The sequence below is a fragment of the Salvelinus namaycush genome, chromosome 5 (assembly GCF_016432855.1).
Source record: "Salvelinus namaycush isolate Seneca chromosome 5, SaNama_1.0, whole genome shotgun sequence".
NCBI classification, from domain to species: Eukaryota; Metazoa; Chordata; class Actinopteri; order Salmoniformes; family Salmonidae; genus Salvelinus; species Salvelinus namaycush.
The window spans coordinates 24,395,222-24,522,641 of NC_052311.1; the positions used below are offsets into that span (position 1 = coordinate 24,395,222).

At 44.2% G+C, this 127,420-nt stretch overlaps 6 protein-coding genes and 1 long non-coding RNA gene across 7 annotated transcripts; 5 read left to right on the forward strand and 2 right to left on the reverse strand.

Moving 5' to 3' along the window:
• Positions 1–11,335: 11,335 nt before the first annotated feature.
• Positions 11,336–13,107, forward strand: LOC120047444. Its single transcript, XR_005476887.1, has 5 exons — positions 11,336–11,417; positions 11,539–11,674; positions 11,933–12,075; positions 12,236–12,355; positions 12,566–13,107. It is a non-coding gene; the product is annotated as an uncharacterized LOC120047444 (long non-coding RNA).
• A 116-nt stretch (positions 13,108–13,223) lies between these two features.
• Positions 13,224–19,409, forward strand: LOC120047445 (polyribonucleotide 5'-hydroxyl-kinase Clp1-like). The gene is made up of 6 exons (XM_038992973.1): positions 13,224–13,288; positions 15,616–15,881; positions 16,017–16,124; positions 16,293–16,412; positions 16,642–16,779; positions 18,489–19,409. Exons 2-6 carry the CDS (start codon positions 15,618–15,620, stop codon positions 19,182–19,184), a joined length of 1,326 nt encoding a protein of 441 aa, XP_038848901.1. The 5' UTR covers positions 13,224–13,288; positions 15,616–15,617; the 3' UTR covers positions 19,185–19,409.
• A 2,540-nt stretch (positions 19,410–21,949) lies between these two features.
• On the forward strand, positions 21,950–37,385 carry LOC120048088 (palmitoyltransferase ZDHHC5-B-like). Its single transcript, XM_038993788.1, has 12 exons — positions 21,950–22,099; positions 28,577–30,068; positions 30,207–30,328; positions 30,404–30,561; positions 30,770–30,942; positions 31,041–31,143; positions 31,242–31,333; positions 31,548–31,680; positions 31,760–31,868; positions 31,960–32,066; positions 33,638–34,587; positions 35,074–37,385. Exons 2-12 carry the CDS (start codon positions 29,923–29,925, stop codon positions 35,177–35,179), a joined length of 2,199 nt encoding a protein of 732 aa, XP_038849716.1. The 5' UTR covers positions 21,950–22,099; positions 28,577–29,922; the 3' UTR covers positions 35,180–37,385.
• A 3,368-nt stretch (positions 37,386–40,753) lies between these two features.
• On the reverse strand, positions 40,754–44,238 carry LOC120047446 (thioredoxin-related transmembrane protein 2-B-like). Its single transcript, XM_038992974.1, has 8 exons — positions 44,050–44,238; positions 43,873–43,933; positions 43,382–43,495; positions 42,340–42,416; positions 41,928–42,034; positions 41,669–41,734; positions 41,315–41,444; positions 40,754–41,197 (listed from the first exon to the last, which is right to left on the reverse strand). Exons 1-8 carry the CDS (start codon positions 44,236–44,238, stop codon positions 41,027–41,029), a joined length of 915 nt encoding a protein of 304 aa, XP_038848902.1. The 3' UTR covers positions 40,754–41,026.
• A 146-nt stretch (positions 44,239–44,384) lies between these two features.
• On the forward strand, positions 44,385–45,858 carry si:dkey-6i22.5 (polyamine-modulated factor 1). Its single transcript, XM_038992975.1, has 5 exons — positions 44,385–44,714; positions 44,820–44,925; positions 45,004–45,104; positions 45,267–45,462; positions 45,610–45,858. The coding sequence occupies exons 1-5, from the start codon at positions 44,482–44,484 to the stop codon at positions 45,685–45,687; spliced, it is 714 nt and encodes a 237-aa protein (XP_038848903.1). The 5' UTR covers positions 44,385–44,481; the 3' UTR covers positions 45,688–45,858.
• Positions 45,859–46,006: 148 nt separating this feature from the next.
• med19a (mediator complex subunit 19a) lies at positions 46,007–49,107 on the forward strand. The gene is made up of 6 exons (XM_038992976.1): positions 46,007–46,371; positions 47,027–47,149; positions 47,538–47,671; positions 48,267–48,363; positions 48,440–48,534; positions 48,691–49,107. The coding sequence occupies exons 1-6, from the start codon at positions 46,152–46,154 to the stop codon at positions 48,754–48,756; spliced, it is 735 nt and encodes a 244-aa protein (XP_038848904.1). The 5' UTR covers positions 46,007–46,151; the 3' UTR covers positions 48,757–49,107.
• Positions 49,108–51,155: 2,048 nt separating this feature from the next.
• slc43a1a (solute carrier family 43 member 1a) lies at positions 51,156–89,333 on the reverse strand. Its single transcript, XM_038993789.1, has 15 exons — positions 89,114–89,333; positions 80,778–80,938; positions 76,354–76,552; positions 74,118–74,173; positions 72,145–72,221; positions 58,838–58,930; positions 58,527–58,660; positions 56,681–56,796; positions 56,436–56,582; positions 55,749–55,781; positions 53,763–53,898; positions 53,536–53,665; positions 53,354–53,427; positions 53,157–53,280; positions 51,156–53,056 (listed from the first exon to the last, which is right to left on the reverse strand). The coding sequence occupies exons 2-15, from the start codon at positions 80,929–80,931 to the stop codon at positions 52,865–52,867; spliced, it is 1,665 nt and encodes a 554-aa protein (XP_038849717.1). The 5' UTR covers positions 80,932–80,938; positions 89,114–89,333; the 3' UTR covers positions 51,156–52,864.
• Positions 89,334–127,420: the final 38,087 nt, after the last annotated feature.

Here is a 127,420-nt window from a genome sequence, read left to right on the forward strand (position 1 = left end):
AGGAAGGAACAAAGCATAGGGAAAGAGCAGAGGCTGAGCTGAAAATAGGAACGTGGGCAATTGAAGAAATCAGAAGGGCACTCCCATACAGAAAACCTGACATGATGGGGGTGGTCACTGGAGCCCCAACTGACACCAAAGAGGGCATGTACAACAATAATGACACCCCACCTACCACCACAGCCGCCCCATCGGCCCCAACCCATCTATACCCGGAACTGCCACAGGGAGAGAAAATAACACCACCTCCCTATTCTCAAAATCCATTTACCCACCTCCCTCAAAACCCTTTTCTGACCCCTGCTGTGGTACAGGCACCAGTGTTTGTGGTGCATGGAGGACACCTAAAAGGTAACATGACTTTGGGGATCCAAGAAGGGCAACTCATGTGTGAAGAGAGAACTGATCATCGAGAAAGGGAGGAAAGGGATAGATCTCACACACAAGGACGTGGTGAGGGTTCGAAACCAGCCTCACTACAGGGACATGGTGGCTCTCTACCAACCTACCCACAAGGACGGGGTGGTGGGTCTCAACCAGGCCCTTTGAAGAGAGAAGACAAAGATCTGATTCAGTTTTCTTCCACTCCAAACCCAGACTGGTTCAGAAGCAGAACACGGGGGGATAGTCAAACAGTCACTGAAGGGTCATGGCCGCCACCAGGACAATGTTCTCCTGGGGCCTCATTAAGAGGAAACCACAGCAAGGACGATGAAGGTGAGAACAGATCAGGACAAGATGAAGAGGAGGTGGAGCGAAACATCAGGGACTCAGTGGCACTGGCCAAATCTATGTTAGAAGATGCTGAACATGGAGGGGGCTCGTTCCATATAGAAGGGGTAATGATGGGGAAGGTGACGGATTTGATCGAACCTATCAGACGGTCCGTACGTCTCAGGGAACAGAGCAGCAGGGGTGTCTCGTCCAGGGCAGACTGGGATCCCCAACATGGAGGACGGGGAGGGTCGGAGATGCAGATGCCGTTGAGACCCACTCCGGACGGAGGGCATGAAGAATACCAACCCTGGAAAATGACAGACCTTACCACTTTGATGGAACAATTACCCAGCCTCCATGGGGGTGCCTCTGCATGGCTCCTCCAACTGCAAACACTGACTTCAGGTCTACGGCTCTGTCTAGGTGACATGAGGGCCCTTCTGGCTAGAGCAACAGACCATACCACCATGACTGCTCTGATAAGAGATGCAGATCTTGCCACAGCCCCGGCTGCACTGGCCCAGGAAGTCTTCCGAACACAATTGTGGGCAGTGTTGAGAAGGACATATCCTACAGAACGAAACCATGCAACCCTTTCATCATTCACCATCAATCCAGGGGAACAACCGGCAGCCTACCTCGACAGAGCAAAAGCCACATGGAGAACTGTCCACGAAGAACCATATGACCACACTGCCACCACGGTCAGCATGTGGAAGGAGATGGTGGTGAGCGGAGCTCCAAACGAGGTCCGTACCAAACTCAGGGGCACTGTGGGGTTAATGGCACTTCCCCAGGCTCAGTTCAACTCCCATGTGCATCACCACATCACCCAATACAACAAGGATAAGGGAGGGGCTGAAACACAAGTCCAGTCCCTACAGGTACAACTTTTGAAACTACAACTGAAAGAGGCCCAGAAAGGGGAAAAACCCAAGAAACAGATGGTGGCTGAAGATCAACCAGATATCTCACAAATCATTGAAGAAACTGTCTCACAAATGATACAGCAACAACAACCACCCATGGCACCACAGGGACCTCCCATGCCAGCACCTGGGATGGAACAACCTGTCCCGATGACAGCACAACCGTACTATCAACCGCCACAACAACCATATCAGCCACCATGGGGACAATCACCAAGATACTCTTCACCATGGGGGGGCTGTTTCAATTGTAAACAAATGGGACATATGGCCCGCCAGTGTCCACACCCAGTAACATCGACCCAACAACATTGGATGGCAAACAGGGCACGAGGATACGCCCCTAGACCGAGAGGGGGAGTAAGGCCAATGATGTACCAACCACGTGCAGCCCAGCAACCTACATACAATCACCCAAACCCAGACCCAAATCAGCAACCACCTCCTCCTTTCCAGGGCATGTCTGACGAATATGCCCCATGGTCCTGAAGTTGCCCACCACCACCAGACGGGCGAGGGGGGCAGCATTTTCCTCTCCACACAGAGCCAACAGTCCTGTGTGAGGTGGAAGGAGTGACCCACCAATTTCTAGTAGACACAGGGTGTACATACTCTGCTATCAGATCCCGTCAACAACTCTCTTCGGAATCCATACAGGTGGTGGGGGTATCAGGAATACCCGAAGCACAAAAGAAAACCATTCCGTTACTCTTCTCTTGGGGCCCATCTAATCTGAAGCATCAGTTCCTATACTGCCCCGACTGTCCTATCAATCTTCTTGGAAGGGATCTCCTGTGTAAACTGCAATGTTCGATATACCTTACAGAAAATGGCGTTGAGGTCTCCATTGATCCTATTCCCTCAACACCAGTTCATCCCGTCAAAATACTAATGCTACCCATCATTCCAACCCCTGTGTTGTCAGCAACGCAAGAAATCTATTGGCTGAAATGCATTGAAACAGGTCCAGGGACCCCGGAGGTCCAGTTTAAGTTCAATCAACTGAAATCACAGATCTATGCATTACACCCATACAAGACCCCGCAAGCTGAAATCCACTGTACACTGAATGTGACAGACAATGACGTGAACACATACACCGATGACTGGGATGAGAACATGATGCACCTAACGCCATCCATCAGGTGTTGCACCATTGTGTGTGGACAAGAGGGGGTGGCAGCACCAGTCATCCTACCACCTCATCTGAAATCCTGGTACCTACTAGGGGAGGAGTCAGCTCCCCATGTTACACTGGCAGTGGGAAACGGTTTCGAAGCAAGGAGCCTGGGCCCTATGATCAGACGAGCATCCAAACTTCAGTGGGAACCCACCCAAACACCGGGAATACACAAGGCCACCACTGAAAACATGTGGAGGTTCATGACTGTTGACACTGAAGAACACTGTCTTCCAGAACGACTGACCCTGCCAAGACACCATGGTAAGCCATACACCGACCACCCATCCACCAAAGCATTGATCTCCACCATAGATGAAAGGATATGGACTCACACCCCTTTTGATGTGGGCCAACTACAGGTGACACCGGTCACCATCACCCTACTGAACCCAGATCAAATACCTGTTTACCGAACTCAATACCGTTTGAAACCCGAACAGACCATGGGGATCAAACCGACCATTGATGGGTTACTGAGAGCACAGGTTATCTATCGAACTGTATCTCCATGGAACACGCCGATCCTACCAGTGCTGAAAGCTGGAGGAGAAACATACCGGATGGTTCAAGACTTCCGAGCAGTAAATGACGTTACTGCACCTATAGACCTACCTGTCCCTGACCCTCACATCACTCTGAGCAATCTGTCTCCAAAACACCAATACTTCACGGTGGTGGATCTGGCTAATGCTTTCTTCAGCATCCCACTTGATGAAGCCTCACAGCCACTCTTTGCTTTCACGTACGAACATCAACAGTACACTTATTCGGTTCTCCCACAGGGTTACAGGTGTTCTCCCGGAATATTCAACCACATCCTTAAAACACACCTGGCAGAGTTGAAAATCCCAGAAGGTGTGATACTGATCCAATATGTAGATGACCTTTTGTTGGGGGCTCCCACTTCTGATCTCTGCCTACAGATGACAAAAACATTACTGGACTTCCTGGCCGTCAAAGGATACAAAGTCAAAATGAGCAAAGTACAGTCCTGTCGCAGAACTGTCCTTTTCCTTGGCAGAGAAATCTCGGGAGAAGGAGCAGGACTCTCCAAAACCCACAGAGACTCTATACTTCATCATCCACGCCCCATCACTGTGTCGGGAATGTTGTCTTTCCTTGGCTTGACAGGGTACAGCCGAACACACATCCCAGACTACACTGCCAGAACTGAGCCACTGAGAGAAATAGTGCGAGAGGCGGGACCAAGGAACCTACACTCGTCATTGACATGGACCACTGAAGCATCAAAGGCTTTTGCACTCTTGAAAACAGATCTCTCAGTGGCAGCAGCCTTGACATCACCTGACTACAAAAACAAATTCCATCTGGATGTTTCTGAAAAAGAAGGATTCACATCATCCATCCTTTTTCAGAAACAAGAGGGGGAGAGAAGAGTGTTGATGTATCACTCCTCCAAATTGGACCACATCGAAGTAGGACAAACCACATGTTCCAGGTATGTAGCTGCAGTGGCAAAAGCTATTGAAAAAACAGCCCACCTGGTAATGTGCCATCCATTGGAAATCCACACCCACCATGGGGTTGCAGCATATCTGATGAGCAAAGAATTCACGTTCAGCGCTGAAAGAAAAACGAAAATCCAGAATAAATGCACACAATCACACATCACATTTGTCAACACTGACAAAAACATGGCAGACGCACTCAATGCTGAAGAAGGTCTACCCCACTCCTGTGCAGAAAGAGCTGCACAAGAACTGAAACTGAGACCTGACCTGGGGAACGAACCACTCACTAACCCGGACCTATGGTTATACACAGATGGATGCTGCTATAGAGGAGAGGAAGGGAACATAGCAGCATACGCAGTGGTACAACAGCTTCCAGACGGGTCACACGTGACCTTGGAATCTGCCATCATCCCACAACCTGCATCGGCCCAACTGGCAGAAATCATAGGTTTAACACAAGCTTTGGAAAAGGCTGAAGGAAAGACTGTAAACATCTACACCGACTCAGCGTATGCTCATGGAGCAGTCCATACTGATGGACCTCAATGGGTTAGACGCAACTTCACCACCACAGGGAACCTGCCAATCAAACACAAGACACAGATGGAAAAACTGATTAAATCAGTCTCACTACCTAAGAAGGTGGCCATCATGAAGTGTAAAGGACATCAACAACTGAAAAACAGAGTCAGCGAGGGAAATGATGCAGCTGACAAAGCAGCCAAGAAAGCTGGTGGATACACCCCGAGACAAATGATACTACAGACCCAACCAGCTCGGACTGAGCTCACAGAGCAACACATAAAAGAACTCCAGTTCTCAGCAGGACCCTATGAACACTCAGTATGGGGACAGAAAGGGGCCACCAAAGGACCTGATGAACTGTGGAGATGCCATGATGGCAGACTAGTGGCCCCTGCAAACCTCTGTCCAGAACTAATACGGGAAGCTCATGGGCCCACACACGAAGGCAAACTGAAGACTTTACAGAAGGTGTCCCACATCTGGTGGCACCCCCACATGAAAGACATGACAGATTTGTTTTGTGACGAGTGTAGCATTTGTGGTAGCCACAATCCAAAGAAACCATATCAAACGCCCATGGGTTCATACCCAGTCCCTAACGCTTGTTTTCAGGACATCAGCATAGATTACACAGATATGGGGCCAGACAATGTGACAAATGGAAAAAGGTACCTGTTAGTTATGGTAGACAGGTTCTCTAAATGGGTTGAGGCAATACCAACAGCAAGGGAGGATGCAAAATCGGTCATTAAGTGGCTGCAAACCGAACTCATACCAAGGTATGGAGTCCCCAGGCAAATCCGATCCGACAACGGATCCCATTTCAGTAACAAACACCTGAGACAGGTGGAGGAAAGATTTGGCATTGTACACAAATTTGGGTCAGTGTACAAGCCCCAATCTCAGGGCCTCGTGGAACGCTCAAATCAGACCCTTAAGGCTAAGATAGCTAAGGTATGTGCAGGTTCGAAGTTGACATGGGTCGAAGCCCTGCCCCTGGCGTTGATGGCCATGAGAGCCTCGCCAGGTGCAGGCACCCATCTCTCTCCTCATGAGATAATGACTGGTAGAGTCATGCCTGGTCCACCAAGGGAGGGAGGTCATATGCCCGCCCTTGATGTACAACAAATTGTAATGTCTGAATATGTGAGAAAACTGACGGAACTTTCTGCAGCTCTCTCCAAACAGATTCACAAGGTCCAAGAGGGGGAGCTGACGGGAGATCCGCCGCAGTTGAAGGTAAAAGTTGGGGACTGGGTGAGGGTTAAGGTCCACAAGAGAAAGTGGCAGGAACCCAGGTGGACTGGACCGTACGAAGTGAAGGAGGTTACTTCACACTCAGTCCAGGTCAAAGGTAAATCGGGCGCACCTTGGCATCACCTTACACATTGCACACCAGCCCCAACGCCTTCCAGAACTCTGACTGAAGTCAGGGCCGATTTGGCCAATCTCAATTCGACTCCAACCAAACAAACCTTAGTTGGTGAAAATGGGACGCCAGCCCCAGTTTCCACGAACTAAGGCTACTCGCCTAGGACCGGGATATCTCAATCCCTGGGAGAAACTGGGAATTTCAGGTCCCTTGTTTGTTATTTTCATAATCATTACTGGAGTGTCCCTAGGAACTTTCACATGGCTTATACAACAGCTCACACATCCACCCCTCTCACATCTTACAACTACTAATGTCACGTCTAACATTACCCTCGATCTCACCAGTCCCGCTATACACAAACGTAGCACTACAACCACAGACTAACCATGCACTCCAACAAAGGTCAGAAGCACCACCTTATGTGTACCCGCTAATGTGACCACCACCATTACACTGCCTTGGGGGGTATTGGGAAAAGCTAGGAATGGCCTGGGAGGGCATGCTCTGGAGTACACCAGATTTAACTGGTATATGACAAAAGGGGGGTTTCAGGAGTGGTCATGGAAGAGCCTGGTCGCTGAGACTGGTCCTGACTGGTCCAGTTATTCATCAGGGCAAGCAGTCCTTATCTGGCGACAAAGATTGTCACTGACTAGGACTGGATTGCGTAATTGGGGTTTATCACTAATTATCCGACCAGGTACTGGGACGGGTTGTCAGGATTTTATACTAGCACCACATGTAGATTCTAGCAAGGATCCACTCTACTGGCCATTAAAAATCTGCATTACACAACAGGCTCAGCCCTCTGCTATTTCTGACCGGTTTACTGTTTTATCATCTAAAGGGAAGGGTGATTGGGGTCCTATTAGTATGGTTACCACTCCTAACACCCCTGATGATACCATTCTTACTGCCACCGGAATCTCAGGTTTCTCTAACAATTGGCTCCTATTGACCGAACAAGCAGCTAACACGACCCTGCAAAGCTGCGTCGTTTGCATGGGAGCTAGGCCATTGCTCCGCATAGTCCCAGCCGCTATTAGCGGAGACTGTCTAATGCCCCTTATGGACAAAGACAACCCACCTGAGAAGTGTTCACAGTGGGACGCTGTTTATCCGGTAGTCACCACGGTGGTCAAGAAACCGATATTCTCCTCCAGTGTGGCTAGAGCTAACTTCACATGCATAACCATGACAGGTGGAGGGACATTGTTGGGTAAGCTCCCTGTTAGTTGGTGCTTGTACACTCACATGCTCACGGCAATCTTTAAACCAGTGTCTAGAGCTGATGTGTGGTGGTGGTGTGGGGGAACTAGTCTGTTGGACAGACTTCCCCACAATGCCACTGGTACCTGTGCACTTGTAACTCTTCTGTTGCCCATCTCTGTTTACCCCATAGGCGTCCAAGATCTGCTCACCCGTATACAAGCCCTGGGTCCTGAATATTGGCCTAACAGGACCAAGCGCACGGTGGGCCCTTCTGCTGGGGACCCAACTTACATAGATGCAATTGGCGTCCCCAGGGGGGTACCAGATGAGTATAAATTGGTTGACCAAGTAGCCGCGGGTTTTGAATCATCATTTTGCTGGTGGTGTACAGTTAATAAAAATGTGGACAGAATTAACTACATTAATTTTAATGTCCAGAAACTGGGCAATTGGACTCAACAAGGCTTCGAGGCGGTCCATGGACAATTGGCAGCTACATCCCTGATGGCATTTCAAAATAGAATCGCGGTTGATATGTTATTGGCTGAACGTGGGGGGGTCTGTGCCATGTTTGGTGAGCAGTGTTGTACTTTCATTCCCAACAACACAGCTACGGATGGGAGTCTGACTGTAGCATTGGAGGGACTTCGTACCCTTAATGGTAAGATGAAACAGCATTCTGGAGTGGACACTTCTATGTGGGACTCATGGATGGATGCTTTTGGTAAATATAAGACGCTGGTTTCCTCTATCCTAGTATCTATTTCCGTTTTTGCGGGCATTCTTGTACTTTGTGGATGCTGTTGCATTCCATGTGCGCGCACGCTTGCTAGCCGTGTTATCACTGCCGCCATAGACCCTAATCAGGAAAGGGCCCAAATGTTCCCATTGCTTGATGATGGGGAAGCTGGACCTGTCTATCTATGTGATGACTAAGAAACTTTTATGTCACGTCTCTGGTGAGACGTGAAGAGGGGGAATAAAAAATTTGTCTTCTGACAAATTTTACCCATTTGCTTTTTTACTTTTATGTCACGTCTCTTGTGAGACGTGAAGAGGGGGAATTAAAATTTTGTCTTCTGACAAATTTTATCCAGTTTATTCACGTCTATAAGACGTGAAGAGGGGGATTTGTAAGAAATAGTAATAGATACTGGAAACTTGTTATAACAACTTCTCAACATAAGCTATCTTTTCAAAATCCATGCACCCACCCCCTCTTTCTCTTTAGACACATGTTGGTCTCATTAGATACCAACCACAGACACACACACACCCACACTCAGAACAGGCCCCTGAAACAACATTAGGCATACACATTCTTTCCAAGGTTGTGACTCTAAGACAAAGAACCATGTTAAGAGCCAATGGAACGTCGACACCAGGCCCGAACAGGACTACCCACGACCCAGAGCGACCAATCAGAAGGCCAGACTACCAGATCAACCTACATCATTAACTGCATATATAATCTGCACAATATATTTAGCGCTCTCTTTTCCGACGATTCCATACGAGTCAGACAGAACGGGGCCGTGCAGCACGATTTGCCAGATATCTAAACCTTTGAATAAACTGCCTTATTATAACATATCCACCTCGTCCTATGTCTCAACTTGATCTCCTGTCTCCAGTAAATGTTTTATCAACACTAGCTATAAACATTTTTTTAAATACATTTAATGCTGTATTATCCCATACACCAGATAGGTGCATTGAAATGTGTTGTTTTACAGGGTCAGCCATAGTATTACGGCGCCCCTGTAGCAAATTAGGGGTACGTTGACAGATTTTTCACCTTATCAGCTCTGGTATTCGAACCAGCGTCCTTTCGGTTACTGGCCCATCGCTCTAACTGCTAGACTACCATCTAGCTAACCCCACTGCCTGTTGTTGGACAGGTTGGGGTTCAACGTGCAAGGCCAGCGCCAAGGTGGCGACAGAGGAGACGACCATGGCAGTGGAGGGGAAGAGGGGTATAAAAAAAGAGGAAGACGACCCGGAGACTGTCAGAGGGCCAGAGAGTGGTCATTCAACACTGGTGGGAACTGGAACTGAACCCACCAATACAAGACCCAATGTATTTGGGTGACAAGATGACAAAAGATTAATTCATTGGACTCAGTCAGTCAAATTGCATAATGTGGCATATGCATATAGTTTATTGTAATCTAACAACATTTACCCAGTTAACACAATTTAAAGTGCAAAGGGATAAGCTACATCTCTGCTGCAGAAAAGCATAAACTGTAAAACCTCACTTTTCTATTGTCTTTCTGCAGTAAAAGCTGACGAGTTTACGGGCGTAATGCCGAGGAGGTCAGAGTTGCCCTCCTGGCTGCCCGCCCAGACCTCATTGTGGTTCTGAACCCCCAGAAGCCCCGGAGTAAAAGTTTTGAAGTGATGCTGGAGAGAAAGGGGAGTACTGTCTTCCAGGGATACACCTCTATGGGAAGTGTCGTTCTCTCCGTTGGGTCTCATCTGTTGTCTAATTATTCCCTTTCCTACAGAGGTATGTCTGTGGTCGGGAATAAAGAAAGGCCCACCTCGCAAGCTGAAGTTCCCTGAGCCTGAAGTTGTAGTTCCTGCCCTGGAGTGGCACTGAAGACTGAATAAACATTTGATGGAAGTATGTATAGGCACAATCTTAATAGTTCCCACTGGACACAGACATCTATTCAACATTGCTTCAACAAAATGACATGGAAACAACGTTGATTCAACCAGTGTAAGCTCAGTGGGTTGTCCTATGTCCAATTCAAATTACTAAATTCAAATCAGATTAACCCAAACTGTAATAGAAAGGAATCCATTGAAATAAGCACTGGTTGAGAGGGTTTGGCTACTCGAGAGAGTAAACAGTGAGACCAAGAGAAAAACACTCTAAGGCAATCCACTTATTTGATTGGAACAAATATCCCATTAAAATGATTTGCTAAAATAGTGAATTCTCCCCCTTGTTCTTTGCAGCCAGTCATCCATGTCACGTCCTGACCATAGTTCTTATGTGTTTTGCTTGTTTAGTGTTGGTCAGGACGTGAGCTGGGTGGGAATTCTGTTTCTCATGGTCTGAGTCCTTCAGGCAAACTCCAAGCAGGCTGTCATGTGTCTTTTGTGTCTTTTACTGAGGAGTGGCTTCCATCTGGCCACCACCGTAAAGGCCTGACTGGTGGAGGGCTGCAGAGATGGTTGTCCTTCTGGAAGGTTCTCCAATCTCCACAGAGGAACTGGAGCTCTGGCAGAGTGATCAACAGGTTCTTGGTCACCTCCCTGACCAAGGCCCTTCTCCCCCGATTGCTCAGTTTGGCCGGGCGGCCAGCTCTAGGAAGAGTCTTGGTTGTTCCAAATTTCTTACATTTAAGAATGATGAGGCCACTGTGTTCTTGGACCTTCAATGCTGCAGACATTTTTGGTACACTTCCCCAGATCTGTGCCTCGACACAATCCTTTGCCCTCCTTTGCCCTCGTGGCTTGTTTTTTCTCTCTCTGACATGCACTGTCAACTGTGGGACCTTATATAGACAGGTGTGTGCCTTTCCAAATCATGTCCAATCAGTTCAATTTACCACAGGTGGACTCCAGTCAAGTCGTAGAAACAGCTCAAGGATGATCAATGGAAACAGGATGCACCTGAGCTCAATTTCAAGTCTCATAGCAAAGGGTCTGAATACTCATGTAAATAAGATATTTCTGCTTTGTCATTATGGGGTATTGTGTATAGATTAATGAGGGGGATTTTAGAATAAGGCTGTAACGTAGCACAATTTTGAAAAAGTCAAGGGGTCTGAATACTTTCGGTATGCACTGTAAATAGTTATTTATTGGCTGAAAATCTGAAGTTGATCGCCCCTTTCAATGAATGGGTTTTGTCGGCCAAAATGTTAAACCCCTTCGATTGAATTTTGGAATAGTCCATTACAAAAGAAGCGCAACATGCGCGCCGAAGTTTGACGTTATGCAAGCTGAATCAATATCAACAATGGCGGCTCGTTTTAAAACAGGTCGGGCGACAGCTTTTCCATTTGAGTATTTCCCTCATAACCAGTAGTTAGGAAGTAGCCTAATGATAGATGTGCCGTGATTCTTTTATTAAAGTACTAACCTTATATTTGTTCTGGACAGGTCGAGGATCGAAGCGCAAGGCAAACAACAAAGCAGAGACTGAGGAGGAGACTTTGGTCATCGAACGAAAGAGGGGTAAAAGAGAGGGGGAAACGGAGACTGCTACAGAGGGCCAGAGGGTGGTCATTGAACACTGGTGAGTACTGGAATATCCACAGCCACCCCCTAAAGAATATTACCACTTTTAGGACCACACACACATTAATTTAGGTAAAATAATTGAGGCGGAGTTCCATATTCACATAACCTTATTCCCATAACCAAACAATTGCCTTCTATCGGTACCATCTGGATAATCTCAATATACAGGAAAGGAACAGACCACTTAAGTCTTTGACAAATTGCCTCTGAAAATAAAAACTTGTAATAGTGAGTTGCGACTGTCATTTTGCAGTAAGAGCTGATACGTGTACAGACGGTGTGCTGAGGGGGTGCGAGATGCCCTCCTGGCTGCCCGCCCAGACCTCGTCGTGGTTCTGAACCCCCAGAAACCCCGCAAGAAAAGCCTGGAGGTCACACTTGTGGAGGGAGGGAAAGGTGTGTTCCTCCAGGGCATGTTATGAACAATTCTACTCTCATGGGGCCTGTTTCCTGGTGTCCGGGAATACAGAACATATTGTTTATCTTTGGCATGACACAGAGGCAACCAGAAGCTGTCCTTTATTTTGTATAAATCATTCTTCTTTCCTTCCTGTAGAGGTCTGCCTCTGGACAGGCATAAAGCTAGGCCCACCTGCCAGGCTGAAGTTCCCTGAGCCTGCCATTGTGGTTGCAGCCCTGGAGGAGGCACTGAAAAACGAATAGAGATCCAGTGAATGTCTGTATTTTGGACTACCCTGATTTTTATATTATTCAACTTTTATTTAACTAGGCAAGTCAGTTGAGAACATTCTTATTTACAATGATGGCCTACTGATAGTTAGATGGCTTTACATAACTCAACTATTGTGAGAATGACCACCTTTACCAAATATTTTTTGTGAACAATAATCTTAGTTTCTACTTTATTTATTCTTGTGGTTTCCAGCTGTTCCTCTAGGGTTTGGAAACTGGACGCAGAATGATGGGGACTGACCAACGGGGTTGCTCCCCAGTCTGTCCTCTGATGACCCAAGCGTCAAGCTCCTCTGGCCTGGATACACGGTGACATCTAGTGGTATCTCTCTGAAGTGCAACACATTTCCTCTATTAGGTTACTGTACAGTGGTGGTTCACAAAATATTTTCAGTATACTGTCAGTGTATTCCCTGAGTATCACCTTAAAAAATAATATCTGTCCATAATAATGACCACACTGTGACAAAAAGTGGCTTGATACACACGCATTGAGTTGGCCTGTTTACCCTGGGGGTCTACTCTTTAACCGTTTGGGAAACGCTGGATAAAAATATATTTGCTGCTGTTGCTGAGTATTCACTGGTTAAGTCTAATGTGTTTTAATATTTTTTTCTATGGAGAATAACACTGTTTCTATACTCTTCTTCTGTGTCATTCTTTGTTTAGAAAAGTATGGAATATGTGCATAAAGTTGTGCCTGTCAAAAATAAATGCGCTACATTTTAAACCAACCTGATTTCATACTTTGTTGAAATTCAACCAATATCTTCAATTTTATGAGTTAACTACCGAGTTGCAAACGCTAATTAGTTCTTTATAAAACATGACGTCATATTTGTGCGACTAGTGTCAATCGTCTGTCGTGGTGGAAAGTTTGAACACTTAGGACGAACTATAACGTCCCCATTTCTAAGTAAGTAACAAGTGTAGTAAGGCGGTCACATAAACAAATATCTAATTAGTTATTAGTATTCAGCAGGTTATCGCCGGTACCATTCTAACCAGGCATTGTCAGATAGCTAGCCTACACGCTAACATTAGCTAGCTAATTGAACTGCATATATCTAGCTCTGAGCACTCGAGTATTGTTTACTTTTCGCATGATATTGGAGTTTGTACCTAACGTTAGCCTTTTCAAGTTACTATAAAAAGGTAGAAAGAAACACTCCTCTTGATCAACGCATTTGTAGCTTCTCAACATGTATGGTAAGTGCTGAATAATGATTGGATTGGCACAGTGCCCTCCAGCCATGGCCTATAACAGAGCCTTCTACATTATATATACAAGTATGTGGACACCCCTTCAAATGAGTGGATTCGGCTATTTCAGCCACACCCTTTGCTGACAGGTGTATAAAATCGAGAACAGGCATGCAATCTCCAATGGACAACATAGGCAGTAGAATGTCCTTAAGGAAGAGCTCTGTGACATTCAACATGGCACCATCATAGGATGCCACCTTTCCAACAAGTCAGTCAAATTTCTGCCCTGTGAGAGCTACCCCGGTCAACTGTAAGCTCTGTTAATTTGAAGTGGAAATGTTTAAGAGCAATAACGGCTCAGCCGCGAAGTGGTAGGCCACACAAGCTCACAGAACGGGACCGCCAAGTGCAGTGTAGCACGTAAAAATCCTCAGTTGCAGCACTCACTACCAAGTAACAAACTGCCTTTGGAAGTGTAGCGCATTTATACAACGTCAGCACAATAATTGTTCATCGGGAGCATCATGAAATTGGTTTTTCATGGCCGAGCAGCCGCACACAAGCCTAAGATCACAATGCATAGCTTCGGCTGGAGTGGTGTAAAGCTCGCCGCCATTGGACTCTGGAGCAGTGGAAACGTGTTCTCTGGAGTGATGAATCACGCTTCACCATCTGGCAGTCAACGGACGATTCTGGGTTTGGTGATTGCCAGGTGAACGCTACCTGCCCGAATGCTTAGTGCCAACTGTAAAGTTTGGTGGAGGAGGAATAATGATCTGGGGCTGTTTTTCATGGTTCGGGCCCCTTAGTTTCAGTGAAGATAAATGTTAACGCTACAGCATACAATGCTGTACAAAGCATACATTCTATTTTTATTTTTATTTATTTTTTATACATTTTATCCCATTTTCTCCCCAATTTTCGTGGTATCCAATCGCTAGTAATTACTATCTTGTCTCATCGCTACAACTCCCGTACGGGCTCGGGAGAGACGAAGGTCGAAAGCCATGCGTCCTCCGAAGCACAACCCAACCAAGCCGCACTGCTTCTTAACACAGCGCGCCTCCAACCCGGAAGCCAGCCGCACCAATGTGTCGGAGGAAACACCGTGTACCTGGCCCCCTTGGTTAGCGCGCACTGCGCCCGGCCCGCCACAGGAGTCGCTGGAGCGCGATGAGACAAGGATATCCCTACCGGCCAAACCCTCCCTAACCCGGACGACGCTATGCCAATTGTGCGTCGCCCCACGGACCTCCCGGTCGCGGCCGGCTGCGACAGAGCCTGGGCGCGAACCCAGAGACTCTGGTGGCGCAGTTAGCACTGCGATGCAGTGCCCTAGACCACTGCGCCACCCGGGAGGCCCCCCAAAGCATACATTCTAGACGATTCTGTGCTTCCAACTTTGTGGAAACAGTTTGGGAAAGGCCCTTTCTTATTTCAGCATGACAATGTCCCCATGCACAAAGTGAGGTCCATACAGAAATGGTTTGTAGAGGTCGTTGTGGAAGAACTTGACTGGCCTGCACAGAGCCCTGACCTCAACCCCATCAAACACCTTTCGGATGAATTGGAACGCCGACTACGAGCCAGACCTAATCGCCCAACCTCAGTGCCTGACCTCACTAATGCTTTTGTGGGTGAATGGAAGCAAGTCCCCACAGCAATGTTCCAACATCTAGTGGAGAGCCTTCCCAGAAGAGTGGAGGCTGTTATAGCAACAAAGGGGGGACCAACTCCATATTAATGCCCATGATTTTGGAATGAGATGTTTGACAAGCAGGTGTCCACATACAACTGGTCGTGTAGTGTTTTTGTAAATAGAGCACTCTGCCCTATGCTTGTCCTATCAAAGGTCATTCCAGGGTTGTTCATATCCTGTGTCATGACTTATGAGAGACCACCTCTGACATTGCAGCATCTAATAATCAGTCACCTAAATCCTGTCCAGAGTGAGCTTAGTACATGGCAGAGATGAAACAGACATGTCGGTGAGATATTAAATGTTGTTCAGGCTAAATCTGACCTTTGTCTGTACAGCAATGGTGACTGAGGGCCCAGAGAAGACTGGTGAGGAGGGAGTGGTGGCTGGTGGCGGGGGGACGAGGTTTGACCTGGAGAAGGAGACTGAGCTGCGGTTCGAGGTGGAGGCCGGGGAGAAGGTGCAACTGGAGCTGCTCACAGGATTGGCAGAGGTCTTTGGCTCTGAGCTCAACCGCAACAAGAAGTACACGTTTGGACCAGGTTCCAAGATTGCTGTGTTCACCTGGCAGGGCTGTAGTGTTTCTCTCTCGGGGAAGACAGAGGTGAGAGGCTGTCGAGGAGTAACAGATGGATGAGAGGAATAGAGAGGGATATGTGTTTGTTTGAAGCATCTGTTATTGTTATCTGTAACTGCTAGGAGAGACATATGCAGAAATGTGTAAATCTCTCTCTCCCAGGTGGCGTACATATCAAAGGACACACCCATGCTGCTCTACCTGAACGCACACACTGCACTGGAACAGATGAGACGACAGGCGGAGAGAGACAACGAGAGGGGACCACGGGTCAGTGTTCATCTGTGTGTGTATGTCTATTTTTGTCTGAGTGAAGTGGACTTAGGTCAGTGTTTGTGTGTGTGAGAAGTGGACTTGGGTTAGTGTGTGAGAAGTGGACCTTGGTCAGAGACACTGTACGCTCTCTTGTGTAAAAGTTGCTTCAACGTTGTGCCCCAGGTAATGGTGGTGGGGCCTACAGATGTGGGGAAGTCAACGGTGTGCAGGCTGTTGCTGAACTACGCTGTCAGGCTGGGCAGGAGGCCCACACTGGTGGAGCTGGATGTGGGCCAGAGTGGGGTGAGATCAACAAAGCAACTACATCAGCACCAATGACTATGCACAGAGAATAGTATATAGGCAGATTAATCTTTTGTGTTTGTGGATGGTGGTGTAGATACAATATATTGCTACTGTTGCCTCTACTATCACTGCCATTATGCTAATAAGGATAATTACATATAGTGATTGTATTGACTGGCAGTGTCTAAGGTTAGTAATGTTGATGACCATGATGCATTCCTGTCAGGTGTCAGTCCCGGGCACAATGTCAGCACTGTGTATTGAGCGTCCGGCTGACGTGGAGGAGGGGTACTCCGTACAGGCTCCGCTGGTCTACCACTTTGGTTCCACCACTCCAGGAACCAACATCAAACTCTACAACAAGGTGAAAGATGAGACAGATAACCTAATACCCTAACCATAGAGGTTATAAACTCAGCAAAAAAAGAAACATCCCTTTTTCAGGACTCTGTCTTTCAAAGATAATTCGTAACAATCCAAATAACTTCACAGATCTTCATTGTAAAGGGTTTAAACACTGTTCCCCATTCTTGTTCAATAAACCATGAACAATTAATGAACATGCACCTGTGGAACAGTCGTTAAGACACTAACAGCTTACAGACGGTAGGCAATTAAGCTCAGTTATGAAAACTTAGGACACTAAAGAGGCCTTTCTACTGACTCTGAAAAACACCAAAAGAAAGATGCCCAGGGTCGCTGCTCATCTGCATTAATGTGCCTTAGGCATGCTGCAAGGAGGCATAAGGACTGTAGATGTGGCCAGTGCAATAAATTGCCATGTCCGTACTGTGAGACGCCTAAGACGGCGCTACAAGGAGACAGGACGGACAGCTGACCAACCTCGCAGTGTCAGACCACGTGTAACAACACCTGCACAGGATCGGTACATCCGAACATCACACCTGCGGAACAGGTTCAGGATGGCAACAACTGCCCGAGTTACACCAGGAACGCACAATCCCTCCATCAGTGCTCAGACTGTCTGCAATAGGCTGAGAGAGGCTGGTTTGAGGGCTTGTAGGCCTGTTGTAAGGCAGGTCCTCACCAGACATCACCGGCAACAACGTCGCCTATGGGCACAAACCCACCGTCGCTGGACCAGACGGGACTGGCAAAAAGTGCTCTTCACTGACGAGTCGTGGTTTTGTCTCACCAGGAGTTGTGTTTATGGTGTTTGTGGTGTTTATCATCGAAGGAATGCGCGTTACACCGAGGCCTGTACTCTGGAGCGGGATCGAGGTGGAGGGTCCGTCATGGTCTGGGGCGGTGTGTCACAGCATCATCGGACTGAGCGTGTTGTCATTGCAGGCAATCTCAACGCTGTGCATTACAGGGAAGACATCCTCCTCCCTCATGTGGTACCCTTCAGGGCGGCAGGTAGCCTAGTGGTTAGAGCGTGGACTTGTAGCCGAAAGGTTGCAAGATCGAATCCCCGAGCTGACAAGGTAAAAATCTGTCGTCTGTGTGTGATCGTTCTGTGTGTGATTTCCTGCAAGACAGGAATGTCAGTGTTCTGCCATGGCCAGCCAAGAGCCCAGATCTCAATCCCATTGAGCACGTCTGAGAGCTGTTAGATCGGAGGGTGAGGGCTAGGGCCATTCCCCCCAGAAATGTTTGGGAACTTGCAGGTGCCTTGGTGGAAAAGTGGGGTAACAGCTCACAGCTAGAACTAGAATCTGGTGCAGTCCATGAGGAGTAGATGCACTGCAGTACTTAATGCAGCTGGTGGCCACACCAGATACTGACTGTTACTTTTGATTTTGACCCCCCCTTTGTTCAGGGACACATGATTCAGTTTCTGTTAGTCAGATGTCTGTGGAACTTGTTCAGTTTATGTCTCAGTTGTTGAATCTTGTTATGTTCATACAAATATTTACACATCTTAAGTTTCCTGAAAATAAACGCAGTTGACAGTGAGAGGACGTTTCTTTTTTTGCTGAGTTTATTAATCCATAACTTTGTGGTTGACATTTTGCCTGGCGTATAATCTCTCTCGCCCCTCCCCATTTCTACCTTTCTCTCACTCCCCCTCCATTTCGCTCCATCTTTCTCTCCCACTCTCCCTCCTAGTTGACGTCGTGTCTGGCCGAAGTGTTCTCCCAGCGCTGTGAGGAAAACAGGAAGGCCAGTGTGGGCGGCTGCATCATCAACACCTGTGGCTGGGTGAAGGGTTCTGGCTACCAGGCCCTGGTCCACTGTGCCTCAGCCTTCCAGGTGGATGTGGTTCTGGTGCTGGACCAGGAGAGGCTTTACAACGAGTTGAAGCGGGACCTACCGCACTTCGTCCGAGTTGTGCTGCTACCCAAATCCGGAGGGGTCGTGGAGCGCTCCAAAGACTGCCGGCGTGAATCTCGGGACGAGAAGATCCGGGAGTACTTCTACGGTTTTCGCAGTGCCTTGTTCTTCCCTCACGCTTTCGACGTGCGCTTTTCTGATGTGCGGATCTACAAAATCGGAGCGCCTTCCATCCCGGACTCATGCCTGCCGCTTGGCATGTCGCAGGACGACACCCAGCTGAAGCTAGTCCCTGTGACGCCCGGTCGTGACCTCACACACCACGTGCTGAGCGTAAGCTGTGCCGATGAGGGGGAGGAGGGGGCTGGAGGGGTGCGCAGGGGTGTGCTGGAGAGCCCGGTGTGTGGGTTCATTGTGGTGACTAACGTAGACACACAGGCACAGGTGATGACCGTGCTCTCGCCCGCCCCCAGACCCCTCCCCAGACACACACTGCTCATCATGGACATTCGCTTCATCGACCTCAAATAGAGGAGGAGAGAGGGAGAAGACAGAGAAATGCTGAATGGCTGAAATCCCTGATGGCTTTGTCAAGAGGAGTTTAATTTAATTGGCACTGAGTTTGGGGCAGCAGAGCAGTATAACTGGTGAGTGTTTTTCTATATGGTCTCTCAAGAGTTGTTTTCCACACGAGACTGTTTGGTTATGAATGTTTTTTATTGTGATTTTAATAAAATGTGCCTCTGTTGCATCTTATTTTGCCTCTGTGGTGTGTAGCTACATACATTCACTCCAGCATTGTTTTAGATTGAACCTGGGTACCAGTCTTAGCTAACATTCCATTCCTTGTACTTTGTACCATATTCCAAAGACTGGTCTTCCTTCAACCCTCAAATATATTCTATCATTAATTTAATTATCCAGGTCCTCAATGAGGCCCTTCAAGGATGAAGATTGAGAAAGCATCAGAGTACATTGATACTTTTATCTCTAATCCCTTACATTTTTAGGCCCTTAATCATTAGATTTTGAAGCTAACAATTCAATGACCATAATAAATAGGTATGGTGTCAGAGGGCAACCTTGTTTTACGCCTCTTGACAATTCAACGTTCTCAGCGAAGTAACCGTTATTTATTGTTTTACATAAAGGATTGTTGTACATGACTTTTACCCATTTTATGAGAGATTCTCCAAAGTTGAAAAAAATCCAGCCACTTATTAACAGATTCTAGATGTATATCACTATATCAAATGCTTTCTCAAAATCTGCTATAAAGATTATACCTGGTTTTCCTACATTCTCATAGTTTTCCATTATTTCTAGTAGTTGTCTTGATTAATTTTAAGAATTCAGTTTTATAGTGATGAATAATGTCAGGGCAGATGTTTTTTATTCTATGAGCAATACATTTTGCCAATATTTTTGCATCACAACATTGAAGGGTGAGGGGCAATGTTCCCTCAAATTTCTTTTGGCACTGACCAAATTTCAGGTCTACTGACTACAAACTTGAACATTGGGGAAATGTTGTGCAACTTCAAGTGCACGTTTACTGTGAACACTGAGGCTGTACCCGCTTTAAAAGTTACAGTTTCAGACAGTGGTCAAGTAGGCTACTGTGACTATTTGATCATAATGTAGGCCTACCAGAGTGACCAACCATCAAACACAATAGAGAAAATGTGTTCATAACATTTTGACATGGAAATAGCTGTTCTATCATTCAGCCTACAGTAGAAGCCAATGTGTGGTATTCAATGTAGGCCTACATTTCACGACACAACATGCAGGGCTTGACATGAATCTGTTTATAAACAGGGGCCTCCATTTTTTTTTTTAAGAGACTGGGTCTTTGTATCACCCACCCTAGCTACTGCTTTAGTAGGAAAGAGATCAGTCTCTCTTTTTGTGTGTGTGACAGTATGCCATTTAAATACCAGTAATTAAAACATGGTAGTAATGGATCTTTCAGTAGTTCATAAAAAGTTTGATACAGTGTCTACAGAAAGTATTCACACCCTCTTGATTTTCCCCCACATTTTGTTGTGTACAACCTGAATTTAAAATTGATTAAATTGAGATTGTGTCACTGGCCTACACACAATGCCCCATTATGTCAAAGTGGAATTATGTTTTTAGAAATGTTTACAAATTAATTACAAATGAAAATATGAAATGTCTTGAGTCAATCAACCCCTTTGTTATGGCAAGCCTAAATAAGTTCAGGAGTAAAATGTGCTTAACAAGTAATACATTGTATGGACTCACTCCGTGTGCAATAATAGTGTTTAACATTTTAAAAATGTATGACTACTTCATATCTGTACCCCAAACATACAATTATCTGTAAGGTCCCTCAGTCGAGAAGTGCATTTCAAACACAGATGCAACCACAAAGACCATGGAGGTTTTCCAATGCCTCGCAAAGAAGTACCCCCGCACATTGACTCGGTACCGGTACCCTTTGTATATAGCTTTGTTATTGTTATGTACATTTATTTTGTTTTTTGATTGATTCCATTTTTTTCTCACTTAATTAAGTAAATATTTTATTGAACTGCATTGTTGGTTAAGGGCTTGTAAGTAAGCATTTCACGGTAAGGTATTCGGCGCATGTGACAAATAGAATTTGATTTGATATGCACATATTGGTAGATGGGTAAAAAAAAAAGCACACATTGAATATCCGTTTGAGCATGGTGAAATTATTCATTTCACTTTGGACAGTCCCTACAAAGATACACGTGTCCTTCCTAACTCAGGGATTTCACCATGAGGCCAATTGTGACTTTAAAACAGTTACTGAGCTTTAATGGCTGTGATAAGAGAAGACTGAGGATGGATCAAGAACATTGTAGTTACTCCACATACTGCAATTCCAATCACAAAATACAACAACTTGTGTGGTTAACAGCTTCAGTTTTCTGGGGGGGGGGCTTTATAATTCTAATTCTATTTTCTAGGCTCCACATGTTGCCAAAATATTAATGTTATTTCCAACAACCAATGAGCAAATCCGTCGGAAATCAGGATGCATAGCTAGATATTAAACGTTGAAAGGCCAGTCTCTTTCGCAAATGACAGGAGTGGAATGATAGCTATACAGCCTGGTACTCAGACATACTATTGTAGATGTGCCTCTGTTGCAAAACTGTAACCTGCTTCAGATAACGGGACCACTATTCCGAGCGACCTCTGGCATGTTGAAAGCTTTCAAAATATGTCTGTAATCCCCGCCCAAGGCCACACCGACTCCACAGATAGAACAAGGAGCGCAGACTCACCGGGAATGACGCTAATCTCAATCACTGATTGGACAAATGTCCCAAATTAATGGAGCGAGGGCAGTTCCGGGATTCCAACATTGGCCTAGCATACTAGCAATTAGCCTCGGGACCGAAACGCACCCTTAAGTACTTGAAAACATCAGCCCTGGACGTCAGGTATGGCTTGTTTGGTGAACTGCTTTGTCCAATAATATCTAAGTAGCTCATTTAACTGACAGTTTATAGTTGTACTGTCTCAAGCGGTGATCAAACAAACTTACCCTGCCTTGGCTAACGTTAGCTAGCTAACGTTAGTCCATTGGATTTTTTGCAGTTTCACAACGGCTCTCAATGCGTTGTATTAGCCTCTTGTCATTTTGTCACATTTGCAGGTTAGGACAAGTACAATATCTTGATAGCCTAGGTAGCTAGTTACCTAGCATACCCGGCCGAGTCCAACGTTAACTAACTGTGTTTAACATTGATGGAACATGTAATCGAACAGATTTGATAGAAGAGAGGTACTGTCTGTCAGACTCGACGTCACTCACAGTCCGTATGTTTGGAAATTTGATTATGGTCAGGTGTACGGCAATGCTGAAAAAGATGGCTTACTAGCTAACGTGACAATGGCATGACACTGGCTGGAGTAGAGGCAGGGTACTGTGAACGGGGAGATTTCAGGATTAACAGGCAATGAAGTAGGGGAGATTTACTGTGTGTGTGTTGCATAAAGATTATTAGTCGTCTGCTAATTGAGTGGGGCACATACACTCGTTCATCAACCTCCAGCAGCCTTTCACAGATACAGTCTGTAGAGAAGGCTAGGGCTGTTCTGGTGCTAATATGGGCGCTGTTCACTTAGAAATACAAAATCTGTATATAATATATTCAATGTCAGGTGTTGATTGTATCGGTATGTACCTTTGCACCTCTGTCATAGGGGGTGTAGAGTTTTTCGCTAACTAGCTGGGTTGTTTAAGATTGTGATGCTCAGGTTCCATTATATAGTCCAGCGAATAAGAACAAAATATACTCAATCGTGCATTTTATGATACAATTAGCGAACTTGTTACACAAATACTAAATACCTTAAGTAAAACTTTAAAGATTGGAGGCAGTCTGGGAAGCCTATCATTCAACCAGGGGGACCATTTTAATAAAATGTCTGCTGTCATTTGGATTTTCTGTTAGAATAAAATAGGGTGAAATCATTACAAGTAATATCAACATGACTTTAATGTTATCTACCTACTAAATAAACCACACAGATCATATAGACAATACTTATGATAAGGGCTCCTGATTGGCGCAGTGGTCTAAGACACTGCACCTCAGTGCAAGAGGGGTCACTGCAGTACCTGGTTCGAATCTAGGCTGCATCACATCTGGCTGTGATTGGGAGTCCAATCACAGACAGTGACTACGTGAAAAAAAATGGTTGACTTTGATTTCACACACAGCTAGAGCATGTCAAAATAAGTACTTTTGGCTATAGTGCCATCACAGATTTTGTCCATTACCTCCCTGATAGCCATTTCTATTATGGCTGCCAACCAGCTGTATGTGGCCATATTGGACTAGATTCACTTGGCCATATCTCCATAATTAATTGGTGCATACAGCCTCGTTGCAAACCAGGGAAGTTTCATTGAGCTGAATTGAGCTAAAGAGGAGTCGGAACCCTGTGTAAATCAGTGATGCCTTGCAACACGTCAAGCCAATCAAATGTATTTTATTTGTCACATGCTTCGTAAACAGGTGTAGACTAACAGTGAAATGTTTACTTACGGGTCCTTTTCCAACAATGCAGAGTTAAAGATATAATAGAAAGTGACACGAGGAATAAATCACCTTTGGCAGCGATTACAGCCTTGTACCGAAGCCACTCCTGCGTTGTCTTGGCTGTGTGCTTAGGATTGTAGTCCTGTTGGAAGGTGAACATTTGCCTCCAGTCTGAGGTTCTGGGCACTCTGGAGCAGGTTTTCATCAAGGATCTCTCTGTACTTTGCTCTGTTCATCTTTCCCTCGATCCTGACTAGTCTCCCAGTCCCTGCCGCTGAAATGCATCCACACAGCATGATGCTGCCACCACCATGCTTCACCGTAGGGATGGTGCCAGGCTTCCTCCAGACGTGACGCTTGACATTCAGGGCGAAGAGTTCAATCTTGGTTTCATCAGACCAGAGAATCTTGTTTCTCATGGTCTGAGAGTCTTTTAGGTGCCTTTTGGCAAACTCCAAGCAGGCTGTCGAGTCTTTTACTGAGGAGTGGCTTCCGTCTGGCCACTACCGTAAAGGCCTGACTGGTGGAGTGCTGCAGAGATGGTTGTCCTTCTGGAAGGTTCTCCCATCTCCAGAGGAACTCTGGAGCTCTGTCAGAGTGACCATCGGGTTCTTGGTCACCTCCCTGACCAAGGCCCTTCTCCCCCGATTGCTCAGTTTGGCCGGATGGCCAGCTCTAGGAAGAGTCTTGATGGTTAAAAACTACTTCCATTTAAGAATGACGGCGGCCACTTTGTTCTTGGGGACCTTTAATGCTGCAGACATTTTTTTTTTTGTACCCTTCCCCAGATTTGTGCAGCCTCACAATCTTGTCTCGGAGCTCTATGGAAAATTCCTTCGACCTTATGGCTTGGTTTGCTCTGATATGCACTGTCAACTGTGGGACCTTATCTAGACAAGTGTGTGCCTTTCCAAATCATGTCCAATCAATTGATTTTACCACAGGTGGACTCCAACCAAGTTGTAGAAACAGCTCAAGGATGATCAATGGGAACAGGATGCACCTGAGCTCAATTTCAAGTCTCATAGCAAAGGGTCTGAATACTTATGTTACGGTATTTCTGGTTTTTATTTTTAATACATTTGCAAAAAATTATAAACCTGTTTTCTTTTCGTTATTATGGGGTATTGTGTGTAGATTAAGGATTTTTTATTTATTTAATCCATTTTAGAATAAGACTGTAATGTAACAAAGTGAAGGTGCACTGAATGTACTTATAGGTAGGGTAGGGGTAAACTCACTAGGCAACAGGATAGATGGACAGTAGCAGCAGTGTAATGTGGTCAGTGAGTTTGTGTGGCATCAGTATGCATGTGTGTTCGTGTATGTGTGTGTTCAGCAGAGAGACGTGTAACCCATTTTAACAAAATGCTTTTTAGACCTTTCAGCCTTCACACAAAGTAAAAGTCTAAATAACTTATCACGGCAACTGGTTTGATACATTCACCTCTGAAGGTACGTTCAGTAATCTTGCTCTAATTTGTCATCCTGAGGGTCCCAGAGATAAAATGTAGCATAGTTTTGTTTGATAAAATCTATTTTTATATTCAAATGTAGGAACTGGGTTCTACAGTTTGAACCCCTGCTGTCTCTTGCCCCTGCTGTCTCTTGCTCCACACCCACCCCGCCCGGCCATCTAGATGTGTGAAAGTTAGTGTATAAGCTAATGATCAATCATATATGACATTCCTGGGAGTGTTAGCCTACATTTTGTATTACCATATACTTTTTGTGTGTCCTATATAGTTATTTACTTAAATGTATCAATTGACCAATTCAGCACATTTGTGCAGACTCGATACAAAATACTGTGCAGTATTGCAATGCTTCACTGGATCAATATGAAACTTTGCACATACACAGCTGCTGTCTAGTGGCCAAAATCTAAATTGCGCCTAAACTGCAATATTATATTTTGGCCTTTCTCTTGCATTTCAAAGATGAAACATCTATCAGAGCTAATGTGTTATATTATCCTACATTAATTTCACATTTCCACAAACTTCAAAGTGTTTCCTTTCAAATGGTATCAAGAATATGCATATCCTTGCTTCAGGTCCTGAGCTACAGGCAGTTCGATTTGGGTACGTCATTTTAGGCGAAAATTGCAAAAAAAGGGTTCGATCCTTAAGTGACACATGTATGCATTGCATGCACGTGACCAATAGTGACCAAATGCCTGACCTATAGCATATCATAATCGCATCAATAAATTGGTTATAACAAACTCTGAACACGTGACAGCAAAATGGATGCAGAGAACGTGACCAAAAAACCCGAAACGGGGGAATGTTTACTAGCTCAGGAGTTAAAGGGGAAGTCGGATGTTTGGAATAAATTTGACTAGTTATGGAAAATATTGGAGATAAAGAAAAAGGAGCAAGTGTTGTGCCATGATTACAAAGTCATTTTTCTGACTGTTTGGAATAATGTAAACATCACCAAATAAATTATAAGCCTACCAGAGAGTCTTATGTACTTTTGTAAAGCCTTTATTACAGCAAAGACTAAACAGTCACATTCATTTGTGAATGCAATTTCCGAAATGGAACAGTTTATTTATTGTTTACGCTAATTATTCAAGGGTCGCTTTATTTTTTAACAAATGCTTGATTGCATTTCAAATGATGAATGACTCAAATGCTTTGTGATGACATGTACGGATGAATGATTGATTGATACAGTAGCCTATATAAGTATTGAAGTAAAGAGTGTAAACAACACTAAATAAATTATAAGTAAAAACAACATGCGGTGGCTAATTTCTGTATTATCAAATGAGGAGAGACAAACCTATCACACAAATCAAATTTATACTTAAACTGAATCTTTTTAAGTGAGAACTTTGCAATAGCGATGGCTGGTCGACAAATCACGCTAAGATGATTAGTTGAGAGCCCCGAGACAAAAGTACAAAGATCTTTTATAGCCAAGATACACCCCTTTCAACCTACATGATGGGTCACAAGGTTAAGATTTGTATGAGAGATACCTGTAATACATAGCAGACAGTATCTGACAGTTTTCATTGAATAGAGACCAGTGTCTGGCCCTCCGACTCCAAACTGGAACCATCTCTCCCTGGTATGGTATAGAACAGAAACATTAACTCATGCTCTGGAATGCTCTTTAGGTTTTATCACCCAAAAGACATCGTAATACTGACAGAGGATATTTATCTCCCAGAGGCCCATCCTCAGTAGAACACACACACAATAGTTAACAAAATACTCTATTCTGTTGCATAAAACAACCATTTGATGCAATAAAAGTATTATAACATAATCTTGCAATTTTGCTCTCACAAACAACAAAAGTGTAAAGCCTTTACAGCATAGAAAAGATGGAAAAACAGCCGAATTTGTATAATTGTTTATCCGACATGTGGTTGTTGACGTTTAGTGCTGATGCTTAGTGTTTTATAAAGCCAGGATTTATAAACAGTTAGGCTATTGATTATAGACCTAATTAAGTTGGTTTCCTCTCTCTTCACTTTTCTTAGACAATTAAGGCAAGTGCTGTTTTCTCTTCTCCTAACTCAGCTGCTGCCTCCGCCGCATTGTTCTCAACACCAATATGCTGGTTAACATTGCTATTATGCACATAGCAACATGAACTAGGCGCCAATTCAACAGCGCAGTGATTCGTTCAGAACGACCGCTATCCAATGCGGGAGAAGGCGCATTTGTTATAAAATATTTTTATTAGTGTTGCACCATTGTTTTACGTAATATAACCATATACAATTTCAGTAGCACATGTCTTAGTGATGGACTGTGCCATCCCCACTGCCTCCACAATGGATCAGTCCACTCAGACAGGCGCCAATCAGACTGGTGTCTTGTACACCATGAAATTCAAAAATAAATTGTTGTTACTGCTTGACTCGAGATCTCGGTCGACCAACAGCCTATCGACCAAACAATCAACTAGTTGACTAAATGGGGTCTGAATGGCAGCCATTTTATTAAAATGGCCATCCTGGTTGACTGACAGGCTCCCCAGACTGCCTCCAATCTTCAATGTTCCTAAAGCTATCTACTATAGTATTAGTTTACAGAGTTTGATAATTTTATCATAAAATGCAGTTTGTAGCCAGTTTGTGGTCCTAAAAAAACGGAAATGAAACCTCATGGGTGTGTTCGTTTTGTTCTATGAGATAATATCAGACAGTTAACATGACATGTATGAATTATGAAGCCTTTATGTGCTTATGCATCAACATTTGCAAAAAGTGATGTTAGCTGATGAAGATTCTCATAGAACAAACTCCTACGCCTGTGTTTTGTAGGCTTTGGCCAACAAGCAATGGCGCAGTTAGCCTCCGTTAGGGCCTACAAAAACACGCCATTACTATTGCTCTCTATTATTACCTAAGATCTGTTTTCAGTGTTCTAATGGAACAGGACTTTTCCCTCAGGTGTTACATGAGATCTGTGTGGATAGGAGGGCTCTGTTATGAATACCATTTTGTGTGTGTGTGAGAGAGAGAAAGAGTGTGAGAGAAAGGTTGTGTTTGTGTGTAAGGAAGAAAGACACTTTTAGACACACCTTTTTCCTGGTTAGTCAGTGTTGTAAAATGAAAATGGAGTAGAGTTGACAAAATGGTCAGGTTTCAACACACAACCTGCCACTCCCTAGACATACACAATTCTGCTCTGGCTTGCAACAACTAGCTACAGTATGTAAAGAACATGTTATTGTCATACCTTGCACCACTACTATGTTTTTCATGGCTGCATTTGTGTTAGTGATGGTGTGAGGTTTGTGTGTGTGTAATTACTACTGGTTGAAGTTTGAGGTGTTGGTTAATGTTATTGATGTAATCTAGTAGTTGTGTAACATGCTCTCCATTTCATTCTGTTTCAGGGGGTGCCCTCTGATTGCCCTCTTAGACAACGACAGTGTGTGACAGAACACTTGAGTGTGTGCAAAGAAATAAAGCGGGAGAGAAAGAAGAGGACCTGCAGTTGTCTGAGTGGCTTATTCTTCTTTCTGCGTGGCTCCATTTCAAAGGGATCATGGGAAAAGAGGCATGTTTACGGCGAAACCATGGCGACACAGATTTAGGCTCTGTTTGGGATGAATTGATTTTACCTGCACTGTCACAAAGACTGACACAAACGGCTAGATAAACAGCTGATTGGTCCAGTTGACCCAACACGACTGATCTCATCGTTCTTTCATATTGACGGAGTACTGAAATAGTGGATACAACATTTTAAATAGCTTTTGTGTACAAGTTTTAATGTTTGAAAAAGCTGCAAGTGGACTTGGATTTTTGCTGGGCAGCTTTAAGACTGGCTTAAAGTTGAGATTTTTGTTTGTCTCAACCGCTGCTGCCTCCGCAGGATATAGAGCCTTGAACTCTCCCCTTTGCAAGCATTCTGTCACACTTTTCTCTCTCACAAACACACATTTCAGTGCCTAGATACACCTTTTCTAAGACCAGAGTTCAGTCGATGGTCACTGCTCTGCTAGAGAACCCTGTTCTGCTGTTTCATAGGATGTCCTGTTACTACCTCCTAATTTCTGCCCCACATTTACCTTACAAGAATTTGTAAATGAACAACTGTTAACACTCAAGCACTGAGTAATAGCTGAGGAGTAATAGCTGAGGAGTAATAGCTGAGGAGTAATAGCTGAGGAGTAATAGCTGAGGAGTAATAGCAAGTTAGTGTTCGATGCCTGTGCAGGGTTGGTTTGTTGTCTCACCAGGTCAGAAAGTGGTTGTTCAAGCAGGTCGTTGTGTGTGTCCTTGTGGGTCTTTGTTGCACTACACAGGAGACATTTTGTTGATGTATTTATATTGTTGAACCAAATAAGGTTACATGAAGCCATATAGAAATATTTCTAAAAGTCGCAATTATTTTTGTATCATAATGTAAAGTTTTTAAGATGTGTAAAAGTTATATAGTCTAATATATACCTGCAAAGTTCTACACGCACGTAAACAAAGGTGTAGACTTTATTATAAAATCATTATTTTAGTTTTTAAGTGGTTTTATTGGCTGAAGTGCAAATATCTGGCTAGCTTTCTCTAAGATGTTTCTCCCAAACGGCTGCTTTGTGTAATATTACAAGTGCTGGTCCCTAAGATCCTTCCCTTCTACCATCATGCTCCCTTATCCCATACGGACACTGAGGTGTTCCCTCTGACCCTTCCACCAACCTTCTCTTTAGATATACCCCTTCTACCTCTCTCTTTCCCTCCGATGCCGGGGTTTAGTAGTGGGGGGCTAGGGGGAGAAGTGGGTGGCCCCGCCTCTTCTCCCCGCCGGTTCCACCCCAGTCGCTATGTACCCGTCTCTGCGGCAACCACCTTCCTGGTCGCCTCCACCACACTCTTCTTCTGCTTCACGTGAGTAAGACGAACACACACACACACACACACACACACACACACACACACACACACACACACACACACACACACATTAGATTCCATGTTATAGCTCTGTATCTCTCTTCCCCGCCCCCCATCCCTCTCTCCCTCCAGGTGTCCGTGGTTGTCAGAGCATGTCTCCTCCGTTGTTCCCATCTATAACGCTGTGGTCTTCCTCTTCACCCTCGCCAACTTCTGCATGGCCACCTTTATGGACCCAGGGGTCTTTCCCAGAGGTAAGGAGAGTGTTAAAGATAAATGACTTAGGTGTGAAGAAAGTGTTTCAGTGTGTACGGTGTGTGTGTTCACAGCGGAAGAGGATGAGGATAAAGAGGATGATTTCCGCGCTCCGCTCTATAAGACAGTGGATATCAAGGGCATTCAGGTCCGGATGAAGTGGTGTTCCAGCTGCCGCTTCTACAGACCGCCCCGCTGTTCACACTGCTCTGTGTGTGACAACTGTGTGGAGGTAAACACACACACACACAGACCTGTACTTCTACAGACTGCCACCTAGCTCACACTACAGGTGGTATAACGGGTGACAACTGTGTTATAACACGTTGTCCGTGGCAACAATAGAAATATCAGAGAAACATCAGTTATTTGATCATTTAAAAAAATAAAATCTCTATTGACTCTTTTGTGACCGTTTTGACCTGTGTGTGACTTGGCAGGACTTTGACCACCACTGCCCGTGGGTCAACAACTGTATTGGGCGCAGGAACTACCGTCACTTCTTCCTGTTCCTGTTGTCCCTGACGATCCACATCATGGGTGTGTTCGGCTTCGGCCTGCTCTACGTCCTCCACCACCAGCACCAGCTGGACAGGGTTCACTCCGCTGTCACGTATCCTTGTACACACACACACACACACACACACACACACACACACGCGCGCGCTAGTTGTTGCGCTGGTGTTGGTGTCCTTGACTGTGTGTTCCCAGTATGGCTACAATGTGTGTTGCTGGCCTCTTCTTCATCCCAGTAGCAGGTCTTACTGGTTTCCACATGGTACTGGTAGCTCGGGGTAGGACCACTAACGAGCAGGTACGTCTGTCTATCTGGGTGTGGGTTTTGGTGTGTTTTCCTCTGAGGGCTGACATGATCTAAAAATAGAACTTCTCTCTCGCGCGCTCTCTCTCTAGGTCACAGGGAAGTTTAGGGGCGGCGTTAACCCTTTCACCAATGGCTGTCTGAGGAACATCTCACATGTGCTCTGTAGCGCTCAGGCTCCCAGGTTAGCGACCGTCTCTCCTTCATGCCTCCTCTTTTCCTCTGCTGTTGCAGCTTATGGTTGAACAAGACCCTCAGGGGTAAGGAACTCAGTATAGCCTCAGTGTTGTGGTGGTTAACTAAATATCTATATAATAATATTTCTACTGTGTAATGTAGTATAAAGTTGGTGTATGTTTCAGGGAAGTCATTGATGTGTGTTTTGCTGTCTCTGTCAGGTATGTGGGGCGGTGGCGGGGCAAACAGACAGCGGAGGTGCAGCCTCCCTTCCTCCGCCCTCCTCTCTCCGAGGCCCAGCTAGAAGCCAAAGTCCTGGACAACGGCATCCAGAACGACTGCCACAGCACCAGGGTACACACACACACATAAAATAAACTCTTAGTCATCTCTCGTGTGTATGAACAGTCTTGTCCCTTCCTGTCCCTGTCAGTCTAAGAGCAGTTTAGAGCAGATGGAGAACCAGTCAGCTGATGCAGAGCCTCCACCTCCTCCCAAACCGGAGCTCCGCTACCCTGGTCTGCCCCGCGCTGACACCGAGGGTGAGCAGTGAACACACACAAGCACTCCCGTATCCCACCCAGGCGGCGCTGTGTAGTTTTTAAATGCTGTTTTTTCCCCCCCTCCAATCAGAGAGCAGCTTGCTGTCTGACGGTCCGCCCACTCCATCTATGTACAAGTACCGGCCGGCCTATAGCAGCCCACAGATGAACCACACAGCTCTGACACACCCAAACAAGGTACGCACGCATGCACACACACACACATACACATGCATACATTCCCCTCCATATTAGGGCTGTGATGATACCACTATCACAATATATTTTCCATGGCAAAAATTAAAACACGAAGCAGACAACTCTTTGGTCCTTTAAAAACCTGCTGGATGTAAAATATTGTGTGCTATAGTTTGGAAAATAAATCCATGTGACTCTGGTTTACAACATAATGATGTTTGTTTCCAATATTAGGGCTGTTTTCCTAAAGAAGTTACATCCGTTTTGTTTCCTTGCCACGATACTAACGAGTATTGCGATCCTGGCCCTACTCTGTATGTATTTGGACGCGGAAACTAAAACGTTTAGTTTGGCTCTATACTCCAGCATTTTGGGATTTGCGATAAATATGTTTAATATGAAGCGGCAGTACAAAATGTCACCTTTTTTATTTGAGGGTATTTTCATACATAACTGTTTTACTGTTTAGAAATGAAAGCACTTTATTGCCAATTCACTTGCTATTATGCAAAACATAATCTGAAACACAACCAAAACAAGCTGTAAATGCATCCAACAAGTTTGTAGCGTCACACGCTTGAAGTCATAGTGTCCAAGGAATATGGGACCAAATATACTTTAGACTACTTTAATACACTATAAGTGAGTTTTGTCCAACTACTTATGACGTCTTAAAATGATATGAAGTACATTAATTTCTAAATGGTAAAAAAGATATGTATGAAAATACCCTCAAATAAAAGTTCTGTACTGTCGCCTCATATGAACCATTTGTTCTCAAATCCAAAATGCTGGAGTATAGAGCCAAATGTAAAAATGTAGCTACCCTGTCCAAATGTATATGGAGAGGAGTGTATACATACTCACGCGTTTCTTACGCAGTCCAGACCTTTAACATTTTGAGATGACAGACATCGTGAGATCCATTCCCTGAGATGACATAGCTCTACTCCTTTAGTTTATAATCTCCTCCTAAACACAGGGTCAAATCAGTTGATAGATCAGCTATAGAATGCTGGGTGGCATTAAGCCTAGGGCATCCAGGTGGGACTAGCAGAGACCCCTCTCTGAGGTCCTAGCCTTTCTTCATTCCTTTGTGTTTAACTCCATCCCCCTCTTTTTTTGTTTTTACTCTGAATTGATCACTCAGTGGCCATCAGTTGATCAGTAAGTCTCAGTTAGTGTCGTGTGTGTGTGTGTGTGTCCATTTATGTCTGTAAAAAGGTGTATGCTTGTGACTTCCCCCCCCCGACTCTGCATTTACATGAATGCCTGTATTTTTATAGATTTCTATGTTTCTGTTCTTGTGGCGCTAATGTTATTTTGCAAGGTGAGTGGTCTTGGTAATGTGATGCCCCAGTAGACCTTCATCCTCCCCTGCTGGCTCTCTGTAGAAACTGTGATCTGTACAAATTTCTATGTTGTCTTCTGTTGAGGAATGTCTCAAAGTAATCCCTTTGTAACATACGTTCCCATCCTCCTTCATTTTACCTTCACTATCTCTTACTGCTCTTCTCTCCTATCATTACCTTCACCTCCTCCTCCACCTCTCCCTCTCTCTTTCTCTCCAGATGATTCGTGGGGACAGTCTGGACTCTCCCTCCATCCTCCAGTCGAGTTGCCAGCACAGCTATCGGTCTGAGCCCAGCACCCTTGATGGGGGGTCGTTAATAGGTGTGAGGGTGCATAGGGGGGGAAGGGAAAGGGGCGAGGGCCCCGGGGGAACCAGTGGGACGGGTAGTGGCGTCTCGGGGGGCATCTCCGGGTACTCCCTAGGGGGGCGGTCGTACACTTCCTACCCCTCATCTCTTGTCTTGTCCACCGGTGGCTCCCTCTCCTCCAGCATGCGCTCTGCCCACACGCACCACAATACTCTGGGCACGCTCCAATCAGAGGGCACCACCGACACCAGCTACAAGAGCCTGGCCAATCAGACACCTCGGAATGGCAGCCTGTCCTACGACAGCCTGCTGACGCCGTCCGAGAGCCCGGAGTTTGAATCGGCTGCTCATGAGCTGTCCCCCCAGAAGCCCCACACCCCCGCAGCGTTTCCCCCGGCGATGACCTTCTCCTTGCCGGCCCCCGGGGTCGGGGATGCGCCCCTGCAGGGGTACACCTCACCCTTCCTCTCTGCACAGATGGCCCAGCAGAGAGAGGGCCAGCTGCTCCAGGGCTCTGCCTCTTTCTCCTCCCCCCACAGGGCGTACCTTCGCGCCATCAGCCCGCCCCTGCCGACTCCTCCCCCACACGCTGCCCACCCCGAGACACCGCACCTCCTCCACCAGGACACCAGACACCCACACCTCCGTGCCTCCTCCTCTCGCCCCCTTCCTCCCGTCTCTGAACAGCCCTCCCCGTCCTCTCCCCGTGCCTGTTCCCCTGTGTCCCCCCCGCCCCGAGGCCCCTCCCTGGGGCAGTCTCTCTCCTACACCCGAGAGGCAGGGTTCCAGCACAAGGCTCGGCCAATGGGAGGAGGTGGTTTGTCGGGAGGGGGCGGAATCAGAGGGATCCAGGCTCCACAGTGAGTAGAGATCTGAGCCGCAAGCCTGGTACTCTTCGTACTCCTCCTCTTCCTCCCTGATTGATCTATGTGAACCCTCCTCTTCCTCCCTGATCTGTGTGAGTCTTTTCCTCCTCTTGATATCAGTAAGTGTTTCTGCTGGAGTGTGTTTTTAATGTGTATAAGAACTATGCTCGGGTGTAACTGTAGTGGGATGTATATCTGTGTTTGAATTGTCTACTTCATATAGAGGCAAGTATGTGTGAAACCGAAGTGATTGTGTTTGTTAGCATGACCAGTTTAGCATGCTACTGTTTTCTCACTCCTGTCTGTTCTGTGCCCTTTTCCTCCGCCCCAATGAGCCTTCTACTCTTGTAACCTTATCATAAGTCTTGTTATTACAGTCTATTTTTGAATCAGATCTACTCACCTCTTCTCTCTCACTCCCTCTGTCACCCCATCTGCATCCTTACCCCCCCCCCCTTTTCCCGCCGACTATCCAATCAGATCCACCTCTCGCCCAGGCTTGGCCAATCACAGTACATCTAAACCAGGGGGCGGGGTGAAAAAGGTGACTGGCGTCGGAGGGACAACCTATGAGATATCGGTTTGAGTGAAAGACGTCCGCCCCGGCCAATGATAGAAAGAAGATTGTTCCACTGGACAGATTCAAATTTTCTTACTCTGAGGGACTTCAAGATGGATGTTCACTAAAATGCACCCACACAATGGTCAATATGGAGTTGGATAGTGGAATAGAAGTGTGTTTGCTCACTGGTATTTCAATGACCTTCCTATCCTGACCATCTTTATCTGCCAATCTTTCAAATTGGATAGAATGGCAACTGAAGTGGAACTCAATGTTGATCAGTGTTGGAATGGGACAACCTTACCTCGGCCTCTCTGTGAGCCATAGACTATATAACATGAATGCTATTATGACTGCTGGGTACTAAACTCTCTCTATAACACTTGTATAAAAATATGATTTGTTTTGGTACATTAACACATGGAGAATTTATGCGATAAAATATAATCCTGGAAGGAAGTAAGGCTTTTTAACCAATCAGCATGGAGCCTGAGAGGGAGCATATGGACTGGTGACCAATCGTGGCACTCTGTGGTTCAAGACTTCCTGCTCCATCATATGGATGGATCCCCACTCCACAGTAGTCATTAATTAGTTAGTCTGCAGTGATTATTCAAAGACTGTTCAGAGATGATGCCTCAACCACTATAATTTCATTTTAGTTTTCTAAATAAAGCTTTGGTTTTTTTAATTGTTTTATATAAATGTCAAAAAGAATCTTTAAGAATTATTGGGTCAGATGATGAAGATATAGTTTATTTTGCTTCGTGACAAACTATAAATGTGAGTGAGTTAGACTGGTCGCTTGTTTTGATTGATGGCTGCTTCAACCTGTCATAGATCTCGATGGAATATTCATCCAAAGTGATGATCCTCTCTGACGGACAGCTGAAGTGACATCACTGAGGATGTTGAAAGCCACAAAGAAAATGTAAATTCTGAATCATAAATACAGCACAAGCCTCTTTGTGGAATGTACACTCAATGTTTTTTTATTGATACATTATTCAAATTCTCTGTTTGTAGCTTTAAATGATTGTCCTTTTGATGTTCGCTATGTTTTCTGTCAATCGAATGCTAGAAAAACCTTATAAAGATGTCTAGCCAAATGGGTTTATGGTGGGAGGGGCTTATTTATTTGAACACACAGGGATACCTTTGCGCTCTTAACACAATTCCAAACCGATCTCTACGTCCTGGAGTTGGATTAAGTTGCCCCTACACAATGGGGCTTTTTGACCCTAATGGTTAAGGTTAGGACTAGGGGATGTTAAGATTATCCTAGATCTGTTCCCAGAAGGGTAATTTATAACCCAGAGACCACATCCCTGTCATAGTGCCTTGTCCTTAGATTCTAATGTACTTGGACAATTCCAAGAAATCAAATTCTGGGGGGGTGGTTTATTTTCTAAGATAATATGGTATAAATATAGATATTCTGTAGTAATGTCTGATTGTTAATAGAAATATGTATGATGTGTCTTGGGGGGATTGGTTTGAAATTGAGGACTGTTTTGATTGTTTTTTTTGCCTTGAGACTATTTGTAGTAAAACTAAGCATTTTGTTTTTTACAGTATTTCTTATGGCTACAGCCAGATAAGAATGTTATATTTTAGTTTGTTTTGTAGATATTCTGGCCTCTTGATTTCTTTATTTTGAATCTCTTTATGGTACAATTAACATTTTGGCCACAAATAGGTTTAGGAAGGCATGGTCAGAAACACAGAGGTGTGTCAGGAGTGTGTGGGTGAGAGGTGGTGTTATGTTTAAGCCAAAGCTATGAGAGTTGGAATGTCAAAGCTAGCTGAATGTAGCACATGTTATGTTCTGAAGCACACAAAGTAGACTATCCCACCAACCAATCAAACAGCAGCATGGCCAGTCAGAGTGTGTGTGCGTCCCCCTCGCCATGTTTAGATGTGTGTGTGTGTGTGTGTGTGAGAGAATATCCTTGCCAAATGCACACCTGGTTGATATGTATGATGACAATAGTTAAGCATCATAATGGCACAAAAAGTCAGACATACAGGACTGGAGAAAGTCTGACTGTTACTTTGGTGGTGAATAAGTGAATATACATGAGTAAATTAGAATAGTATTGTTGTAAGCTGTGCTGAATGGAAAGAGTGTCACAAATTACTTCAACGATGAATATGAAAAAGACAGTTCCAAAATGGCCTTATGAAGACGTTTTTAAAGATGTCTTCTCAGATTAAAAGGTTGCCCTGATGGAAAAACGTGTCTGTCTTCAATCAGCTGAGAGTATGGCAGGGGTCTGGGAGGATAGAAGTTTTATTTCACTTTTGGCAGAACAGATTATACCAACTGTCAGTTTGACGCCATACTTTGGTGTTGAAATGTGACCCAAAAGGTATCAGAACATGAAAAAAAACAAGTAAAACAAACTCACTACAGTCACAGTAAAACTGTTATGGATGAATGAGTGAGACGGCGGTGTAAGGCATTTTCACTTCAATAGTTTAAGGCATCGATAATTGGGAAGGTTTGATGTTTCCGTTTAGATACTTTTGTATATATAGTGTATGTTGACACCCCTTAAAATTTGTGGATTTGGCTAGATCAGCCACACCCGTTGCTGAGCGGTGTTTAAAATCGAGCACACAACCATGCAATCTCCGTAGACAAACATTGGTACTAGAATGGCCTTAATGAAGAGCTCAGTGACTTTTACTGTGGCACCGTCATAGGATGCCACCTTTCCAACAAGTCAGTTCGTTGAATTTCTGCCCTGCTAGAGCTGCCCCGGTCAATTGTAAGCGCTGATATTGTGAAGTGGAAACTTCTAGGAGTAACAACGGCTCAGCCGCCAAGTGGTAGGCCACACAAGTCCACAGAACGGGACTGGTGAGTGCTGAAGTATGTAAAAATCGTCTGTCCTCGGTTGCAACACTCCACTCACTACCGAGTTCCAAACTTCCTCTGGAAGCAATGTCAGCACAAGAACTGTTCGTTGGGAGCTTCATAAATGGGTTTCCATGGCCAAGCAGCTGCACACAAGCCTAAGATCACCATGCGCAATTGGACTCTGGAGCAGTGGAAATGCGTTCTCTGGAGTGATAAATCACGCTTCACCATCTGGCAGTCGGAAGGACGAACCTGTGTTTGGGGATGCCAGGAGAACGCTACCTGCCTGAATGCATACTGCCAACTGTAAAGTTTGGTGGAGGAGGAATAATGGTCTGGGGCTGTTTTTCATGGTTCGGGCTAGGCCCCTTAGTTCCAGTGAAGGGAAATCTTAACACTCCAGCATTCAATGACATTCTAGATGATTCTGTCCTTTATGGCAACAGTTTGGGGAAGCCCCTTTCCTGTTTCAGCATGACAATGCCCCTGTGCACAAAGCGACTTCCATACAGGAATGGTTTGTCGAGATCAGTGTGGAAGAACTTGACTGGCCCGCACAAAGCCCTGACTTCAATCTAGGGCTGGGCGATATATCGAGTTTTTTCAATATATTTGAGTTTGTTTTAGCCCGATATGGAAAATGCCTATATTACAAGAATCGAGGTTCTGTTGTAATGTAACGTTTTACAAATGCAGCATCTCACTGTCTCTTCTCTGTCAGCCCAATGTCGAATCATGTCCCAATTGCGTGAGAACACGTGCACAGAGCTTATCCACCAATCACAACCTTTCACAAATTGTAACCACGCCAGAGAAGTGTAGCGGCCACGCCAGAGAAGTGTAGCGGGGTAAGAGTTCCACCAAAATGGAAAGTGAGGAAGCCAGCTCAGCTTCTCGTGAGGATGAAATCATCCCCAAAAAGGGCAGCAATGTTTTTTTCAGTAATATGGAAGTGTTTCGGGTTTAAGAGGTCTGATGTTCAGCAAACGAAAGTCCTGTGCAAAATGTGTCGAAAGACAATTGCTACGAAAAGCAGCAGTACAACCAACCTCTTCCATCATCTGTAACTGAAACGCGGTGGAATGAGGAATGCGTGAGACTACGCAATGCCGATTCCAGTCGCCCGATTCCCAAACGTCTGCTAAAAGACAAACAACCATCGCAACATATTTTTCAAACATAATCGCTTATGACAAGCAACGTTTGAGGTGGAAGGAGATAACGGATGCAGTGACCCATTACATAGCGAAAGATATGGTCCCAATCTTTACAGTAGAAAAGCCAGGCTTTAAAAAGCTGCTAGGTACAGTTGAAGACAAATATCAGCTGCCGAGCCGCAAGTATTTCACGGAAGAAGCCCTGCCGCGATTATACACTGTTATCCGCGAAAGAGTCGCAGAGAAGCTGGCTAGTGTTTCTTATTCTTCCACCACAGCCGATCTATGGTCGAGCAGAACGTCCGAGCCATACCTAAGTTTGACAGTCCACTACATAAATTATGACTGGAAATTGCTAAATGTCTGCCTCCAGACGTCTTACTTCCCCGGGGATCATATGGGTGAAGTAATAGCCCAGGGTCTCAAAGACTCTTTGGCATCGTGGAAGATGAGCGAAGACCGACAGGTGTGCATGACAACTGACAGCGGGAGCAACATGATAAAAGCATTGTGCTTGAACAACTGGACCCGCCTGCAGTGCTTTGGGCACAGGCTTCACCTCGCCATCGGTAAGTGTGACATTGTATAATTAAAGTGCATTCAAAAAAGTTATGTTCAGGCCAGCTGTAGGCTAATGTGTTAGTAGTTGTGTCATTCTGCCAATCCAATAGCAAATAACCACAGGCTGTTTTAATTATAACAACAAATTAACTAAATTAATAAATGTTCAATCAAAATGTATATACTGTATATATATTCAAACAGCTAGTGGTCAAACATTCCTAAACAATAGAATAGATGTGTTGGTGTGTTAATTTGTTTTGCACAAATAGGCCTTGAGGCCTTGTATATTTATTTTAATAAAGAAAATTCAATTAAGAATTATGTCTTGACCTTTTTTAATTTGTTTAGAGAAAAACAAGAACTCGAGATATATATATCGTGAATCGTCCAAACCTCTGAAAAAAATAGAGATATTACTTTTAGGCCATATCACCCAGCCCTACTTCAACCCCATCGAACACCTTTGGGATGAATTTGACCGCCGACTGCGAGCCAGGCCTAATCGCCCAACGTCAGTGCCCGACCTCATTAATGCTCTTGTGGCTGAATGGAAGGAACTCCCCGCAGCAACGTTCCAACATCTAGTAGAAAGCCTACGCAGAATAGTGGAGGCTGTTATAACCCTAGTCATAGACTGTTCTCTCTGCTACCGCAGAGACTGTGTTTGTCTATTGTTGTGATTTAGATGAAGATCGGATTAAATGTTATGACCAATTTATGCAGAAATCCAGATAATTCCAAAAGGTTCACATACTTTTTCTTGCCACTGTACATATTACCTCGACTAACCAGTGCCCCCACACATTGACTCTGTACTGGTAACCCCCTGTATATAGCCTCCCTATTGCAATTGTTATTTTACTGCTGCTGTTTTAATTATGTTATTAATACTTTTTTTACTTAAGGTTTTTCCTTAACTTCTTCTTGTTGGTTAAGGGCTTGTAAGTAAGCATTTCACTAAGGTCTACACCTGTTGTATTCAGTGCATGTGACAAATAACATTTGATTTGATAGCAGCAAAGGGGGACACACTCCAATTTTAATGCGCATAACTTTGGAATGAGATTTTTCAATGAGCGGGTGTCCACATACTTTTGGTCATGTAGTGTAGCTCATTCTGTCCCTTTTGGTTTGCGTGCAGCAGCTTTTCCACAAGCCCAAGCTCGTGAATTAACTTGAATCCTGGTCATCTGGTAATACAACCAGTGATAACTGACAGCGATTGTGTGACGAGCAGTGAACGGTGTGCAGTAGAACAATCCAGTCCCTGTTGTCCCTTCGTCACTACTGGTCTTTCTTGCTCTCTGCTGGGGTGTCTGGTTCAGGTTGACGCTCTTCGCTGCCCTCGTCTGGTAGTGAGGGGTTCTGGTCCTCTCCTTTCACACCACGACCCTTCTTTATCTTCTTCGAAGCCTCGAAGAGCTCGTTCAGGTTGAATTCACGTATGATGTTTTCCTAGATGTGAATGAGGCACACGGTTATGTGAGTGGGGATCTAAAGCCATTCCCACACTTCATCAAGTCACGCACACACAAGCCCGCACACAGACCGATGATTCCCCACAACACACACCTCGCTGAAAGTCCAGGACACAGCTCGAAACTTATTGTCCACCATTGGACGTCTCATGACCTCCCGCCCTGACTGGAAAAGCACCAATGAAGGGAGCTGCTTGGCCAGAGGGGAGGTGCTAACTTTGTACCTGTAGAAAAATACATATTCAGTCAGCACACGGCAGAAAAAAAAAATTCAGGCTATGGAAATAAGCAGTTCCTTATTGTCTTAAATTTAGACAGACTGGGGTCTTAGATTCTGGGGTCTTAGATTCTAGGGTCTTAGAATCTAAATAAAAAAATGTAATGGAGCATTCTCGTGAAAATATAGTTTGTCAGAGACACTTCCAATGTCAATAAGGGAAAGTCTTACTTCTGAGCCACCTCTCCGTACCGGCCAGCATCTATCTTCCCAAACCGCAGTCCAGTACAGTTATACCTGAAAAACCGAGGAGAACAGGAGGCAGCCATGTTTAGTCAACACAACATATGCACTGTCCCTGTAAAAATAAAATAAACTCAACAACATTAGAGACGTGTGTTTCACTTGGATAAGAGTAGAGGAGGGGGTAAATGTACACAGACAAGAGGAGAGGGAGGAAGCAAATAAGTGAGACAGGAAGAATACTAACTTGAGGGAGAGGTCAGCAAAGACGGGGGCGAAGGACTGACACTCAGGAGCCCAGTTAGCATAGAACTCAACGATCCACGTCACACGAGTATCATGATTCAACTCCTCCTGTCCAATGGGATTAGACCACTTTACATTAGATTACATAAAAAGATCACCGGAATAGTAGTCTGGTTCCCAGGTGGGTGTCTTCTGCTACTAAAAGTACCATCATTAGCCTGGCAGGCAGGGCTACTAGAGCAGTAGAACATGGATTAGTAACATTTAAACTGTTGTAAATAACATCTAATGCTCACTTACAGTTAGTAATATTGTAATGACAGTCAGCTAACTAGGATCAACAGTCTACAGTATGTTGTCTAATCTTCACACTCATGGCTGTCACGTCTCAAGGCTTGGATTACCACACTTACGTCTATGGTCTTTTCACTGAAGTACTTGATGTACTCTGGGCCCATGTAGAGTGGTGGTTTGCAGGTCATGACGAATGCTGGGATAGGATAGGAAACAGCAAAATTTTTAGTATATGATACTGTAGAATAGATACACTGAACACAAATCTAAACGCAATATGTAAGGTAAACATGTTTCATGAGCGGAAATCATTTTCCATACGCACAAAAAGCTTATTTCTCTCAAATGTTTTGCACAAATTTGTTTACATTGCTGTTAGTGAGCATTTCCCCTTTGCCAATACAATCATCCATCTGACAGGTGTGGCATATCAAGAAGCTGATTAAACAGCATGATCATTACATAGGTGCATCTTGTGCTGGGGACAATAAAAGGTCACTTTAAAATGTGCAGTTTTGTCACACAACACAATACCACAGATGTCTCAAGTTCTGAGGGAGCGTGCAATTGGCAAGCTGACTGCAGGATTTTCCACCAGAGCTGTTGCCAGATAATTTAATATTAATTTCTCTACCATAATCTGCCTCCAATGTCTCTTTAGAAAATTGGCAGTACGTCCAACCGGCCTCACAACCGCAGACCACGTGTAACCATGGGTGGGCCTTGTGGGAAAAACTCATTCTGATTGGCTGGACTTGGCTCCCTAGTGTGTGGGCCTGGCTGCCAAGTGGGTGAGCCTATGCCCTCCAAGGCCCACCCATAGCTGCACCCCTGTCCAGTCATGTGAAATCCATAGATTAGGGCCTAATGAATTTATTTTAATTTTTTAAATTTTTTATTTCACCTTTATTGTTACATTTATACTTTTGTTCAGTATAGTTGGTATTAGCTCTAACTCCTAACCTATGCTGCCAAGATCACTGACAGAGCATAGACAGACTAGTTGGTTTCGACTAACAAAGTCAAAGTCCAACTGAAACCCTGAAGCTTGCATTGTCTTGTCTTAACAAGGAGTCCAACAACTTCCTCTGGGCACTAGTTATAATGCATAATAACTGATAGCAGTGACATTAAGGGTAGTATGACAGTATGTCAGCTCACCAATACATAGTAGGAAGTAGAGGATGCCCAGTCTGATGTCCAGCCTGAAGAAGAGGATGACGTTGGCCACCTTACTGAACATAAACAGGTTCCCTGCATGCTGCTCTATGGTGACTGGAGAATAGGAGAAAGGTTAGGGTTCATGACAGAGAGATAAGGAGGAGGAGTAGAGAGAGGAATAATAAAACTCAATGGATAGAAAAGAGGGTAGGGGGGTTAGTACGAGTGAACGAAATAAGCAGTGCCGTTACAATCAACTGTATTCTCATGTTTACAAAACAAACAGACTGTCAAGAGCAAACCCATCCTCAGCAGATCAACATGTCCTTAAGTGGTTTATGGTATGTGAGGGTTTGTAGGGCAAGTTGCCGGTGCATGTGTGTGTTCTGATGTTTACTGTTTATACTGTAAACATATGAGAGATTTTCAGTGACAACAGTGGGCTCACACCTGCCACCTGGCCAAACCTGTGTCATTCATTCAGAACTTACTGGCTCTCCTGTTCTTCATCATGACAATCGCACCGAGAAACATAAGAATCTCCACTTCTCTCTGTAAGACAGGCCCCACAATATTACATACAAAGTATTGTAAAATAAATATTTACAGTAACACCACAACCCAGAAGATTTAGCGCAACAGCGCTGCAACGCTACCCTGATACTGACCCAGTCAAAGTCGCATGGGTTCCGGTCCTCCCGTTCAGTGTTCAGGTTTTCGCAAAGTCCCGGACACTTCCTAAGTATGAGGAATGCAGTGGACATCAATGTAGACAATATGTAATAAGGCTTGAAGAGCCATTTGTATATTTGAGGTAAGTGGTAAAAGAAAGCAACAACTCCGGTGATCAACCCCATGTTCGCGCAGCATGCAACATAGAGAAGAGAAAGCAAGGAGTTTGAGGAAAGTGACAGTTGAAGCAGCAAAAGCTCAACCAAAGATTGCTCAATGTGAATGAACGTAACATAGAACACCTGTATGCGCATGCGTACAATGACAAAGCAACTTTTTGTACGTGTTGGGGTTCCGTAGACGGGCGTTTCTTGTAGGTTTCTAGCGCTTTGGCGGGTACCGTAAAAAATAAATAAACAAAGTTAAACATGGAAGAAACTGGTGAAACAACTCCGGAGGAAATTCGTCACAAAGGTGCTAAAAGTTCAGGAGATAATGTGGAGGATCAGTCTAGTAATGCAACAGGAGATGTTTCGTCTCAGTCGTCGGGTCATGGAAATGATTCTCGCCGGTCAGACGGAGCCGAACCCCGGAGGAACAGGCTATTGCTGTTCAACAAAGTAATGGAGAAGAGCCTACAGAAGTTTATATCCGATGCAAGGTAAGTAGTTCGAGAACGATACATTTGGCTATATATTACGTTGAGCTGAACAATGTTGCACCCTTGGGAAACTAGACAGCTAAATCTGTCTGAACCTGTCGTCAGTTTTCACAGATTTGCCCACACGTTCCATCCGTTCTACAAGAAGAACCCACAGGTGACAGAGAACATCCACAAGCAGTTCATAGAAGACCTACAGAGGACTATACAGGTTGGTCACCATCCCTTAAGTACACTTCATATGAGGGAATGTTAGAATTTTGACTGTGTGTGTGTGGCACTTATACAGGATGACATCAATAAACTGATCGAAGAGGGGGTACTACAGTGCAAACTGGATGAGCTGAACAAGCTAGAAGAAGCTGCTAAGAACAGCCAAGACCCTGCATGGTTTGTTTGTGTCTGTATGCTGCCGTGCCTAGTGTCTTCCTCCATCTTGGATTGTTCTGTATGCCATTACATCCATTTATGTGTGTTCACCTTGTAAAATCTGACCTTAGATCAGTGTCCAGGGCCACTTCTGTTCACCCTACTCCTCTTCATGTCCCCCAGGCGTCCCAGTGGAGTGCCTGAGCAGGACCTGTGTAGTTTTGTGACGCCATACTACCTGAAGCAGGAGGCGTACCTGCGGAGGGAGCTGAAGAAGATTTTGCAGGAGAATGCTGTGCTGGCTCAGAGGGTGCAGGCAGGCAGGGAGGGCATCGCTCAGACCGAACAGCGCATCGCAACAGCTGTGGACGAGTGGAAGGTGAGCAAGATGGAGAATCACTGCATTGGGGGACACAGAGCTGCACAGGTCCTCTGACCTGTATATGGAATGAGTCAGTGTCAGTTTTGGCTTTGGTTTAGCAATGTTATGTTTTCACTGTTTCTTTCTTTCTTCCTGCATCTCTAGGCACCTGCACAGACAGCTTTTGCCGAGTTCCAAGCGCTCTCTTCCTCCCTCTGCCCTCCTGCGACCTTTGATGTTTAACCCTGAGTAATGACCTGTTCTAAAGCAGAATGGATTTGACCAATTTGAATCATAACCCTAACCCTGACATGTGTAAACTGTTCATTTTTGTAACGAGTATACTAGTTATTTTATTCCAATGTCTGCCTTGCGCTTTTTGTTATTAAATAAACTCAAAATAAAAAAACGCAACACAAACACATTTGCTTTAATTTAGTAGCTACAGTACATCATTCAAGTATCCAATATTAACTTTTGAAACGAACACTTTCATATCGGGGCCATTGTCAATACAATTTAACCGGCAAATATATTGCTGGTATTACGGTACTACGCCGAATATGCCACAAAGAAGTCGAGACAAGTTGTTGTCAGACAATCGTGGCTCAATGTGTACAACACAAAGTATAGGGGAGGAAATCGATGTCTTTAAAAAATAAAATATATATATATATATATATATATATTAGATACTCGCAATAGACATGACGGAAATGTTTTCAAATCTGTATGGGCAAAATGAAGCTCAGGGACCTCCCGGATCATCGTCTTTGGGATTCGGACCGGGAAAACCACCACCGCCTCTGCCGCCAAATCAAGTCACGATGGCGGCTCAGATGCCACCTCAGCACGGGGATGAGGGGCCTGCTCTACGGAAGCCGGGAGCAATGAACGAACCTTTTTATTTACTGCGAGAGCTACCAGGTAAAGTTAACATTTCAGTGTAGGCAGTACGTAATGTTTATTCATACTTGTGTGGAATATTATTATTTGCTAGCTCCTTATGTTATTTTCTAATATTAACTAACATGTGTGGTAGCTGGTTACGAGTCCATTCAATAGACTGAAATGACCTGTAAAGGGGGCCGGCTGTAAACAGTTTACTCCGTTGGGTTCTCTAGAGCAGGGTTTCCCAAACTCGGTCCTGGGGCCACCCTTGGGTGCACGTTTTGGTTTTTGCCCTAGCACTACACAGCTGATTCAAATAACCAACTCCTCATCAAACTTTGATTATTTGAAAAACTAAAACGTGCACCCAAGGGGGGACCCAGGACTGAGTTTGGGGAAACCCTGCTCTAGAGCTAGCTGGTTACTGACGAGTTAGCCCAGTGGGTAGTATATTAATTGATGGTGCATTATGTAGGCCTAGCCCAAGTCTGTGCTGTGGTCAGTATGGAATGTAATCTAGTTTCTCTAGCAGATAGTATTATCTTTGCTTTATACATTTTTAAGTGCACTTCCTAGTTTCTACATTAGCCATAACAAGTTACTCACTCTGGACCGTTGAATGGGACATTGACGTCTGTATGGATCTTGTTACTGTATTGACAGTGTCTTATCCTTTGTGTTTGCCCCACAGTGGGCAATGAGCTGACGGGCAACACCAACCTAATCACCCATTACAACCTGGAACACGCCTACAACAAGTTCTGTGGCAAGAAGGTTAAGGAGAAGCTCAGCAACTTCCTGCCAGAGTTACCAGGTGAACTACACACTCAGCACAGTTGCGCTGTTTACTTTGTGTGTGTTTTTGTCTGTGCATGTCAGTGATTTCTGTGGACCCATCACGCTGAGTATTCCCATACCTCACACACTTGCCTCTTCTCCATCTCTCCTCTGTCTCTGTGTAATCAGTGTCTCCGTTTTCACTTCTATTCTGTGCAGCAGGTAGCCTAGTGGTTAGAGCATTGGGCCAGTAACTGAAAGGTCACTGGTTCAAATACCCGAGGAGACATGGTGAAAAATCTGCCCATGTACCCTTGAACAAGTCACTTAACCCTAATTTGCTCAAGGGACGCCGTATTACTATAGCTGACTCCCATTTCACTGCACCTATCCAGTCTGTGAAAATATAACTGTTTTTTCTCTAGGTATGATAGACTGTCCTGGCACCCAGGATGGCAGTTCGTTGCGCTCTCTGATAGAGAAGCCTCCAGTGTGTGGCAACTCCTTCAGCCCTCTGACCGGAGCCAGCCTCGCCGGCTTCAGACTGCACACCGGACCTGTAAACACACGCATACACACGCATACACACGCACACACACACACATACACGGAGAGTAACTGATTACAGGTAATCTGTTACTTTAAGACTATTTAAAAAAAAATATATATATATATTATAGATACTTTTGAAAAACTAGATTACTTCTTGGATTAGTTTTAAATTCAGAAAGAATGTTTGCGAAAAAATTAATTCACACCTTTCAGTTTTCTCAGAGATATTCAATTCAGCATTGAAAAAAGACGCAGGTTTAAGTTTGTTCCACCTGAGTGAGTCTGGCCACAAGTCAGATACCACTATGGTAAAATGCGTTTGATGGATCCTTTTTGTCTTCTTCTAATAAGGGGAAAGTAATCCAAAAGTAACTGAAAGTAATTTTTAAATCTTTTACGTTATTGAGTTTAGGTCATCTAAAAGTTACATCACTGATTACAAATTTGTGCATGTAACTGGAACGGATTATGTTTAGAAAGTAACCTACCCAACACTGCTCACACATTCTAGGGAACTTTATTAATCAACATTTGGCCGTATAATTTCTGTACTGCTAACGAAGATGTGAAGATGGTATAAACTCTCTGTGTTTGTGTTCCAGCTACCAGAGCAGTACAGACTGATGCACATCCAGCCCCCAAAGAAAAAGAGCAAAAACAAGCACAAACACCACCGACCACAAGATCCCATACCGCAAGGTAACACTCACACACGAACAGGTACTGACACACCACCATCCCACATCCTTTGAAACCCTTCCTTGTGTTTTTACAGAAACACCGTCAGACTCTGACCCCAAGAAGAAGAAGAAAAAGAGGGATGATGACCCCGATCGCAAGAAGAAAAAGAAGGACAAGAAAAAGAAGAAGGTAAGACATACTGGCCTGACCCACTATCTACTTCTTTCACTGATGTTTGGATATAGGATAGGAGGCCTAGGGGTTAGGAGGGAGGTGATTGATTTAGAGATGAAGCCAATGGCTATGGGTTGGGACTTTTTCTAGTGTTTGTGCCTCTTCTTGCAGAACCGCCACAGTCCGGACCACCCTGGCTTGGCTGGCTCTCAGCCCAACAGCAACAGCCTCCGATAGACCAGACAGACACCGTGTGTGTGTGTGAGGAGCAGCGAGTGAATGTGTTTGAAGAGAATCAGGAACTGTTTGTGAGAATGTATGCAGATACGAGAGATTATGCATGTGTGAGAGAGGGATACGCAAATGTCTGTTTGTACAGTATGTGAGTTTGTGAGAAAGGTCACGTGTGTAGGTGGCAGATTGGATGTGCGCATGGTAGAGTAATGTTGTTACAGTATGACAGAAGGCCACTGTGATGTTCTGACTGAGTACAGTGCCTTCGGAAAGTATTCAAACCCCTTGACCTTTTCCACATTTTGTTACGTTAATTGAATCAATTTTAGAATAAGACTGTTTTTTCCCCCCTCATCAATCTACACACAATACCCCATAATGACAAAGCAAAAACAGGTTTTTAGACATTTTTGATAATTTACAGTACCAGTCAAAAGTTTGGACACCTACTCATTCAAGAGTTTTTCTTTATTTTTTACTGTTTTCTACATTGTAGAATAATGGTGAAGACATCAAAACTATGAAATAACACATGAATCATGTAGTAACCAAAAAAGTGTTACTACATTTTGTATTTGATATTTTTCAAAGTAGCCACCCTTTGCCTTGATGACAGCTTTGCACACTCTTGGCATTCTCTCAACCAGCTTCACCTGGAATGCTTTTCCAACAGTTTTGAAGGAGTTAACGCATATGCTGAGCTCTAGTGCTTTATTTCACTCTGTGGTCCAACTCATCCCAAACCATCTCAATTGAGTTCATCACTCTCCTTTTTGGTCAAATAGCCCTTATACAGCCTGGAGGTGTGTTTTGAGTCATTGTCCTGTTGAAAAAGAAATGATAGTCCCACAAAGCGTAAACCAGATTGGATGGCGTATCGCTGCAGAATGCTGTGGTAGCCATGCTGGTTAAGTGTGCCTTGAATTGTAAATATATCAGTGTCACCAGAAAAGCACCATCACACCACCTCCTCCATGCTTCATGTGGGAACCACACATGCAGAGATCATTCGTTCACCTACTGCGTCTCACAAAGACACAGCGGTTAGAACCAAGAATCTCAAATTTGGACTCATCATAAGGTATTTCAGTTTTTTATTTTTAATACATTTGACAACATTTCTAAAAACCTCTTTTCACATTGTCATTATGGGGTATTGTGTGTGGATTGCTGAGGATTTTTTATTTAATTTAATCCATTTTAGATTAATTAAGGCTGTAACGTATCGTGAAAAACTAAAGCGGTCTGAATACTTTCCGAAGGCACTGTATATGATGAGTGTCCCTTTTTCATTTGGTTGGGATATTCTCTGACTACAAATTATATTCCAATAAACTTTGGTTATTATTGTACATGCTGCGTTGCTCCTCTTTCTGTTGTATGACATGCTGAGTGACATGCTGATTCAGTCTTGGGGATATGGTCTCTCATCCAGCTAAAGTGTGACTAGCGAAGTTGTGGTCAGGAAAATGCAGCGGCATGTGTTTGCAATCCGAAAACATCAATTCAACATTTTAATTTATATACGAATATTCTGCCAAGTACTCATTTGTTAGACTGTCAGGAATATCAAAGGGCACACACAGTCACAGGACAGTTTCCTACATATTTGTTTATTTATTTGATGAGACTTAGTCCCCAGATGAGAGATGGCAGAAAAAAATGGCTTATCACTTCTGACACAACAAAGCTATAAAAGGAGCGTGACAGGGAGGGGATACAATACACTTCAGCTACATGCCCCTGAGGAAAAGTGCTGTACACTTAAAAAAACAGATATTTCATATGGCTTTGCAGCCCATAGCAGTAGAACGGCTCACACATTCTTTTTCTATGTTGTAGCCACCCTTGACATGGCGTTGGTTTCCCAGGTGAAGTTTGGTACTGTCTGTCGCTGTGGTTTTACATTCAATTCTATGGCAGGTACAAAAACAACATATTTCAATCCCCCCTTCGTCACTATATGGTAATGATTCACATTAACAGATGCGTAATACAAATGCCTCAGACTATTTATATTGAGAACTTGTCTTTTAACAGTAAAGACAGTGTTGTGTTACACATCTCTATGTGGAGTGGAGCATTACTCTAGAAGCATTTGCATGAGAAAAAAAACCTTGGCCCTACTTACACGGAGTGTACAAAACATTAGGAACACCTTCACCTAGTGAGTTGCACTGCCCCCTTTTGCCCTCAGATCAGGCTCAATTCGTCGGGACATGGACTCTACAAGGTGTCGCAAGCATTCCACAGGGATAATGTCCCATTGTTGACTTCAATGCTTCCCACAATTGTGTTAAGTTGGTTGGATGTCCTTTGGGTGGTGGACCATTCTTGATTCACACTGGAAACTGTTGAGCGTGAAACCCTGCAGTGTTGCACTTGACACAAACCGGTGAGCCTGGCACCTATTACCATACCCCGTTCAAACGTACTTAAATACCTTGCCTTGCCCATTCACCCTCCGAAATGCACACACAATCTGTCTCAATTGTCTCAAGGCACAAAAATACTTCTTTGACCGGTCTCCCCTTCATCTACACTGACTGAAGTGGATTTAACAGGTGACATCATAGCTTTCACCTGGACACCGTCATGGAAAGTGTTCTTAATGTTTTGTACACTCAGTATATACATGATCTCTAACCGGGTAGAGGACACAGCAAAAGCATACATAATCAGAATAGCAGTTATAATCATGGCATTACAATAATCCCCTTTCTAACACGTCTGCATAGAAAAGTTAGACAGTTAATACATATTTAGGTATATGTAGTAAATACATATTGTTTTACACACAAGTTAATTCCTGGTCACAAAGCTGTAAAAGTATTTGACACATTGGATACATTACCATTGCATCTGTCTACTTTTCAAAATCAGTCTCAGCTTTGGGTGTCAAGTGTCACACTGTTTTCATGTTTTAAAACAAAATCTTAAAATGAGAGTTCAGTGGAGAATGACCGATTTGACTTCACTTCGTCAATCTTCAAACAATCTAGGCATAGAATATCTACGTTGTCTTTTTTCTGTATATGTTTATATTGTTTTAAAAATAAAATTATCATACCAAAAATAAAACATCTACATATTACATGGCTAATGAGGGATAAATTGACCAATGAAAAGACAAATCTACAAACACGGTACACTCACACAGGCACACAAATGGGTCTTGGTTGTAGAGAAACGGTTAGGGAATAGAAGAGGTAGTTAGTGTCTCTACAGTCAGTCTGTCTGTGAAAGAGTGAGCGCAAGAGCCAGCACATATGCATGTTGGTTTATGCGATAAGAGAAAGTTCGGAGAAAAATATGATTGCAATAAAAAAAGCAATGGCATAATATTTGGTATAACAAATTGTAGCATTCTTCCTGGCTGGGTGTCTGACTTCACCCAAGCCTCGTAGTACAACCTTATAACTATGCTATTCACATTTTCTTACATGTCATTTTGATACATCCTTCGTCTGTGACATATTTGATTAACCGAAACAGAAACACTATCATAGTTTTGTTTCAGTAGAAGCTGCACAATTCATATCTGAATATCATTCTTTGGTGTTGTGTGTTCTTTGTCAACATGGATTGAGAAATATTAAAAGAGTAACACGCCACTGAAGGGTCTTTCAAGGACCATAGAAGTCTTGGACTAGCCACACAGCAAATAAATCAACAACAACATTATGATAACTTATCAAGACATTCCAATTCAAGCAACTCCATTGACTAGTATTTGACATGTTAGTGGATCATGGTTGGAAGTTCTATGGTTTAGGGCTCTATTCAATCTGCCTCGCTGAAGCGATAGAAATGTCATGGTCATTTCCGATTGAGCCGACATACGCAGCGTTTACCGTGAATGCAGTCTCCGCCAACGTGGGAACATTGCCTTTAAAATTCTTTTGGGCTTAAGCGTTGAACTTCCACGATACAGATTGAATAAAGCCATGAGGCAACAAAAACAGCAACAGCAATAATGCTAACAATGCAAAAAAATAACATTTACTTGACAATATTGTGGTTAGTGATTTGGTGGATACCATGAACATTGATACAAATAATCCTACAGTTCCCAGAATCCTTAGCATTGCTCCAGAACCACTTCCTACGCTTACTGGATGCTGTGACCATTGCTATGGTGTTTGAGGCCGTTGATTTCTGAGTGGTTGAGAGCCTCTCTCTCCTGGCCAGTGGCATTCTTGTCCTGAGCCTCCTTCTCCTGGATCAGGTATCTGCGATGGTAGAAAAGGTATCCAGGCAACAGGAAGCCAGCCAATGAGAAGAGGATCATGCCCAGGTTGATCTGATGCGGGGACAGAGATATGGGGAGTTAGACAAGTGAGGGGTTACAAAGTCTTGTACAGTATGGGTAACTGCACTGGACAACTGAGCGTGTCTCTCACCCAGTAGGGATCTCCGTGGAGGGATCCCACCATGACGATGAAGAGAGGCTGCTGCAGCAGGGCGATCACAGCACTGATCATCGACTGCAGCCCAATCAGAGTTCCAAAGTGGTTAGATGGGTATCTGAGAGAGAATGGGCAATTATTTCTCAAGTCAATTTCTGTATGTAAAGATGATGACGAAGTTGAGTACTTACACAGCAGCATAAAGGCCTCCACTACAGGAGTGGATGAACCCTCTGACAATGGTGTGGAGGATGAAGGTCAGGATCTACAGAGAGAGGAAGAGGGAAGGAGTGTGTTGACATTTGGAGGTGGGGTAGTATGTGCATTTGTGTGTGTTTGGTAACAAATGAACGAGGAAAACGTGTGTGTGTACCTGGAGCCGCAGGTTGTCTATCAGACAGCACACTCCGAACACCAGCAGTAGCAGATTGGTGAAGATGAAGGCTCTCATGGCATTAGTGATTTTCTGGATCTTTTTGTCTCTCGTCAGCCCGTCTGCTGGCCTGAGTGGGATTGGACAGGGGACAATGAGATAAGACATCTATCTACCTCTTACTTCCATTCAGCCCCCCCCCCCCCCCCCCCCCCTCTTTCTCACACCTCTTCTCTGTCTCTGTGTCTTTTCTGGTCTCGTCCACACAGTCCTTCATCCTCCAGTCCATAATGTAGCCAATCAGAGGACAGGTGACCAGACAGAGCAGCTGCAGGCTGCCGAAGATGGACGAGTAGAAACTCACTGGAAAGAGAAGGGAACACACATTTAGACACCCTGTGAGAAAGACCCAGCGGTATGATTTTACACTGAGGAGGGAACAAGTCAGAACTGATTGTTCTTGCCCAGAATTAGGCTTTTTATTTGCAAGTGAAGATAATAATAGCCGGCGTACAAGTATTAACAGAAATAAAAAAAACTGGATCAAAACTTTAAACAAAACCCAGCAGCATGCCAACCTGTTCCCTGTCCTGTTCGACAAACAAGGAAGTGGCAGGTGCTTCAATACAAATGCTCAAAATGCAACAGCCAATGAGAACCAGTTTCACATCAGGATACTTGAATTTCAATATGCACATCCTCAGATGATAAACATGAATAACCTTAAGCAGACATCAATAAAGGTTCTATCATTGCCTGAGCATAAATACTATAATTTTAACGGATAAACTACTACCAGATTACTGCCAATGAAAATCCTTGCGCTGGAACAGAACCCTGTTTAAATCAGAGGAAAACAAGGTGCCCATTTACATTTTTGAAGATTCACCTTAATGTTTCACTTGCTAAACGCGATCACATTACAGAGGTAACTTCTGATTGTTACATACATGATAAGAGAACAATGTTACCGGAAGACACACAACAATAGGTTTCGGCGCCAAACCAATTGCCGACGCTCGAAACGCAAACTCCTTAGGATATAAACTCAGCAAAAAAATAAAAGTCCTCTCACTGTCAACTGCGTTAATTTTCAGCAAACTTAACATGTGGAAATATTGTATGAACATAACAAGATTCAACAACTGAGACAAACTGAACAAGTTCCAAGACATGTGACTAACATAAATTTTATAATGTGTCCCTGAACAAAGGGGGGGATCAAAATCAAAAGTAACAGTCATTTCTGCTGTGGCCACCAGCTGCATTAAGTACTGCAGTGCATCTCCTCCTCATGGACTACACCAGATTTGCCAGTCCTGTCTGGTCCAGCGACAGTGGGTTTGTGCCCATAGGCGACGTTGTTGCCGGTGATGTCTGGTGAGGACCTGCCTTACAACACGCCTACAAGCCCTCAGTCCAGCCTCTCTCAGCCTATTGTGGACAGTCTGAGCACTGATGGAGGGATTGTGCGTTCCTGGTGTCACTCGGGCAGTTGTTGTTGCCATCCTGTACCTGTCCCGCAGGTGTGATGTTCGGATGTACCAATCCTGTGCAGGTGTTGTTACACGTGGTCAGCCACTGCGAGGACGATCAGCTGTCCGTCCTGTCTCCCTGTAGCGCTGTCTTAGGCCGTACGGACATTGCAATTTATTGCCCTGGCCACTTCTGCAGTCCTCACGCCTCCTTGCAGCATGCCTAAGGCACGTTCACGCAGATGTGCAGGGACCCTGGGCATCTTTCTTTTGGTGTTTTTCAGAGTCAGTAGAAAGGCCTCTTTAGTGTCCTAAGTTTTCATAACTGTGACCTTAATTGCTTACCGTCTGTAAGCTGCTAGTGTCTTAACGACTGTTCCACAGGTGCATGTTCATTAATTGTTTATGGTTCATTGAAAAAGCATGGGAAACAGTGTTTAAACCCTTTACAATGAATATCTTTGAAAGACAGGGTCCTGAAAAAGGGACGTTTCTTTTTATGCTGAGTTTATGTTTCTTTAACAGATGCTCAGCAACAATTAAGACATTGAAATATCGCTAGTCCCACATTATGCCAATAAATACTGATTCTCAAACACTGTAAATCATTGTCAGTGTCTGGTTATTCATAATATCTTTAGATCAAATGATGGAGGACATGGGATGATCATCACACACCCATACACACACACATACACATGACAAGGACGCACACTTTCACCAGGAGACATTTCTCACCTTTCTCCTCTGCCTCGACGATCAAAACAGAGGCTAAGGAAAGAAAGGACAGGACAACTTGATTAGAACACATTTACATGGAGGGAATCATGATAGTGTGTTGGTTTGTCAGTTGACTGTCATGGCCTGGTTTGTCAGTTGACTGTCACGGTCTGGTTTGTCAGTTGACTGTCACGGTCTGGTTTGTCAGTTGACTGTCACGGTCTGGTTTGTCAGTTGACTGTCACGGCCTGGTTTGTCAGTTGACTGTCACGGTCTGGTTTGTCAGTTGACTGTCACGGTCTGGTTTGTCAGTTGACTGTCACGGTCTGGTTTGTCAGTTGACTGTCACGGTCTGGTTTGTCAGTTGACTGTCACGGTCTGGTTTGTCAGTTGACGGTCACGGTCTGGTTTGTCAGTTGACGGTCACGGTCTGGTTTGTCAGTTGACTGTCACGGTCTGGTTCGTCAGTTGACTGTCAGTTAGTTTGGTTTGTCAGTTGATTGTCACGGCCTGGTTTGTCAGTTGACTGTCACGGTCTGGTTTGTCAGTTGACTGTCACGGTCTGGTTTGTCAGTTGATTGTCACGGCCTGGTTTGTCAGTTGACTGTCATGGTCTGGTTTGTCAGTTGACTGTCAGTTAGTTTGTTTTGTCAGTTTACTGTCATGGTCTGGTTTGTCAGTTGGTGTGGCTAGTTTGTTACTCACAGTAAGGGTTGCCGTGGGTGACGAGGAACTCCAGCATCTTGTTCATGGCACCCATATAGAAAATGATCCTGAGCTGGGTCATCCCCATGGTAACCAGACTCCACAGGAAGATGGGCGAGAACACGGACCTACGGAATGGAATGGTGTCTGAGAGAGAGAGTTGGGCAGACAGTTAATATGGGTACATTGAATGTGTTTGTGAGCAAGAGCAGCGTTCTGTTTTCAGGTGTGTGTTCTTGACTCACTCTGTGCTACGGCTGGGAGTTTCTCAGTGGAGTGTTTCAGGTCTCCATTCTTCTGACTCAAACTCTCCCCCACCCCCTTATGGTCTCCAGACACATCAGTCAATGCTAACTTCTTACTGAGGAGGAAAATAAAGAAAGTTGTTTATTTGCTTCGGTTATTCTTATGTTGGATTTCAGTATGGTAACATGATCATGTTTTCACATACAGTTGAAGTCGGAAGTTCACATACAGTTAGGTTGTAGTCATTAAAACTCGTTTTTCAACCACTCCACAAATGTCTTGTTAACAAACTATAGTTTTGGGAAGTCGGTTAGGACATCTACTTTGTGCATGACACAAGTAATTTTTCCAACAATTGTTTACAGACAGATTATTTCACTGTATCACAATTCCAGTGGGTCAGAAGTTTAGATACACTAAGTTGACTGTGCCTTTAAACAGCTTGGAAAATTTCAGACAATTATGTCATGCCTTTAGAAGCTTCTGATAGGCTAATTGACATAATTTGAGTCAATTGGAGGTGTACCTGTGGATGTATTTCAAGGCCTACCTTCAAACTCAGTGCCTCTTTGCTTGACATCATGGGAAAATCAGCCAAGACCTCAGAAAATAAATTGTAGACCTCCACAAGTCTGGTTCATCCTTGGGAGCAATTTCCAAACGCCTGAAGGTACCACGTTCATCTGTACAAACAATAGTACGCAAGTATAAACACCATGGGACCACGCAGCCGCCATACCGCTCAGGAAGGAGACGCGTTCTGTCTCGTAGAGATTAACGTACTTTGGTGCGAAAAGTGCAAATCAATCCCAGAACAACAGTGAAGATGCTGGAGGAAACAGGTACAAAACTATCTATATCCACAGTAAAACGAGTCCTATATCGACATAACCTGAAAGGCCGCTCAGCAAGGAAGAAGCCACTGCTTTTTGGTGAAATGTCCTCTGGTCTGATGAAACAAAAATATAACTGTTTGGCCATAATGACCATCATTATGTTTGGAGAAAAAAGGGGGAGGCTTGCAAGCCAAAGAACACCATCCCAACCGTGAAGCACGGGGGTGGCAGCATCATGTTGTGGGGGGGCTTGCTGCAGGAGGGACATCACAAAATAGATGGCATCATGAGGTAGGAAAATTATGTGGATATATTGAAGCAACATCTCAAGACATCAGTCAGGAAGTTAAAGCTTGGTCGCAAATGGGTCTTCCAAATGGACAATGACCCCAAGCATACTTCCAAAGTTGTAGCAAAATGGCTTAAGGACAACAAAGTCAAGGTATTGGAGTGGCCATCACAAAGCCCTGACCTCAATCCCATAGAAAATTTGTGGGCAGAACTGAAAAAGCATGTGCGAGCAAGGAGGCCTACAAACCTGACTCAGTTACACCAGCTCTGTCAGGAGGAATGGGCCAAAATTCACCCAACTTATTGTGGGAAGCTTGTGGAAGGCTACCCGAAACGTTTGACCCAAGTTAAACAAATTAAAGGCAATGCTACCAAATACTAATTGAGTGTATGTAAACTTCTGACCCACTGGGAATGTGATGAAAGAAATAAAAGCTCAAATAAATCATTCTCTCTACTATTATTCTGACATTTCACATTCTTAAAATAAAGTGGTGATCCTAGCTGACCTAAGACAGGGAATTTTTACTAGGATTAAATGTCAGGAATTGTGAAGAACTGAGTTTAAATGTATATGACTAAGGTGTATGTAAACTTCCGAATTCAACTATCTATATTGTTCAGCATTACAGAAGTGTTATGATAAAACATATTATAATAGCCATTTTTTAATTAGTGCTCTGACGTAGTAGTAATGTTGTTTCAGTGTTGTACTGACATGTAGTCGACCTCGTCCGGCGTGGGCAAGGCCTCCACTGGCCAGTTGAAGAAACAGTTGAGGAAGACGAAGCCTGCTAGACCCGACCACACCCACATAATCACCCGGAACGACACGCCCGCATCATAGATCAGCTTACAGAGGGAGAGAACATGGGATGTTATTAGTAGAGAAAAGTATAACTTACTTTGGACACTTCATTGACTTCTTCACATAACATATGAAGGCTGAACATGTATTCTATTTGTATGAGTGATACGAGGCAACAGTAACAAATGTGTGTCCATCTCTGACGACATCATCATGTTTACCCTGACTCCCGGGAAGGTGACGGCAGAGGAGGCGTAGGAGCCAATCATCAGAGACATGATGGTGGAGGTCCGACTGCCAAACATGTTGGGTATCTGGAGGGAGAAAGGGATGGGGAACAGGGGATGAAGAAGAAAGAGAGAGGGATACATTCATGAACCGTCTCAAACATTGATCATTTGACCACAATCAATACATATTGCTACAATAGGAGAACAGACACACTGCATTAGGAAAGTCTTGACTGAGTGCATTAGGAGTGCAGTAATGCAAGCTCACCAGCAGAGAGCACAAAGGTATTGAGTAAAATATAAGCCCGACACGGGTTTACTACAGTACAGTATCTACAGAACCACTTTGGCAGAGGAAGTTTTATCATACTGAAAATACTTCTGATCATTTAAAAAAGTTTAATAAAGTTAATAATAGACATTTCATAGAGGCAGAAGGAGTGAAGCATTATTACATCCTTTATTGAGACCCAATGATATTCATTACGAGTACTGTTCATGAGCTGGGCCATTCTCAGCACAGACTTTCTCTACTAGTCAACCATCCATCAGCCATGTGATTAACGACAATGCTCTGTACATTCTCTGGAATTATATGTGCATTCTCTGGAATCATATGTGTTATCTCATTGATGTCTTCACTATTATTCTACAATGTAGAAAATAGTGAAAATGAAGAAAAACCCTTGAATAAGTGGGTGTTCTAAAACTTTTGACCGGTAGTGTACATCAAACAAATGGTTTCCATGTGTTTGATGCCATTACATTCGCTCCACTCTGGCCATTATTAGGAGCCGTCTTGCCCTCAGCAGCCTCCACTGCCGGCGAGCACATGGTAAAACTGTTCCTGGCCGTGTTCCGACATGACACTGGACTAGTAAAAGACACCTGAAACACCCGTCCTCATTGATGGGTTCCTAGAAGGCAAATATTTCACATCCTGGCGCAGACAACGTGTAACACTACAGATAAACCAGGATGATCTCTGGCGGATTTTGGGAATGCTAGTGAGAGGGGCCATGTGCTAAAAAAACACAGAGAAGATTGTATCTCTTACAAATGTCAAAGTAAAGTTAGTATAGCCGTGTTCAATGCCAGTCTTGACCTTTGCCTGTAACTGTACAGCACAGTGAGACTGAGAGCGTCTTGGCTTCTGTGTGTGTGTGTGTGTGTGTGTGTGTGTGCAGGAGGCGATATTCCCACCGGTTCTCTGACAGAAGCCTAGAAAGCAGACATTTAACGCATGTCCTTCAGGCACATGTGACTTCCCTTTTTGGCCAGCCAGGGTCCGTGGAAACACGTGAATTTAGGAGAGAGGAATGACCCAGCTGGTTTTACTGTCAGGTACATGGGAATTACTGGAAATGTTACACGGATATGAAAATACATTCTAGGATAGATAGAAAAGCTGTGAAAAGTGTGTGATGACTGACAAAGCAAATGTGTCTGAGAGAAACAAAGAGAAAGAGGGGGGGGAGAAAGATGGAGTGAGACAAAACGTGTACTTGAGTCGATGTTAGGGTCCCTAAAGAAGGAGAATATACAGCTGTAGGCCTCCTCTCTCTCTAGAGTTTACAGGAAGCACTAAACCATGGCTGATTAGTAGTCTCTTCCTCTCTATCGAAGGGCTCGGACACACCAATAGTGTTTGCCTGCCGAGAGTACTTTGCGAACTGAGTGCAAACCGGTCTTACATGTAGAATCGCACAAAAAATGGCAGATTTGAGCACGGATAAACGCCTGAATTGGAACACAGCGGCTGTACAGTAACATGCTTTACATGACATCAGAGCTCTGTCTCTGCGCTTCACAGTTTTTTTTCCAACATTAGGACTGTTTTCCTAAAAACAAACTGTCCGCTTCATGTTTTGTTTCCTTTGCTTCCTTACTTCCTAGTATCATGATACTGGCTTAGTGACAACACTACTGCTAGTGCTAACTGGGCAAATTTTGCTAATTTTTTGTTGTCTGTGTGAGGGAAATGCTGTAGATTAAGAGGAGTCTATGTATTTTGAAAGATGAGTCCATATCATAAAACTCATGTCATATACAGTGTCAACGTTTATGATCACTATATTTGATGTACAGTTACAAGATGACATGGAGTCAAACCCTGGGTTGTTCTGTACAGACTGAGCCCATGTTTGTCTATTGTAAAGAAGATTCGCCGCGGCACAAGCAGCTGAATGCACACATGACTCCTTTCTATGCTCACCAAACCTACGATCTGTTTCTCTGAACTGCATTGTGAAAGCCTAACACTGTAATATCATCTTTTATAACATAGCTAGTCATGTTGGCTTTAGAACAAGCATTCACATGATTCCCACCTGACCCAGATTGCGTAAAACAACAGTAATTGTGTGATGGCGGTATTGCAGGTTTTTGTTCAAACCAAAACAACTACAAGTGTGCTTGCTCTAGTTCCTCAACTACAGAGCTAAGACTTAGTTGAAGACTCCTTTGACTCATAAAAGTGCATTGAAATTACTTTGTCATTTTTGTCTTATGTTGCACATACCCCACATTTTCCAGGAATATGCTTTTCATGTTACTGAATGTATCAGAGTACTTTCAGATTTCCTGTAAATATAAAATGCACATCAAATCAACAATGTTTGGATTCAGTCTTGTGTCAGGTGAACTGTTGTCCTCACCTTTTGGTCTAATAATTTCACATAATCTCCAAACTGTTCCCTTTCAATTGCTACCATGGTTATCATGGTGTACAGTGCATTCGGAAAGTATTTAGACCCCTTCACTTTTTCCACAGTCTTGTTGGTTTCAAACTTCTTCCATTTAAGAATGATGGAGACCACTGTGTTCTTGGGGACATCCTGCAGAAATTTTGGGGTACCTTTCACCAGATCTGTGCCTCGATTACAAACCTCTCGCACTCTACGGACAATTCCTTTGACCTTGTGACTTGTTTTTTTTCTCTGACATGCGCTGTCAACTGTGGGACCTTATATAGACAGGTGTGTGCCTTTCCAAATCATGTCCAATCAATTGAATTTACCACAGGTGGACTCCAATGAAATTGTAGAAACATCTCAAGGATGATCCATTTAAGCAGGATGCACCTGAGCTCAATTTCGAGTCTCATAGCAAAGGGTTTGAATACATAAGTAAATAAGGTATTTCTGTTTCTAATTTTAACACAATTTCTTAACCTGTTTTCGCTTTGTCATTATGGGGTATTGTGTGTAGATTGATTAATTATTATATACAGTTGAAGTCAGAAGTTTACATACACCTTAGCCAAATACATTTAAACTCAGTTTCACAATTCCTGACATTTAATCCTAGTAAAATTCCCTGTCGTAGAATTCTTTTAAATTGTTTAACTTGGGTCAAACGTTTCGGGTAGCCTTCCACAAGCTTCCCGTTGGGTGAATTTTGTCCCATTCCTCCTGACAGAGCTGGTGTAACTGAGTCAGGTTTGTAGGCCTCCTTGCTCGCACATGCTTTTTCAGTTATGCCCACACATTTTCTATAGGATTGAGGTCAGGGGTTTGTGATGGCCGCTCCAATACCTTGACTTTGTTGTCCTTAAGCCATTTTGCCACAACTTTGGAAGTAGTTATTTTTATTTCACCTTTATTTAACCAGGTAGGCAAGTTGAGAACAAGTTCTCATTTACAATTGCGACCTGGCCAAGATAAAGCAAAGCAGTTCGACACATACAACAACACAGAGTTACACATGGAGTAAAACAAACATACAGTCAATAATACAGTAGAAAAATAAGTCTATATACAATGTGAGCAAGTGAGGTGAGATAAGGGAGGTGAAGGCAAAAAAAAGGCCATGGTGGCAAAGTAAATACAATATAGCTGTAACGCTCGTCTAATGCCTCCTCCTCGGACGAGGAGGAGGAGTAAGGGTCGGACCAAAATGCAGCGTTGTATGCAGACATAACGATATTTATTTAAACAAGACGAAACACGAAGAACACTTGAAATGATTACAAAACAACAAAACGACGTAGACAGACCTGAACATGTGAACTTACATAAAACACGAAGAACGCACGAACAGGAACAGACTACATACACGAACGACAACGAAACAGTCCCGTGTGGTGCGACATACACAGACACGGAAGACAACCACCCACAAACAAACAGTGAGAACAGCCTACCTTAATATGGTTCTCAATCAGAGGAAACGTCAAACACCTGCCTCTAATTGAGAACCATATCAGGCAACACATTAACCCCAACATAGAAACACAACACATAGAATGCCCACCCCAACTCACGCCCTGACCAACTAAACACATACAAAACAACAGAAAACAGGTCAGGAACGTGACAATAGCAAGTAAAACACTGGAATGGTTGATTTGCAGTGGAAGAATGTGCAAAGTAGAGAGAAATAATGGGGTGCAAAGGAGCAAAATAAATAAATAAATACAGTAGGGAAAGAGGTAGTTGTTTGGGCTAAATTATAGATGGGCTATGTACAGGTGCAGTAATCTGTGAGCTGCTCTGACAGCTGGTGCTTAAAGCTAGTGAGGGAGATAAGTGTTTCCAGTATGCTTGGGGTCATTGTCCATTTGGAAGACCCATTTGCGACCAAGCTTTAACTTCCTGACTGAAGTCTTGACATGTTGCTTCAATATATCCACATAATTTTCCTACCTCATGATGCCATCTATTTTGTGAAGTGCACCAGTCCCTCCTGCAGCAACGAACCCCCACAACATGATGCTGCCACCCCCGTGCTTCACGGTTGGGAAGGTGTTCTTCGGCTTGCACGCCTCCCCCTTTTTCCTCCAAACATAACGATGGTCATTATGGCCAAAGAGTTATATTTTTGTTTCATCAGACCAGAGGGCATTTCTACAAAAAGTACAATCTTTGTCCCCATGTGCAGTTGTAAACCATAGTCTTGCTTTTTTATGGCGGTTTTGGAGCATTGTCTTCTTCCTTGCTGAGCGGCCTTTCAGGTTATGTCGATATAGCGGTATGACGGCTGCGTGGTCCCATGGTGTTTATACTTGCGTACTATTGTTTGTACAGATGAACGTGGTACCTTCAGGCGTTTGGAAATTGCTCCCAAGGATGAACCAGACTTATGGAGGTCTACAAGATCTACAAGGTCTTGGCTGATTTATTTTGATTTTCCTATGATGTCAAGCTGTAACGGTCGTCGAAGTCGTTCTCCTCCTCAGACGAGGAGGAGCATGGATCGGACCAACACGCAGCGAGGTAGGTAGACATAATGATTTATTATAACAAGACAAACTACCAAAACACTTGAATAAACTATAAAACAACAAACGACGTTAAACAGACCTGCACATGAGAACTACATAAAACGAAGAACGCACGAACAGGAAAAACGAATGAACGAACGAGACAGTACCGTGTGGTGCAACAAAACACAGACACAGCGACAATCACCCACAAACAAACAGTGAGAACAGCCTACCTTAATATGGTTCTCAATCAGAGGAAACGTCAAACACCTGCCTCTAATTGAGAACCATATCAGGCAACACAATTCACCCAACATAGAAACACATAACATAGAATGCCCACCCCAACTCACGCCCTGACCAGCTAAACACATACAAAAAACAAGGAAAACAGGTCAGGAACGTGACAGAACCCCCCCCTCAAGGTGCGAACTCCGGGCGCACCCCTAAAACTCAACGGGAGGGTCTGGGTGGGCATCTGTCCGCGGTGGCGGCTCCGGCGCAGGACGAGGACACCACTCCACCATTGTCTTTGTCCCCCTCCTTAGCGTCCCTTGAGTGGCGACCCTCGCCCCCGACCCTGGTCCAGGAACCTTCACCAAGGCCCCTCCTAAATAGAGGAGACAACTCAGGACAGAGAGGTAGCTCAGGACAGAGAGGTAACCCAGGACAGAGAGGTAGCTCAGGACAGAGGGGCAGCTCCGGACTGAAGGGCAGCTCCGGACAGAGAGGCAGCTCTGGACTGAAGGGCAGCTCCGGACTAATGGCAGCTCCGGACTGAGGGGCAGCTCCGGGCTGAGGGGCAGCTCATGACTGGAGGGCAGCTCATGACTGGAGGGCGGCTCATGACTGGAGGGCGGCTCATGACTGGAGGGCGGCTCATGACTGGCGGGCGGCTCATGACTGGCGGGCGGCTCATGACTGGCGGGCGGCTCATGACTGGCTGGCGGCTCATGACTGGCTGGCGGCTCATGACTGGCTGGCGGCTCTGGCAGCTCCTGACTGGCTGGCGGCTCCTGACTGGCTGGCGGCTCTGGCTGCTCCTGACTGGCTGGCGGCTCTGGCAGCTCCTGACTGGCTGGCGGCTCTGGCGGCTCCTGACTGGCTGGCGGCTCTGGCGGCTCCTGACTGGCTGGCGCCTCTGGCGGCTCCTGACTGGCTGGCGGCTCTGGCGGCTCCTGACTGACGGACGGCTCTAGCGGCTCCTGACTGACGAACGGCTCTGACGGCTCGGGACAGACGGGCGGCTCTGACGGCTCGGGACAGACGGATGGCTCAGATGGCGCTGGGCAGACGGATGGCTCAGATGGCGCTGGGCAGACGGATGGCTCAGATGGCGCTGGGCAGACGGATGGCTCAGACGGCGCTGGGCAGGCAGGCAGCTCAGACGGAGCTGGGCAGACGGATGGCTCAGACGGCGCTGGGCAGGCAGGCAGCTCAGACGGCGCTGGGCAGACGAGCAGTGCAGGCGGCGTTGAGCAGACGAGCAGTGCAGGCGGCGTTGGACAGACGACCGACTCTGACCTGCTGAGGCGCACAGTAGGCCTGGTGCGTGGTGCCGGAACTGGTGGTACCGGACTGGAGACACGCACCTCAAGGCTAGTGCGGGGAGCAGGAACAGGGCACACTGGACTCTCGAAGCGCACTATAGGCCTGGTGCGTGGTGCCGGAACTGGTGGTACCGGACTGAGGGCACGCACCTCAGGGCGAGTGCGGGGAGAAGGAACAGTGCGTACAGGGCTCTGGAGACGCACAGGAGGCTTGGTGCGTGGTGCCGGAACTGGAGGTACTGGGCTGGAGACACGCACCACAGGGAGAGTGCGTGGAGGAGGAACAGGGCTCTGGAGACGCACAGGAAGCCTAGTGCGTGGTGTAGGCACTGATGGTACTGGGCTGGGGCGGGAAGGTGGCGCCGGATATACCGGACCGTGCAGGCGTACTGGCTCCCTTGAGCACTGAGCCTGCCCAACCTTACCTGGTTGAATGCTCCCTGTAGCCCGACCAATGCGGGGAGGTGGAATAACCCGCACTGGGCTGTGTAGGCGAACCGGGGACACCATGCGTAAGGCTGGTGCCATGTACACCGGCCCGAGGAGACGTACTGGAGGCCAGATATGTTGAGCCGGCTTCATGGCACTTGGCTCAATGCTCAATTTAGCCCGGCCAGTGCGGGGAGGTGGAATAACCCGCACCGGGCTATGCACACGTACAGGAGACACCGTGCGCTCTTCCGCATAACACGGTGTCTGCCCGTACTCCCGCTCTCCACGGTAAGCATGGGAAGTGGGCGCAGGTTTCCTACCTGCCTTCGCCACACTACCCTTTAGCCCCCCCCCCCCCAAGAAATTTTTGGGGTTTCTTCACGGGCTTCTTACCGCGCCGTCGTGCTAACCTCATTAACCGGTATCCCTCCGCACATTGCTCCATGGAATCCCAGGCGGGCTCCGGCACTCTCCCTGGGTCAACCGACCACCTGTTTATTTCCTCCCAAGTGGTGTAACCCAGATCCGGCTCCTGCTGCAGAGCTAGCTCCTCGAAACGCCGCCTCTCCGCTTTTGCTGCCTCCAGCTCTGCTTTGGGGCGGCGATATTCTCCTGGCTGTGCCCATGGACCTTTACCGTCCAATATTTCCTCCCATGTCCATGAATCCTCTCCTGCTGCACGTTACCCCGCTGCTTGAACCTTTGTTGGTGGGTGATTCTGTAACGGTCGTCGAAGTCGTTCTCCTCCTCAGACGAGGAGGAGCATGGATCGGACCAACACGCAGCGAGGTAGGTAGACATAATGATTTATTATAACAAGACAAACTACCAAAACACTTGAATAAACTATAAAACAACAAACGACGTTAAACAGACCTGCACATGAGAACTACATAAAACGAAGAACGCACGAACAGGAAAAACGAATGAACGAACGAGACAGTACCGTGTGGTGCAACAAAACACAGAGACAGCGACAATCACCCACAAACAAACAGTGAGAACAACCTACCTTAATATGGTTCTCAATCAGAGGAAACGTCAAACACCTGCCTCTAATTGATAACCATATCAGGCAACACAATTCACCCAACATAGAAACACATAACATAGAATGCCCACCCCAACTCACGCCCTGACCAGCTAAACACATACAAAAACAAGGAAAACAGGTCAGGAACGTGACACAAGTAAAGAGGCACTGAGTTTGAATGTAGGCCTTGAAATACATCCACAGGTACACCTCCAATTAACTCAAACGATGTCAATTAGCCTATCAGAAGCTTCTAAAGCCATGACATCATTTTCTGGAATTTTCCAAACTGTTTAAAGGCACAGTCAACTTAGTGTATGTAAACATCTGACCCACTGGAATTGTGATACAGTGAATGTTAAGTGAAATAATCTGTCTGTAAACAATTGTTGGAAAAATGACTTGTGTCATGCACAAAGTAGATGTCCTAACCGACTTGCCAGAACTATAGTTTGTTAACAAGACATTTGCAGAGTGGTTGAAAAATGAGTTTTAATGACCCCAACCTAAGTGTATGTAAACTTCCGACTTCAACTGTATTTTTTTAATCCATTTTAGAATAAAATATACAGGGGGTAGTGGTACCGAGTCAATGTGTGGGGGTACAGGTTAGTCGAGGTAATATGTACATGTAAGTATGGATAAAATGACTATGAATAGATAATAAACAGTGAGTAGCAGCAGCGTAAAAAGGGAGGGGGGAGGGGGGGGGTCAATGCAAATAGTCAGGGGAGATTAACTGTTAAAGCCATTTGATTAACTGTTAAATTTTTAGTGCCTTCCTCTGACACCGCCTGGTATATAGGTCCTGGATGGCAGGAAGCTTGGCCCCAGAGATAAACTGGGCCGTACACATTACCCTCTGTAGCGCCTTGCAGTCAGATGCCGAGCAGTTGCCATACCAGGCAGTGATGCAACCGCCTGGTATGGCAACTGCTCGGCATCTGACCGGCATACGCTTTTCATATTTATTCTGTAATAAACATTTCAATTTCACCCTATCAATAAAAGCCAATTCCCACAAGTGTATAGGGTTAACCATAACTCAATATCACCCCTTCAACATCTACAGTATCTGTCAACCAAAACTCTGATGGAGGTTTGGTAGAACAAGGTGTCTGCATTTGAAATAGAAAAGTGAAACTTTACAAGCAAGCAAGCAAGCAGTGTACCTTTACAATCTAATCTCCCTAAATAAATCTAATGTCCCTAAATAAATTGAATGTCCCTAAATCAATTGAATGTCTTTAAATAAATTGAATGTCCTAAATCAAGCCGCATGACATGACATCTATCTACCCACGATTCTGAGAATATGTGGTCTGAATCCAATGTAGGTTTCGTCTGTAAAGTTCACAATAAAACAGAGCTAAGCGTTAAATGTTGAATGGCAATCCCCTGGGCTCGACTAGAAAAACAATGGCATCAGGATAGAATGGAGAGATTGTTCAACAAACCAAACTGAAGTGACCTCATCAGGACTAAAACATTACAACCACAACAACATGGGCAGTGTTGCCACTACAACCACTGAAAGAGAAGGGCTGTCTATGTCTGCATGTGTCCTTGTGCCCCAGTGCTGACATAAGTTCTAACAACACCCTTATGAAACCCGGTCCACGCTGGTCCAGCCCACCCAGTTGGGGAACAGACCGGGGTCAGAGAGACAAATGGAGAGGAGTGAATGTCAATAAAGATTGATAGTGTTTGTTTGTGTGTGTGTGTGTGTGTGTGTGTGTGTGTGTGTGTGTGTGTGTGTGTGTGTGTGTGTGTGTGTGTGTGTGTGTGTGTGTGTGAGTGTGTGTGGTGTGTGTGTGTGTGTGTGTGTGTGTGTTTGTGGGAAGCCATGCCACTGAGAAGGGGTGGGGTGGCAGGAGGACACAACTCCTCATGCCGAACAGTGTGTGTGCATTCTCTTTATTAGAGTTTGTGCCAAACTATGTGGGAGGCACTAGGGTTGTGAGTACAACAGAGAGAGAAAGGACAAACTGTCGTTTGATGTGTGTGACAGCATGCAGCAGGTATTCGTTTGTGAGCGTGATTGAAGGGGTGTGTGAATGTTTTGGACTGAGTGTTACAGTAAATATAGCTACACGAAGAGAGGTTGCTTAACTGGTCTGTCATCTAAAGCCAGGAGAAAGGTCAGAGGTTAAAGGATTGCCTGAGGTCAACAGTACCTGACTAGACCTCTCTCAGTCTGTGTTGTGGTCTTTGTCTATGTGTTCCCCTAGTGTTTCTGGGGTTTCTGTGTGAGGACACACACATGGGGATCGAGGCAGTTCCGTGTTTGTCTTTGGATTTTTCCAGCTGACTAATATCAGCTAGAACAGAGAGAGTAAGATAAGAACTGCAGAAAGAGGGAGAGGGAGGAAGGGGGGGGGGGTTAGAGAGAGGGTAGAGTGTGCCCTTGTGTGTTTTGGGTTAAGGTGGGTGTGTGACGAGTCAGGACTTGTGATTGGTGGAGGCACAAGTGGGACAATTTCCATCTGGGAAAAGGCATGTGCAACTCAGGCGCCAAAATACCCCCACACACACCCACACCACATAAACAATTTCACATCCATAAACACTAAAAACTACCCTCCCTCAAAACCTGTTGGTGACTAACATACACTACCGTTCAAACGTTTGGGGTCACTTAGAAATGTCCTTGTTGTCCATGAAAACATACATGAAATTAGTTGCAAAATGAATAGGAAATATAGTCAAGACATTGACAAGGTTATAAATAATGATTTTTAATTTAAATAAAAATTGTGTCCTTCAAACTTTGCTTTCGTCAAAGAATCCGACATTTGCAGCAATTACAGCATTGCAGACCTTTGGCATTCTAGTTGTCAATTTGTTGAGGTAATCTGAAGAGATTTCACCTCATGCTTCCTGAAGCACATCCCACAAGTTGGATTGGCTTGATGGGCACTTCTTACGTACCATACGGTCAAGCTGCTCCCACAACAGCTCAATAGGGTTGAGATCCGGTGACTGTGCTGGCCACTCCATTATAGACAGGATACCAGCTGACTGCTTCTTCCCTAAATAGTTCTTGCATAGTTTGGAGCTGTGCTTTGGGTCATTGTCCTGCTGTAGGAGGAAATTGGCTCCAATTAAGCACCATCCACAGGGTATGGCATGGCGTTGCAAAATGGAGTGATAGCCTTCCTTCTTCAAGATCCCTTTTACCCTGTACAAATCTCCCACCTTACCACCAAAGCACCCGCAGACCATCACATTGCCTCCACCATGCCTGACAGATGGCGTCCAGCACTCCTCCAGCCTCTTTTCATTTTCTCTGCGTCTCACGAATGTTCTTCTTTGTGATCCGAACACCTCAAACTTAGATTCGTCTGTCCATAACACTTTTTTCCAATCTTCATCTGTCCAGTGTCTGTGTTCTTTTGCCCATCTTAATCTTTTATTTTTATTGGCCAGTCTGAGATATGGCTTTTTCTTTGCAACTTTGCCTAGAAGGCCAGCATCCCGGTGACGCCTCTTCACTGTTGACGCTGAGACTGGTGTTTTGCTGGTTCTATTTAATGAAGCTGCCAGTTGAGGACTTGTGAGGCAACTGTTTCTCAAACTAGACACTTGTCCTCTTGCTCAGTTGTGCACCGGGGCCTCCCACTCCTCTTTCTATTCTGTTTAGAGACAGTTTGCGCTGTTCTGTGAAGGGAGTAGTACACAGCGTTGTATGAGATCTTCAGTTTCTTGGCAATTTCTCGCATGGAATAGCCTTCATTTCTCAGAACAAGAATATACTGACGAGTTTCAGAAGAAAGTTATTTCTTTCTGGCCATTTTGAGCCTGTAATCAAACCCACAAATGCTGATGCTCCAGATACTCAACTAGTCTAAAGAAAGACAGTTTTATTGCTTCTTTAATCAGAACAACAGTTTGTAGCTGAGCTAACATAATTGCAAAAGGGTTTTCTAATGATCAATTAGCCTTTCAAAATGATAAATTAGGATTAGTTAACACAACGTGCCATTGGAACACAGGAGTGATGGTTGCTGATAATGGGCCTCTGTACGCCTATGTAGATATTCCATTAAAAATAGAAAAATAGTCATTTACAACATTAACAATGTCTACACTGTATTTCTGATCAATTTCATGTTATTTCACTGGTCATTTTTTTTTGCTTTTCTTTCAAAAATAAGGACATTTCTAAGTGACCCCAAACATTTGAACGGTAGTGTATGGTAACACAGGCCTACTGTACAGTAATTATAACACACACACAGGTGGCCCCAGACTAACACAGGCAAGGTACCTCATGTCATATGACGTGCACACACACGCAAACAACTACCTTCCAGAAACAACACTCTGTCCTCTCAGGTCTATGACGCTAATGTTATGCTCGTTTAGAGAATGAGACCAAAGCGCAGCGTGGAAAGTGTTCATGATATTTAATACTGAAAACACAGACAAAACAACAAAATATAAACGAACGTAAAGTTCTGCAGGGCTAGACAGTAACTGTGCAAAAACAAGATCCCACAATCTAAGGTGGGAAAAAGGGCTGCCTAAGTATGATCCCCAATCAGAGACAACGATAAACAGCTGCCTCTGATTGGGAACCATACTAGGCCAACAAAGAAATAGAAACATAGATTTGCCCACCCAAGTCACACCCTGACCTAACCAAATAGAGAATAAAAAAGGCTCTCTAAGGTCAGGGCGTGACAGCTAACCACCCCATATTACTCAATCAATACTGGGAAATTCCTCTGTGCCGCAAAAACACCTTGTTGGCTCATCATACAAACAGGACAAAACTGAATGATATTGGTTTTTCAGTGATATGGGAAGCCAACATCCAGTAATCGAGGTCTTCAAGGACAACAGTGTTTGCTGCTTTTTTGATCCGAGGTAAACAGATGTGAGGATTTGCTGTTTTATCAACGACTTGAATAGAGCAAATATTGACTGGTGCATTGGACAAACTTAGACCAGGTGGACTGGAGGTGTCACTAGTCTGTGTGTGTGTGTGTGTGTGTGTGTGTGTGTGTGTGTGTGTGTGTGTGTGTGTGTGTGTGTGTGTGTGTGTGTGTGTGTGTGTGTGTGTGTGTCTCACCGTAAGGGAGGTGAAGGTCAAGCAGATTCCTCCGAAGCCGTTGAAGGAGAGGGCCAGAAAGATGAGAGCAGAGAGCTCTGGGGAGAGAAAAGGAGATAGAGGAGGTAAAGAAATAATCCACAAAAAAAACTATATTTTGGTATTTTTTCATTAGTCCACTGTTGATACAGTCACAAAATGTTTCGCATGTCAGTGTGTTTTAAATATATACAATTTTCAAGTAATGTGACACATCATGATGATGACGCGTTTTGCAAGTTACACTTTGCTTCTTAAAAGTCACATTTCTTGAAAACTTGATTGCTGACATGCAAAACATTTTGGGGCTAATGTGGACCAATGAAACAAATACCAACATATCGTTTTGAAGTCGATTATTTCTTTAAACACTGTTGACTAGGTGTATGAATAAGTGTATAGTCCACAGCAGGGGTCTCCAAACTATTCTAGCATGAGAGCTACTTTAACAAAATCTAACACGTCGCAAGCTACACATTTTTTTTTATAGCTTTCAAATAGGCAAGTTCTTCTCTTCTCCTCTACCCTGCTACTCTTCCCTGGGTCCTTGGTGTACAAGAGATGTGTTTTCTGTTAACATACTTGGTAAAATAATGGTTAATAAACAAACTCTAAGGGGTCCACATAAAATAATGTTTTATATTTTCCTGAATTCAGTTCTCTGTTTTATTTTCTTTGTTCTGAGTCCATGCCCATGCTAAGCATCACATCAGAAGACTATTTGTGAGGTCTGGGGAAAAAAACGAACAAATTTAATTTATTTTGTGTAATTGCTCATTGCGCATCTAGCAACAGAGGAATGTGTCGGTCTAGCGATGTTTCTCCTGTTAGGCCTACTGCTGCAGCATGTCATGGCAGAGTTTGCAAACAAATCGCCACTCAATTGATACAAATAATGTAGTTCTGTCAGGTAAGCCTATTTTTCTGTTAACATTTAAAGGGAAAGTTCACCCCGGTGACACTTTGCTTCTTGAAAGTCCAGTATGTTGAAAACTTGACTGCTGACATGGAAAACATTTTGGAACAGTATCAACAGTGGACTAATGAAAATTATTATTTTTATTTTTTTACCCCCTTTTCTCCCCAATTTTCGTGGTATCCAATTGCTAGTAATTACTATCTTGTCTCATCGCTACAACTCCCGTACGGGCTCTGGAGAGACGAAGGTCGAAAGCCATGCGTCCTCCGAAACACAACCCAACCAAGCCGCACTGCTTCTTAACACAGCTCGCCTCCAACCCGGAAGCCAGCCGCACCAATGTGTCGGAGGAAACACCGTGCACCTGGCTCCCTTGGTTAGCATGCACTGCGCCCGGCCCGCCACAGGAGTCGCTGGTGCGCGATGAGACAAGGATATCCCTACCGGGCCAAACCCTCCCTAACCCGGACGACGCTAGGCCAATTGTGCGTCGCCCCACGGACCTCCCGGTCGCGGCCGGCTGCGACAGAGCCTGGGCGCGAACCCAGAGTCTCTGGTGGCGCAGCTAGCGCTGCGATGGCAAAATATAATTTTTGAGTAGATTTTCCCTTTAATTGAAAATGTTTTGGGGGGAATGGCTTTCTGTCTACCCACAAGACGGTTATCATTAGCATCCCTAACTGGCTACACACAAAATAGACTAACACGCACACCAAACAGACAGACGGGGGCAATATTGGCGGAAATTAATTGGCAGATATTGTGGCTAACCGGGGGTGGGATAATGTTAATATTGCTTTGATTGGATAGTAGCTGGGAGCTTTATGTTTATGACAGTTTGCGATGGAACTCGTGAAAAAAATGCATGTACTTTCAGAATTGATTGGCGAGCTACTCATATGTGGGCTGTGAGCTACAGGTAGCTTGTGCTCGACCTGTTGGAGACTCCTGGTCTACAGGTATCGACAAGTGGCAGTGTGTGTGTGTGTGTCTGTGTTTGTGCGTGCCTGTGGTGGGGATAATGTCTGTCACTTACGATGAGGATCGTACGCTGATATTGACATCATGGCACAAGAGAGACCAAAACAAAAACTGCAAAAAAGGAAGTTTCATTTTTAGATGGACATCCAGACCTAAAAAATACATTATTATACATTCATTAGCAAATAACAACGGTACATTTCAAGACAAGGAGGGAGATGAGAGCGGTGTACTAGTCAAATCTCTCTCTCTCTATTTGCTTTTTTCTCTCCCTTTTTTTCCCGGAAGAGATTCCAACGAGGCAGAGGTTCTCCTCGAGCCATGTGTCTGTCATTACAGCATTCACACACCTCTTTTGTCTGTCACACATTCCTCATTACTCATACCTCCACTATGGTAAACCTAAAACACACACATACGGGAACACATTGACACGTGTACTTTAAACCAGCGATTCTCAACTGGTGGGAGGTTTTGAATGGGTGGTGAATACTCCAGTCTGAATTTAAATGACTCAAACCAGGTATAAAGTGTGTAGAAATGATAATGAACCTATATTTCAATCACAGTATTTTCAATATAGAGTTATTAGCAGTGCTATTTAGCAGATTTTGTGAACATGAACATTCTTCATCGAGAATATGGGCAAAATGGAATTATTGACAATGAAAAAGGTGTGACTGTTGTTCCCTTGTCATATAATTGGTGCAATAAATATCAATAAAGCATTAAAAATAGTTTTCCAGACTGCTTTTTGGCCCAAAAAATTGCAATGCGAATATTGGATCGCTACTGAGACAACCTGGTTCAATTTGGGTCCCAAGGCAAAATCAGTTGAGAACCACTCCCTTAAACACACACACACACAAAAAGACAAACACAGCCCCACCCATGTTCACTGAGGAGACACAAAAGACTAAATGCCCCTCCACCCGCCCTGGGTGTGTGATCTGGCATAATCTGACTTCCTCTGCCTTTAAGCAGTCTGACATTAACTTTTTGGGCTTTACCACTATTTCCCATTCCAATTTTTTGGGGGACTGCCTAGCGGTTAAGAGTGTTGAGCCAGTAACTAAAAGGTTGCTGGTTTGAATCCCTGAGCTCACTAGGTGAAACATCTGTCGATGTGCCCTTGAGCAAGGCACTTAACCATAATTGCTCCTGTTCCTCTGGATAAGAGCGTCTGCTAAATTACTAAAATGTAAATGTGAAAATGTCGATACAGCGAAAGTACTTTGGTGGGAAAAACTATTCAATTAGAGCTATATGACTAGTTTCGACAATCGTTAATATTCATGATGGCCACTGATATGGAAAATCTCGTTTGAATGAATAACTTTCATGGCTTTGCAAAGATCTGACAACTGCTTGCTGATTGCCCATTGGGCCAGGTGGGAATGTTCCGGGGGCCTAACCTACCCAAACAGTTTGAATACAATGGGAAGTCTGTTGATGGCTCATCAGCAGGCAGTAGGTATGCTAAATTGAGAGCCTGTGAAAGGCTCTTGTGCTTGCAGGAACAATACCATACAATACTTGCTTTATTGCCAAGCAGTGGCCCTGGAGCACTTAGGGGTAAAGTGCCTTGCTCAAGAGCACAACAGCATTAGATAGTATACAAGATATTGAACCCGGTAATCCTCCGGCTGCCGGCTCACCCCCTGCAGTTTTCACAGCAGGCAACTCGGGGTTCGAGCCGGCAACCCTCTGGTTACTGGCCAGCTTCTCTAACCTCGAGACATTTTACATTTATATTTTAGCATACTTAACTGCCTGCTGATGGGCCATCAACGGGCTTCCCATTGTATTCAAACTGGTGGGTAGTTTAGGCCTCCGGAGACCTCCGCCGCCCCAACAGTAACGTATACTCTTTTACAGAATAGTGTACGTTAACACCAAGGATAAACGGATATCCCGATATGCCTTGCTCATATGAATATCAAATGATATCGATATCATATTGAATTATCACTATTGGTACTAACCACTAGTTAATGAACCAATAAGGCACGAAGGGGTGTGGTATATGGCCAATATACCATGGCTAAGGGCTGTTCATAGGGAACAACGCAACGTGGAGTACCTGGATACAGCGTTAGCCGTGGTATATTGGCGATATACCACAAACCCCCGAGGTGCCTTATTGCTATTATAAACTGGTTACCAACGTAATTAGAGCAGGAAAACAAAGTGTTTTGTCATACTCGTGATATTCGGTCTGATATACCACGGCTGTCAGCCAATCAGCATTCAGGGCTGGAACCACTCAGTTTATAATGTTATATAATTACCTTCCGAGGAGGCGTAGTGGGCGCGGGCCGTACTTGTCCATGAGGATGCCCAGGGGCAGGGTGGCAGCGCTGAGGAGGAAGGAGCCGATGGTGAAGCCCAGGTTGAGCATTTCCTCCTGGTCCACACAGCTCACCCAGATACCACTCTCCCAGGAAGTCAGGTTGCCCATCGCCAGCAAGTGGGCCATCGTGTCGTTCTCTATGGGAGAGATGCAAAGGTTACCGCTCATCCCTGATAGCAGTGTATGCTGAGGAAGAGTGTGTGTGCGTGCATGAGGAACAGCATGCATTAGTGGAGGCTGCTGATGTGAGGACGGCTCATAATAATGTCTGGAATGGAGCGGCATCAAATCATGTGTTTGATGTATTTGATACCATTCCGCTCCAGCCATTACCACGAGCCCGTCCGGCCCAATTGAGGTGCCACCAACCTCCTGTGGCGTGCATTCGGAAAATATTCAGACCCCTTGACTTTTTCCACATTTTGTTACAGCCTTATTCTAAAATGGATACATGTGCAAAAAATAAAAAATAAACTGTTTTCACTTTGTCATTATGGGGTATTGTGTGTAGATTTTTAAAATAAATAAATAACTTACTTCCATAAGTATTCAGACCCTTTGCTATGAGACTTGAAACTGAGCTCAGGTGCATCCTGTTTCCATTGATCATCCTTGAGATGTTTCTACAAATTGATTGGAGTTCATCTGTGGTAAATTCAATTGATTGGACATTCCAGAAGGACAACCATCTCTGCAGCATTCCATCAATCAGGCCTTTATGGTAGAGTGGGCAGACGGAAGCCACTCGTCAGTAAAAGGTACATGACAGCACGCTTGGAGTTTGCCAAAAGGCACCTAAAGACTCTCAGACCATGAGAAACAAGATTCTCTGGTGTGATGAAACCTAGATTGAATTCTTTGGCCTGAATGCCAAGCGTCAATTCTGGAGGAAACCTGGCACCATCCCTACGGTGAAGCATGGTGGTGGCAGCATCATGCTGCTTCAGCGGCAAGGACATGGAGACTAGGAGACAGGATCGAGGGAAAGATGAACAGAGCAAAGTACAGAGAGATCCTTGATGAAAACCTTCTCCAGAGCGCTCAAGACCTCAGACTTGGCCGAAGGTTCACCTTCCAATAGGACAACAACCCTAAGCACACAGCCAAACCAACGCAGGTGTGGCTTTGGGACAAGCCCTCAAGAATGTTCTTGTCTGTCCAACCTGACAGAGCTTGAGAGGATATACAGAGAAGAATGGGAGAAACTCCCCAAATACAGATGTGCCAAGCTTGTAGTATCTACCCAAGAAGACTTGAGGCTGTAATCACTGCCTCAAGTCTTCAAACTACTGAGTAAAAGGCTTGAATACTTATGTAAATGTGAAATTTCAGTTTTTTATTTGTAATACATTTGCAAACATATCTAAAAACCTGTCTCTGCTTTGCCATTATGGGGTATTGCATGTAGATTGATAAGGGGGGAAAACAATTTAATCAATTTTAGAATAAGGCTGTAACATAACAAAATGTGGAAAAAGTCAAGGGGTCTGAATACTTTGAATGCACTGGATGTCTTCCTCCTCTGTGTATGTAAGTCTTCCTCCTCTGATAGTGTGTGTTTGTGTCACAACTTCCGTCGAAGTCGGCTCCTCTCCTTGTTCGGGCGGCGTTCGGCGATCGACGTCACCGGCGCTCCATTTTTCATATGTCCATTTGTTTTGTCTTGTTCCATACACACCTGGTTTTCATTCCCCAATCAATCTACATATATTTAGCCCTCTGTTTCCCATCATGTCTTTGTGTGTAATTGTTTATTGTTATGTGGATTTTGTCAGGCGCTATACTTTTGATATGTTCCGTATTTTTGGCACGTTATTGTTCTTATGTGCTGTCATTTTTGGAACGGAATTTAAGTGTGCCTGTTTATAACACTCTGCTCTCCTGCACCTGACTTCGCCTCTCGTACACACCCCTGACAGTTTGTGGGCCTGGGTTTCCGTTAGGAAAATGTGGCGCTGGACATTTGACTGGCAACATTTTAATTTACCCGTCATTTAAGAAATGTATCTATTGGTTGCGTAACCTGATTAGGGCGTCCACCCACTGAGGGGGAATTGGTTTTGTCGTGCCCTCTTCACGACTGTCTTGGTGTGCTTGGACCATGATAGTTTGCTGGTGATGTGGACACCAAGGCACTTGAATCTCTCAACCTGCTCCACTACAGCCCCGTTGATGAGAATGGGTGTGTGCTCGGTCCTCCTTTTCCTGTAGTCCACAATCATCTCCTTTGTCTTGATCACGTTGAGGGAGAGGTTGTTGTCCTGGCACCACACGGCCAGGTCTCTGAGCTCCTCCCTTTAGGCCGTCTCATCGTTGTCCGTGATCAGGCCTACCACTGTCGTGTCATCAGCAAACTTAATGATGATGTTGGAGTCGTGCCTGGCCATGCAGTCATGAGTGAACAGGGAGTACAGGAGGGGACTGAGCACGCACCCCTGAGGGGCGTGGTGGATGTGTTGTTATTTACCCTTACCACCTGGGGGCGGCCCGTCAGGAAGTCCAGGATACAGTTGCAGAGGGAGGTGTTTAGTCCCACGGTCTTTAGCTTAGTGATGAGCTTTGAAGGCACTATGGTGTTGAACGCTGAGCTGTAGTCAATGAATAGCATTCTCACATAGGTGTTCCTTTTTGTACAGGTGGGAAAGGGTAGTGTGGAGTGCAGCAGAGATTGCATCATCTGTGGATCTGTTGGGGCAGTATGCAAATTGGAGTGTGTCTAGGCCTAGGGTTTCTGGGATAATGGTGTTGACCAGCCTTTCAAAGCACTTCATGGCTACAGACGTGAGTGCTACGGGTCGGCAGTCATTTAGGCAGGTTACTTTAGTGTTCTTGGGCACATGGACTCTGGTGGTCTGCTTGAAACATGTTGGTATTACAGACTCAGACAGGTAGAGGTTGAAAATGTCAGTGAAGACACTTGCCAGTTAGTCAGTGCATGCTCGGAGTACACGTCCTGGTAATCCGTCTGGCCCTGCTGCCTTGTGAATGTTGACCTGTTTAAAGGTCTTACTCACATCGGCTACGGAGAGTGTAATCACACAGTCGTTCGGAACAGCTGATGCTCTCATGCATGTTTCAGTGTTACTTGCCTCGAAGCGAGCATAGAAGTAATTTAGCTTGTCTGGCAGGCTCGTGTCACTGGGCAGCTCGTAGCTGTGCTTCCCTTTTTAGTCTGTAATAGTTTGCAAGCCCTGCCACATCCGATGAGTGTTGGAGCTGGTGTAGTATGATTGAATCTTAGTCCTGTGACGCTTTGCCTGTTTGATGGCTTGTCTGAGGGCATGGATTTCTTATAAGCTTCTGGGTTAGAGTCCGGCACCTTGAAAACAGCAGTTCTACCCTTTAGCTCAGTGCGGATGTTGCCTGTAATCCATGGCTTCTGGTTGGGGTATGTATGTACAGTCACTGTGGGGACGACGTCATCGATGCACTTATTGATGAAGCCAGTGACTGATGTGGTGTACTCCTCAATGCAATCGTAAGAATCCCGGAACAAATTCCAGTCTGTGCTAGCAAAACAGTCCTGTAGCTTAGCATCTGCTTCATCTGACCACTTTTTTATTGACCGAGTCACTGGTGCTTCCTGCTTTAGTTTTTGTTTGTAAGCAGGAATCAGGAGGATAGAATTATGGTCGGATTTACAAAATGGAGGGTGAGGGAGAGCTTAGTATGCGTCTGTGTGTGTGGAGTAAAGGTGGTCTCGAGATGTTTTCCCTCTGGTTGCACATTTAACATGCTGGTAGAAATTAGGTTAAACGGATTTTAGTTTCCCTGCATTAAAGTCCCTGGCCACTAAGTCTATAAAATAATTGCTCTTGCACAGTTTGGTTGGCGTTTGGCTAGGCTACTTTGAAGCAAGGTAAGACATGCCTCGTAATATGTAGTAAAATGTTCAGGTTTCAAACAATTAAGTTTATGTTTTCTAAATACATACTGCCTGTAGCTCATTGCAAAGTGGTGTGTAACACAGTGAAGCCTGCCTAGTTGCCTATGCACTTGAATGGTGAATGGGAAGCACGCTTCAATTACCAGTTAAGAAATGGTAGCTCTTTTTAATCATGGCCATCGTTCAAAACATTTTTTTTATACATGTGATTGCCTTTAGAATCGTTGCACAATGATTGGGCTTATTAAAGCGCATGTTTCCCTCCAGCATCAACAAACATCTGTTTAAGCTGTATCAGCAGCTCTTGCGCTACACCCACTGGTATCTGAATCAATAGGCTAAAATGCATTATTTCTCAATGGGATTTTTTCCCAGACAATTGGCTGGCTGCAATTATATTTATTAGCGTTTAATTTTTTTAAATCGGCCAAAAGCCAGCTATTACCGGCTAACAGAAACCCTGGTGTGTATCCTACCTGAGCAGAGGTGTGAGTAGAAGCCCTCGCCCTTCAGCATGAGGAGGAGGGAGCCCCATCCCAGCAGCACGGCAGAACACAGCAGGTTCTCCAACACTGCCGTCACAGCCATCCACCAGCGCCTACTATAGGCCTGGAGGAGAGAGGGCGCCATTGCTGCTCTGAGAGAGAAAGAATGCAGAGAGAGAGTGTGTGAGAAAGTAGAAAAGTGGAGAGAGAGAGTTTAATCAATACATGTAGATGTTACAGCCAACAGTACAGTATTAGACTACACATTTCCAGCTATAGGCCAGCATGTCACTTTGACAAGGGGACACTGGCTAGGATCCAGTGAGTCACCTCTCTGGAATCAAAAAGAGTTCAAAAAGCAGAACAGCTCTGAGCAAACTAGGTCATGGAACATCACCCACCAAACCCCCTGGTCCTTTTTCAGAATAGCAGTTTTAGTTCAAACCAGGAGGAGACACCAGTCTGCCTCTACCACACACACACAACAGAAGACAGGTGACCTCAGTCTCTGACATGACCAACAGCCAATATCAAATAGCCTACTGTCCGGTCATGATCACCTTAACAAACTTGTAAAAAAGGACTAAGCGAGCAGCTGAGAGAGAAAACGACAGTGCAGTGAAAGAGGGGGAAGTGGGGGGAAAAAAAGAGTGAGGGGTGGTGTCTGTGTCAGTGGACTTGAGTTAGCCTAAGTGGGGGGTGGGGGGGGGTGGACAGACGTGAACAGGATATCCATTCAACAGACTTTATGAGGGGGTCCTGTCTGTGACTGTGTAGTCCGGGCATGTGTGTGAAGGACAGAAAGAGAGTGTTTTATTGAGAGATGGCTGTGAGAGAAAAGTGTGTGTGTCGGGGGGAGAAAGAGAGGGAGTGTGTGTGACTGTGTGTAATGGGATTAGGCATAGTCCAGCGCACTCCTTTGTGCCAAGAAAGTATCTGAAGAGGGGGATTTCTCTTGTAACTGACACCCCATGCTGGACACACAATCACACACACGGCTCCCTTAACCTTCTCAACAATGAGTAACATCTTTACAGGCACTTAGCAACTTATGTCTGTAAATGTGTTCTATCTGTGATTCCGAGGGAATAGAAGACATTGACTGGCAGCGACAATAACACTCCACAAACAACAATGGTGCTGCCGTACATACAGTTGAAGTCGGAAGTTTACATACACCTTAGCCAAATACATTTGAACTCAGTTTTTCACAATTCCTGACATTTAATCCTAGTAAAAATTCCCTGTTTTAGGTCAGTTAGGATCACCACTTTATTGTAATGTCAGAATAATAGTAGAGAGAATTATTTCTTTCAGCTTTTATTTCTTTCATCACATTCCCAGTGGTTCAGAAGTTTACATACACTCAATTAGTATTTGGTAGCATTGCCTTTAAATTGGGTAGTAGGTTGGTGGTCTGTTGATATCCCTCTAGTGGTGTGGGGGCTGTGCTTTGGCAAAGTGGGTGGGGTTATATCCAGCCTGTTTGGCCCTGTCCGGGGGTATCATCGGACAGGGCCACAGTGTCTCCCGACCCCTCCTGTCTCAACCTCCAGTATTAGTTTATGTGTCGGGGGGCTAGGGTCAGTCTGTTATATCTGGAGTATTTCTCCTGTCTCATCCTGTGTCCTGTGTGAATTTAAGTTTGCTCTCTCTATTTCTCTCTTTCTTTCTCTCGCTCTTCTCTCGGAGGACCTGAGTCCTAGGACCATGACTCAGGACTACCTGGCCTGATGACTCCTTGCTGTCCCCAGTCCACCTGGTCATGCTGCTGCTCCAGTTTCAACTGTTCTGCCTGCGGCTATGGAACCCTGACCTGTTCACTGGATGTGCTACCTAGTCCCGGACCTGCTGCTTTGGACCCTCTCTCTACCGCACCTGCTGTCTCTACCTCTGAATGATCGGCTATGAAAAGCCAACTGACATTTACTCCTGAGGTGCTGACCTGTTGCACCCTCTACAACCACTGTGATTATTATTCTCTGACCCTGCAGGTAATCCATGAACGTTTAAACATCTTGGCCATGTTCTGTTATTATCTCCACCCTGCACAGCCAGAAGAGGACTAGCCACCCCTGGTTCCTCTCTAGGTTTCTTCCTAGGTTCTGACCTTTCTAGGGAGTTTTTCCTAGCCACCGTGCTTCTACATCTTCATTGCTTGCTGTTTTAGGCTGGGTTTCTGTACAGCACTTTGTGACATCGGCTGATGTAAAAAGGGCTTTATAAATAAATTTGATTGATTGATGGTATGTACCAGCTAAGTATAGGACCTAGTCCTAGTATCTACAGCACATGAATTGGACTTCCAGAGAATCCCCTCCAGACATACCGGTAGGACTACAGACAAAAGGCCTGGAAAAGCTCATCTCTGTGCTATATTAGATAAGAACGAGATGTATCTCCGTGTGTGCCTGAAGTAACCTCTGTGCGCTAGTGGTAGCATGTGCATGAGAAATTATAGAAACATGTCACGTGGTGTGCAAACTGAGTTATATAAGTCTGTCTCTTACTTTCCCTCCTCTGCCTATCTCTCACCTCACAAGATTTCCCACCTCTTTTTCCCCTCCATGTGCTGTTATCACTCCTTCCTTACCCTTGGTCTTGAGTGGGTCGTTAGTCGTTAGAAAGAGGAGAAGGTCGACCGTCGTGGTGTAGGAAATGCAGACATTTTCTTGATGGTGCACTACTCAAAAATAAAACGTCTAAATTCTATCCCCTTGCCTTTGATTTAACTTTACCGTTCAACAAATTAATTCAACACTTGACTGAAAGACCGGTTGACACTCAACTGAATGATTAATCGACTAGCACAGTCCTGGGAGCTGAGGCTTGCAAACAAGTAGGAAGACAAAGAAACAGCTCATTTTAGGTTAACAAACAACTGGCGGCCCCTATCATATCACAGTGTGTACGGTTTGTGTGTGTGGAAGAAAGAGTGAGAAAGGGAGAAACACAAACCAATTTTATTTCCTGCAGTACCTATATTGCAGACTACTGTACAACCCTATCCTGGCTAGGATACAGCTGAATGATGCAATATTGTAACTAACTACTACTTGATATTTACTCAGCTCTGGACAAGGCTGTGTCAGAGGTTTGAAAATGTGCGGTAGCCTATTACAAAGCGTTGTGAAATGGATATTATTACAGAGCATTTTTAAACTAATTCTCTTTAATTATAACAAGTGAGGCCATGTATTTGATTATTGTGACTCATCACATGAATCAATTTGGCTCTCTCCCTCTCTCTCTTCTGACCCAAGGGATGAATCTGAATCTGACCTTGACCAGTTGGGTTTACCAACCTCCACGGGCTGGACAACAGGACAACATGTCAGGGAAAACACTTAACTTTCAGTTCTCATTCAAAAAACGAAGCAGTGGCGTAAAGTAAAGTAAAAAATACTTTAAAGTACTACTTAAGTCGTTTTTGGGGGGTATCTGTACTTTACTATTTATATTTTTTACAACTTTTACCTCACTACATTCCTACAGAAAATAATGTACTTTCTCCATACATTTACCCTGACACCCAAAATGACTCGTTACATGTTGAGTGCTTAGGAGGACAGGAAAATGTTCCAATTCACACACTTATCAAGATAACATCCCTGGTCATCCCTACTGCCTCTTATCTGGCAGACTCAGTAAACACAAATGCTTAGTTTGTAAATTATGTCTGAGTTTTGGAGTGTGCCCCTGGCTATCCGTACATTTAAAAAACAAGAAAATCATGCCTTCTGGTTTGCTTAATATAAGGAATGTGAAATGATGTGTACTTTTGCTTTTGATACTTAAGTATATTTAAAACCAAATACGTTTAGACTTTTACTCAAGTAGTATTTCACTGGGTGACTTTCACTTGAGTAATTTTCTATGAAGGTGTCTCTACCTTTACTCAAGTATGAAAATGGTGTACTTTTTCCACCACTGTTAGGAAGGAAGTTCACTCTTGCTGACCTTTATTTTTTATTTAACTAGGCAAGTCAGTTAAGAACAAATTCTTATTTGCAATGACGGCCTACCCCGGGAAAACCTGAACGACGCTGGGCCAATTGCACGCAGCCCTATGGGACTCCTAATCACGTCCGGATGTGATACAGCCTGGATTCGAACCAGGGACTGTAATAATATATGTATTAATATATTATTGTTCTTTCAAATGCAGGGTTTTTTCTGCATAGAAAAGTATTGGGTTTTTTCGTGCCACCTATGTCCAAACAGTAAAAATAAATAAACATTCTTGGTTTTAAATATGCAGAAATCGCTCCACCATTTCCTGGTTGCTAAAATTCTAATAGTTCACCTAATCTCAGTTTATGTGATAAAACTAGCAAGTAAAGTGTAGAAAATCATTCTACCATCTAAACCGCTGTTAAATATATTTTTAATTTCCAGAAATATGGCATTTTCAGCTGTTTGAAACTGGTTTACAAAACCGAAAGTAAAAGATGCAAAAACAAAACTTAAGGATGGGAAGCATAGAAATAGCGCACATAGAACTTGCTTTCAGATCTATAACTTACTTTTCTATGTAGATTTGGTCATAGCCCAAAAGTTACATACTGCAGCTTTAAAACTAGACCTAAATAATATAGAAAAGATAATGGACCTATATATATTTTTAAAAGATCATCTTTGAGAACTATTACCAAAATAAAAGCCAAACTGTCAGGGAGAATCTAAAATTTAAAAAATGATGCATTCAGGAGTTTTGTCATGGCATGGGGCCCCCATTGATTTTGTGTCATTCAGAAAGCACATGCCATCGCTAAATGTGTAGAATTGCAGGAAATTATCTTTAAAACTGAAACATTTTCTCTCAACCCCATGGAAACATTTTCAGAATTGCTTTAAAACAGCATATTTCATTGCAAAAATGTGTAGAATTGCAGAACATTGTCTTTAAAGCAGCTATATTTTGTCACTGCAAACAACAGGAGGGTCTCTAAAATGTTCGACATTGGCCACGCCCCTCACCTGAACCCTGGAATGGACATAAAATGTGTGGCTCCAGAACCAAGTTAAATGTTATACATCTCCATCACATTAGCTAGATATGTAAATTAGTTAGATGGTTTGAGTGCCCCCCCCCAAAAAATCACACTGGTCGGATTGCCCAATCCAATGTGGACGAAAGTAGCGACCAGTGACAGTAATTTCCGAAATAGCTAGCTAGCTAAAAAGTAGTGATGCCATTCCGAGTCTCTTCGATGAGTTGGCTCATTTGTCAAAGTTCATGTAAAAGAACTGGCTCACGTTCAAATACATACTTACCAGGCCAAATTATGTATTTTTTTATACACTGAAAAAATCAGCATGGACCAGATTGATGCGCTCTCCCCAGTATGCGCTCTCCCCAATTTTCATCCTGTAGTACTAACTCAAAAAAGTTCTGGGACACTGTAAAGTCCATGGAGAATAAGAGCACCTCCTCCCAGCTGCCCACTGCTCTGAGGCTAGGAAACACTGTCACCACAGATAAATCCACTATAATTGAGAATTTCAATAAGCATTTCTCTACGGCTGACCATGCTTTCCACTTGGCTACCCCTACCCCGGTCAACTGCCCGGCACCCTCCACAGCAACCCGCCAAGGCCCCATCCATTTCTCCTTCACCCAAATCCAGATAGCTGATGTTCTGAAAGAGCTGCAAAATCTGGACCCCTACAAATCAGCCGGGCTAGACAATCTGACCCTCTCTTTCTAAAATTATCTGCCGAAATTGTTGCAACCCCTATTACTAGCCTGTTCAACCTCTCTTTCATATCGTCTGAGATTCCCAAAGATTGGAAAGCTGCCGCGGGCATTCCCCTCTTCAAAGGGGGTGACACTCTAGACCCAAACTGCTACAGACCTATATCTAACCTACCCTGTCTTTCTAACGTTTTTGAAAGCCAAGTTAACAAACAGATTACCGACCATTTCGAATCGCACGTACCTTCTCCGCTATGCAATCTGGTTTCAGAGCTGGTCATGGGTGCACCTCAGCCACGCTCAAGGCTCTAAACGACATCATAACCGCCATCGATAAGAGACATTACTGTGCAGCCGTATTCATCGACCTGGCCAAGGCTTTCGACTCTGTCAATCACCACATTCTTATTGGCAGACTCGACAGCCTTGGTTTCTCAAATGATTGCCTCGCCTGGTTTACCAACTACTTCTCTGATAGAGTTCAGTGTGTCAAATCGGAGGGCCTGTTGTCCGGACCTCTGGCAGTCTCTATGGGTGCCACAGGCTTCAATCCTCGGGCCGACTCTCTTCTCTGTATACATCAATGATATTGCTCTTGCTGCTGGTGATTCTCTGATACACCTCTACGCAGACGACACCATTCTGTATACTTCTGGCCCCTCTTTGGACACTGTGTTAACTAACCTCCAGACGAGCTTCAATGCCATACAACTCTCCTTCCGTGGCCTCCAACTGCTCTTAAACGCAAGTAAAACTAAATGCATGCTATTCAACCGATCACTGCCCGCACCTGCTCGCCCGTCCAGCATCACTACTCTGGACGGCTCTGACTTAGAATACGTGGACAACTACAAATACCTAGGTGTCTTCTTAGACTGTAAACTCTCCTTCCAGACTCACATTAAGCATCTCCAATCCAAAATGAAATCTAGAATCAGCTTCCTATATCGCAACAAAGCATCCTTCACTCATGCTGCCAAACATACCCTCGTAAAACTGACCATCCTACCGATCCTTGACTTCGGTGATGTCATCTATAAAATAGCCTCCAACACTCTACTCAACAAACTGGATGCAGTCTATCACAGTGCCATCCGTTTTGTCACCAAAGCCCCATATACTACCCACCATTGCGACCTGTACGCTCTCGTTGGTTGGCCCTCGCTTCATACTCGTCGCCAAACCCACTGGCTACAGGTTATCTACAAGTCTCTGCTAGGTAAAGCCCTGCCTTATCTCAGCTCACTGGTCACCATAGCAGCACCCACTCGTAGCACGCGCTTTAGCAGGTATATCTCACTGGTCACCCCCAAAGCCAATTCCTCCTTTGGTCGTCTTTCCTTCCAGTTCTCTGCTGCCAATGACTGGAACGAACTGCAAAAATCTCTGAAGCTGGAAACACTTATCTCCCTCACTAGCTTTAAGCACCAGCTGTCAGAGCAGCTCACAGATTACTGCACCTGTACATAGCCCATCTATAATTTAGCTCAAACAACTACCTCTTCCCCTACTGTATTTATTTATTTTGCTCCTTTGCACCCCATTATTTCTATTTCTACTTTGCACATTCTTCCACTGCAAATCTACCATTCCAGTGTTTTACTTGCTATATTGTATTTACCTCGCCACCATGGCCTATTTATTGCCTTTACCTCCCTTATCTCACCTCATTTGCTCACATTGTTATTAGACTTATTTTTCTACTGTATTATTGACTGTAGGTTTTGTTTATTCCATGTGTAACTCTGTGTTGTTGTATGTGTCGAATTGCTATGCTTTATCTTGGCCAGGTCGCAGTTGCAAATTATAACTTGTTGGAACTTGGTTAAATAAAGGTGATTTTTTTTTAAATTGTTTCTGCAGTGAGGATTCGTCCTCTTTATATAATAATTGTTTAACCTATTACCCGAAAAACGTTGTTTTGAGCAAAAACAAAAAAGACCTGTAGTACCAGTATGCAAATCAGGGAGACAAAATGAACGGTTCTTTCACGGATGCGATTCGCGACGTCCGCCAAAAAGATCCGTTCAAAAATAACCATTCGTTCGCAAAAACAATGGTTTTCAGCCACAGGACAAGCTACCTGCCTGTCGTTGGCGCGTGAGAACGTTCCGTAGTCGTTACGCTCGTTACTGTGAACTCAGACTTCGAATTTTCATTATACGATGTGTGGCTTGCACCACGTTGTCCTTAAATAATGTGTGAATTCTACAGTTGAATTTTGAATTGTTTTAAATTCCAAAGGGCCAGCAGGTCAAACGAACGACGAAAATGAACGAGTCACTCGGGAAAAATGAATAATGACTCGTGTCAGTAAAAAGAGTCATCCAAAAAGAACGAATCAATCGCAAACTGAACATCACTACTAAAAAGTAGTCCTGCCCTAATTAACCGCCATATTTATTGTCATCAAAACATACAAGCAAATTTAACATAACAAATCCGATTATAATCATTGCAATAACGCATTAACAAGCACATATACCTCAAAGTAACTAAAACACCATACATTCGTCAGCTAGTGCTTGCCTTTGTGGGTATATTTGGCACTTGCTAGCTTTTAGTGTCATTTTTAGATACAAAGTCAACAAAAAATATGTTGAAGTTTCTAATAAAAATGATGACTTACTTCAGCTCTTTTTCTTATGAAAAATAAATGTCACAACGTTGACAGAACGTTTCTTGTAGCTGTAGAAACACTTCTCTACGATTTCGATTTCTTCTCTTGCCCTCCTAAAGCAAAACACGACTCTGATTTATATCAAGCCTACCCCGTGTTCTTCGCGTGTAGTTTCTGACACCGCATAATGTACACTTTTTTCGTCTACTCCCTCTCTCTCCCTTTTCTCCCTCCCTCTCCAAATTTGACTTCGTAACTCGCTCCGTCTGTATTTTTTCTTCCTAGAATCCTAGCCATCCGCCCCCTTTGTCACTTGGTCACATTTTTACTTTGGAGGCATGGCTTTATCTACCAGCGAGGAATATGTTAGGTGCCCGCTACCTGTAGGTTAGCCTCCTGGAAAAAGGCAATGATGAAAAAGTGAGAGTGAGGAGAGAGGAAGACGATGTTCAGCTCTTGACATGAACCCCCGAAATTAAAATAATACAACTATACATATATTAGAATGGGTGACATGGGTTCAATACGTTTCATTAAGAGATTATGTTTCACATATTTTCACCTCTATCTGTGAGTCATGTTACAATGTTGAACAACTGCCACTGCCGGTTCCACGACCTTCTTTGTTCAGGTTTAACTGCGGTTGGCATCCAATAAATATTGCATTACCGCCTCCTAGTAGACTGGGGTATAAATCCCTTATACGTTGCTTGAAAAAAAATTATACATCGACAAATACCCTACCATCTAACACTACACTCACAAAAAAATAAACATCACACTACCCCACTATTTAAATCTATTTAGTCATTCCTCAGGCCAACAGCCTGAAAGGATGGGACACCACCACTTAACACACCCTGTAACTAAATGTTGCACACCCAAATACCTCTCTGCAGCTGCCACCACAACCTCAATTTCTGCGACTTACATTCCATCCCTGCAGTACAGTTGATAACCACTGCTAGAAATGCTACAAATCCAATCTTACTGAAAGATAATATCACTTGTTGGCCTATCCCTCTGTACTGGTACATATCTACTACTCACATCACTCCTCCCAGGATCCCTCCCCCTTGACCCATCTGCCTCTACTTTCTTCACTGCCTCAGCATATGACTTCTGCACTACTCTCACCCTGGAAACCTCAACCTGTCTCTCTCTCACCGAACATTTCTGATCCCCAGCCCCATGGGCACCCTTACAATTAACACATATCACTACTTTCCCCAATGCTCCACATTCCTTTGTCTCATGCCCTTCTGCACACTTCTCACACCTAGAAACCTCCCTCCTACACACTGCTGCCACATACCCATAAGCTTGAAACCTGTAACAACGTAACTTATACGGCACAAAAGCTCATACAGGATAACTTATATATCCTAACATCACTAGAAACATTCTTTGTGTACCCTTCCAATTAAATGGCGTAGATTTGTGCGGGCCCGGTCCGTGAGACCTGGGTGACACCTGCTAGCCAGAAATGGTAATGCAACAACTGCATGTCTGAACTTAAAGAGAGCAATAGTAATGAGCTAGCTAGATCAATGAGCCAGAAGTTAAACCGGATGTATAAATTGAAGCATCCGGTTGTTGTTTCCACTCACCAGCAAATATGCTGATGAGAGGAAGCCCAGTGACCCGAAGTGGGAGATGATGGAGAGAGATGTATTTTGGCCAATATACTGCTAATTTTCTCAGCGATGAAACATTTAATCTCAATGCAATTTTCTGTTCCCAAAACTAGAATCTGTAGTGTAGGCGTTCCCTAGTGGAAATATGCAAATACATGCTTGAACACACCAATAGGACCTCGCTAACTCGTGCTTGATCAGCCCACTATGATTAATTTGCTCGCATTGGAAACGACAGGTTGTGGTCTATCTTGGGTTAGCTATAAAAATCTTCGGTAATGGTGTCTTTTTGTAGGCACTCCGCCATGGCTCGTTGCTGGCCAAAGCTTATGGGAAAATGAACGGGTTCCATGAGATAGTCTACACCAGCTAATGTCACTTTTTGTGAATTTGAAGCATTTATGTAATCAAAATAGGAACATAAAGTGCATAAAGGAATCATTATTCATAAAGGTTGTGTTAACTGACTGATATCTCATATAACAAAACATATGAGATATCCTTTAGCCTGTTTTAACCTCAGACTTTATTTTCGGTGTTTATCCCAAAACCCAATTCTTTCCCCATTCATTTCCCCCATAGGAATGGCCGAATGAACCAGCGGTAACTCATGTCTGGTTTTTAGGACTACAAGCTGGCGAGCTCTATAAGTCTCTTCAACAGCATGGAGGTCCTCACCTACATGCACTATAGTAACTGATTGTTATACAGCTGTGATCTACAGCTGAGGAAAAGCCTATCTGTTTTTGAGGAATATGGTATCGCTATTGTGCTTTAACCACAACAGCAGTGGAAACATCGACAGGGCTGTAGTGGAGCGGGTCGAGAGTTTCAAGTTCTTTGGTGTCCACATCACCAACAAACTATCATGGTCCAAACACACCAAGACAGTCGTAAAGAGGGCACGACAACAGCTTTTCCCCCTCAGGAGACTGAAAAGATTTGGCATGGGTCCCCAGATCCTTAAAAAGTTATATAACTGCACCATCGAGAGCATCCTGACCAGTTGCATAACTGCCTGTGTTGGGGGTTACCCTGGGTGTCGGGTGTGGGGTGTGGGGCTACATCAATGCCATGATTACTGTATATATGTGATGACCTTTGTATGCTTGCAAAGCGCAATGATGGGAAGGTACTGGGTAAATGGAGATGTACTGCTTTAGTTCTCAGGCTGAGAATTGTCTGCACCTGCTGATAGTCACGCAGCCTCAAGGCCGAGATAGCAGAGTGAGAAACCACAGTCTAGACATGTTTTTCTCATCTTTGATACTTTGTATCTAATCCAATGCAACAATGTTAAGGTATGATTGATGGTAGGTTGCCTACACCCACTAGTATAAGGAGCTTTGTCTCCTGTTTCGCCACACAAATCTTTACTATAGACTACTGAGGTATTCTGTATGTGAAACTGTCTGCAATTGGTTCCTGTGTCTATGTCATCTATCTGGAAGACTGATTGTTGAAGGAAACTTACATCACCCAATGCAAAGGACAAACCAACATTTGGCGAGCTAACCAGGAGTGAGTGACCCCTGCGTCTGGATGATCTTCGTCCCGCTGTGCAGCGCATTCAAATTATAAGGTAAGCAGACGCCTGTTAAACCAACAGTCTGAAATTTTAAAAAAGCACTGTGGTTGATGACTGATTCCAGTATGTAAGTGGCACCTCACTCATGGGGTTGATAATTACAGGAACAGTCGATACCTACATTTATTTATAAGCCCGTAAAGGATGTATATGTGATAAATGACACAGAATCCCAGGTGTAATAGTTAGAAATTCCTGAGGGTCTAATGGAACCTTGTGTGAGGAACTTGGTTATAGATTAGGATGAACCAAGTCAGTACTGAGGTACTGGGTGACAAGTGATTGAAAGTGTTTTATGCGCATGGTGTTCTTACCTGAGGGAAGACACTGGTTTTGTGTCTGGTGCTCTTACCTGAGGGAAGACACTGGATTTGTGTATGGTGCTCTTACCTGAGGGAAGACACTGGATTTGTGTCTGGTGCTCTTACCTGAGGGAAGACACTGGATTTGTGTATGGTGCTCTTACCTGAGGGAAGACACTGGATTTGTGTCTGGTGCTCTTACCTGAGGGAAGACACTGGATTTGTGTCTGGTGCTCTTACCTGAGGGAAGACACTGGATTTGTGTATGGTGTTCTTACCTGAGGGAAGACACTGGATTTGTGTATGGTGCTCTTACCTGAGGGAAGACACTGGATTTGTGTCTGGTGCTCTTACCTGAGGGAAGACACTGGTTTTGTGTCTGGTGCTCTTACCTGAGGGAAGACACTGGATTTGTGTCTGGTGCTCTTACCTGAGGGAAGACACTGGTTTTGTGTATGGTGCTCTTACCTGAGGGAAGACACTGGATTTACGTATGATAGATAAAAAAGGAGCTGATGAGACCAGGTGAGTAACTAACGCAGGTGAAATCAATGAACAAAAATGATAGACATGGCTATGTTCAAGAACACAAAGAAACAGGACTACGTTCAAGAACACAACGAAACAGAACACAAGATTGTGTGGTGATAATATATGTATTATTATGGATTTATAATCAGCTATAATGGGGCGGTCATTTCTGAAACAAACACAACAGGAGAGTTAAACCAGTTACAGAGTTAAATTGCTGTGATAGAAGAAAACTGAGGAAGGATCAACAACATTGTAGTTACTCCACAATACTAACCTAATAGTAACCTAATTGAATGAAAAGAAGAAAGCCTGTACAGAACAATAATATTCCAAAACATGCATCCTGTTTGCAATAAGGCACTAAAATAAAACTGCTAAAAATGTGGCAAAGAAATGAACTAACTTTATGTCCTGAATACAAAGAGTTATCATACAGTGATACCTAAGACCCAGTTGTCGTAAATTGTGCTAAATATTGTTTCCCAATTATTATTTTTTGTCTATTTCTCTGTGCTTTGATTGGTGGGGAAAAAAGGTCTACACTACTTTTTTTAATGACAGCATTCGTTCAGAACAATTAGCTTGATAGCAAGAGAAAATGTCGCTCTCAAAAAGTATCAAAAGAAAGGTGGATGATGAAAATCGAAGTTTCAGGGAAGAATGTACAGAGAGATATGGATTCATCTTACCATATTTTCCCAATGCCAAGCCAGTGTGTCTTATTCGCAACGCAAATGTCGCTGTTTGCAAAGAATTCAGTCTCCGACGTCATTCAAAGTGTACTTCCAGCCCCAGTCAGAGGCCCGATGCATAAATACTAAGCGTTAACTGCAATCTACATACACGGCTTTTTTTGCTGACATATTCGGGTTAAATCTCCAGTTACAAGAAAGAGGGAAAACAGTGGTGGACATGGTGGAAAAACTTAAGGCCTTTACTGGGAAGCTTGAGTTGTTCGATTTGGACTTGTCATCTACTGCACTTGGGTACACTGGAGAAACGACAGGCAGAGGGACCAGGCCGGAGCATGGAAGATTTCATCAAGCAGCTGAGGGAGAACTTTTCAACCAGATTTGAAGACTACAGCATGCCCAGTGATATCATTGCGTTTGTACGTGATCCTCGCATAGTTGCCCAGGTGGAGAGTTCTCCCTCCTTGCTGAGAAAACAATACCCTCGCTGGATGAGGCCGCAATTCAAACTGAGCTGATTGAATTCCAGACATCGAGACAAATCAGGGATGCGCTCAGGAGTGCTGAGTCCTTGTGTACGTTGTGGGTGGCATGCTCAGAGAAATACAGCACAATAAAGAAACGTGCATTTTATGTGCTAACAATGTTTGGATCGACTTACACCCGCGAGTCATCATTTTCCTCTATGAACGCAATATAGACTCAGGACATATTTTTTTATTGTGAAAGATGCTGTTAAGCCTTATAGCCTAGCTCAGCCAGTTGTTATTTTATAGAGTAGACCTAGGCTAGGAAGAAATTGACTCCAATTAAGTCCTCCTGTTGTTTGTAAAGTCAAATTAAAAAATGTAAAGTATTGTTGAAATGATTTACTCGACTGCTGTAGGTGTTCTCCATCTGTTGCTGTGCAACACTTGCATAACAAGTTATCTATATTTTCAGCACCAGGCGCTGTTCACCTCCTATTGATTGCGATGTGGTTGCAGCTTCACGTTTCAGCACCACAAAATGGTCCGCTGACTGCATTAGTAGTTGACTGTCTCCTGCATTCTCTTTCCTCATGAATGAAATTAAAATGTAACTTTTGCATTATTTAGGTAGGATAACTTCCTTCTTGGGACATTGGATTTGGGAGTTTTTTCATCTCGGGTCCGATATTTGTATTATGAATATAAAAACTTTTATGAAAAAAATATTCACAATTAATTTGATTTGTGGGTCAAACAATATTGTAGGCGAGACAGATTTGAAGACAACAGCATGCCAAGCTTGACCCAATCTCCCATCCTTGCCCACCGAAGCCAAGCTTGTCCCAACCTCCCATCTTTTGGCACCCTAACTTCTTCTCAGACACATTTACACCCAGCCATACATCGACTTACTCATCCATTCTCCTTCGTTCACGTACAGCATATGTGGGTCCGGGATGCAAAAACGGGTTCGAGATTTTAATTATTAATATAATTTTTTTATGAAAAAAATATTCATAATTAATTTGGTGATATTTGGCCCCCGAAGACCTCCAATTTAATTATGAATATTTTTTTCATAAAAAAAATAATATTAATAAAAATCTTCAATGGGAGGTTGGGACAAGCTTGGCTTGGGAAAGAGTGAAGGAAGGATTTATCTATACTACAATGTAATTTTATTTATTTTTGTGACTTGCAAACCTGCTGTAAAATTAATGAAAGTTCTGGCGAATTAGGAGAGTGTCGCGTGACTATGGGGGTTTCTAGGTATTATATTTCTATGTTGGTGTGTGTGTATGGTTCCCAATTGGAGGCAGCTGATAATCGTTACCTCTAATTGGGGATCATACTTAGTGTGTCCTTTTCCCACCTGCGATGGGGGATCTTGTTTTGTATGAGTGCCTATGATTGGGGAGCTACGTATTTCACGGTCGTTATATCTTTGTTTTGGAAGTTTCACTATCATTAAAATGTGGAACTTTACTCACGCTGCGCCTTGGTCCAATTATTCAGACGACCGTCGTGACAGAGGATGTCAAGTCATTATTATTCCTTGTTTGCCATTATAGCTAAGATCCTACGGTGGTTATTAGTGAGATTGGAGATGGGTTCTATCCGAGGGATTGGGACGGGTGGCTGGGAGGGCATCAGACACTTCCCTGAAGTATGTGTGGTACCTCCTCTCGTCTCACTTCGGTCTTTCTGTGGACCCACTCTCCCCAAGTAGAGCTCCACCAGCCACTATACTTTACAAACTGACCACAGTATTTAAGTGTCAGTCTTTCTGCAATATATTTACAATGACATAATCCACAGACTTTTGGTACATTAGGAGAGGATTGGGGATGAAAAGCACTAAAAAGGCATAGCGCCTCATGATATAAAATGAATGTAGAAAAAAATGAAATAATGGCAATAAAATATATTTTTTTTAACTCATGGTCTACACCAATCTTTTAAGCGGACCACAAAAAATATATAATACCAATTGCCCCACCAAATACATTATTTTAAAAAGTATACTCAACCATAATTGACTTTATATTGGCAAATAAAATAAATAGGCCATTTTACATGTCCCAATGTCTGAGGGGGGTTTGAACCTTCCTGACTTGGAATTGTATCAACTCCCAAGGCTTTTACTTGTGACATATTGTTAGGAACCATGGATACATATTGAAGATGCGCATGCTCATCCCCAGAATCTCTTCGTGTCTATTTTCAAAGAATGGAGCTAAGAACATTAACAACGTCATAGTTAACATTATACCAATATGGAAGAACGGATTCTACAAGAACCAATATCACTCTCTAAATATCCCCCCTATTCATTGGATAGCTTTTCAGAATTCACTCTATAAAGTCCAAAAGTTAGAAAGTTGGTTGTCAGAAGTTTTACAATATAATGTACTTTTAATCCGTCTATCTGTATATTTCAAGACACTATGTCTATACCGCGGGTATGGTGAGATACCCAATCGGTTGGACCGTACTATTCTCGTCAATTATTTTAAGAAACAAAAAAACTGAAAATCAAGGGACCGGAGGAAGAATCAAATATTGAAAGTGTGTGGGCGACAGAGAAGTGCAGAGTGGCGCAGTTTGAGGTCATGTGGAATAGTCTTGCAGGCGCTGGAGAAAAAGTCGGTGGAAGCATGTGGGTCTGGGCAGGGGTGATGTCGTTGATGTTTGTGTGTGTCTGTCTGTCTGTTGTCTTTTGTCTGTGTTTGTTAATATTTGGAAAAATATAATAAAATATTACACACAAAAAAAATCTGCTTTATTTAGTGGTCGCATCGAGGACTACAGTTGTTGCTAATTGTAGTAGTATAGCTAAGCCTAACCCTTTTCCTAACCTTAAACTCATTCTCCTAACCTGCTACTTTAATTCACCGAACCTGCTGCGTTATTTCGTTAGTCCCTGATGTTATGGAATGGCTTTCCATCAATATATTCCCTCCAAAAGGCACAGGTTAGGGGTCAAGTGCTTTGTTATGTGTGACACGAAGACAGGATTTGTCCAGGACATTATAGTCTACACAGGGTCCACCACTGACATCCAGCATTATGAGGGGCTTGGAGTGTCCGGGTCTTTGAGGATTGGTGCAGCAGTCCCACACTCTTCCAGCATCTGCTCTCCAACAGCACAGGGGCCTGTGGCACAGTCCAGTAAAACAGGAAAGGGATGCCAACATTCGGAAGCAGGAATATGAAGAGGGGGGAAGTGGAGTTAAAGGAGAACAGTCAACAGTGGCATGACAAACAAGATGTCCGTGTCCTTGTCGGCCACAGGGAAGGTGGACCACCTAACGGGAGAGAGAATGATCAAACCAGACTGTGTGCTTGACCATAACCTCAAAATGGGGGCAGTGGATAAGGCGGACATGATAAACAACAGCTATGCTAAACAGGCCAAGTGAATACACAGGCCATGGTCATGATAATTGGAACTTCTGTGAAAAGGTTAATTGTATTGTTTGTTATACTTGTTCTCATTTTAATGAATACATGAAAGTGACAAAAGAGTAATTTCTTAATAAATCAGACTTCTTACTCACTGTAGGTTCCTCCTTGCTGCTCTTACAACTGCAAAGAAAATGGTGTCCACCAAGTCTTCTCTTATGGGTATGTGGTTGTCGAACCCAGTGGTTCCTTTCTTTTGATTTATGTTGTTTTATTTATATATTATCTCTGTCAGTGTATATACTATATCTGCAAACATGGTGCGAATTATGGGGGAGCCAGGGGGAGCTCAGCTCCCCTGAATGAGAAGTTAGCTCCCCTAAATGAGAAGTCAGCTCCCCTAAATGAGAAGTCAGCTCCCCTGAATGAGAAGTCAGCTCCCCTGAATGAGAAGTTAGCTCCCCTAAATGAGAAGTTAGCTCCCCTAAATGAGAAGTTAGCTCCCCTGAATGAGAATTTAGCTCCCCTAAATGACAACTTTGACAACCATTACCTATTTCTAATGGTAAATTAACAATTATCCTATTTGTTTAAAATGCAGTGGTAAATATGAAAATAAAAGCTTCCAATAAAACGAACCCCCCACCTCTCTTTCATAGTTTAAACAATGTATTTACATGTGTCGGCTTCAGCTGAGCTCCACTAATACAGGACTAGTAACGCTTTTTTCCAAAAATTAAATAATAGTATTATATAGCGATTTTTTCCCCAGATTTTTTTCAGAGTTTACCATTTTTATTCAGATACTTCCTGCGGCTATGCCTACAGCTAGACAGCAATGTGCATCCAATCCATTCAACATGTTAATGACAGTAGGACTATAGTTTACTCTTTCAGTTAGAAGCATTAGATTTTACAATGGCATAGGCCTAAATTATTTGGGATTTGTGTGCCCACTTTTTTCACTGCAAAACAGTGTTATGTATGTAGTAGGCATGGTTATACTTACAGTGCATTTTCTGAGTTCACCAAGATTCGTACAGGGTTTAAGTTCAGTGTTCTAATTCAATTGTCAAATGCTTAATAATGACAAATAACTCTGTCATAAATGTCATTCATTTTAGCAAAGGTAGTGTTTTATGTAACACGATCTGTGAAGACTAAGTATTATCTCATGAATTATGGACAACTCATGAACTAGGGTGTTAAAACATGTTTTGAATCAACTAATGCATTATTTGTATTTGCATCTTCCTGGGGTCCAGCAAAATGAAGGCCGTTATACAATTTACAATTTCCTCATACTACCTGGATTATGTTGGATAGGCTTTCATTTAAGAACACCCTCTGTGTTCTGTTAGACAGGTAACTCTTTATCCAGAATATGGCAGGGGGTGTAAAGCCATAACACATACGCTTTTCCAGCAGCAGACTATGATTTAATGTCAAAAGATGCACTGAAGTCTATTAAAACAGCCCCACAATCTTTTTAGCATCAATTTCTCTCAATCATCAGTCATTTGTGTAAGTCCTATGCTTGTTGAAGTTCCTTCCACATAAGCATGCTGTAAGTCTGTTGTCAATTTGTTTATTGCAAAATAGCATTGTATCTGGTCAAACACAATTTTCCCCCAAAGTTTTACTAAGGGTTGGTAACAGGCAGATTGGTCAGTAAAGTTTTTTTTTACTATTCTTAGGTAGGGGAATGACTTTTGCTTCCCTTCAGGCCTGAGAGCAAAAAGTTTATAGTGGATTAAATTGAAGATATGGCAAATAGGAGTGGCAATATCGTCCGCTATTACCCTCAGTAATTTCTCATCCAAGTTGTCAGACCCCAGTGGCTTGTCATTGTTGATAGACAACAATCATTTTTTCACCTCTTCCACACTCTTCCACACTCACACTGGCCTAACCAAAATAGAGAATAAAAGCCTCTCTATGGCCAGGGCGTGACAGTACCCCCCCCCCCCCCCCAAAAGGTGCGGACTCCGGCCGCAAAACCTGACTCGATAGGGGAGGGTCCGGGTGGGCATCTACTTCGGTGGCGGCTCCGGTGCGGGACGCAGACCCCGCTCCACCTCTGGCTCCCCCCACTTTGGTAGCGCCTCTGGACTGGGGACCCTCGCTGCAGGCCCCGGACTGGGGACCGTCGCTGGAGGCTCCGGACTGGAGACCGTCACTGGAGGCTCCGGACCGCGGATCAATGCTGGAGGCTTCGTGCCATGGATCCTCACTGCAGGCTCCGGGCCATGGATCATCACTGGAGGCTTCGTGCCATGGATCATCCCTGGAGGCTTCGTGCCATGGATCATCACTGGAGGCTTTGTGCCATGGATCATCACTGGAGGCTTCGTGCCATGGATCATCACTGGAGGCTTCGTGCCATGGATCATCACTGGAGGCTTTGTGCCATGGATCATCACTGGAGGCTTCGTGCCATGGATCATCACTGGAGGCTTCGGGCCATGGATCATCACTGGAGGCTTCGGGCCATGGATCATCACTGGAAGCTTCGGACCATGGATCATCACCGGAGGCTTCGTGCCATGGATCATCACTGGAGGCTTCGTGCCATGGATCATCACTGGAGGCTTCGGGCCATGGATCATCACTGGAGGCTTCGTGCCATGGATCATCACTGGAGGCTTCGTGCCATGGATCATCACTAGAGGGAGCAGACGTATAGGCAGCCTGGTGCGTGGAGCTGCCACAGGGCTTACCAGACTGGGGAGACATACAGGAGGCCTGGTTCTGGGAGCAGGCACAGGACTCACCAGGCTGGGGAGAGATACTGGAGGCTTGGTTCTTGGAGTAGGCACCGGATACACTGGGTCGTGGAGTCGCACTGGAGGTCTCGAGCGTAGAGTCTGTACAACCCGTCCTGGCTGGATGGTTACCTTCGCCCGGCAAAGGCGGGGTGCTGGCACAGGGCGCACTGGGCTGTGCAGACGCACCGGCGACACCGTGCGCAGAGCCGGCGCAGGATATCCTGGGCCGTAGAGACGCACTGGCGGTCAGATGCGCTGAGCCGGCACCAACCGAACTGGCTGGATGCCCACTCTAGCCTGGCCGATGCGGGGAGCTGGAATGTAGCGCACCGGGCTGTGAACGCGCACTGGAAACACCGTGCGCTCCACCGCATAACACGGTGCCTGACCAGTACCACGTGGTAAGCACGAGGAGTTGGCTCAGGTCTCCAACCTGACTCAGCCAATCTCCTCGTGTGCCCCAATTTTTTTTGGGGGGGGAGTGGCCTCCCGGTCTTTCGTGCCAGCCTTGACCCTGTGTAATCCTGGGCCCTTTTACTAGCTGCCTCCGCTTTCCTCGCTGCTTCCACCTGCTCCCAGGGCAGGCGATCCTTTCCCGCCAGGATCTCCTCCCACGTCCAGGATCTTTCCCATTCAGGATGTCGTCCCATGTCCATTCCTCCTTACCACGCTGCTTGGTCCGTTTGTGGTGGGTAGTTCTGTCACGATCGTCGTCAGGGAAATGACCGGACCAAGGTGCAGCGTTGTGAGCGTACATTTCTTTTTATTTTATAAATGTCGCCTACAAAAACAAGAAACAACAAAAACGAACGTGAAGCTGACTAGGGGTATACAGGCCACTAACACAGACAATTACCCACAACTAAGGTGGAAAAACAGGCTGCCTAAGTATGATTCCCAATCAGAGACAACGAATAGACAGCTGTCCCTGATTGAGAACCATACCCGGCCAAAACATAGAAACAGAAAACATAGAAAAAAAGAAACTAGAATGCCCACCCTAGTCACACCCTGGCCTAACCAAAATAGAGAATAAAAGCCTCTCTATGGCCAGGGCGTGACACATTTATTTTGCATCATTCCTCTCAACCATACAATTATTCAATTCCTCATCAATCCGTGGGGATTTAACAGTTTTTACAGTAATTTTTTTAATGGGTGCATGCTTATTAGTGCATGCTTATTAGTAACTGGGATAAGCAATTTCATAAATGTGTCAAGTGCAGCGTTTGGTTGATTACACACCATGGACCAACAAATATTCTTTACATCAACAACATAGGAATCACTACAAAATGTCTTGTATGACCTCTTATACACTTTATTAGGCCCAGCCTTTGGAGATGGCTGCTACACTGTGATCACTACATCCGATGGATTTGGATACTGCTTTCAAGCTAATTTCTACAGAATTTGTAAAGATGTGATCAGTACATGTTGATGATTTCATTCCTTGTACTGTTTGTAACTACCCTGGTAGGTTGACTGATAACCTGAACCAGGTTGTATGCACTAGTTACGGTTTAAAGCTTTATCTTGAGTGGGCAACCTGATGAAAGCCAGTCAATACTTAAATCACCCAGAAAATATACCTCTCCGTCGGTATCACATACATTATAAAGCATTTCACATGTTACCCAGATACTGACTGAAGGCACTTGGTGGTCTATAGCAGCTTCCCACTAGAATGGACAATAGGTGAGGCAGATAAACCTGTACCATATTACTTCAACAGTATTTAACATGACATCCTTTCTAAACTTGACAGGAATGTGGTTCTGAATATAGACGGCCACACCTCCACCTTTGGCATTTCTGTATTTTCTGTAGATCTTTTAACCATGTATTGAAACCACTGTATCATCAAAGGTATTATGTAAGTGATTTTCAGAGATAGTAAGAATATGAATGCCATCTGTTACTAGCAAATCATTTATTTCATGAACCTTGTTTCTTAAGCTACATATCTTAACGTAGGCCATTTATAGCACTTTTCTCTCATGCTTGATTGTTTTTATTGCTTTACTGGGAAGCTTAGCAGAGGTAGACATGCTCAGGTTATTTATGTTAGTGTAGGGTGAGCAGCACACAGTGGACTTTCTGCTAGGGCACACCGCCTCATTGCTAACAGTATCATTCTGGTTCATAGGCACATGATTACTGAATACAATAGCTGTAGGATCAGCAGAGGCATTCAGGGCAGTAAGAGGGACATAAATGAGGTTACTTACATTGTGTCTTCCAGCACCCCTGGGATAATGTACTTTTGCAGAAGCACCATAACAACTCAGCAACACAATGGTAGGGATTAATAAGTCCTTAGTTTTGTGGTCATGCTCAGGTAAAACAATTTAGCTAATCTATACTTCCATAAGTCCTATTCTTGAAAATCAAGGAGTATAACTTTTATTGGAATGCCTGGAATTCTGATAGACTTTGGTTTTTAATGTAAAAATACAGTTGAAGTCAGAAGTTCACATACACTTAGATTGGAGTCATTAAAACTCGTTTTTCAACCACTTCACACATTTCTTGTGAACAATCTATAGTTTTGGCATGTCGGTTAGAACATCAACTTTGTGCATGACAAGTAATTTTTCCAACAATTGTTTACAGACAGATTATTATTTCACTTATAATTCACTGTAACACAATTCCAGTGGGTCAGAAGTTTACATACACTAAGTTGACTGTGCCTTGAAACAGCTTGGAAAATTCCATAAAATGATGTCATGACTTTAGAAGCTTCTGATAGGCTAATTGACATAATTTGAGTCAATTGGAGGTGTACCTGTGGATGTATTTCAAGACCTACCTTCAAAATCAGTGCCTCTTTGCTTGACATCATGGGAAAATCAAAAGAAATCAGCCATCTTGTAGACCTCCACAAGTCTGGTTCATCCTTGGAAGCAATTTCCAAACGCCTGAAGGTATCACGTTCATCTGTACAAACAATAGTACACAAGTATAAACACCATGGGACCACGTAGCCGTCATACCGCTCAGGAAGGAGACGCGTTCTGTCTCCTAGAGATTAATGTACTTTGGTGCGAGAAGTGCAAATCAATCCCAGAACAACAGCAAAGGACCTTGTGAAGATGCTGGAGGAAACAGGTACAAAAGTATCTATATCCACAGTAAAACGAGTCCTATATCGACATAACCTAAAAGGCTGCTTAGCAAGGAAGAAGCCACTGCTCCAAAACCGCCATAAAAAAGCCAGACTAAGGTTTGCAGCTGCACATGGGGACAAAGATCGTACTTTTTTGGAGAAATGTCCTCTGGTCTGAAGAAACAAAAATAGAACTGTTTGGCCGTAATGACCATCGTTATGTTTGGAGGAAAAAGGGGGAGGTTTGCAAACCGAAGAATACCATCCCAACCGTGAAGCATGGGGGGGGGGCAGCATCATGTTGTGGGGGGTGCTTTGTTGCAGGAGGGACTGGTGCACTTCACAAAATAGATGGCATCATGAGGTAGGAAAATTATGTGGATATATTGACCTCAATCATATAGAAAATTTGTGGGCAGAACTGAAAAACCGTGTGCGAGCAAGGTTGCCTACAAACCTGACTCAGTTACACCAGCTCTGTCAGGAGGTATGAGCCAAAATTCACCCAACTTATTGTGGGAAGCTTGTGGAAGGCTACCCGAAACGTTTGACCCAAGTTAAACAAATTAAAGGCAATGCTACCAAATACTAATTGAGTGTATGTAAACTTCTGACCCACTGGGAATGTGATGAAAGAAATAAAGGCTGAAATAAATCATTCTCTCTACTGTTATTCTGACATTTCACATTCTTAATAAAGTGGTGATCCTAACTGACCTAAGACAGGGAATTTTACTAGGATTAAATGTCAGGAATTGTGAAAAACTGAGTTTAAATGTATTTGGCTAAGGGGTATGTAAACTTCCGACTTCAACTGTATAATTGAATCATATTATTATACCTAGTAGAAAGTGATGGGTTAGAAGAAGCCTACGTAACCAACCCTTAACGTAAAATGTAACATCCATATATGGCCAGCTATGTAAACTTTAACATTGATTTATCCTGCAATAGATGTTGTTCAATTGGTAACATACATTTTTTGTCTTCTTCTAATGCCTCTTAAGGGGAAAGTAATCTAAAAGTAACGGAATGTAATCAGATTACGTTACTGAGTTTGGGTAATCCAAAAGTTACGTTATTGATTACAATTGGACAGGTAACTAGTAACTAACGGATTACATTTTGAAAGTAATCTACCCAACCCTGCCCAAATCATAGACTGTTCTCTCTGCTACCGCACGGCAGGCGGTAACGGAGCGCCAGGTCTAGGTTCAAAGGGCTCCTTAACTCTATTTCTTGAACTGCATTGTTGGTTAAGGGCTTGTAAGTAAGCATTTCATGGTAAGGTCTACAACTGTTGTATTCAGCGCATGTGAACAATACAATTTGATTAGATTTTCTGCTCAGACAGTATATAAAAAATATTATGGTGACAAGCAAATCAAACAGGTTAGCAGAGCTCAATTCCATCATTAGTTAGGCTTTTAAAACAGACACTAGATGGGGTAGATGCCCACATTCAAATGTTTTTATCAATGCGTTTCTCCTTTTAATCATTTTAATGTTTTTATTATCTTGCAGTATATAAGCTGCTCTGCAATTCAGTTTTGTGGAATTTAGTTTACTTCTGAGGACCTAAATAAATATATCTATTGTCAAATCCCCTACGTTACACATACACTACATGACCAGAAGTATGTGGACACCTGATTGTCGAACATCTCATTCCAAAATCATGGGCATTAATATGGAGTTGGTCCCCACTTCGCTGCTATAACAGCCTCCACTCTTCTGGGAAGGCTGTAGATGCTGGAACATTGCTGTTGAACTTGCTTCCATTTAGCCACAAGAGCGTTAGTGAGGGCGGGCGCTGATGTTCGATTAGGCCTGGCTCGCAGACGGCATTCCAATTCATCCCAAAGGTGTTCGATGGGGTAGAGGTCAGGGCTCTGTGCAGGTCAGTCAAGCTGAAATAGCTGAATCCACTAATTTGAAGGGGTATCCACATCCTTTTGTATATATAGTGTATGTCACACCCTGGTGGTGTGGTTTAAACTGAACACTAAACAAAAATAACAAAGTGAATAACCAAAACCGAAACAGTTCTGTCAGGTGCAAAACACTAAACAGAAAACTACCCACAAAACACAGGTGGGAAAAAGCTGCCCAAGTATGATTCTCAATCAGAGACAACGATAGACAGCTGCCTCTGAGAACCACACCCGGCCAAACACAAAACATAGAAAATGAACAGAATGCCCACCCAAATCACACCCTGACCAAACCAAAAGAGACATAAAAAGCTCTCTACGGTCAGGGCGTGACAGGTGGAGAGGGGCTGTGACTAAACTCAGTTCAGTACCATAGATCCGACTACACCACCCTAGGTTAAAACCAAGACCAAAGAGAGGTCTGAATAACTAATAAAATAGGCCACACAGGTTATTTAAATGGTAATACATGAAAGTCAGAGGCAGGTAAGGGTTCAGAAGTTCATTTATTTCTCTCCAAATGTCATCTTCCATAAAGAAAGCTGGCTTTAGCTTTGCAAACAAAAATGGAGGACAAAACAATACAGGAAGCAGTTAAATAAAACCAAAGCAGGTTTCAGTGGAGGGAAAGCGTTACACAACTTTCGTCATCATTCCATCAACATAATACTTCTCATAACGCTTCCAAAAGAGCTCCTGCGCGGCCGCAAAACAAATTAAACTAAGGTTATAAAGGGGTAGGGAAAAACAGGGAGCCAATTATTTTCCTCAATCAATTAAAAATCACTCAATTAGGACAATGTGGGCTGAAGAGTGCACAGTAATCAAGGGGCATTAGTCACACCTGTAGAGTAAATACAAATACCTGTGACACATGCTTATAACAAGTTATAAAGCATTTTAACTGGAGGCTTGAAGTGTTAGGGTACTAGGGGGGGTAACTAGGCCCCCCTAAGAACAATGTCTAATTGCTGACACAAAAAAAGCAACATTTGGGAAAAAATTAGTATGTGGATGAAGGTAATGCTTAGTCAAATACACTATAAAGGGAAATAAATGGCTACAGTTCACACTTTTGTAGTTATTTAATGAAATTCTGTTTTTAGAAAAGAGGCAGGTTTTTTTGAAGTACCGGGCTAACATTTTTTAACTCAGATTATCTGGTAGTAACGTTGCAAGCTAGCACCCCTAGCAGCTTATGCTAACTAGCTAGCATTTACTGCTAGTGAAGTTGCTCACAAGCAAGTTAGCATAAACTAGCACTAACTGGGCTAGTCATTGTCTAAATGACAGGTAGAAACACATTCATAACCATAAAGGGGTAACAATAGTGGGTTTCCCCAAACACACTCATCCAACATATTACTACTTTACTCAAATTATCTAAATATTTTAATTTAAACAAGTGGATTATTTATCGTAAGGCTTTCCTACTTGTATATTTAAAAAACAATTATAGATCTAACTTCATTGGAATACATCTACAACTTTTACTACAAATAATTTTGTTTAAATATCTCTGACTGTTGTGATGACACAGAGACCATTTTTTGTTGAGCAATAGCATTGGCAGCAAGTGTTGGGAAAATAATTTGAAATCTTGCGGTCTTAATGTGAATTACAGAGGGGGTGGGGGTTACAAAAATCATTAGGGTAATCTGATCCTAGATCTGTGGTTAAAGGCCATAACTCAAGCTGTTTTTGCTCCACAGGTGAGAAGTCGGAGGTCTTGTTCTGTATTCGGTCAGGCAGGTCATGTAGGCTGCATTTGCACCAAGGGGCCATGGTTCCGGTCTAGAAGTACAGTTTTGACTAGTGTTACAGTTTTGCTTCGGTATTGCAGTTTAACTGACGCCTGGCCCAGAAAGACAATTTCTATACACGGCTACATGGAGAAATCAGATTCGAAAATTCCTAATAAGACACTTTAGTCATCACCTTTGTGCACAAAACATCCATTAGATTATTCAAATAATTGTCGCTGAGGCAGATTTTTGTTTCATCACTTACAGCCGAAGATATACAAATTTGATGTGCTAGTGCACATGTGATGTTGGTCTGTATAAACCGGATGCATCCTGGATATCGACAGTCCGTGAATCGGCGTATGGGAACGTGAGTAGATTACCTTGCAAACAACAAGCGGACATCTGGCTCCAGTTCTTATTATACCTCAGTGGTTTACACAGGCAGCCAATTCTGATATTTTTTTCACTAATTGGTCTTTTGACCAATCACATCAGATATTGTTCAGAGCTGATCTGATTGGGCAAAAGACCAATTAGTGAAAAAATATCAGAATTGGGCTGCCTGTCTAAATGCAACCTTAGCTGCTTAAGAGACGGAAGAGGTAGTGAGACACCCCACTTGCAATTTTTTTTCTGGTTCAATAAAAGTCAATGAACTAAGTAGATCAGACCCAGCTGCTACTGAATTGGTGTCTATGGGACACACCCACTTAAGTAGACCGGAACTTACTTTTTTCCCCCAATGGTAAACAGCCTGAGTGAACTATCTTCATTTATCCACCATCTTTGGCTGCTCCATCAGCAAGTCTCTTTCCTATGCTCACAAAAGAATCATAGTTTGTGTGTGTGTTTCTAATTGACCCCAACCCTGCTTAAACCAGTTCTGTGATGTGGCTGCAGTTTGACAAAGTTAGGGAAATTCCTTCCTATTAGACATCATTATTAAATCTGTTTTCTACTTAATAAGGTCCAGACAGCAATACACACACACACACACACACACACACACACACACACACACACACACACACACACACACACACACACACACACACACACACACACACACACACACACACACACACACACACACACACAAAATGTGGTCTTAATTTCCATCATGTGGAGAGGCTCAGTTGTCAGAGAGGAGCAGGAGTCGCACGATACCTCGCTAAACTCATCTCATCCTTGATTCCATCATGAAAAAAAACCATGTCAAATTTCCTATTAACTGTAAACTGCATGCAGGTGGAGAAATGAGTCGACCCTACAGCATCTAGTATACTGCACAGTACACAGAGGAGAGATATGTGCCTGCTGTGACCACTGTGACCACTGGGAGGAAGCAGAGGATCATACAGAACAGTGGTTCTTAGAACTTTGTCAGACAAGGTTTTTTGTCACAACCTGTATGTTCCAACTCACCATTTGGGGAAACAGCTGAATATATAGGTCTAACCATGACCTCTGTGTTAAGTTAGCAACTGTTCAGTAGCCAAAGATCCTCAATTAGTACGTTCAACACACTCCCTTCATGACTCTTCCTGAATCATTACTACTCTCAAAGATGAGAACTTGAAGTACTGCCGCTGTGCCTGTGGGCCATCCATAACTCTTACTCTGGGTTGAATTATGACATCAACCCCTGAGAACAGGCTTTAAATGGGTTTAGGGAAGCAATATGGGACACACATATTTGCATAAATATGAGATAATTACCTGACAGCCGGTTAACCCCAGCAACAGCAGATGATGGATGAGCCTGGGATAAAAAGAAAGACAGCAGAAAAAAGTGAGAGAGAGAGAGAGTGAGGGAGAGAGCATATAGTAAGAGAATATAGGAAGGGGTTAACGTAACATTAACTGTGGACGGAGGGATGAGAGTGAAAGACAAAACAAAAGGGGGAGTTGGTGGAGGGATGGAAAAGTGAAAGAAGGGCGGAGTGGGTGTTGTCTCTGGCCTTAAGTGTTGTCCTCTACACTGCTCTTGTTCGGTTTCTGCCTTTTATGGCTAAGATGAACCAATGTGAGGTGGGTAATGAGTGCCTCCAAGCAGACTGAGTAAATCATACAGGGGAAGAAGGGAGGAGGGGGAGATGGGGAGAGAGGGGGGTGGGGGCGAAATGGGTTAGAGAGAGGGAGCATGAAGAGGGTAAGGAATGAGAGAAGTAGGAGGGAAGAGAGAGAGGAGGGACGGCAAACACGTAAATTAAAGTGGGATGGAGAAGAGAGAAGGGGGAGCGGGGAAGGGAGACGGAAAGCCAGGGAGGTGGGTGAGGGTGAAGAGGCTTAGGCAGTGCTTAGCACAACCTAGTCTCAGAGCATTTCGTATTGTTCTGTACGTAAATCTGTGACACTCCATTCAGTATGACATGTTACGTTTTGTATGGTATGTGTTAATTTGTGGATGTCCATCACCCATTTCGTATTATATGCTACGAATTTGGTTAAAGGGTTATGGGAAGGGTTAGCTAAAAGGGTGAAGGTTAGAGTTAAGAGAAGGGTTATCTAAAATGGTCAAAGTTAGGTTTAGGGGAAGGGTTAGCTAACATGCTAAGTAGTTGCAAAATAGCTAAAAAGTAGTACATAGTTGAAAAGTTGTTAATTAGCTAAAATGCTAAAGTTGTCCGTGATTAAATTTGAACTCGCAAACGTTGTGTTGCTAGACTTCCCCCTTATACGCCCACCCACCCTACTTTAGTTTTTGCCTTAAGTAACCATCTGTCTTATGTAACCATACCACACGTAACATGTCGTACTAATTTGAGCATCCCGGATTTACATTTACTATGTTATGTCTAGTTTATGAAACCAGGCTGCTTAGCAGGGTAGAGCTGCGTGATAAGATCATGCAGTGAGTTTAAAAGCATGCTTTCATAAAACTTCAATGCCAGGTTTAGGTTAGGAAAAAGCAGTTTGTGAGAGAAAATAGTGCCCCTAGCTAAACATGAATAGAACTTTCCCAGCTAGCACATAACATTCTTAGAACAATTTGTTTCTTAGAGCTTGGCGAGAGCGTGGTTGTCCTATGGTTAATTTGCATGCAACCATCCCACAACTTTCTGGGAATGGTGCAGGACAATTACTCGGCTTTGGAACATTCTCAGCATATTTAAGGAACTTGACAAAAAAACATTATTTATGTGGTATTTCCTAAAAGTTTTAACATATTTACATTTCATTTTAATTTCGGTGATGTTCTAGGAACGTTCTCCAACTGGTTTGATATTGGAAATGTTCTTAAATAGTTCAGAAAGTGTTAAGAAACAACATTCTTTTGTGAGAATTTCAGTACTTCAGCATAACGTTTCCTACAGGTTTCCTCATGGTTGTATTTAAAGTCATGCTCTCAAATTGTTCCAAGAACATTAAACGCCCACACCAGTAAAATCTCCACCCACCTGGGGCACCGGGCCATGCAAAACGAGCTTGCCCATTGCTTCAATAGTTAGGCTTTCCATATTAGCCGAGATTATATTCTTTCTATTTATATGGTGGATTTGCGGCTGCAATACACATAGCTAGCTAGTTTGCTGAAATGATAACAGAGAGAACAAAGAATGTAGCTGTTTGATAAGGTCTGTGAGCAAGTCCAAATATTAGTGCTGCCTGGAATCCGACACGGTTTCACTGGAATTATCTAACGGCAAGACTCAGACAAACGTCAACCCTCAACATGTCAACAGGTCGTACATGCACGGTTTAATTGGGACTCATCTCTTGACAGGTAGGCTGGTAGTCTTTTTCTGAGATAATTATTTTCACCTGACTTACAGTATGCCTGTCTTAACTGAAGTGGTGCTCACATATCTTTCATTAGCTAGCTAACGTTAGCATGCTAGCTAGTTACACTGACAGCTGTCAGTTAGTGTCCTATTTGCTGTTATTATTTCTCTGCAACACGTGGGAATCATCACAACGTTCCCATCCCCAATTCCTGAAGATTTTTTAGCAGCCTGTGTCAGTCTTCAAGGTGGAAGCTAAATGAGAATTTCTGCTCTAGGACAGAAATTACTCGAAATAGGTGTGCCAACTTCCTCTTAGGTGGATCTTTAAGAAAACTTTCCATAAAAGACACAAGAAAACTTTAGTAACGTTCAGAACACCTGGGACACCTGTCGACAACTTCCGGTGAAATTGGAGGCCCCCCTTGGGTTGTGCCGTGGCGGAGATCTTTGTGAGCTATACTCGGCCTTGTCTCAGGATGGTATGTTAGTGGTTGAAGATATCCCTCTAGTGGTGTGGGGGCTGTGCTTTGGCAAAGTGGGTGGGGTTATATCCTGCCTGTTTGGCCATGTCCGGGGGTATCATCGGATGGGGCCACAGTGTCTCCTGACCCCTCCTGTCTCAGCCTCCAGTATTTATACTGCAGCAGTTTATGTGTCGGGGGCTAGGGTCAGTCTGTTATATCTGGAGTATTTCTCCTGTCTTATCCGGTGTCCTGTGTTAATTTAAGTATGCTTTCTCTAATTCTCTCTTTCTCTCTTTCTCTCTTTCTTTCTTTCTCTCTCTCGGGGACCTGAGCCCTAGGACCATGCCTCAGGACTACCTGGCATGATGACTCCTTGCTGTCCCCAGTCCACCTGGCCGTGCTGCTGCTCCAGTTTCAACTGTTCTGCCTGCGGCTATGGAACCCTGACCTGTTCACTGGACGTGCTACCTGTCCCAGACCTGCTGTTTTCAACTCTCTAGAGACAGCAGGAGCGGTAGAGATACTCTCAATGATCGGCTATGAAAAGCCAACTGACATTTACTCCTGAGGTGCTGACTTGTTGCACCCTCGACAACTACTGTGATTATTATTATTTGACCATGCTGGTCATTTATGAACATTTGAACATCTTGGCCATGTTCTGTTATAATCTCCACCCGGCACAGCCAGAAGAGGACTGGCCACCCCTCATAGCCTGGTTCCTCTCTAGGTTTCTTCCTAGGTTTTGGCCTTTCTAGGGAGTTTTTCCTAGCCACCGTGCTTCTACACCTGCGTTGCCTGCTGTTTGTGGTTTTAGGCTGGGTTTCTGTACAGCACTTTGATATATCAGCTGATGTGAGAAGGGCTATATAAATACATTTGATTTGATTTGATTTGATTTTGGAGGGCAGGCAATTCAAATAAATAATCATAAAAATTATGGATATTAAACATCTAGGTACATACAAGTGTCTTATATCGGTTAAAAGCTTAAATTCTTGTTAATCTAACTACATTGTCCGATTTACAATAGGCTTTATAGTGAAAGCATGCCATGCGATTGTTTGAGGACGGTGCCCCACATCAAACTATTTTTCAACCAGCACGGGCTTCATAAAATCACAAATAGTGATTAAATATTCACTTTTTGAAAATCTTCCTCTGATTTGCAATCCCAAGGGTCCCAGCTACAACATGCATGGTCGTTTTGTTAGATAAAATCCTTCTTTATATCCCAAAAAGTCAGTTTAGTTGGCGCCATCGATTTGAGTAATCCATTCGTTCAACATGCAGAGAAAGGAATCCAAAAAGCTACCGCTAAACTTTGTTAAAACAAGTCAAAATACATTTCTATTTAATCCTCAGCTACACTAAAATGTAATTAAACAATAATATTTCACACGGAAAGAAGTATGTTCAATGGAAAAGTAAAGTTAGCAAGTGCGTGTCCTCTTCGTCGCGCGCGCACAGACTGATTTCCAACTCTGACTCCCAGTACTAAAACTAAAAATTATTTACCCGGCACATCGCGCTCTAGCGACTCCTTGTTTGGCGGGTCATGTTTCGGAGGACTCATGGCTCGACCTTCGCCTCTCCCGAATTCCATGGATAGAGAACAGAAGATCATAGGTTTGAATCACACTGACACTGTGTCCTATCTGTGCTTGGAGTTCACAACAGTTAACCTAAGCTAGCAGTCTTATTGAAACATGTTCTCAGAATGTTATTTGATTGCCTTCAAATAACATATAATTCCTGTTCTCAGAACGTTAGTATTTGTTCCGTTTTACCAGTCAGGAAAATGATGGCTCTGTTCCCAGAACCAATGGGAAACCAAAAACGTATGTTCCCACAACTTCTGAGGAACCAAATGTGCTAGCTCGGTTCTCTCTCTTTCCTGTGTCCTCTCCAAACTCAGCCTCGGTCTTCCCTCTTAAGTCCCGTCCGCTTTTTTTATTTGTCATTTTCTCATCCTTCTCTTTTTCACGGTCACCTCTCTCCTTTCCATCCCTTCCAAACATCTCCTTCCTACATTGTTCTAGTGCTTCTCTCTCCCTCTCTCCTCAACTCGCCTGTATGACCTCATGTCTGTGGTTCAGAAGGCTGCGATTGGTTGAACCCTGGCCTTTGACTTCTAAGGGGCTACCACGTATGAGTCAGGGAGAGAGAGGAGATTCTTAATGGAAAGACCAGTGACAAGTGGACACTCACTGAAAATGATCTATAGCTCTCTGTCACTCTGATTCCTGTCATTGATAGAGAAACATAGTCAAAAGATAAATTATTTATGAATGTGGTGTAAGTCTTAGTTACTGTAAGTGCTTCAGCCAATAGGATCTTACTGTAAACCAACAGTGGAGGAAAAATCAAGTGATTGGGTTTGTTCCTGTAATTAACGTTATTGACGTCAATTACATTTTTTTGTGTCCTATTCTTCAAACTGCACGTTTGGTCCACAAACATGGAAGGAAACCAGTGGCAATCATGTTTGGTCATTGCGCAAATCACTCATTATTTCAACCTCCTAAAACCTTCATTGAGGAATCAACACTGTCACAGACCATCACTTCCTTTGAACACCAACTATCCATTATCACAGACTGTTTTTAAAGAGAATAACCTCACATTACAATATCAAAGTCCAGGCCTGTCCATTTCTCACTGGGCAGACAGACACATATTTGGGATTGAGTTTGTTTTGGTCTAGTCCTGTCTAAATGTGTTTATGTTGCAAAAAACAAAAGGGAATAAAGAAAGAGAAACTCAGAAAAGAAACTCAGACAGCGCAACGAAATGAAGAAATAGCATTGTATCACCATTGGGTTTTGAATGGACCATTGAAAGATATGCCCTGTAAGTATTTCCCACCATTAGACTGGGAAAATATTTGGTTTGTTTTCATGGTTCCTTGAAATAGTTTTGTGTAAGCGAGAAAGAATATGTCTGTGATATTGCTCTTGACAAGTATGTGTATGTGTCTCTCTCTAGGTCATGTAGTTTATAATTCAGTTTCAGCAGGAGAGCTTTATCTTCAGATGACACACCGAACCCACAACAGGAACTTCCATATATGGGCTTGTTTCAGTATTGGAACACAGCCTTTGTGCAGGATCTCCATATATGGGCACAGACCTATATATTGTACCGTGGTCAGAGCAGGAACTGCATACAAGCTTATAGAGCCACAAGTCCGCCTTACTCAGCTGAATTAAATTGCTTCATCAACCACCATCATTGTATTTAATTGGCATCCTTCTACACATCTTTGTACTGACTCTTGTCTGAGCAATTTGTGGGTGAAACAGAGTTGGGGGCTGTAGAATCTGTGAAGGTAACAAGAAGTGGTCTTGTGATAATGGTTTGTGTTTTTGCTGGTCAGAGGGAGCAGGTACTCTGTGTCAAATGAATGGGGACAAGAGTTGTGAGCGGTTTTGCTCAAGGTTACTGGGGCTAGTGGTAAATGTGCAAGTTGACCAACTGATGGAAGAGTTCTGGTGTTTGATGCTCATTGCTTGGTGCGATGCAGACAGGGTGGTGTGAGTGGTGAAATGTAAGTTGCTGTTTTGATGTCTCTCCTTGGCAAAGTGGTGTTAGAATTTCATGTACAAGCTTTTATGCTGAATACATTACGTTGTTACAGGTGTCAAGCTTATGGGCATGTGGCAGCAGTGTGTAGGAGGGAGGTTCCTAGGTGTGAGAAGTGTGCAGAAGGGCATGAGACAAAGGAATGTGTAGCATTGGGGAAAGTAGTGGTATGTGTTAATTGTAGGGGTGCCCATGGGGCTGGGGATCAGAAATATCCCGTGTCAGAGGCAGGTTGAGTTTTCCAGGGTGAGTAGTGCAGAAGTTGTCATATGCTGAGGCTGTGAAGGAGATGGGTCAAGGGGGAGGGATCCTGAGACGAGTGACGTGACTAGTAGATATGTATCAGTACAGAGGGCTAGGCCAACAACCGGTATGATTGTATTTTTATTTTATTGCAATGGTTATCAACTGTACTTTGGATGGAATGTGAGTCGCAGAAAATTGAGATTATGGTGGCAGCTGCCGAGGTATTTGGGTGTGTGGCACTTGACGTCAGAGTTGCAGGGTGTTTTTTTAAAGTGGTGGTGTCCCGTTCTTTCAGGCTGCTGGCATGTGGTAGCACCAAATATATTTAATGGTAGGATTTTTTTTCTTCCCGTTTCTACCTGCGCTGTTCATTCCAGCTGCTCCTAACCAGCCATAAAGATAATAACAAATGTGACACGTCAACATGGAGCACCGACTGTGACTCGCCAACATGCTAAATGCCACATTGACTTCCCCCACAACCAGAACTCCTTTTAAGGCCACAGAATGAACTCTCTGACAGAACATGAATCACAACATGTAATGAGAGCATTTAAAAAAATAATAACTTATTAAATAAGTCTGGAGTCAGTGAGATTCCGCAATGTTGGATTTACCTGACCATAGGTTTGCCGTGAAAACAAACAAAGCTCTTCAAATAGGTCTTATATCTTGTGCTATCTTTCTGTGTCTTGCTTTCATCTGATGGGCTGCCAACATGTATGTCAGACTTATTAGATGATCATCAACCAGCCCTCTGTCATCTGGTTCTGTTCTTGCATGCGCACACAAACCATTCAAATGTCCTATGAATTGAATCCAAAACCACCCTTCTAATCTCTTTTGAAAACATGTTGAGAAAGTCTGTAACACGTAGGGCAACAGCAGGCTGTGTTTTCCTAGGTAGTCAACAGACTCAAACAGCCAGATGAAAGAACGCACACCTCAGTGGTTACACGCTCACAGCGGATGAATTGATTAACTCATAAATCAAGCTCATCCCAAGCCCTCGGGCAACCCCTGCCTAGCGGTTAAGAGGTTCAGCCCAACCCTGCACCCTCCAGCTAAGTTAGTGGAGGCAGAACGTTCCATTGCATGGCAGTGGCCCAGAGCGGGGGGTGAGGCATGAGGTAAAAGGAAGGGATGGGCCAGGGAGAAGTGGGGTGAAGGAGAGAGACGATGGGAGGTAGATTCAAGAGTGTGAGAATAAATGTATGTGAAGACAAAGGATGGAGAGCGAGAAAGGGGAAATAAAATAGTTAAAAAGAGAAAAGTCAATGCTATGTAGCTGTGCAGAGAGAGAAGAGGAATGCAGTAAGTCCCTGGGCGACTCAACAGTTCTGTGTAGAAATAAAATAGGAATTTTTATGTGCTGCAGGTGAGCAGAACAGAGGGAAGGAAAGAAAGAACTGAAGATAAACATAAAAACGGCTCCCGAGTGGCGCAGCGGTCTAAGGCACTGTGTCTCAGTGCTAGAGGCATCATTACAGACACCCTGGTTCGAATCCAGGCTGTATCATAACCGGCTGTGATTGGGAGTCCCATAGGGGCGGCCCTCAATTGGCCCAGCGTCGTCCAGGTTTGGCCGGTGTAGGCCGTCATTGTAAATAAGAATTTGTTCTTAACTGACTTGCCTTGTTTAATAAAGGTGAAATAAATAAATAAATAAAATAATAAAAAGAGGGAGAGAACAAGGGGGTATTAGAGTTAAAAAGTGATGGTAATGAGAGATTTGTGGTGAAATGTAGTCAGACGGATAAAATGACTGACAGGCTGGTTAACATTCAGATAGATGGACTGAAAAATAAAGGGATTCAAGGGGACATATGGGGAAGAGATTGAAAGAGTGACAGAGAGGGAGAGAGACCGACAGAGAAGGGGGGGGGGGGGGTCAGATTTGTACTTAGGAACGAGCATCTGTGTGTAAGGAGAGAGAAGGAAATAAGAACAGAGGGAGAGAGAAAGACAGAGACAGCGTTGCCTCTCACAGTGCAAATAAAAGTTCTTAACAAGAGGACTTATATGTCAACTCCTCTGTAGGCCATAACTCTTCCATTAGGTCATAGACTGCCACTCATCTGGACAGGGCTTTCACAGACTGCTACAGGGAGCCTTAGAGAATGGAACTTAATACAGACTGCTACAGTGAGCCTTAGGGAATGGAACTTAATACAGACTGCTACAGTGAGCCTTAGGGAATGGAACTTAATACAGACTGCTACAGGGAGCCTTAGAGAATGGAACTTAATACAGACTGCTACAGTGAGCCTTAGGGAATGGAACTTAATACAGACTGCTACAGGGAGCCTTAGAGAATGGAACTTAATACAGACTGCTACAGGGAGCCTTAGGGAATGGAACTTAATACAGACTGCTACAGGGAGCCTTAGGGAATGGAACTTAATACAGACTGCTACAGGGAGCCTTAGGGAATGGAACTTAATACAGACTGCTACAGTGAGCCTTAGGGAATGGAACTTAATACAGACTGCTACAGGGAGCCTTAGGGAATGGAACTTAATACATAAATAACAAAAAAATGTCACTGGTCAGACTAACCATTGGGTAACACTCACCAGTTACATCATCAATCTACTCATCCATACAGAGGAAATACAGAGAGAAATATTGAGGATGTGTGAGTGTGTGTTGCAGGAGAAAGAGTGTAGAAATGGCATAGTTGTGAAGGGGGAGCCTCGTTCATACCCGCTTATGACACATGCGCCTAGGATGATTCACACACGTGGGGCGCATACAAGCCACACAGGGTCAAACACATGCACGCACGCACGCACACATGCACAAACACACACGCTGGCACAAAGCGGTCTTTGTTGACCACTGGTGGCGGCCCCTTTGATGTCTTTTACCAAATGTAAAAAACACACTGCGCTGTGTGTGTGTGTGCTGTCTCAGAGTTAACCCTTTCACTCATAGTTACTGAGTCAGAGCGTGTATGACCATGTGTCAGCATTGACAACCAACCATGATAAGTCACTTCCTACTGAACCGTTACTGCTCCCTTTCCCTCTCTCTGGTTGGGTTGGGAGTTTGAACGTCAGTGTGTGTGTATATATGTGTGTGTCAAATACAATTTTATTTGTCACATGCTTCGTAAACAACAATTGTAGACTAAAAGGGAAATGTTTACTTACGGGCCCTTCCCTACAATGCAGAGAGAAAGAAAACAGAAAGAGTAGAAAAGTAACACGTAATAATAAAAGTAATAATAGATACACAATAAGTAACGTAAACATGGCTATATACACTGGTACCAGTCGATGTGCAGGTGTACGAGGTAATTGAGGTAGATACATATAACTAGGAATAAAATGACAGATAGTAAACACTAGCAGCATTGTATGTGATGAGTCAAAGAGTTAGTGCAAAAAGGGTCAATGCAGATAATTAAATAAACTCTTAATAACTTCACAGATCTTCATTGTAAAGGGTTAAAACACTGTTTCCCATGCTTGTTCAATGAACCATAAACAATTCATGAGCATGCACCTGTGGAACGGTCATTAAGACACTAACAGCTTACAGACGGTAGGCAATTAAGGTCACAGTTATGAAAACATAGGACACTAAAGAGGCCTTTCTACTGACTCTGAAAAACACCAAAAGAAAGATGCCCAGGGTCCCTGCTCATCTGCGTGAACGTGCCTTAGGCATGCTGCAAGGAGGCATGAGGACTGCAGATGTGGCCAGGGAAATAAATTGCAATGTCCGTACTGTGAGACGCCCAAGACAGCGCTACAGGGAGACAGGACGAACAGTTGATCATCCTCGCAGTGGCAGACGACGTGTAACAACACCTGTACAGGATCGGTACATCCAAACATCACACCTGCGGGACAGGTACAGGATGGCAACAACAACTGCCCGAGTTACACCAGGAACACACAATCTCTCCATCAGTGCTCAGACTGTCCGCAACAGGCTGAGAGAGGCTGGACTGAGGGCTTGTAGGCCTGTTGTAAGGCAGGTCCTCACCAGACATCACCGGCAACAACGTCGCCTATGGGCACAAACCCACTGTCCTGGACCAGACAGGACTGGCAAAAAGTGCTCTTCACTGACAAGTCGCAGTTTTGTCTCACCAGTGGTGATGGTCGGATTCGCGTTTATCGTCGAAGGAATGAGCATTACACCGAGGCCTGTACTCTGGAGCGGAATTGATTTGGAGGCGGAGGGTCCGTCATGGTCTGGGGCGGTGTGTCACAGCATCATCCGACTGAGCTTGTTGTCATTGCAGGTAATCTCAACGCTGTGTGTTACAGGGAAGACATCCTCCTCCCTCATGTGGTACCCTTCTTGCAGGCTCATCCTGACATGACCCTCCAGCATGACAATGCCACCAGCCATAGTGCTCGTTCTGTGCGTGATTTCCTGCAAGTCAGGAATGTCAGTGTTCTGCGAAGAGCCCGGATCTCTATCCCATTGAGTACGTCTGGGACCTGTTGGATCGGAGGGTGAGGGCTAGGGCCATTCCCCCCAGAAATGTCCGGGAACCTGCAGGTGCCTTGGTGGAAGAGTGGGGTAACATCTCACAGCAAGAACTGGCAAATCTGGTGCAGTCCATGAGGAGGAGACTTAATGCAGCTGGTGGCCACACCAGATACTGACTGTTATTTTTGATTTTGACCCCCCCTTTGTTCAGAGACACATTTTTCAATTTCTGTTAGTCACATGTCTGTGGAACTTGTTCAGTTTATGTCTCAGTTGTTGAATCTTGTTATGTTCATACAAATATTTACACGTTAAGTTTGCTGAAAATAAATGCAGTTGACAGTGAGAGGACGTTTCTTTTTTTGCTGAGTTTAGTTAACCAAGTAGCTACCCGGACTAACTATTTAGCAGTCTTATGGCTTGGGGTAGAAGCTGTTCAGGGTCCTGTTGGTTCCAGACTTGGTGCATCAGTACCGCTTGCCATGCGGTAGCAGAGAGAACAGTCTATGACTGGGGTGGCTGGAGTCTTTGACAATTTTTAGGATCTTCCTCTGACACTGCTTGGTATAGAGGTCCTGAATCCAGGGAGTTTGGCCCCAGTGGTGTACTGGGCCGTACGCACTACCCTTGCAGTCAGATGCCAAGCAGCTGCTGTACAAAGTGGTGATGCAGCCAGTCAAGATGCTCTTAATGGCGCAGCTGTATATCTTTTTGAGGATCTGAGGGCCCATGCAAAATGTTTTCAGCCTCCTGAGGGGGAAGAGGCGTTGTAGTGTCCTCTTCATGACTGTGTTGGCGTGTGTGGAACATGATAATTCCTTAGTGATGTGGACACAGAGGAACTTGAAGCTCTCGACCTGCTCCACTACGCCCCCATCGAAATGAATGGGGGCATGCTTGGCCCTCCGTTTTCCGTAGTTCACGATCAGCTCCTTTGTCTTGCTGACTTGAGAGGTTCTTGTCCTGGCACCATACTGCCAGGTCTCCGACCTCCTCCCTATAGGCTGTCTCATCGTCGTCAGTGATCAGGCCTACCCCCGTCGTGTCATAGGCAAACTTAATAATGGTGTTGGAGTCGTGCGCGGCCATGCATTCGTGGATGAACAGGGAGTACAGGAGGTGACTAAGCACGCACCCCTGAGGGGCCCCTGTGTTGAGGGTCAGTGTGGTGGATGTGTTGTTGCCTACCCTCACCACCTGGGGGCGTCGTGTCAGGAGTCCAGGATCCAGTTACAGAGGGAGGCATTCAGTCCCAGTGTCCTTAGCTTAGTGGTTTAGCTTGGCACTATGGTGTTGAACGCTGAGCTGTATGCGAATTTGAGTGAGTCCAGGGTGTCTGGGATGATGGTGTGGCTGTGACCTCCAGGTTTGTTAGTAACTCTCACTCAGATGTCAATAACATGGCATAAGCCATGGCAAAATAGGTAGAATTGTAGGAAATTAGCTGTAAAACTGAAAAGAAAATATCTGCGCCATGGAAAATTAGTAGAATTGCATGACATTTATTTATTAAAATATAAAAAGTTTATTTCCACCCATGGCGAAATACCTAGAATTGCAAGAAATTAACTTGAAAATGTGCATTTCTCTATGTCAAGAGGGGGGACACTAAAAGGGCCCCCAAAAGGCTAGAGCCGGCCCTGTGTATCTGTGTGTGTAGTGGGTTGGGAAATGGTTGTGCACAGTGTAAGTAAGTGTGTAGCTGAGGTGAAGAGTGGGATCTTCATTGATCCCTTAATTTCCAGCCTGAGGGGAAATGAGAGAGGGGGGAGAAAGAGTGAGAAACTGTGTGAGGGAAATGGAAGAGAGAGTTAGAGAGAGCGAGCAATAGAAAGAAACAGAGGGGGTGAAGGTGGACGTGTTTAAGGGTTGTGTTTGTACCTGTGTGTTTATGCTCCTAAGCTCTGTCTGTTACGAGGCAGGTTAGAGGGATATTTTTGGGAAGGCGAGATGCGTGAGATAATAGGATGGAGAACAGAAAGGGAGTAGTGAGGGATGGGGGGAAGGGGAGAGATGAAAGAAAAAGAGACATCGTAAATTTTGTCAAGACAGACAAATAAAACTCTTTCATTCCCCTCTTGTTTTTGATGAATGTGAGTCGCTCTTTGTTTTGGGAAATGCACCCCCTTCCACATCTTTCAGTTGTACCCCTCACCCAAACCAACCCAGTCAAAACCATAACGTTCAAAAACAACCTCACTCCCCAAACACCCCTCCCTAAATGACCAATAACATTCATCTCAGTACAAAAGCTCATATTTGATTCTCTTCCATCTCCAACATGATGTAGGACAGTATTCACACAAGAAAATAAATACAACATCTTGTTCAATAAATATCACAGATATAATCTAATCCTAAACTCTATACATACACACTGTTGGACATTACTGTACAGGTCCCAGACCTGCTGTAAAGACACACGGCAGTTGATAGAAAACCCCACCATGCCAAGGTTACGGGTTTTTGTGTTGCATTTGGCTGAAACAAGCGGAGGGAAAGGCTGAGATGCCCATTCCAAAGCTAAAAGTGTCAACAACTCACTGTAAAAACAGTTGGCCAATTCACAAATTACTGGTACGCCTGGAAATGGGTCTGTACTGTGTGTGTCCGGTGGGTGTCTATGCAGTGTTTACTGTAAGTGTCTGCAGATTTCTGATTACTCAGCAACCCCCACCGCCCAGACTCCAACTGTCAGCCCCTGACTCAGACACCCCCTTTCTCTCTTTCTCCCACTCACTCTCTTTCTACCCTCTCTCCATCCTGCCATTTCTCCTTCCTCTTCTTCCCTCTGTCTCTCTCCATTCATAACTCTCTCTTCCTCCCTAGGCGAAGATGAATGTCTAGTGATTCACTGCTGTTCTGAATCAGCTCTCAGTCAATGACATGACTGTCTATCTGCTTGATCACCACCTTTATGTCCAGTATGTGAGGCGTTACATCCAGTAAATAAGTTCCAATGGCAGATCAATGACCTGCTATGTCATGATGTCATGTCATTGGTGACAGTGCTGATATTGTCCGCAGACTGAGAGACAGACAATTGATTATTTTCCATCCCCGGATGTGCCAATGTGTGCTCAGGCTGATGGCAGGCCAGAAAGCCACTTTTCCGTGGTTCAGCACTAGGTAGGTATTCCAACACTGTCTGTGTGAAAATGTGTGTGTTTGTGCCCACTCTCAGGTTCTATGTGTGGGTATGTCTCTGTGTGTGTTCTCTCAGTTTCTCAGACTGTGTGTGTGTGTGTGTGTGTGTGTGTGTGTGTGTGTGTGTGTGTGTGTGTGTGTGTGTGTGTGTGTGTGTGTGTGTGTGTGTGTGTGTGTGTGAGAGAGAGAGAGAGAGAGAGAGACAGTGTGTGTCCTCCCTCCTCTTTCAGTCTGTCAGACTCGGAGTCTCTTCTTGAGGCGGTTGAAGTCCTTGGCGGAGCGCCACAGCCAGCTCTGCAGTTCCCTCAGTACCCAGAATCCCTCAACCTTCCTGGAGAAGTCGTTCAGCGCCGGCTGCACCGACAGCAGAGAGGAGGAGGACAGAAGAGGTGGCAGGGGAGGGGGCGGCAGCAAGGGGGGACCCCTCCTCAATGACAGGGGAAGTGGTTCTGACAACAGGGTGTGTCCCTCCCCCGGCCCTGTGCCAAACGGGTAGAAGAGGGAGAGGGGGGAGTGGAGAGTGGGGGTGAATAAGGAGCGAGGGGATCGGCGCTGGGGATGGAAGGATGAAGAGGAGGAGAGGAGGGATGCAGATTCTCGGATGATGTATTGTTCCTCCTCTGTCGCCCTGTTTTCTGCATCCCCCCCGGCTCTGTCCTTATTTTGGGGGTGATAGTTGAAGTTGTAGCTGTAGAGGTTGTTGTGATTGTAGTTGTTGTTGTTGTTATTGTTGTTTAGGAGTTGTTGTTGGGGGAAGGTTTGTCTGTCTGAAAAGGACAGAGTGACTCTGGCGTCAGAGTTCAGTGGACCTTGCTTAACTGTTCTCTCTCCTTCCTCTGAAACACTCAACAGCCTTCTCCCCCTTCTGTCCTTCCCTCCCTTTCTCGCCAACTCTTCCTCCTCTTCCCTGTCTTCACTGGCCCCCTCCCAATCTTCTGCCTCTCTCCTCCTCCCTTTCCTCCTGCGCTCCCCTCTCTCCTCCTGCCTCGACCCCACGCTCCGAACCACAGCCCTAGTTACCTCCGCTCTCCTACTCTCCCTCCCCCTCCCTTTCTCTCTCTCCCTCTTTCTCTCTGTCATTTCTCTCCTGGTGCTCTCCTCCTTTTCTCCTCTCACTGCCCCTCTGGTGGTCCCTGCACCCCTCTGATCACCAAGAGGATGCCTCTTTGGCCCCACCTCCGCCCCCACCCCTCCCTTATAGAGACCCTGACTCATCAATGGAGATGGTCTGCGTCCCATCGCCTCTCTGTCGCCCCCTGTGTCTCTCTGCAGGTACTGCGTCTCAATCCCAGCAGGAGGCAGAGCATACCCCTGAGTGTTCATGAGGCTTGATATAGACCCCAGCAGACTGTCCAGGCCTGTAGAGAAGTGCAGCAGGGAGCTCTGGAGGTAGGGACAGAGGATGGAGCGGGCCAGCTCCCTCACCGCTCCCAGCAGGACAGAGTAAGCCCTATGGTTCTGGGTCAGCCTGGCACGGTTCTCCAATCCCCGCCACAGCTCCAGACGGGTGGCGGCGCTGGGCAGGGACAGGGTCGTGCTGTTGGGCCGTGGAGGGGAGAAGTCTGGATCACTGAACGGAGGGCCCAGGTAGGATAGCTAAGGGAGGGAAGAGGGGAGGAGATGGAGGAAGAGCAGAGTATGGAAAGAGGGAGTGGGAGGGAAAGAAGGAATATTTAATCCAACATGTGCAATCAGACATGGATTAACTATGCTCAGACACAAGCCTGGGTGCCAGTCTGTTTCTGTGTTAGCAAACTCCCCATAGCAAAGACCAAAGGGTTGGCTGGAGCAGAAACAGAATGGAACCAGGCTTCTGAAATATGTGGTGAATTCAAACACTTGTGGAAAGAAACATTGACATGCTCCAACATAAGTGCTTCAACACAGCATCTATATAACAGTACAGGTCTCACATAGGTGTCCTTTATCTCTCTCAGCTGATGCTCCAGGTACTTGGTCAGCTCATACGTCCTCTCAATCGAAGTTCTCTCATTAGACAGGCTGAGGTGGGGCTCTGGGACCTGGACCGATGCTACGGCTGCAGACAATAGCAGTGTGAGCTGGATGTGACGGACTGGGGGAGAAACCAATCAAAGGAAAGATCAGTATTTGTTGAAGATTAAAACCACACAAGGCTGTTTATTTCTTTGTCTCTATGGTGATGGTTTTGTTTGAATATATTGGCAAATCTAAGTAATCTAACTGGCAATAAAACCTTTCGGGTTTCAATCCAATTTTAGAGGTTCTGGCTGTCAAATGTTTTCTTTGGTCTCAAATAAAATGTCACTCAAAGCTTCAAACAGTCAGACGAATGGTCTCACTGTTCAATCCACTCCACACACACACACACACACACACACACACACACACACACACACACACACACACACACACACACACAGCAGAGATATCTAGCTTACTTTATTGTCATCATGTTTATTTGTGTACGTTTGTTTTGAATGCATGACTTTGTCTCTTATTTGCCTTAATTTTCTTGTATTTATGTTGTATAAGTGTTTATGTTGGTATGTGAGTGCTTGTAAATTTGTGTACATATACGTGCATGATTTTGTTGTTTGTATTTGAAATGCTGTACATCGGTGTGGATACATTGGTGTGCATGTGTGTGTTTAAGGTTAAGTGTGTGTGCCTGTTTACATGAGTGCATACATACGTTGTGTGTGTGTGTTAAATTGGAAGTAACCCTTTTAAGGCCCTCTCTTCCAGCTTCACACAGGGAAAATGGTGGCCAAATGATCTATTTCAATGGTAGAGAGCTCAGTGCCTATCCACTTCCTTGTCCCATAGGGCCAATGAGAGACACAGAACACACAGAGAATCCTTTTCCCCTGTCTATCTGTCCCCCAGGACTCAGCTGTCATAACTTCCCAAATGCTCTCCTTTTATGCATCCTTTAATCTCTCTCTCTCCCCCTTTCTCCATCTTGTTGCCACACACACACATCTGTTATCTCTCTCCTATTCTCTTTTGCCCTTTGCTTTCCAAGAACCGTTTCATCCTCCCTATACTCTCTCTTTTCCCTTCCTCCAACACGCTTGCATTCATGGTCCCGGTCTCTCTCGGTCTTCCAGGCTGACAGGCAGACAGGGCAAGGGTCTGTGCAATTATGAGTTTGAAACATGTTGCTGTTCACCAGGTGTGAAATATGTTCTGTACTGCATGTGACCATCTCTCTGTTCCCCCATCCATCCATCCATCCCCTTCTTTCTCTCTTTCAACTCCTCTTCCACTTATTCTCTCCTGTCTTTCTTACTCCTGCAATATCCCTCTGTGTTTCTCATTTCCTCTCTTCCTTTCAGTCCCTCCATCTATTTGTAGAATGTTTTCAGGTTGATTGTTTTCTCCATTTCCTCTCCTTCTCCTTTACCCCCTCTCTTTCTTCTCGTCTTTAGAAGTCTTCCGTTTTTCGCCCCCAGGCCAAAATAACAGCAACTTATTAACCCTGATTAGTGCTCTCTCTCTCTCTCTATCACTCCCTCATTCTTCCCTCCATCGGTTTGCCCCCGGGGAGTGAAAGACTTAAGTGGAGCTCTTGAACAACTCACAAACATTTATGCAGACACCTTGTTCTGCTCAGAACTAAGCAAACATGTCAGGACTTTTTCCACTATAGGACTCATTTCTCAACGTCATCCCTTTCAACATATTACTCCTTAACACACCTCAACACCTTTCATCTGAATCAGTTTAACAGTTACAGCAAAACATGTCAACTCCTTTCAATCACAAAAGCCCAATGCTCGACACACCTTAATATTTAGAACAGATCGCAACAGCTCAACAACTCTCCCTTGGAACATCGAAGAATACTGTAGAGAAAGATAGCTAATCTAGGTAACTTCCTAACACACACCTGGAACACTTCACATTGCATGTGTTTTAATGCAAAACACAACGCAGTCTGGCAGAATGCCGTTTTGATGCACAAGCGTCTTCTGTAGAATGAGACAGTTTTACTGTGGACGGTAAATGTTACGATAACGTAAAGCCCAAACCCTCGGTCTTCTGAGCAGGGAGCAGGGAGCAGTACCTGGCACTAAGAACAAACTCCACAGGCCAGGTTGAAGCCAGAACATTCTCACAGGCATGATCACATTACAACAGAGATTCCCCGTGACCTGTGTGTGTGTGCCTGCATATGTGTGTGTGTGTGTGTGTGTGTGCCTATACACACTGTTCTCCATTCTCTAAACCATGTTTGATTATCTATGTTAATCTATGGTTTGATTGCAGATGTAAATGTCAAACTTTGCACAATCTTATGGCTGCCAGCTGTAGGACAACGTTTATGGTGCTTGATTTGAGGTTAAGAGTCTGTGGTCAGTCAAGGTTGAACATTGGGGTTAGGGTTCAAAGTTTAATGTCAGGGCACAGGCTGGTCTCAGGGCTGAGGTACAGATCCTACAGACTACAGAAGACTTGCTATCAGCTATTGTCATGTCCAAAATGATTGGCACCCTTGATAAAGATTAGCAAAAAAAGA

What these genes read in the sequence shown, in the direction of transcription:
- LOC120047445 (XM_038992973.1), top strand. Translation starts at nt 15,618, where the DNA reads ATGGTGACTGAGGGCCCAGAGAAGACTGGTGAGGAGGGAGTGGTGGCT. An exon ending in CTCTCTCGGGGAAGACAGAG is followed by an intron (nt 15,882 to 16,016) that starts GTGAGAGGCTGT and finishes TCTCTCTCCCAG; the next exon opens with GTGGCGTACATATCAAAGGA. An exon ending in ACATCAAACTCTACAACAAG is followed by an intron (nt 16,780 to 18,488) that starts GTGAAAGATGAG and finishes TCTCCCTCCTAG; the next exon opens with TTGACGTCGTGTCTGGCCGA.
- LOC120048088 (XM_038993788.1), top strand. Translation starts at nt 29,923, where the DNA reads ATGCCGGGGTTTAGTAGTGGGGGGCTAGGGGGAGAAGTGGGTGGCCCC. An exon ending in CCCAGGGGTCTTTCCCAGAG is followed by an intron (nt 30,329 to 30,403) that starts GTAAGGAGAGTG and finishes GTGTGTTCACAG; the next exon opens with CGGAAGAGGATGAGGATAAA. An exon ending in AGGGTTCACTCCGCTGTCAC is followed by an intron (nt 30,943 to 31,040) that starts GTATCCTTGTAC and finishes GTGTGTTCCCAG; the next exon opens with TATGGCTACAATGTGTGTTG.
- LOC120047446 (XM_038992974.1), bottom strand. Translation starts at nt 44,238, where the DNA reads ATGGGGTTGATCACCGGAGTTGTTGCTTTCTTTTACCACTTACCTCAA. An exon ending in ACCCATGCGACTTTGACTGG is followed by an intron (nt 43,934 to 44,049) that starts GTCAGTATCAGG and finishes CCTGTCTTACAG; the next exon opens with AGAGAAGTGGAGATTCTTAT. An exon ending in TTTGCTGACCTCTCCCTCAA is followed by an intron (nt 41,735 to 41,927) that starts GTTAGTATTCTT and finishes TCGGTTTTTCAG; the next exon opens with GTATAACTGTACTGGACTGC.
- si:dkey-6i22.5 (XM_038992975.1), top strand. Translation starts at nt 44,482, where the DNA reads ATGGAAGAAACTGGTGAAACAACTCCGGAGGAAATTCGTCACAAAGGT. An exon ending in AAGTTTATATCCGATGCAAG is followed by an intron (nt 44,715 to 44,819) that starts GTAAGTAGTTCG and finishes ACCTGTCGTCAG; the next exon opens with TTTTCACAGATTTGCCCACA. An exon ending in ACCTACAGAGGACTATACAG is followed by an intron (nt 44,926 to 45,003) that starts GTTGGTCACCAT and finishes GCACTTATACAG; the next exon opens with GATGACATCAATAAACTGAT.
- med19a (XM_038992976.1), top strand. Translation starts at nt 46,152, where the DNA reads ATGACGGAAATGTTTTCAAATCTGTATGGGCAAAATGAAGCTCAGGGA. An exon ending in TCAGACTGCACACCGGACCT is followed by an intron (nt 47,672 to 48,266) that starts GTAAACACACGC and finishes TTTGTGTTCCAG; the next exon opens with CTACCAGAGCAGTACAGACT. An exon ending in ACAAGATCCCATACCGCAAG is followed by an intron (nt 48,364 to 48,439) that starts GTAACACTCACA and finishes GTGTTTTTACAG; the next exon opens with AAACACCGTCAGACTCTGAC.
- slc43a1a (XM_038993789.1), bottom strand. Translation starts at nt 80,931, where the DNA reads ATGGCGCCCTCTCTCCTCCAGGCCTATAGTAGGCGCTGGTGGATGGCT. An exon ending in CGTCGAGGCAGAGGAGAAAG is followed by an intron (nt 53,899 to 55,748) that starts GTGAGAAATGTC and finishes TTCTCTTTCCAG; the next exon opens with TGAGTTTCTACTCGTCCATC. An exon ending in TCCACGGAGATCCCTACTGG is followed by an intron (nt 53,057 to 53,156) that starts GTGAGAGACACG and finishes TCCCCGCATCAG; the next exon opens with ATCAACCTGGGCATGATCCT.